We start from the raw sequence: 136,201 nt of genomic DNA, 5'->3' as shown, positions 1-136,201 counted from the left end.
TGGACATGCATATGTCAACCTAGAAAAACCAAGTTCAAATCCTAGTGCTGACTAATTTCAACAAACATCATATGGTCTAAATCGTAACCCAAAAAATCGGCCTTTAAGATAGTTCACAGTTAACCGGATTAGACCGCCAATCCAGTCCAGGCTTGGCAACACTAGACAACTACAATGAGCCTTAATTTGATTAGTTTTTTTAAGATATAGAGCAAATGTGATTAGTATTTTCCTTATGTCCTTATAGGGAATACATAATATTTAAAATTGAAGAACACCCCAAAACTTTTTTATTTATTATAATCATAATAATGGGGGAGGGGAATTTAAACTTTGATTTTGCTAATTAAGAAGATGGATTTTGTCACTAAATTAGACAAAAACAACCATACTTTAAGTGCTGTTCTTTAGGTTCACTTCGTAAAATTTTGTCATATGATTACTTAACTTAAAAAATATACTTTCATCTATGAGAAAAAAGTCACATGGCAGAATCTTAAAAAAGAAATCTAAAAAATAGCATCTAAGTACTGTACCTAAATTTTACTCATTAGACAAAACACCCCTAACTTTAGTTTTATAATATCATACAATATTTATGTACCAACTATTAGTAAGATAACATTAACTTTATTCGCCATCTAGGAATATAATCCTGGTTACAACAAAATAAGTTATATATTGGCACAAGAGGAGGTTTTATTATGCTGCAGGTTGCTCGAATTTCAACCAATCCTTCAAGTGATTCGGTATCTAATAGCTTTAATCAATTAAAATTCTTGAAACTTTATCCCAAAAAAAAAAAAAAAATAAAATAAAATCTTGAAACATGTATGATGAAAATGGCGTTAAAGATTGAATGTATTAGGATGGAAGAGCCCGTGTAAGCACTTTGAACAATCCACTTTAGGTAAAACAGTGAATGGTATAGGTTGATTAATTCCACAAAAGAGCCCTGGCTACTTGAGCATTTGGATTTATTCTCTCGACTGCTCACTTGATGCAGGCACAGACGGCCTTCTTATTAGCAAAGGATGATGCAAGCTGTTGATTATTGCCTTGAATTTGGTGGTAAAGTCAGAAATTTTTTTCAAAATTAAATTGATCAATAATTTTCAAACACACAAAATAATATACATATATTCTTTCAAAAAAAAAAAAAACATAGTTTATACTTAAAACATGTCTTCAAAATAATTTATTCTAGGGACCCAAAAAAATGAATTCTATATGTTATTTTCTCAAATATAACAAAATTTCATCAAGTCAGTTTTATATAATTCAAGATAAATATTATTTATGCCTATGCCTCACACTAACAAGAGACAAGCTTTGTATCTCTCTCCTTTTAGTAGCTAACTTCGACGAAGCTGCACTTGCATCACAATCAGATGATGGAACACCACTTTATCAGTGCTGAGAAAATTGATCACATCACTTTGTACTAGTGCTCTCACTAGCATCTTTGCTTTCTCAATGTGGACAGACTACCATAGACAACACGGTCATACCGCGTAATACTTTACAGAAAGGAGCACGTGGTGTTCCCCCGTGCATTTTCCTAGCAATCAGGTGGCAAGTGTAATTTAGTTTCCAAGGGAAAAAGTTGTGACTAATGTTCGTGTAACTTCTCTTTGGAATTAGATATCTAGATGATGTACCAAATCTTTTCTTCAAAAAGTAATTCTTGACAAACTTCATTTATTGGCAAATATCAAGATATGTTGTTAAAAGAAAGGAAGCAAAAGGCAAACATGCGATCAAAATATGATTACGTTTTTGACATGGGATCATCCAAGCTGATTTTATTATGCAAATTTTGTAAGATGCACTTGTAAAATAAGAAATGATCATTCAATTCAAAAATAAATAAAGTTGTCACCATCATAATATTAGTTATAAATATATTAATCTATATATATATATATATATATATATATATATAGCTTTAACCATCTGGAGACTATTGCGGAGTAATGTCCTCAAAATTTGATGTGTGCAAAGGTTATTGGATTTTTTAATACCTATATTGTTGAAATAGTCAAGCCGATCGTGAGTGGTGATATTGGTTAGGTAGTGAAAACCGGCATTAGTGCTAATAATAAAAATGAGTGGTTAATATAATATAATTGAAGCCAAAGTCATAGCTTTAAGTGTGTGTTTGAAAAAAATTAAAAAGTCAACTTATTTTACTATTCAACTTATTTTTTTACAATAACTACAATAAGATTACCATCATAAATATTTATCAAAATTAGGTTTTACAACAAAAAGAAAGATGTCCTAAAGGACTCTTTGATTCTACATAAAGAAAGGGAAATTAATGTTAGTTTACTCAAAATTAGTTTTTTTTTTTTTTTTTTTTTTTTTTTTTTTTTTTTTTTTTGTGTGTGGTTGTCAATGAGATTTTTCAATTCCTTCCCACCAACTTTCAAATGAGAGAGACAGAGAGAGATAGAGAGAGAGAGAATTCATCCACACACCACCCTCCATTTATGTTAGGAAAAAAAATACTTTGGAAAGACTTCAATTGAGTAGTTAATACCATACCAAAGGTCATTTCAGTTTAATCAAAGAAACGAAATATTTTGGTATCAACTAATACCGGTATACCGTTTTAAGATTATCACTAATTTGAAATATTTATATATATATACATAGATCAATAGATATAGATATTTATTTATAGGTTAATTAGTCAATGGTTACATAATTTGTAAGAAATATTTAAAATTATAAATCTAGAATTCACCTAATATGTTAACCTTTAGTTAAAGTGTGAGCTATATGATAATATTAGGTCATTGATGTATTTACTATTTAGTTAATAATAATTGTAAGGACTCGATTCGTAACGACCCCAAGATAATATTGGGCTCGTACGTAAAGAGGGCCCAAACAATATCATTTGTAGAGCGTGAGTTTGAAATGCTAGGCCTTGGTCATTGGACGGTAGTTCGGGTTGGCTCCGGTCAGTGAATCTCATCCGAGGAGTCTGGGGAGCTCTTTGCTCTTCTTATTCTCCTTGTTTCTAGGACACCATGGTTGGGAGGACAGATTGTCCCCCCCCACCCCCCTCTCACACTGCCTCTCTTATCCTTTTATACTAGCATTTACCCTCTCACCAGCGTCCACGTATAAGCTCAATTTCCCAGGACTTATGACCTGTCCTGTTAGCCCATACCTAGAGTGGTTGGGGGTGGTTGTAAAAGCTGAAGAGCATGGCTCTGTCAGGTGCAGAGTATCGAATGGTAGTAATGGCAGCTTTCCCCTTGTCTTTAGTCATTATACTATCTAGCGTCTCCTTCTCTATTGACATAGATATTTTAGATTTTTTCCCAAACTGTTCTTATACCATTTTTGCCCTTTCTCTCAGGGGGACCCCGGATATGCCGAGGACAGAATCATCCTCGGCTGTATCTTAAGATTATTTGGACCTTTATTACCCATCCTCGGCTATATCCTTCCTCGGCTCGGGCCTTGGACCCCAATGTAAAAATGGACCAGGGCCACAAATTATTGGGCCCCACAATAATAATAATAATAATAATAATACAACGAAAAAAAAGAAGTTTTATACATGGGACTGATAGGAGATAGCACTATATCAGTAGGAACAATTGATATCTTTTACTACTTGCGGATTGAAACTTCAGGTTTTAAAATTTTTTTAATTTAAAAAAAAAAAGAGAGTTAAATTTGAAACTTTGAATGATCAGGTCATGTGGTATAGTGTCCTGTCAAAGCATACCGCCCAAACTTAGAGGTACGAAACAATTTGTACCGGCCGAGAGGATATATTATTTTATTATTCATGTGTATATTTAACAATTTATTTTATTTTTATTTTATTTTTGAGGATAACATCCCTTATTGAAGAAAAAGAAAAAACAATTGGACATATGAGGTCCACCCGAAACAACGGTCGACCCAAGTCTATAAAATTTCACCCACCCAAATAATACTTGGTTGCTCAGGAATAGGTGAGGATTCCATATAATTTGTAAGAAATATTTAAAATTATAAATCTAGAATTCACCTAATATGTTAACCTTTAGTTAAAGTGTGAGCTGAACGATAATAGGTGTAAATGCACTTTTAGTCCCTACATTTTAGCTTTTTTTATTTTGGTCCCTACATTTTTATTTTATCACTTTTAGTCCATAAACCAATTAACGTGTGATATTTAAATCCTTACCGACACCCAACTAACAGAAAAAGCTAACGTGGCTGACGACACATTAAAATAATAATTAAAAAAAATCAATTTTGGCGTTAAAAAATGCCACATCAGCATCTAAATTTTAAAAAAAAAATTAATTTATTAATTTTAACTAAATAAAAAAAATTAAAAACAAAAAATCATATGGATTGAGATCTCAGATCCTTGAACAAGAACAATAAGAACACAAACCCAGATTTAAGAACAAGAAGAAAATTGTCCTTTATTTGACATTTTCTCTCTTTTTTGTTTTTAGAAAACAAACACAAGATTATACAAGAACACAAACAAAAATCCAGTAAGAACACACCCTTGTCAGCTTTTTCATCATCTGTTAAATCCACTTAATCCATAGATTTTTCATCATCTATTAAACCCATTTCATCCAAAGAGTTACCACTACTACTCTCTTCTGATAGGTCAAAAACGTATTGACCCCTTGTGATAAATTAATTGATTAATTAGTCAAGTTTAATTAATTAATCAAATTAACATGCAAACACGTGGTAACACAAACAAATCACCAATTAAACTAAGTGCAGTGGAAAATAAATTGACACGGTGATTTGTTTACGAATAGGGAAAACTAACATGACAAAAACTCCACCGGGTGATTTTAAGGTCACCATTTCCATTAATTTACTATTATCACAACAAGTGGTTACAAGTAAAGGAATCTCAGTACCTTATACCAACCTACAGTTAAACCCTTACCCCAATACCCAATTGGACTTGTTCTATAGTGACAATTTCTTCTTGTAATGCACGGCTCCCAGTACGTGACTAACCAATTGCACGGATCCCAGTATGCGACTTCAATCACTAACTAAGGAAGATTGTTAGATGCAAAGTTCTTCAGTTCATCCAAACGATGAAGATTAAGAAGATGCTTGGTCACAAAACCCTATGGTGCACAAACACAACAACTTCTTCACAAGAAAGATGAACTATGGCAAAACTGTGTCTCCAGTCACAATTTGCTTGAACAAACTTTGCTTAACACTTGTAAAACTTGTGTCCACTTTGACGGCCCTTAAAATAATCCTTTTATATGTCTAGAGTTGTGAGAAAAGAAGACCCAAACACATAATCACGGATTAGAGTCAAAACAGAACTGAAAATCTGTTTTTCATAAACCTCGACAAATGCCTAGCAGTCGAGCTGCTGTCAAGCCACGGGGCTGAACAGCTCTTTAAACTTCGACAGATGGCTAGTTGTCGAGCTTTAATGACAGACACTTTCTTGGCTTGAAACTTGGACAGACTTGCATGGTTTCAACACTTGATCTTGAAACAAAATTTCTTGAAGTATTAAACACATCCTAGATCTACGCAAATACAAGTAAAGTGCGTTTTGTCAAAGGATTAGCCAATTACATAACATAGTGACATATGTTCCTAGCAAGTGAATCACATATGTCCTAACATCTTCCACATGTTCATCAACAAAATTTCGTTGATTAGAAACCCTATGAGATTGTCTAAGCCCTACAACGCCCTCATCACTACCATTCAATTTTGAAGCCTCCCTTGACCCAGAACTCATATTCCTACGACTACTCAACCTAACATCAGATTTCCTTGTTTTCATTGAAACTTTCTCCTCACAATCTACGCGTGCATCAACTGTATTTTGCTGATTAGTAAACCTCGGAGATCGTCTAAGACTCTGAAACACTTCTGCGCAACTATTCAACCTTGAAGATCTTCTCAACCCAGAACTAAAGTTCTTCGAATTTCTTGACCCATAAACGGATTTACTCAATTTATTTGAAGATTTTCTGAGAAACCAAACTCTCTTCCACTTTCCTTAAATTTTCCTTTTTCAGTGGGCCTCTCTCAGATGGAGGTCGCTGATCGATGGAGGTCTGGGTTTGAAGGTTTTAGATCATTAGGTTTTGCTGACGGGTTTCAGATATGGGATTTGGGTTTGGTCGTTCAGATATATGATTTGGTGGTTTCAGATCTAGTTTTGGTGGTGGGTTTTGTGTTTGGTTTCTTTGGTTCAGCACTTCGGCCTCTCGATTTTGCTTCCACTAGAATCGATTACCCATATCTTTGGTTTAGGATTTGGCTTTTGTTGTTGGGTTTTTTTCATTTGAGCTTGTTTGTACTAGGAGTTTATGTAGATGGAGGTAAGCAAATTGGGTTGTTGCTGGTTTTGCTGAAGATAGATTGATGGGTTTGTGTTTGTATTCTTGCTGGATTTGTGTTTGTGTTCTTGCTGGATTTGTCTGCATTTGTGTTTGTGTTCTTACTAGATTTTTGTTTGCGTTCTTGCTTAATCTTGGGTTTGTTTTCTAAGAAAAAACCAAAAAGAAAAAAATGTCAATTAATGTTCTTAAATCTGGATTTGTGTTTTTATTGTTCTTGTTCAAGGCACTCTTAATCTCAATTCATGTGATTTTTGTTTTTAATTCTGTTTGTAATTTTTTTTTATTTAATTAAAATTAATAAATTAATTTTTTTAAAGTTAGATGTTGATGTGGCATTTTTTTTAATGTCAAAATAGATTTTTTTAATTATTATTTTAATGTGCCGTCAGTCACGTCAGCTTTTTTCGTTTGCTGGGTGATGGTAAGGACTTAAATGTCACGCCTTAATTGGTTTAGGGACTAGAAGTAGTAAAATGAAAATGTAGGGACCAAAAAAAAAAAAAAAAACCACCAAAATGTAGGGACTAAAAATGGATTTACGCCACGATAATATTAGGTCATTGATGTATTTACTATTTAGATGATAATAATAATAATATAACGAAAAAAAAGAAGTTTTATACATGGGAGATATCACTATATCAGTAGGAACAATTGATATCTTTAACTACTTGCGGATTGAAACTTCAGGTTTTAAAATTTGTTTATTTATTTATTATTTTTATTTATTTATTTATTTATTTTTTCGATAGGATAACATGAACATCCCTTATTGAAGTAAAAGAAAAAACAGTTGGACTTATGATGTCCACCCGAAGCAACGGTTGACCCAAGTCTATAAATTTTCACCCACCCAAATATTACTGGTTGCTTAGGAATAGGTGAGGATTCCATAATAATCCGTATACAGAATCACATATATTTTCCAAGTTAGTCTTAGATATCTGGGAGTGTGAGAAGCTTTCCAGACCTCAGATATGGATATTTCTCATAGAATGGTTATTCCGTCCTTACTGTTTGTGCTTTTCATCGTAGACCTTGGAGAAGGCCACTATAGTAGTCCCGAATTACGGTGTGGACGCCATGGCCCACCCATCCGATTTCCTTTCCGACTCAAAGACAGGCAGCCAAACCAGCACTGTGGCTATCCTGGCTTTGATCTCTACTGCAATGATAAAAATGATACGGTGCTTGAGCTGCCTACTTCACTAAAAGTCTTTGTCAAACAAATTGATTACAAATCTCAGTTAATTCAAGTAACTGACTCCGATAATTGCTTTCCACGGAAAATTCCGGGACTCCATTTATCTTCCCCTCCTTTCCAATTCAAAAATTCTCTTTCTAACTATTCCCTTTTCAATTGTACGCCATATACAGATGCTGATTATCCGATCCCTTGTTTTAGTAGCAGTCGCCACCGAGTTTATGCTATTCCTTCGGATAAAGACATCAACGATTTGCCCATATTATCATGTACAAAGATGTATAGCGTTCCATCAGTTCCAGATGATATATGGGATTCTTCTCTTGAATTGACATGGTCCGAACCGGCCAAGTGCGGACGCTGTGAAAGGAAAGGCAAGAAATGTAGATTCCAGAATAATAGCACGTGCACTGATTTGAAAACTGAGTGCTTTGACCCCTACAAAGACAAAGACAAAGACAAAGGTACGTATTGTATTATTTCTACCCAATTTCCACTTCTATAATCACACAAGTTCTGTTTCATGACAACATATATCGATTTTATCAAAGCTTAGTTTATTAGTGCTCTGCAACGGTAATTTCCTGTAACCAGTCATGAAATTGTTTTATTTATTTATTTTTATTATTTCCTGTATCCATTCTTGAAGTAATATTTTTCCTTCCATTCAAAAGAACGTTATTTTAGAAGTGGGCTTGTGTTAGAAGAAAAATTATTAGGTATTGTTAGAGTAGAGCATAGAGCAAGCTAGTGCTTTATTCTTTTACATAAATTATGGAATTTATTATGAATTTAATTAGTAGGACTCACTATTACATAATAGAAGAGAGTTTAAATTGTACTTTCGTAGTACTAAATAATTATAAATGTGTCAAAAGCCCTTGAATAGGCGGTTAGCTCATTAGTTGAAACTAAACCTTGCAATATCAATATAAAATTTACCTAAAAAGTTTAGCGCAAGTGTGGTAATTGATTAATTGAGTAAAACTCATCGCTTATCACATTAAAAAGGAACACAATTTCTGAATGCAACACTACCTTGCTAATAAGATTAATTATTCAACATCTTAGGAGTACAATGACTTGATACTTCCTCATCACATAATAACTTATTCGGCTAATTAAAGTCATAGTGGAATCCACTATTTATGTAAGAGAAGGGACTATCATGTTTATGTACACATGAATTGCCTAAATATTGTTCGGTTAATAGTGATCAACTTTTACACAATTATCTTTTGTTTATTGATTAGTGTAATTAGAAGCTGATCATGTTAAAATATTTGACAGGTAAATCAAGAAAAATAGTGACCACTGGTGAGTTGTCTGTTGGCCATTTGAAAAATCAGAATAAATCACCTTTTGTTTTCTTGACTCATGAATATTTAACATGCAGGTTCCATCTTGGGTTCATTTCTTTTGGTACTAGTTGTTTATGTACTCTACCGTGTCTATCACTATGACAAAGCAGAAAAAGAAAATCAAGCTAGGATTGAAAAGTTTTTGGAGGATTACAAAGCTTTCAAGCCCACAAGGTACTCATATAATGATGTTAAAAGAATTACAAATCAATTTACTGAGAAGTTAGGGCAAGGAGCCTATGGAACAGTGTTCAAAGGAAAGTTTTCGAATGAAATTCATGTAGCCGTGAAGATCCTGAACAGTTCCAAGGGCAATGGAGAAGAATTCATAAATGAAGTGGGAACAATGGGTAGAATCCACCATGTTAATGTGGTTCGCTTGGTTGGCTTTTGTGCTGATGGATTTAGAAGAGCTCTAGTTTATGAGTTCTTACCAAATGATTCACTAGAGAAGTTCATTTCCTCAGTAGATTCTAAACGTTTCCTTGGTTGGGAAAGGCTACAAGACATTGCTCTCGGCATAGCAAAAGGAATTGAATATCTTCACCAAGGATGTGATCAACGAATCCTCCATTTTGATATTAAACCTCATAATATTTTGCTAGACCAAAATTTCAATCCAAAAATTTCTGATTTTGGTTTGGCGAAGTTGTGTGCAAAGGATCAAAGCGCAGTGTCCATGACCACGGCTAGGGGGACCATGGGTTACATTGCACCCGAAGTGTTCTCTAGGAACTTTGGGAGCGTGTCTTACAAATCAGATGTTTATAGTTTTGGAATATTGTTGCTTGAAATGGTTGGAGGTAGGAAAAATGTTGATGTAACTGTGGAGAACACTAGCCAAATATATTTCCCAGAATGGATATACAATTTGTTAGAGCAAAAAGAAGACCTACGAGTCTATGTTGAGGATAGTGGAGATGCTAAAATTGCAAAGAAACTTGCAATTGTGGGACTCTGGTGCATCCAGTGGCACCCAATGGATCGTCCTTCTATGAAAGTTGTGGTCCAAATGTTGGAGGGAGAAGGAGATAAGTTAGCCATGCCCCCTAATCCATTTGCGTCTACAAACCCCACAAGAATTAATGTAAGTATGCCTGCAAGACGTCTAAACCAGGAGTTAGAAGTCATCCTAGAATCAGAGTAGGTATATAAAGTAGGAGTCCTTGACAATCATAAAAGTTGCAATCATGTTGTACTCAAGGATTGAAATTATTAATTTTATGGTCAATGTAGGGACTTCAATTTTTTATTATATATATATATATATATATATATGAAGTATGAGGGAGATAATGCTCATAAAATCTCTTAATTTCTTGTTGAGGTAGGAAAGAATAAAAGGTTTATTTTTTTTATGTTTATTAAATTTTTATATTTTATTTTAATAATTTTCACAATTTTTTTAGAATAAGGCTTTAGTTCCTTATTTTAGAGACTTTTTAAGAGTATTTTAGTTAAAATTAAGCCCTTATATGGAATTGTATTAATTAAGATATGTTTTAGAAAAAAAAAAATTTTGGGCAAAATTTCTTATTTTTAGCCTAATTTTGTGCAATTAAGTATCCTAGTTGCTCTAGGAGACTAGGACTTCCTGGGTGATTTCCGATATAATTTAGTGGTTGTAGCCTTCAGGCATTCATACTATTTAGTAATAAAAAATTTCAAAGTGGTGATTTCCGATGGATGCTAGAGGACTCCTTGCTCACTGCATGAAATTTGCTTGTAATCAAAGTGAATTCTTAATGTATATTATTTGATGTAAAATGTGTTATATTTTGTTAAGAAGAGGTAGAAGAATTGCTGTTGGAAGAAGCCTACTCAAACCGTGTGCCAAACAACACATGTCACCTTCACAAAGTGCCCATGTTAATGTACAACACCCACTACCAAAAAAAAAAATTTGGTGGTTGTACCCTTCAGGCATTCATACTATTTAGTAATAAAAAATTTCATAGTGGTAATTTCCGATGGATGCTAGAGGACTCTTTGCTCACTGCATGAAATTTGTTTGTAATCAAAGTAAATTCGTAATGTATACTATTTGATGTAGAATGTGTTAAATTTGGTTAAGAAGAGGTAGAAGAATTGCTGTTGGAAGAAGCCTACTCAAACTGTGTGCCAAACAACACGTCACCTTCACAAAGTGCCCATGTTAATGTACAACACCCACTATCAAAAAAAAATTTGGTATTTTTCAAGGGTCAAACTCCTTGAAAATCGTATGAAAAACTCCTGAAAAAGAAATTATTTTTTAGAGTCTGACCCATGTTGACCTTTGAAAAATATCTAAAGCCTTCGTAAACCTCAAAACAAATGTTTAATCTTTATTGAGGATCGCCAATCCTTGAAAAAGGTAAAAATAACTAAAGGTCAAAAGATTTGAAATTACAACCCTAGATAAATGAGGTTGTTGAAGGGTCTCCCAACCCTCAAAATAAGGTTTTTCACTTTTTTCTTAAAAAAAAAAAAAAAAAAACCATGCACATATATTTTAAAGAACTATATATTACAAAATCTATATTATATCAAAACACAATATTACAGGGCCCATTTGGTAAGAAAACTTGAAAACTGTTTTGTGTTGTTTAAATGCCAAATACAGGGGCCCACTTTGAAATTACAACCCTAGATAAATGAGGTTGAAGGGTCTCCCAACCCTCAAAATAAGGTTTTCCACTTTTTTCTTAAAAAAAAAAAAAAAAAAAAAAAAAAAAAAAAAACCCCACAACCATGCACATATACTTTAAAGAACTATATATTACAAAATCTATATTATATCAAAACACAATATTATGGGCCCATTTGGTAAGGAAACTTGAAAACTGTTTTGTGTTGTTTAAATGCCAAATATGTGGGGCCCACTTTTAAGTTATTTGTTTGGCAAGGGTACCCAAATGAGGGTTTTTAGATAATACTTCTTAGTTTAGGTGACTAAAAACATGTATTTTGTATGTTCGGTATGTGTATGTGTTTTTTTTAAAGTAATTAAAAATTTGTTATTTTATTGAAGGAGAGAGAGAAAAAAAAAGAAAAAAAAAAGAATGACAAAGTGGTGGGCCAGTAAGAAAAAAAGAAAGAAAGAAAAAAAAAAGAGTTTAGTCTTGTCAATATATCCCACGATTTTCAACTTATTTACAAAAAAACCACTCAGCAACGTTACTTGAAAACTAAAAACTAGTATGATGAGTTTTCAAAATACATGTTTTAAACACCCTAAAATGAGAACCATAACTCAAAATCTTTTGATAAAAAAACTCCTACCAAACATAATTTTCTTTTTGGGCCCAGAGTTTTCAATGTTTAAATATAGAAAACTGTTGTTTGAGTTTACATACCAAACAAGCCCATAGCCAGGTCCAAATCTCCTTAATGTGTACTGCAAGTCTTCAACCACACATACATCAAATTAAAAGATCACATATTACAAACTCCACAATAGTTCTAAAATTATAACAGGATAACCGGAATACATCAAAATGAAATAACAAAAGTTCACATATCCTTGCATGCCTCAAGGTTGTACCTGCTATTAAAGAGGGAAGAAATCAATAACTTTATCATTATGACATCTCCTAGTTTTGAAAAGCCACATCAAAACGTTATTTATTTAAGTAACTTTGCAATTAGTAAAACTTTAAATAAATAAATATATATATATATATATATTTATTTATATATTTATATATAGGCCAAAATGGGGATATACCCCTTTCGCCCAAAAGTTCTAGCACAATACCCAATTTTTGAAACTATTTAGCAATATGCCCCTGTTTTGAAACTCGATTTTTAGAAAATCGAGTTATAGGCAAATCAAAGTTGAAAAAAAAATTTAAAAAAAAAAAATCAAGGAACTCGAGTTCCTTACTAAAACTTGAAGTTAAACAAATCAAGTTTTAAAACAGAGGCATATCACTAGATAGTTTCAGAAATGAGACATTTTACTGGAATTTTTGGGCGAAAGGGATATATCCCCATTTTGGCCTATATATATATATATATATATATATATATATATATATTTAATGCGTGTTTTAACTTATTCCAAGGAATTAATAACATTTGAGGTAAAATTGAGTTATATAACCACACAACTTTGTAGTTTACTAGCTAATTGTATCGACAGATTAAGTGAACCTAGACAAAGTGGATTGAAATAATTAAGTAAAGTTTTTTTATTTAGGACTCATTTGCAACATTAATTAGCATATTTGCCGAGTCAAAAACTTCTTGCTACGTTAGTATTGAATTGGGTTACCCAACCTAATCCAACCCACAACCTAAACTGCAAATTAGATCAGTGTGATCTAGAGCACGAAATGAACCAAACTGGATTGTTCATCAATGACCAAGAGTTGATTTTGATCATTTACCTTGACTTCAGGGGTTATTTTTTCAATTCAACTAATTTTTACACAATATTTTGTGTTGATTCTATGTTTATAGTCTATTAGTTCATATTTTGTGTCTAAATGGTTCATACTTAGATTTCTCTCGCTATCGATGTTACCTTAGATGGCATCAACTATTCAAGTACTAATGTCAAATTGCAATATTTCGAATTTGGATTTCAAAGAAGATAGGATGTATAGGAAAGAAGATTTATGTTCTAGTTGACCAAGACTGGTAAAGGTTCAAAAACAAGATATAAAATCTGGCATCTCATTCGCATGCACTAATAACCAAAACAAAATGGTAGGAAAACACGTAGATGATGAGTAGTTTCACTTGTTAGTTGATTGATGAAGAAATGGTCCTTAGTGACGGCAATGATAAAAAGAAAAAAAATCCTATCTTATAAGCAATCATGTATCCAATAATTAATTTACGCGCACACACAAAAGACCAATTTATTAGAAACGACCACAGTCCACATGGGAAGAATGATTTTTTGTTGAGTAAAACAATCAGTACCGGCCACTTTATCATGTTCAATCCATTTCATACCAGCTCTTTTTGAACATGAATTTGTTGACTATTTGAAAAGCTCTATTTGTATGATAAAGTGGCACACTGCTATTCCCCTAAAATCGCGTTAAAAGTCTCAATGATTTTTTTTTTTTGCTGAATAAAAGTCTCAATGATTTGTGTGATGTTTCACGCACCTTCGTCTCAAATTGAAGCTTTTTGCAAGAAGTGTCATTCTTATCTTTCTTTCTTTTTTATGGAGTCAGTCTTATCTTTCTTGTTTTCACATTTGGGATTCTATTCATATTTTTTTTAATGTAATAGTGTGTGATGGAGATTCATATTTTACTTTATAGAATCCAAGGATATTCTATTCCCATTATTTTGACGCAGTACTGTTGCTTTTGCGGAAAGCTTCTCTACAGTACAATATAGAATTTTTTTTTTTTTTTTTTTTTTTTTTTTTTTTTTTTTTTTTTTTTTTTTTGAGAATGTACAATATAGAATCTAAGGAGAAATAATAATGAAACTTCTATGAACTTATTAATTTGAGGGGGCACTCGCGCGTCAACATGACCCACTGTCACTGACCAAAACCAAACAAAGTTGGTTTATAATTATGTGGCAGCTCTTCACTTGGTTTAGCTTGCATGTTATGCACACAAAAACAGGACACAAGCAATGTCTACTTACATTCAACTATTTGTAATGTTGGCAAATTTCCATGTCAAAAATCAAAAAGGTTTCAGTGTAATTGCAAGTTTCCATGTATTTTAATTTCATTTTAAATTGTAATTGCATTAAATCATTGAAGTGAAGAAAGAGTACAATTGCTGCAGAAGGAATCTCGATTGAGCAAAATTCACTGTGTTAGGCGAAATTCTGAGTGAGACAACCAAATTTGGATTTTTGTTACACAAAACAGTTTCCTTAAAATTCGTCTAACAATCAATCGAGCAAGTTTTCCTAATAAAATCAACTTTTTTTTTTCTTTTTCTTTTTTGGCTTATAATTGAATAACAAACTCCTTTGAGTAGGACAGTTATAAATTTTAATTTTTAAGAAATAGTTTTTAACAGGCCTCAAAGTTACATTATCTTTCATATAACTATCAATTTTATTAAGAATCATACCTTAGAAAGCTTTGAGAGAGAATCTCTATAATACATGCAATTGTATATCAAAAACCGAATGTAAAATACATAGCCTCTGTTTTTATTTAGAGAACCAGAGGAGACTGGGAAAATAGGAAAAGATCTAACTGACTATTACACGTATGCTAACTAACTCCACATTATAAGCTTAAGTAAAACACATGTCGTTTAGCTACTTCAATCATAAACTACAAGTAGCTTAGACAGTAGAATAAATACTGCAACTCTATCAACTGTGGCTCTGCTATTCTGTCATCTCAACAAATTTTCTTAACAGTACTGTGAGCTATATTCCCAGTTACACTAATTTTCTTTTGATAATAGGGTTCAAGAGTTATATATGTAACTCAATTGATACCACTTGGTGTTTTATAGTTTTTAATGAAGATGTTTATAATTTTTTTTTTTATATGAAATAAGATGTTTATAATTTAAATCCTTTCAACTCGACTATCAAAATATAAATACATTTTTATTGAAAACACAAAAAAATATCAATTACATTGCAAGCTTTTTGCGAATTTATTAACAGCAGGGTAAGAAACTTATTGGATGATAAGAGGCTCACCAACAATATGGACAAGTTTGGTGGGAACCAACTTGGAAAATAGCTTCAATTCACAAAACTTGAAAATGACTTTTTGCAAGTTTTGTCATGTCATCTTATCTTTCTTTTTTTCTTTTACTTTTTGGATAAACTACAATATATATTAAAAATTAAAAAACATAAACAGAAAAGCAATCACCCTTTCCGACAGAGTCTAAAAACTCTTGGTATTAAAGTAGAAAGATTCTTTAAAGACTAGGGCTCTGCTATTCTGTCATGTCAACAAATTTTCTTAACAATACTGTGAGCTATATTCCCAGTTACACTAATTTGCAAAGAAAAAATTCACTTTGAACTAGAACCACAAATACGTTGTAACTTAAATTGTCACTAAATGCCATGATGTGCATGGCATTGACTAGAACTTTATGGAGTCCATGATAATTTAAAGTATGTCAAAGAAAGAGGAACATTTTGGCAACCTTTTCTTGTTCAATCAATTTCATACCAACTCTCTTTCCTCTCTCTTCTTTTTTTCCTCCTCGTGGAATTTCATACTAGCTCTTGGTTTTCCTTCAAACAACATTATCATTATGGAACAAAAGAAGCTTCCTCATCGTTTTCTGTAGTCCCAACTTGATATGAACCGAATTTAAAGATAAATTTATTAACTATAATATCTTTTTTTCAATGATGGAAGTCTGCGTTTCAGTGGGTTCACGCTACGCTCTTCTTTTTTTTTTTTTTTTTTTTTTTTTTTTTTTTTTTTACGCGTTTCAAATTTAGAGGACAACTAGCACGGTTGAGTACTGTTCACATACTGTTTATACACTATTCACGAGACCTATAACCATTTTATTCAAAAAACATATTAAAAATGAGTCATACGACACTATTCACATATTTAAAAATTATTTTGCTACTTTGTTTTCAATTTTCATTTTCAGTAAAAATAGAACTTATTTTTGTTGAAACTGAAAACACTGTAGTAAAATAATTTTTAAATATGTAAATAGTGTTGTGGGACCCGTGAACAGTGCATTTTGTCTCTGCACAGTAAATTCATGTGATATTACTGTTCATGCGCTAAAAAAAAAAAAAAAAAGTGAACGTGAATGTCGATCCGCAAATGCGGATCCAAACACTCACTATGTGTTCATAAAAAAGGCACCAATTTATTTTGTAGTAAGTAGGATTTGAATTTAAGTCTCTTATTTGAGAATGATTTTTTTTTTTTTTTTATTAACAATTGAGTCAATTAGAATTCATGAATTTATTAACCATTTATTTCTTTTGATAATTTGATAATAGGGATCAAGAGTTATATATGTACCTCAATTGATACCACTTGGTGTTTTATAGTTTTTAATGAAGATGTTTATAATTCAAATCCTTTCAACTCAACTAACTAAATATAAAGACATTTTTATTAAAAACACAAAAAAATATCAATTACGTTACAAGCTTTTTATGAATTTATTAACTGTAGGGTAAGAAACTTATCGGATGATAAGACGCTAACCAACAATATTTGGTGTGGACCAACTTGGAAAATAGCTTCTTCTATTCACAAAACTTGAAAACGACTTTTTGCAAGTCGTGTCATGTCATCCCTGTCTTTCTTTTTTTCTTTTTTTTGGATAAACTACAATATATATTAAAAATTAAAAAACATAAACCGAAAAGCAATCACCCTTACCGACAGAGTCTAAAAACTCTTGGTATTAAAGTAGAAAGATTCTTTAAAGACTAGGGCTCTGCTATTCTGTCATCAACTGTGGCTCTGCTTTTCTGTCATCTCAACAAATTTTCTTAACAATACTGTGAGCCATATTCCCCGTTGCACTAATTTGCAAAGAAAAAACTCACTTTGAACTAGAACCACAAATACGTTGTAACTTAAAATGTCACTAAATTTCATGATGTGCACGGCATTGACTAGAACTTTATGGAGTCCATGATAATTTAAAGTATGTCAAAGAAAGAGGAACATTTTGGCGACCTTTTCTTGTTCAATCAATTTCATACCAACTCTCTTTCCTCTCTCTTCTTTTTTTCCTCCTTGTGGAATTTCACACTAGCTCTTGGTTTTCCTTTGAAACAACGTTATCATTATTGAACAAATGAAGCTTCCTTATCGTTTTCTGTAGTCCCAAACTTGATATGAACCGAATTTAAAGATAAATTTATTAACTATAATTTTTTTTTTTTAATGATGGATACTATATGTTCATAAAAAAGGCACCAATTTATTTTGGTGTAAGCAGAATTTAAATTTAAGTTTATTATTTAAAAATGATTTTTTTATTAACAATTGAGTCAATTGGAATTCATGAATTTATTAACCATTTATTTCTTTTGATAATAGGGTTCAAGAGTTATATATGTAACTCAATTGATACCACTTAGTGTTTTATAGTTTTTAATAAAAATGTTTATAATTCAAATTCTTTCAACTCAACTATCAAAATATAAAGACATTTTTATTAGAAACACAAAAAAATATCAATTACATTATAAGTTTTTTGCGAATTTATTAACCGTAGGGTAAGAAGCTTATTGGATGATAAGAGGCTCACCAACAATATTTGGTGTGGACCAACTTGGAAAATAGCTTATATTCACAAAACTTGAAAACGACTTTTTGCAAGTTGTGTCATGTCATCCCTATCTTTCTTTCTTTTTTCTTTTTCTTTTTGGATAAACTACAATGTATCTTAAAAATTAAAAAAACATAAACAGAAAAGCAATCATTCTTATCGATAGAGTCTAAAAACTCTTGGTATTAAAGTAGAAAGATTTTTTAAAGACTAGGGATAGTCTCAATCACCCTATCTTTCTTTGTTGCTTTCTCAAAAGAACATCATTTAAAAATACAACTTGATGTCCTACATGTTAAATTAAATAGTTCAATCAAAAGTTCAACATGTTCAATTAAATTAAATAGGGTAAATTATAAATTATACCCCTAAAGTTTGAGGGTAATTGGATTTTACACCTTGAAATTTCAGAATTTGGATTTTACTTCTTGAAGTTTGGGCTGTTTGGATTTTACACCCTGACGTTTCAGAATTTGGATTTTACCTTTTATATTTTAGGAGTATTTGGATTTTATTTCCTAAAGTTTTGAGGTGTTTGGATTTCACACCCTAAAGTTTTAGAATTTGGAGGTGTAAATTCCAAACAACCCTAAACTTTTAGGGGGGTAAAATCCAAGTTCTAAAACATTAGGGTGTAAAATCCAAACATCCTAAAGTTCAAGGGATAAAATCCAAATTATGAAACTTCAGGGTGTAAAATCCAATCATCCCCAAACTTTAGAATATACCGCGTAAGAAAAGTTGATCAAATTCTTTGTTATTCAACCCTAGGAATATTAGGAAATTCTAGTAGCTCAAATTAATTCATTAAGCAACCGCTTCCCACCAGCCTTAAAAAAAGAGGCCCATGACAAGATTGAGAGCAATGAAATTTTACACACCGAGGCACAAAAAGAAAATCCCAACACAAAAAACTTTTCAGTGTGGGCTAATTTTTTTTTTGATGGGATTTCAGCGTGGGCTTTATATCTTTTATAATGTGCTGTAAGGCCCATTTTATGTCTGAGAAGTTCTTATGTGTAGTCTGTGTAGAGCAACCTAGAAAATATTTATATTTGTGAGTAATTTTCAATCAATGACAAACGACTTCTTGAGCCACCTGTATCTGTGAGTAATTTTCTCCCAATGGCAAAAGACTTCTAGAGCCAGTCTGAGATTTCTTCTAAAGGAGTAAGTTTAAATTTGATTATTATTCCCTCTTCCTATGGGATGTGTTGGACAACTTCTAACGAAATAAAAATTAAAAGTTTTAAACAAAAGCAGAAGTTGAGTGCAACAATTTTCCAATATTTGTTTCCTTTTTGGTATAACCAATATTTGTTTCATCCACAGGAATTGATTGCAATTTGCAACAAGATTCTAATATTTAGTATTATTTTCAAATGTTAAATTGAACTAGCACCCTTTGAACTTTCAAGTAGTTAAATTAGAGCTCCATAATTATGTTTTTTTTTTTTTCGGGGGGGTGGGGGTTGGGGTCAATTTGGTACAATAACTGTGATACCATATCAATATTTAGGCCCACTTCTATCCGTGCCCAGTTCATTTTCTTTTTTTGCATCCAATAATAAAAATGAAGGAAAATATTGAGAAAACTAAGGATGAAAGTAGGAATTTGTCTTTGGGGAACCAAAACATGAACAATAAAATCTTTTGATCATTCAACATTCAAGAATAAAAAAATACTAAAACTCAAATCTAAATTAGTATACAAAAAATAGAACAAGTATCTATTCCGTGTTAGCAGAATATAAATAAAATAAAACACAAAAATGACAGTTTTTAAACATATTTTATATTATTTATGATATTTTAAAATGAATCTTGAATTTTTTTTTAAATATTGAAAATTATTTATATTAATTAATTATGTAATAATTTTTACTATAATTTCTCTTTTAATGTAACTATGTTGAAACGATCAATAGCCAAAAAACCTAGCCCTTCCTGTCTTGGATTCTTACAAGGTAAAGTAAATGACAACATTTCCTACTTTCAAATCTACACCGTCCAAGTGGAAGCACAACCACTTCACAGCACTAGTAGTATAGAAACTTGGCCAAAATCTCACATCTTTCAGTTTCATATTTGGGTCCCTAATTTGGATTCTTCCTCTCACATCACAGCATCTTCCTCTCTCTTTCGTCTTGATTTCTCAATTTTTCCTTTGTTCTCTCTCTCTCTCCTAAATGTGTGGTAGTTTTCATGTGAGAGATCTTTGTACATTTCTTGTAAATTTGATTTTATTTCAATATTTCAAAATTTTCGTTATTGTCAATAAATTTTAGGCAAAACACATTTTTGTCTTTATATTTTCATTATGTGTCTGTTTGGTAGAAATTTTTTATGGTAATTTATTTGCATAGTATTTATTAAAATATAAAATTTTTGATAACTTTTATATTAAATGTATGGCAATTTTTTTTTATTTAAAAAAAGTTTATTTCTAATAAAAGTTATTGTGGGGTCAGAGAATTTGTGGTTCCGGCCCACTTTCCATTAGGGCCCAAGGCCCGCGCCGAGGAGAGTAGTTGCCGAGGACAAGTATTAAAATACCAAATACCTAGGAATGCAGCCGAGGATGACCATGTCCTTGGCATCCCAAGGCCTAAAAGGGAAGAACGACACGTCATCAAAGGCAGCCTCCAAAGCGCTCTCAGAAGAAAAGGCGAGTAGAATGGGATACGCACGGGGGTACAGTATGGGATTGGTTCAAGGAGAAGACGTCACCTCTGCATTGAATGCACCAACAAACGTCCTAGCCACATTGATGGGAAAAGACTCCTAAACAGTATGGTTTCAGTTAATGCAACTAACAGAAAGTAGGGGGAGGCGGCTGATGGGACAGGCACTCGAGTAGGTATCTGCTTGATTGACAGATGGAAGGTGAGGATCAACTGAGAAGGGTTATATAATGTAAGGATTCATGCGCCAAAAAAGGAGGGGGATAATAAGAACATAAAGCTTCATGGACAAGATCCATGGACAAACCTAGTTCACCTCTGCGCGCCCACCATTAACACCATGACTAACCACTGTCCGGTGACCAAGGCCTAACCTTTCAGCCCACAATCTACAAATTTTACTGTTTGGGCCTTTAACGTACGAACCCAATATCAGTTTGGGATCGTTATAAATTGAGTCTTTACAGTTATTATTTACCAAAAAAGAGCTTAAGACAAAAAACAAAAAGCTTTTAGCAAATAAGCAAGAGCCAAATGCACATGCTTGGTAAAAACGAGGGAGAGAGAAGGGAAATGAAGGGAGGAAGAGAGGGGAGAGGAAAGGGAAACGAAATGATATTATTTTCACTTGTTTTCTTTGTACCAAAAAAAAAAAAAAAAACTTTAAGGAGAGGAAAGGGAAGAGAAATGATATTATTTTCACTTGTTTGCTTTGTACCCAAAAATATTTTTATTGGTCACCATAAGAACTCTTTCTTCTCTCCCTCCCTCAATTTTCTTTTCCTCCACTCCAATCCATTCAATTTAGTGCTTTTTTTCCCCAATCATTTTGATCCTTTATTTTCTTGATGAAATAATTTTGATCCTTAAGTTATGAAAATATTGTCATTTTAGTACTTGTAATCTCACTTGGCACACACGCACGTAGCTAATAAAAGAATTAGGAATAATTAATTACTAGTATTAAAAAACCACATCTACATCTAAAAAAAAAAAATATCAACATCAAAAAAGAAAAAAGAAATAATGATTTTCTAAAGAAAATATTTTTTTTTTTAAAAATGAATTGAAAAAACACTCAAGTTTTTTCTTCCATTTCTTGCAAAAGTTAGCGTTGCCTGTGATCAAACCATTCCAATTCTTGGAACAAACCTCACTGACATTGTTGTCATAGGTAACTAGAAGATGATTTGTTGTTTGGACTTTGTAACTTTCAGTGACACTTAACACAAACAAATAAATAAAATAAATAAAAATGTTGCAACATTAGTTTGCTCAAGAATACAAGCAAAAAATGAAGGAGAAAGTAATTTGTGATTTCATTGAATTCATTAATTATGCTACAACATAGCTTTGCTTTTTATACACAACGACAGAGCATGAGGAGGGAAAATGATGCGGGAGACGCAAGAAGATTATTATTTAGTATTATTTATGTTTGCAAGCCAATTGTATTTTTATGTTTTAGGTCCTATTAGTTTATTGGGATTTTAGTATTATAATTTAGAAGTAAGGTTATTTTTGTAATAAGGCAATTAAGGTTTCCTAGCCAATTAGATCTAGGGTGTTAGGTTCTAAAGTTTAGGACTTTATGTATTTTAGAACTCTAATTTGTAATGTTGGCAAACCATGATCAAAACAATGTGTTTAGAAGTGTTTAAAGCTAGCTCAAAGTTGTATGTCAATGTAAAGTTGGAATCGAGTGTAAATCAGAAAGCAGTGTGGCTTTCAGCCTGGCTCGATCGATCGAAGCTTAGGCTCGACCGATCGAAGCTCTGGCAGATTGCTTTTCTGCAAAATTTTCCAACTCAGCCTTAGTTGTTTTAAAATGTTTTTAGGATTTCTTATTTGTCCTAAGTATAAAATGCAAACCCTAGCCACGTTTTAGTGTTGCTCATATTGCGGTTTGTGTAAATCTCTTGTGAGATCTAAAGGAGCTTTCCTTTACACAAACTTAGGGTTTTCAAGGAAGAGACATTCTCTAAACCTTGATGATCAAAACAGTTGCTGCCATTAAAGCTTAAAGAATACACAAGCGGGGGTGCTTGTAGCTGGTGGGAATCCAAAGAAAGGAGTTCGTGGATTCGGAGCTTGCACGTGGTCGTGTCAGTAAGTTCTACTGGTTGGTAGCATTAGGAAGTCGAGCGGGGGTGCTTGTAAGTCCTTTTGTATGAACTTCGATTCTTTCTGATAGTGGATTCAAGTTTACCTTGAGGATAGCTAGGTTAAATCCTCCCCAAGTTTTTACCGGTTTGGTTTCCTGGGTGATCATATCGTGCGTTATTTATTTTCCGCTGCTTTGCATGATTTGATATTTATTATTGTGATAACCTAGACTTGTTTAATTGGACTAAGTAACAACTTGGCTAATTACCTAGGTTTAATCAATTGTTTAAGGGGTCTAAAAAACAAACATAGGGTTTAGATCCTTTATAAGTAACCTATTATACCCCTTGAAGAGTTGGTTGATATTTTGATGAATGAAAAAATGGTCATTTGATCTTTTCTTTGGTTTAGTGTTGACTCTAGATCTACCCTAGGTGCTGACTCCTAGTGGTTTCCCGCTTGATGCTGACTCCAAGTAAGGCCTAGGTGCTGACTTCTAGGTCATATCTTTCATTTTTCTGTTATTTCAATTTTGTTCTGGTTGTCTTGCATCAATTTTGGTATCAGAGCAAACACCAATCTTTTTGAAACATCACCGTAGTCACGAACCAGAAAAGTATTTAAAAAAAAAAAAAATTCATTGCCGTGTTTCTCATCCCATCAAATCACAATTCAGATCCACAAGAAGTTAGTGCCGCAATCAGCCTCCATCTCCAGCAGTGTCCCCATCACACCAACGACTTCCAATTTCATTGTCTAGCACCACCACCACGACAATCCAACCTTTAACCCGCCATCTGCTCACCTACTCCAATCAAAGCTAGACCATCTCCGTCGACTTGCGAGCCCGATCTTGATCCTTGTTACTATTGCACCGCCAGAAGCCTTTCATCTAGTGCGCCACTGCTGGACCAAACTTCGATGCAGATCTGACCAAAGCTCATTGTTGTTCTCATCGAGACCTATTGCAAGCCTCACCTGAGTCTACACAACCTATATTGCGTTTTGAAGTTTTGTTGTTTGTGTTTATTAGTCACCTCAGGACAAGGCAGACACGTGAGTTCATTTATAAAGCCAACCTATTAGCCCTAAGTGGGCCACACCACTTTGGGTTAGAAGTTTTTCTCTTTTGGTTTAATTTGCTAGTTTGAAATATTGTCAATATATTCTTTACGTGTGTACCAAAAAAAAAAAAAAAATCATGTCTAGCCTTCTAGGCCTTTAATCTAGTCCACGGTTTTTCTATTGGTGTTCAAACTTCAAACAGTGAAGCTTTATTTGGTTAATGCCATGACAATCCCTTCTTTAGTGGGCCATGCATAGCAAGTCAAGTTGGCAAAATCTTTTTGCCTAGTGAGCTATGGTAATATCCGAAGCACCTTATTTTGATGGTTGTAATAATTATCCATGAGATTTTGTCAACTGGATGAATGGGATGGAGTAATTCTTTGAGCAAGCAAATTTTGCAGATAACAAAAAGGTTAGGTATGCCAAGTTGAAGTTAAGAGGTAAAGCACAAAGGTTTTGGGAGAATCTTGAATATTTCCACTATATGAGGTATGAACTTGCCATTAGTGTGTGAGAAGATATGAAAGAAAAGCTTTGTGATGAATATTTGTCACCATACTATCGAGCTAAGTATCTACCCTAATTTCAGTGTGGTACTTTTCAAGTTGAAGCAAATACGATGAATCCTTATCCTCATCCCATTTCATGTCCTCAGCGCACTTTTGAACAATCTATCAAGAAATTATCTACCAAGGAATTAAAGGAATTATCTGTAAAGCTCATGAAAGATGTTCAAGATAGGATTGCTTAGATGAAGCAAAATAAGACTCAAACCAATTCAATTGGGAAACCAATGATACTTGATCACAATGAAATTATTGCTGCCCCAATAGAAGACAACATTGATGATGATATCTTGGTCACGGAGAATTCTCCAGCAACACCAAAGCCTAATGTTGACACAAATGTACATGCCTCAACAAGTGTTGCTTTAACATGCGTGCAAGGAAATGAATCTATTGAAGAGTAGCAAGGTGAAGAGATGGTGTCTAAAGATAGTATTATGTTAGAAGGTGCACATGATGTGATATTGGAAGCTCATGAATCTACTTTTGATCAGCTTTTCATGGTGCATGAAGACAAATAGTTTGCTAAAGTGGAGAAAGTGGATAACATGCTGCTTCCAATGGTTCAAGATAAGATTATGTTGATTCCACACATTGATTTTGTTATTCCAGAAGAGGTTTTCATGTTGGAATTCAAAGTTTTTCTTTTCTCTATGCTCCCTAAGGTGATTCCAGACTTGAAGTAAGTGTTACTTGTCAGCATCCTAATCCTTCAACGCTTTAGAACTCAAGGTCGAGTTTTTTCCAACCAAAGGAGAATGATGTGGGAGACACAAAAAGATTATTATTTAGTATTATTTATGTTTGCAAGCCAATTGTATTTTTATGTTTTAGGTCCTATTAGTTTATTGGGGTTTTAGTATTTTAATTTAGAAGTAAGGTTATTTTTGTAATAAGGCAATTAGGGTTTCCTAGCCAATTAGAACTAGAGTTTAGCAATCCTTTATAAGCAACCTATTGTACCCCTTGAGGAGTTAGTTGATATTTTGATGAATGAAAAAATGGCCGTTTGGTCTCTTCTTTGGTCTGGTGCTGACTCCAGGTCTATCCTAGGTGTTGACTCCTAGTGGTTTCCCCGCATTTGGTGCTGATTCCAAGCAAGACCTTGGTGTTGACTCCAAGCAAGACCTTGGTGCTGACTCCTAGGTCATATCTTTTATTTTTCCGTTATTTCAATTTTATTCTGGTTGTCTTGCGTCAGAAAACATGATGTTACTATCTAACCGGCAAAGGCACAAAATAACTGTCTCCTCCATAAACATTTACAAAGAAATGAGAAAGACAACAAGCCGTATAATTTTGTGTAATTGTTAGAGATATTCAAGAACAATACTAGACTAAGCCTCAATATCCCTAACTATATATATATATATATATATATATATATATATATATATATAATTTTGTGTGTAAATTTTTTTCACCATGTATACAGTTAGATAGTGTTATATTCTCTAAATACAGTGGAGCTATCACGTGTTTACACTATTATATCTTTATTTACGTTAGTTATTCTGTTCTTCCAAAGCTTTCAAAAACATTTGTTCCATTGGCTTATTGTCTTCACCGTTTAAACATAACTTCTTCTTTTTTTGAGTAAATAAACATAACTTAATTTTGACAAAGATTATTGATAAAATTGAGAATGTAATTCTTTATATATTGATTTTTATTTATTTTTATTTTTATAGGAACCTGGGATGGACATACAATAGTGCATAAGTACAATGGTAGTACCATGGACAGAGCCATGGTTTGACTTGGGGGCAATGGCCTCCCAATTTTTTTAAAAAATATATTATTATATATGTGGGTACTAATTTTAACAATTTTGTTTTATAAAATTATACTTTTTTCTCCTTGATAATATCATTAATTCTTTTAAAAGTATTGTTATAGTCACAAATTTTTCTACAACATTTTTATAGGCTGTTAAGAAAGCAAATTCTTATTGGTTCATATTTGGGCTTACTACTTACATTATTTTTTACTTACCAATAATCACTTATCACATTAGCAATTTGTAAAAAAATTTGTAGCTCTAGCATTTTCCTCATTTTAAAGACCAAATCTAAAACAAAATATACAAGTCCAAAAAAATTAGTCTAACAACAAAATTACCAATAGTAAAACTAAACAAAATTAAGCCTAGTCAACCAATTTTACCAAAAACAAACAATCTGACCCTTTAAATAGCCAGCAGCTAAGCAGTAGTAGAGTCAAAAGCTGAAGTCATTACACACAACTAGCAGCAAAGTTGCCCTCCCTTACTCTAAGTTCTAGCTCTGTTCCTGGAGTACAATTATAGTGGCCCCAAAGGTAGGTGATAGGCCAAGAATGTATTGATCCATTTGGTAACTTAATCAATTAATTAACCAAGTGAATTAATTAGATTCAATTACATGCAATAAGCGTGGTAGCACAAAAATCACCAACTAAGTTAAATGCAGCGGAAAATAAATTTGAAACAGGTAATTTGTTTACGAATGGGGAAAACTACTGAGGCAAAACCCTACCGGGTGAATTTAAGGTCACCACTCCCAAGAATCCACTATTATCAAAACAAGCGGCTACATGTAAAGGAATTTCAGTACCTTATACCGACCTATAGTTAAACCCTTACCCAATACCCAATTGGACTTGTAATGTAGTGACAATCTCCCATTTCAATGCACGACTCCCAGTACAAGACTAATCAATGATGCACGGATCCCAGTACATGACTAACACACCAACTTAAGGAAGATGTTGGTTGCAAAGTTCTTCAATTCATCCAACAATGAAGATCAAGAAACTCCTTGGTTACAAAAACCTTGGCACAAAGACGCAGTAGTTTCTACAAAGAGAATGATAAACTAGGGCAATTTCTGTCTCCGATCACAATATGCATGAATGGATTCTCTAATTCCTTATGTGACGGCGTTTAAAATAATCCTTATATATGTCTTGGGTTGTGAGAAAAGAAACCCTACACAAATACTCTTGGATATGCATGAAATTTGATTTGGAAATTCTAATTTCATAATTCTCGACAAATACATCTTCTATCGAGCTGCTGTCGAGCTTCAACAATAAACCTCGATAGATAGATTTTGTCGAGACATCTGTCAAGATTTAATGAACAACACTTCTTTACTTGTTTCTTGAATAGACTTGCATGTCTTTAACACTTGTCTTGAACAACATGTTTCTTGAAGTCTCAAACCATCCTAGATCTACCCAATTACAAGTAAAGTGTGTTTTGTCAAAAAATTAGCCAATTACATCAAATATGTCCCTAACAGTAGGCTTGGGCCTAGTGAATAGTAACAATTTACTAGGAGTGCCAAAGATTGGTGTAATTTAATATGCCCATGTACAACGTAGGGCATGAATAATGAAAATTGAAGTACAACTCCATATCTTCTCAAGTTAAAACCTAATTATTAGTTAATTTTGAGTACGAGCAAACTGAATTTAGAAGTAAAAAAGAAAAAATAAAAGTAACAACAATAGCACCAACAACATCCATTAAGATTAAAGAAAGCTATCATGGGCACAATTACTTGTTACATAGAAATATGAAGCATTTTTGTAAATCACTAATTGCTCACATTTAGTGGAGATGTTAGCTTTCCCATGTAAGTCAACTAAGTGAAATATCAACTAGTTTGCATTCGAAACTCAACTAATTGACTTGATTCACCTAATTGAATTGATGAGCTAGTTGAATTTAAGTTGTCTCCTACATTCTCTATTTGTCTCTCTGGCGATTGAATTGATGAGCTAGTTGAATCTAAATTGTCTCCTACATCCCCTATTAGTCTCTTTTGTGATGATGATAGGAAAGGCTTAGAAGGCATTTGTAAGCATTCAACTTCTCCTTCAAGCATTTCTATAACTTTGTCCATTGAAGGATGATCACTAGGCTTCATTTGTACACATTATAATGCAACTATGATAATCTTCTTAGCAATTTTCTTCTTCTCCACCATTGCATCTTCCATTTCTATGTCACTTCCTTCACTAAATTGGCTATAGACCCAAGTTGGGAAGTAAATTTGGCGTGAATGGATAGTAAATGCATTCAAGTTCTTTCTTCTGCTTGTCATTTCCAACAATAACATGTTGAAATTATAAACATCAACTTTACAGCATACCCCTCCAATGTCTTTATAGAACAACTTTGGAGCTATATAACCTAGTGTTACCCTTGCAACAGTCAAAAATAACATGCTATCATCTATTGTATAAAGTTTTGCAAGTCCAAAATAAGAAATTTTTGGGGTGAAGTTCTCATTAAGAAGAATGTTATGAGGCTTGATATCAAATGCAAAATTTACATGTCACATCCTTGATGCAAATATTCATTTCCACGAGCCACTCCAAGAGAAACATCGTATGTTTTCTCAATACTTAAGGTGATATTTCCTTCTTGAGAAAAAAATGCATTTGTCAAGAGAACTATTAAGTATGAATTCATATATAAGGGCACACTTTAGTCCCTCAGCACAATATCCAATAAGTTGCACCACAATCTCATGGTGAATTCTTCCGATTGTGGCAACTTCCGATTGCTCACATTATAGCTACAAGATGGCTACATTGAAGCTTTCCTTTATATGCAGAACCATCGCCTCCTTCACCCAATTTATCCTGGAAACCTTTGGCCATCTTCCTAATTTGTGAGAAAGAGTACCTAATCGGCATGAGGTTATTATGGCTATGTAGAAATTCTTCAATAGCATTATACATTGATAAATGCCTTCTACGCCACTTATGTATCAAAAAAACCACCACACAGAGTCCCCAAGATAGTTTTTGTTTCAAGGTGAAATAGTGATGGATAAAAACGATAGTCATTTTACCTCACCAAAAATGGCACTAAACTAAACTTTTCCCTTGGTTAACAAAAAGCAAACAATAACATTTACTACCACAAGTGCATTTCATTGCATCACAAAGCAATACTAACACATAACCAAAATTTTTATTTACAAACATTCTTCTAAAAAAAGAAAATTGAAAGCATTGCCATACAGAGAGAGAGAGAGAGAGAGAGAGAGAGAGAGAGAGAGAGAGAGAGAGAGAGAGAGAGAGAGAGAGAGAGAGGAAAATAGCAAAGACGACTACTGAAATTTGTGAGAACTTTAAAGAACAGGCAATATGAGCTTTGGGAGAAAATGCAGAGAGAGAGAGAGAGAGAGAGAGAGAGAGAGAGAGAGAGAGAGAGAGAGAGAGAGAGAGAGGAAAATAACAAAGAAGACTACTGAAATTTGTGAGAGAACTTTAAATAACAGGCAATATAAGCTCTGGGAGAAAATGCATACAGTTTTTGTAAATGAAGATTTAAGTGCTGGTACAAATCCCTAGTTGTACAAAGAACTGCAAATATGAACTATACAAATACAAATTACACAAATCTGGTGCAAGTATGAATTAGAAAGGTTACAGCTAGTGGAACAAGTGATGAATCAAAGCTGAAAGAATTAATGACAAATGTACATGCTAACTTAAGATTAATTGCAGTTGGCAGTCATGCATTCTAAAATTTTCCATTTGTAGGCTCTGTATTGAAAGCAAATTACTTCCAGTCCACCCTAAGAAAAGAGTTCTAACAAGTGACTAGAATATCCATTCCTAACTCAGTCGAAAGAAGGAAGCCAAGAACCTAGGCAGTGGAAAGGAAATTGATATTATAAGCTTTGTTCGATAAGCCAAACTCTCATTGAGGAAATCCAACATTCTTCAATGTAATAACACCCTAAAACCTAAACCTCGCTAGTCGGGAAAAAAATAAAATAAAATCAACATCACTAGTAATCATTAAAAGAATATGTTCCATTTTTGAAGTGATGAAACCAGTTTGAGTCTCTCACCACTATATCTCTACCTCTAGCCATAGAAATAAATTTGATTGCAGTGTGACAATCTTCACAAACACAGATTCTTAAATTCCCTTGATAGGTTTTGGTTTGGATATGCTTATAAGACCAAATGCCATAGCTATTTTCTCACTGTGCTGAAACAAATATTGCTCCTTTAGTTCATCCTCGACATCATGGAGAACAAAATCTATATCGAGTACATAGCCCAATTCCTTTATTTTTGTAGCCAATTGGTTCAGTTCATGATTGTTGGGAAATATAGACCCCGGTTGATATAAATAACAAGTTTTAAATCCAAGTTGTGAATTAGATTTATTATGAATAAAACTCGTTAAAACAAACAAATATCAATATCATGTCAATAATGAATGCAGGCGAAAAGTAAATAAGACAAGATATGATGACCCAGGAAAACCAATGAAACAAACTAGTTTCATAGTAAAAAACCTAGGGGGAAACCTTCCCGAAAAGCAATCCACTATAGTAAAGAGAAGTTTCAGATCTAGCACAAAACCTTTGTCCCTAGACTATACAATCCCCGTAGATGAACTTACAGCAGAAACCTTTTACCGCTTCAGAACCTCTAAACTCTTCAATATATGAACACCACCCTTTTTGTTACATGGATTCTAGTACGTGACTAACTCCTTTGCACGAATTCCAGTACATGACTCACTCACCAACTTAAGGAAGATGTTGGCTACAAAATTCTTTATTTCATCAACAATGAAGATCAAGAATCACTTGGTTACAAAACCCTAAGATGCAAAGACGCAGTAGCTTCTTTTAGAGAGAATAAGGCATCGGTACCTTTTGCATATGTTCTCCTTTTTTTATTCTCTTATGTGATGGCCTTTAAAATAAGCCTTATATAGGTCTAGGGTTGTGAGAAAAGAAATCCTATACAAATACATAAGCTTGGGCCGAAAATCAGATCTGGAAATCTGAATTCCTGTAACCTCGATCAATCGGGAGGTGTCGAGCTTTAAATTTCAACAGATATAGCTATCGAGAAGCTATCAAGGAGCTATCGATGAGACAGAATATTTCTCAATCAATCCACCTAGCTATCGAGAGGTGTCAAGATTATGATAACAATCAACTGAAGAGCTCGATAGATAGCCTACCTGTCGAGAGGTGTTGAGCAGCTGTCGAGATATCTATCCGTAGGTGTCAAGCTATCTATCTAGCTTTAGTGAACAGCTTTTCTTCACTTGTTTCTTGGTCCAATCCTCATGGCTTTAATACTAGACTTGAACAACATGTTTCTTGAAGTATTAGACACATCCTAGATCTACCCAAATACAAGTAAAGTGCGTTTTTGTCAAAGGATTAGCCAATTACATAAAAGAATGACATATGTTCTTAACAAGTGAAACACATATGTCATAACAATGATAAATATCTTGTGCTAGGTGGTGTGAAGTGTACCCAACATGGAATTTGCGCACCATATTTTCCACCTCAATCTAGCAACCTACTTTTTTTTTATTAAACCCATTTGTTATCATTGTTTAAATAACGGTTTTCAGTGTTTAAACAATATTACACGTATTTTTATACTCTTTTTCACTCATACATATTTTCAAAAAATACAAACGACGTTACTAGAACAACATTACCAAACATGCCAGTTTCTCTCTTTCAATTTTTTTCTAATTATTGCCACATTGTTCCATTGACTTGAGGAAGCATGCAAGTTTGATAGTAAGATATATGCTACTGGATCATATGGGTTTTGCTTAAGAATCATCTTTGTAGCATGTTCCCCAAGTTCTTTGTTGCCATGAACCCAACAGGCATCAAGAAATGTAAGCTAGACTAGCACATCAGCCTTGAAAGGCATTGAATTAATGAATTAAAGTGCTTCTAAAAGGGATCCAAATCAGCCCAATAAACCAACCATACATGCGTAATGTTCCATTCTCGAAACAATCCCATGTTCAGTATACATTGAGTTGAAGAGTTTCTAGCCCTTGGAAATTAGCCCCAAATGGCTAAAAGCTGATAAAATAGCAATATAGGTGATCTCATTTGGTCTAACACCATCCTCAAGCATTTTATGGAACATTTCCAATACTTTAGAGGTGAATCCATGTTTGGCAAAACCAGTATTCATTGAAGTCCAAGATATAACATTTCGACCTCCCATATCATTAAAAACTTGAAATGCAGCTTCTATATTTCCACACCTAGAATACATGGAGATTAAAGCATTATAGATGCTTTGATTTGGCGCAAACCCTGATTTTAGCACCCGTGCATGAATCTACTCACACTTACCAACTACACCGATACTAGCAGCTCCACTCAAAGGCTTTTTCAGAATTCAAATTTTTGGCATATGCTTCAACAATCATGTTGTAAGCATTCGATGTAATCTACAAATTATTCTATTTTACCATCTCAATATCTACTTTATCATTTATACCATACTATTTTACAACACTCCCAACATCCCAACTTTTATTTTCCTATTCTACTCATTAAAATAATATTTCTACACAATAAAATAATATATCCCTCAATTACCATCATTTACAATACAATACATTATTTATTCTTTCTCTCTCATTTCTACACGATCTCTCATTTCTACATAATAAAATAATATATAGTTATATTCGTTTCTTTGACCTAGGTCTGGTGGCGCTAGACTTTGGTTTCTAGAACATTGTTTCCTACTTCGTAGGAATTACGTTCCCTCACGTAGCTTACTGCGTTAGGGCTTAGGGTTTTCACTGTTGTTGTAAGGAAGGTGAGTAACGCTACCATGGAGAATCTTGAAGAGGCTTGGACTCGCTTATCATTGTTTGAACATGAGGGTGAAGTTTTCAACTTTGAAAACCAAGTGTGTAGAAAGGAGTATACGCTTGCAGCGAAGTTTTTTATATAGCATGCCATCAATATTGACGCCGTTGTGCATACCCTTAAACCTCTGTGAAAGACTAAACAGGATTTTGAGATCCAAGATATCGGCAATCATATTTTGCTGTTTGTTTTTGAGAATGAATTGGATGTTAACCAAGTTTTGCTGGGGGAACCTTGGAGTTTTGATAAGTACTTAGTTATGCTGTGTAGGTATGATGATGATAATTCCCTCCGGCGGCTCCGCTTTGATATCGCGAAGTTTTGGGTTCAGGTACACGGTTCACCGGTTCGTTATATGGTTATGGAGATGGCAGAGAGCCTCTGTAAATCGACGGGAAGGGTGATTCATTCAATTGATAGATCTGAAACAAAGTGTGGTGATTTTATGCGAATAAGGGTGGAGGTCGATGTGCACGAACCATTGTGCAAAGGGAGTAGAGTTCGCTTTTGTCCGGATAAGGAAGGCTGGGTGACATTTCGGTATGAACGGTTACCTATATTTTGCAATTGGTGTGGGGTTTTGAATCATGACTCTAAGGAGTGCGACTTGTGGCTTCAAAGTAAGGGCGAGTTGAGAACAAAGTCACAAGAGTATGGATCATGGTTAAGAGCTGATACTACTAGTTTGCTTAGGAAAAAGGTGGTTCGAGTATGTGGTATGGGGGCTCCTAATGCTAGTTCAACCCAAGGGCAGCCAGCAATGGAAAGGCCAACCATGAACACATGCACTAAAGTGCCTAATTCGGTTGAGTTATAGCAAGAAGAGCAAAGGGTGTCTAAGTCAAATGTCGATGGTGAGAATGGTTCAGGGTTGGTGGTTCCAACTAAAGGTGCTTTATCAAATATTTTGAGTAATGAGGAGGCTTTCCAAACTCACTTGAAAGAAATTGATATGGAAGTGGAGGGTCATATGCACACGGATAAGGGATTGCATGAGGGTGGGGCCGATTTTGTGGAGAAGTCAAATGTGGCTGATATTAGTAAAGGTAGGATGGCATCTTTTGTTCAACCTAGCATGGATGTTACTAAGGCTGGTTCTCTAATGGAGCAAGTAAATGGTTGTCAGCCAATTCACGCAGATTTGGTGGAACATGACCAGAATGAGACAGGGACATTATTAGTGGATTTGGGCCAGTCCAATAGTGAACTTGGGCTGAATGCCAGAACTTGGAATAGGTTGTAGGTCTAGGCCAAGGTTGTGGGTACAGTAAGTCCAAATGATGTGGAGGTGGGCACTAAACGTGAACATAAGGCAATTCTTAATTTGTCTGAGTGCTCTGAAAATCCTGAGTTGAAGAAAAGGAAGGAAGATGATGAAGTTCTTGTGGTGAGTGATTTATTAAAAAATGAATTTGGATCGGTGGTGGCTGCAAGGCAGCACCGCTAGAAGTAATGAGTACTTTAAGTTGGAACTATCGGGGGCTTGGGAACCACCGCACAGTTCAGGCTTTACAGAGCAATGTGGAGAGAGAAGTTCCCAGCTTAGTTTTCCTTATGGAGACTAAGATTCCTAGAAAGCAACAATATAAGATGAAGGAAATTCAGAATTCCATTGGTTTTACTCAAGGTTTAATTGTACCTAGTGAGGGTTAGAGTGGGGATTTAGCTCTTCTTTGGAAACCTAAAACTGTTGTTAATATCAGGGGTTATTTTAAGTGGTTTATTGATGCTAAGATCATTTGTAGCAATGGGCAAGGAAGCTGGTGCTTCACAGGTTTTTATGGTCAGCCAGATACTAGTAAGAGTGAGGAGACTTGGCAAATTCTGGAGGCATTTGGATGTAGCAATACATTACCTTCGCTGTGTATTGGGGATTATAATAAGATCCTCAGTAATTCTGAAAAATTAGGAGGACAGCTTAGATCGGAGAGACAGATGGATAGATTTCGGGAAGTTGTGGATGTATGCCATTTTAGGGATTTGGGGTATACAGGTGCAAGGTATACTTGGTCAAGACATTTTGAGAGTGGAGATAGTGTATGGCTCGATTGCATCAGGCTATGGCTAATGAGGAGTGGATGAGGAAGTTTGCTAATGCTAGAGTGGCCCATATATCAACACTAGAGTCAAATCATTGCATGCTTTACCTCCAATAGGGCCGAGACACCAGGAACAGAATGAGAATAGGGAAGTTATTTAGACTTGAAGCCATGTGGCTTCGTGATCCTCGCTGTCCAGAGGTGGTTAGTGAGGCCTAGGAATGTGGACTTTCATTTTCTTCGGGTTTTCCAATCCACAATTGCTTGCAATCTTGTAGGGAGGCTTTGAAACGGTGGAATAAGGTGGAGTTTGGCCATGTGGGGCGTCATATTTCGGATTTAGAAGCCAATCTACAACGGTTAGAGTAGCAACCGGAGCTTAATGGTAAGGAAATTTGAAGTGTGAGGAAGGAGTTGGGTTCATGGCTAGACACTAAAGAGGTCATGTGGCAGCAGCGTTCTAGGAATATGTACTTGGTGGTTGGTGACCAGAACACTTGGTTTTTTCATGTTAAAGCTTCTAATAGAAATCAGAAAAATTTGATTAAAGGCATGGAGGATAGTTCAGGTACTTGGCAGGACACTCCTGAAGCAATTGAGAGTATTGTCATAGATTATTTTTCATTGCTATTCACCACTTCCAATTCGTCTGATATTGGGAGAGTAGTTGATACAGTGCAAGCAGTGGTTTCTAAGCCTATGAATAGTTTGCTTGGCTGTGACTTTCAGGCAATGGAGGTGCAACAAGCTCTTAATCAGATGCATCCTACAACAGCCCCTGGCCCTGATGGTATGCCCCCTCTCTTTTATCAAAAATTTTGGTCTCTTTTTGGTGATTGTGTCACATAAGAAGTTTTGGATTTTTTGAATCATGGGATAAATCCACCGAATTTTAATGACACTGATATTGTTCTTATTCCTAAAGTTAAGAATCCCCGTGAAATTACTGAGTATAGGCCTATAAGTCTTTATAATGTTATTTATAAACTTGCTTCAAAGACTGTAGCTAATAGGCTTAAAACTGTTTTGTCTAGCATTGTTAGTGAAAACCAAAGTGCTTTCACAAAGGGTCGATTCATAATTGATAACATTCTTGTAGCATATGAGACTATGCATCATATCAGCCAGAAAAGAACTGGGAAAGTTGGGGAGATGGCGTTGAAACTTGATATGAGCAAGGCGTATGATAGGGTGCAGTGGGCTTGTTTGAAGGGTATTATGGAAAAGCTTGGCATTCATAGAAGAATGGTGGAGATTATAATGAGATGTGTCAGCACTGTTACTTATTCTGTTCGGATTAATGGGCAACCTAAAGGGCGTATTATTCCTTCTGGGGGTTTACGTCAAGGGGACCCTCTTTCTCCTTACTTATTTTTACTTTGTGCTGAGGGCTTGTTTGGTTTACTTAGACAATAGGTGGAGAGAGGCAATATCAAAGGAGTAGCCGTTTGTCGCGGTGCTTCTCGTATTTCTCACTTATTTTTTTTGCAGATGATAGCCTGATTTTTTGCCAAGCTACCTTGGAAGAGTGTGAAGTTTTGCAGCAGGTTTTTTCAATTTATGAATCAGTGTCTGGGCAACAACTGAATAGGAGTAAAACTTCTTTGTTTTTAAGTAGAAATACTCCAAGGACGATTTAGGAGGAGATACAAAGGAGGTTTGGGGCTCCAGTGATTCGGCAGCATGAAAAATATTTGGGGTTACCTTCTTTGGTGGGGTGATCTAAGAGGAATACCTTCAATGATCTTAAGGAGAAGTTGGGGAATAAATTATTTGGCTGGAAGGAGAAGTTTCTGTTAAGTGCAGGCAAAGAAATCTTGATTAAATCAGTAGCCCAAGCTATTCCGGCCTATACTATGAGTTGTTTTAAGCTCCCTGATGCTCTGTGTGATGAACTTGCTGGCATGGTGAGGCAATTTTGGTAGGGGCAACAGGAAAACCATAATAAATTGGCATGGCTAAGCTGGGACAAGATGTGTGCACGAAAAGAGGTAGGAGGTATGGGCTTTCGAGATTTGAAAGCTTTTAACATTTCTTTGTTGGCTAAACAGGGGTGGAGGCTTCAGAATTGTTCAAATTCATTATTTCACCGAGTGTATAGAGCTAAGTATTTTCCGAATGGTGATTTTTTAAATGTGTTGTTGGGGAGGCATCCATCATATTCTTCGCGTAGTATTATGGAAACTTAAAAGGTTGTTCAATTAGGATGTCGCTGGCAGATTGATAATAGAGGCTCGGTTAGCTTGTGGGGAGATAAGTGGTTGGCCTCCCTGCCATCGCACAAGCCTGCAACTGTTCCTCATTTCTTCCCTGATGATGCCTTAGTTTTTGCCCTTATTTATCCAAAGACAGCAACTTGGAAGTCAGATATAATCCATGAGGTTTTTCTTCCTTTCGATGTCGAAGCTATTCTTTCTATTCCTCTTAGTCCGTCACTGCCTGCTAATAGGCTAATTTGGACCTACACTCCTTCAAGCCGGTTCACAGTGAGTAGTGCTTACCGTGTAGCTTGCCAAGCTCGGTATGACACTCATCAGGGAGAGAGCTCGACCTCACAGCCCGTGGTGTCCTTTTGGCATTGTATCTGGAAGTTGCCGTTGCCCAACAAAATCAAAGCTTTTACATGGCATGCTTGTAGGAATATCTTGCCCATGAAAGCCAATATGTTTTCTCGGAAAGTAACCAAGGATGATGTTTGTGATGAGTGTGGGACTGCTGTGGAGTCCATGGTTCATGTGCTTTGGCATTGTGCTAAAGCTAAGGAGGTGTAGTCAGCTGCGAATATTAATCTCGGTTTAGACGTTGGAGAGGTGAGGGGTTTTATTGATCTGGTTTGGTATGCTCAGAACATGAAACAGTGGTTGGTTCAGGAGTTGGCTCGGCTATTTTCTGTGGCTTGGGGCATTTGGTCCAATAGAAATGAGATTCGGGTAGGGGGGGCCTTGCAAATCGGCTTTTGGTATTGCTGGCTGGATGTTGGAGTTTTTGGAGGAGTTTCAAGTGGCAAACCATTGTATTAAGATCAAGACTCTTGAGGTAGATGTTGGTTGGGTTCTTCCTCAGCAACCGTGGCTTAAAGTTAATGTTGATGGTGCAGTTTTTGAGAGACAGCGAGCTGCGGGTGTTGGTGTCGTTATCAAGGACCATCTCGGGTTGGTGTGTGCTGCACTGAGCATGAAGATCCACGCTCCTTTGGGTTCTTTGGAGATTGAAGCCAAGGCGATGGAGGAAGGAATGCGGTTTGCTTGGGATCATGGTTTCAGTTCAGCTATCTTTGAAGGCGATTCAATGGTGGTTCATAACTCTCTCATCGGATCAATCACTTCTCCTGCCAGTATCTGCAATCTGATCTCTGGCTCTTTAATTCAAGCTACTCGGTTCAGAGAATGTTCATTTTCTGTTGTGCCAAGGTGTGGTAATAAAGTAGCGCATGGGTTAGCCCAACATGCTAAGTCTTTATTCGAGTCTATCATTTGGTTAGAAACTTGCCCTCCTTTTGTGGAGCATTTAGTGACCTCTGATGTAATGTTTTCTTCTTCTTAATAAAACTATCGTAGTTCACATAAAAAAAAAAAATATATATATATATATATATATATATATACCACTGAACATCACCCACAGCCACCAAAAATCACCACCACGACGGCAACCCTCACCACCACCACCACCACCACCACCACCACCACATCAATCACAAATCCACCGCCACCAGAAAGAAAAAAAAAAAAAAAAATCCATGGCCATACCCATACCCATACCCACGGCCAAACCCATGGCCAAAATCCATCACTGAGAGAGCCACCAACCTCTCTTTCTCCCTCAACCTCTAGCACCAACCAAAACCCATACCCACTGGCCAAACCCACAACTAAAACCCACGCCGATCGTTGATCGCCGATTGCCAATCCATCTTAATTGCCACCAACTCACAAAAACCAAAACCACCGAACCAAGCAATGATGAAACCCAGCCACCCACACCACCAAAAATGAAACCCATCCATTGATCCATGAAACCCATACCACCAAAAATGAAACTCATCCACCGAAAATGAAACCCACACCACGGAAGATGAAACCCAGCCACCGATTCATGAATTCCATGCCACATCTCCACCATGGAGGCTTGATTCAAGGGAAGATAGAGAGGAAAAAAAGAAGAGTGGATGATCTGTGGAGCTCCGTTGGTGCTTACCCATAGGTTGATGATCACAGTGGAGCTCCGTTGATTGTAGAGAAGAGGGAGAAAGAGAGGAAAGTGAGTGAGAGATAGAAAGACAGAAAGAGATGGGAGACTGTGTGATGAGAGAGAAAAGCAGGAATAAAATATTAGTTTTTTTTTTTTTTTTAGAATTGTGGTACAGTGCAATTCTACCTTTGGAATTGCACTGTAGCACTATTGCAAATTTTTTTGCAATAGTTGGTGTTTACAATTCCTGATGCTGCTTGATTTTTGGGCAAAAATGCTAAAATTTGCCAAGATATGACATATGAAAGTCCCAGTGCTGATGCTCTAAAGAAATTAAATTCTTCCCAAATAGCATATCAAAAGCTTTATGAGCATCTTCCATCATGCTAGACCTTGCATGCATTCTAATAAGAGAATTTCCCACACAATTAACCAATGCAAGACCAAGTTTCATAGCATGTCTGTAAACTTGCTCACCCATACAGGGATCAGAAAGATTTGCACATACCTTAAGGACACTAGAAAAGGTGAAATGATTTGGTGAAACATGACCCTTGATCATTTCACAAAAAAGTTCAATAGCTTCCTTATCACGCGCTCCACTTTGCATGTATCCTGTGATAATTGTTGGTCAAAACATGTCTACCAAACAGCACCTTACACTAACATCTAAAGCCAACCTCGTCCGTATGACCCAAGAATGCAATTGCTGCCCAAGATTTTACAATTCTAACTCTGTACAAGCCAAAATAACTCCACCAAACGTAAATCGATCCGATACATACTCACTCAAAAACATATCCAAAAACAAATCTACAGCTTCCATTGGGTACCCAAATTGCATAAACCTAGTTATCATCAAAGTCCAAGTAACCGCATTCTTCTCAGGCATTTTCTTAAACACCTTATATGCTAAATCCACATCACCACCACCCTTCACAAACATATCAATCAACGCACACCTAACACACACATCAGACTCAAAATATCCACTTTTGATAACAAACCCAAAAACCATTTCCCCGATGGGAACATTTTTTGCATTCGAACATGCATGAATCACTGCAAAAAAGCAATACTCATTTGGGCAGAGCCCATTTTCAAGCATTTGAAGAAACGTGAAAATGGCTTCAGTTCCCATATCATTATTTGCAAAACAAGAAACCATAACAGTCCATGAAACCAAGTCTCTCAAATCCCCTATATCATCAAAAATGGATTTTGCTTTAGCCCAATCCCCACTTTTTGAGTACAAGCTGATGAGAGAATTGAGAATGAGAGAGTTGAGGTGGAGTTGGTAGTGAGTCAAGTAGTTGGTGTGAACGAGTTTGCCGAGTTGGAAGTTCTAGGACCTTATACAGGACTTGAGGCAGTGGCGACGCCACGTTGGTCCCAGGGTGTTCCCAAGATCCCCCTGAATTGAAAAAAAAAAATTTATATATAATATTTAAATTTTTTTTATTTGTATACCCTTAAAAAAATTTTAGGAAACCCTCAAATTAAAATTAGGAACACCCTAAAAAGAAACATATTATATTTGTTCGACTTTCAAGTAAAAAAAAAAAAAAAAAGCCCAAAAAAAAATATATTTGAACTAAAATCTGAAAAAAAAAAAAAAATTGTAACAGAGCAAGCGAAGCCCATGGATTCTCCAAAAAAACAATGGACGACAAGCCCAACATCAAGCCCAACAGATGGTAGCAAACCCAATAACCCACAGATTCTCAAAAAAAAAAAAAAAAAAACCAAACCTAACCTAATATACTGAAATTAGATCGGGCCTCAAACACTTCACAGACACAAACATTTCACAAATGCAAGTCAAACAAGTCGCAACAACCACAGAAGACAACAACTAACGGAATGGATGGAGGAGATCGCCCACCAGATCGGGCCTTAAACTCGATCTCCCATTCAAACGGACGGCAACTACATCTCGACGTGCTGCTCGATCGGTCTTCCTAGCCTCGCCACTATGCCCAACAGCGTCACCCATCAGCCTTAGGCCTCCCTACTCCTTTAACCTCAAGGTATTTCATCTCTGTCTTAGTCTCTCTCTCTCTTCATCTCAGTCTCTCAATCTCTCTCAGTCTCAGTCTCTCTCTCTTCGTCTCAGCCTCTCTTTATGAGTAATATTTCTCCTGTTTTTGGCTTTATGCCTTTAGCCGATGTTGGTGTTTATTTATTTATTTTATTTTGAGAATATCCGGTGTTGGTGTTGGTGTTGGTGTAACTCAGTAACTGTGTAAGGTCTTTATGAATAATAACGTAATATTTACCTTGTTTTTGGCTTTATGCCTTTATCCGATGTTGGTGTTTTTTTTTTTTTTTTTTTTTTTTTTTTTTCAAGAATATCCGATGTTGGTGTAACTCAGTAACTGTGTAAGGTGTTATTCTTGGTGAGATTATTAATTGTCTTTTAGTATTGGTGTTGGTGTCTTTTGGTGAGATACAATAAATTGGCTTTATCTAATTGGTTCTAGTCTTGTGATTGGGGCCCATGGGGCATTGGGCTTTGTCTGTTGAATTGGAGGGTAGATGGGGCATGGGGCTAGGGTAGTGCAAGTTTGCTGTGTGCTAGTGCTAGTGCAAGTGTGCAACAAATAATTAATAAATATGGTTGTGTGCTGTGTGCTAGTTGATTAGTTCAACTAGGACTTAAGCTATATGGCCTATATATTTTTGTGTTGCAAAATTTATTGACTCTATTTTTTTTTTTTTTTTTCCGGTTAAGTAATAGTGTGATATTTCAAGTAGTGAAGTATCAAACAACCATAGTAATTAGTTGAACTAATTAATTTTGTTTGTTTGGGATATTAATTAACCAATAATTAATTGGAGAAAGCAACTAATAAATAATAATTAATAATTTAATTAATCAATACTTTATATAAGACAAACATATTAAATTATGTTAGGTTAAACAACAATTAATAAAATAACAATATAACAAATTATAGTTTATAAAAGACAAACAAATTAATGAAACAACTAAACAATAATACATTTGGGAAAAATTCCTAGAGCCGCCACTGGGAAAAATTATGCTACTTAAGGAACACCCTGGGAAAAATTTCTGGAGTCGCCATTGACTTGAGTAAGAGAGAGTAGGTGGTGAGGTCTGGGTGTGTACCCTTTTGGGCCATGAGATCAAGGGTGGAGATTGCTTTGTGGAGGTGGCCCACATTGAGGTGGTCAATGAGACAGTGGTTAAGGGGTTCACAGTTTGGATTTTGTGGTGATGATAATTGAAGGTGATGGCGGGAACGAGTTGAGGGTTTGATAGAAAGTAATAAAGGTAGTTTGGAGGCAGAGGAAACAGAGAGGCCTAGCATGTTTCTTCCAACGGGCTAGAATTATACAAGAGGCCGGGCATGTTGCATTTTATAGGTTTGGGTATTGGGTTGTTTGTTTTGTTATTTTATTTGTTATATAATTTTTTTTTTTAATTTCGTTGGAGAATTTCACTAAGATTAATTGCATATCACAGAGTATACTGTACAACAATCCTCACTATTAATCAAACTCCTACAGACAATTGACTCCACCTGCCATAACTAGTAACTGAGTAATTTAAGGACCTTCCACCTTTAACAAGTTAAGCAGTTTACCCTAGGAGGCTATATAATAAAAAATTGTGAATATCCATATATCTAAGGGACAATATTCGACGCAAACGCGAACATGACACAAGCATGACACAATATTTGTAAATTAGGGTTGAGTTTTAGCTGGTTTGTGCTAGATTTGGGTTGATACGTACTCACCCATTTAATAATCTTGTCATTTTAAGTCAGATACACATGAAACTCATTTCGACCAATTTGACTCCATCTCTAGTGTAGATATATCATCTATAGCGATATCTATGAATGTTTGGTTTGTACACCATTCACTTTTATAGCGATATCTATAAGTATTTGGTTTGTACACTATTCACTTTTATATTAATATCTATGAATATTTGGAAGTTTTTATAAACTTTTTTCTTATTAATTTATTTTTTTCTTGTATATAACAATGTATATAGTGTCACATCAATTAAAGTTTTTGGCTAAAATCCAAAAGTTTTATATTTGAACAAATTTTTTTTTTTTTGGTATTAAAAGTTTTTTGTTTTTTGTTTTTGTCATTGTAGTCCTTATCCTTTTGTTTATTGTCGGTTATAAATCTAAATGGAATGTCATTTTATCATACCCAATGACAATTTTATAGATAGTTAATAGATGGAAGGACCAAACTTGAGAGCGGTTAAATGCGTTTGGGTACATGTTGATGGTATGCATACCAACTCCATATGTCAGGAACATTTTCATTCAATGGGACAACTCTAATTGAGCAGACAGGTTGATTAAGGAATATTAAATTAGCTGCCTGATCTATTCCAGAGCTAAACCTTGAACGATTCTGCACAACAATATTTGGAAGGATTCCTTCTCTGTTGGAGGCAGGGCAGCCACTGAATTATTGTAGACTTTGTAGTTCACATGAATTGATTGCTTAACCATGCATATGAATACTGAAAGCAATTTTTACAATGGGGCTATTGTCACTCCAACATAAATTGCCCGGTTTTTCAGCATTGTTTGTTAACTTAATCAATTACACATTCACAAATCACAATTATAAAATTATAAATTTTGTTTCCTCTTAAAAAGACTTTAACAAATAAATATACCACGTACTAAGCAAAAAAAAAAAAAAAGGTAAGGATAGCTATCATAAATCAAGGGACCAATTATTTGTCACACAAAATATATGAAGTGTCTCTATGCTATCAAATATGTGAAGACTAATTGCCCTAGTTTTGCGGTGGTGTTAGCTTTTCTTTGCATTTAAAGTTTAGCCAATTAACTTGATTCACCTAATTGAAATGATGAATTAGTTGAATTTAAGTTGTCTCCTACATCACTTGTTGGTCTCGCTGGTGATGATGATAGGAAAGGCTTGGAAGTCATTTGTAAGCATTCAACTTCTCCTTCAAGCATTTCTACAACTTTGTTCATTGAAGGACGGTCACTAGGCTTCATCTGTATGCACCATCATCTTCTTAACAATTTTCTTCTCCTCCTCTGTGGCATCTTCTATTTCTATGTTATTTCCTTCGCTTAATTGGCCATAGACCCAAGTTGGGAAGTAAATTTGGCTTGAATGGTCTGCAAATGCATTCACGTTCTTTCTTCTACTTGCCATTTCCAACAATAACATGCCAAAACTATAAACATCAGTTTTATAGGAGACCCTTCCAATATTTTTATAGAACAACTTTGGGGCTATATATCCTAATGTTCCCCTTCCAGCAGTCAAAGACACTATGCTATTATTTGTTGGATAAAGTTTTGCAAGCCCAAAATCAGAAACTTTGGGAATGAAGTTCTCATCAAGAAGAATGTTATGAGGCTTTATATCAAAATGTAGAATTTGCACGTCACATCCTCGATGCAGATATTCAATCCCACAAGCCACTCCAAGAGAAATCTCAAATATTTTCTCGATACTTATGGGGATACTTTCTTCTCGAGAAAAAATGTGTTTTTCAAGAGAACCATTAGGCATGAATTCATATATAAGGGCACGCTTTGGGCCCTCAGCACAGAAGCCAATGAGTTGCACCACATTCATGTGGTGAATTCTTCCAATTGTTGCAACTTCGTTGATAAATTCTTGCCCATTAGTTTTGGAGTTTCCCAACATCTTTATAGCAAAAAGAGGGCCACTTTCAAGCTTTCCTCTATATACAGAGCCATAGCCTCCTTCACCCAATTTGTCCTTGAAACCTTTGGACATCTTCCTAATTTCAGAGTAAGAGTACCTAATTGGCATGAGATTAATTTGGCTTTGCAGAAATTCTTCAACAGCATCATACATTGATAAATGTCTCTTACGCCACTTATAAATCAAAAACGCCACCACACATGGAATCCCCAAGATAGTCTTTGTTTCAAGGTAAAATAATACTGTGCAGAAAAATCACCAAAATAACTATAAGAAAACAAATTTGTTGTTGCGCCTGTCACATTTTTTAATTTTTAGTTGAAATTATGGTTAGACTTACAATCACATACCTTCTTAACCCTAGTAATTAAGCACAATATATTTTGTTTCATGTTAATGTAACTAATATTTATGTCTTGTTTGCATGCATGGTAAACTATTTTTAATCACAATCTTAAGGAATGATATGCTAAAAAAAATTAAAGTTGAAGAAGAGATTCAGGTTATTACCGATTGCCGGAGTTAAGAACAAATTTTCTGCAAGAAATATAAACAAGAAGAAGGTGAAATTACCTTTTGCTAACGAAAAATGAATTACTAATTAGTGAAACAAGTGACCTGAAGCAAGAAATATCAACAACCATAAAAGCCGGTTGACATTATAATTTATATATATGGTCTTAAAATTGGGATGTCACTTCAATTGAGTCGAGCTCAATCAGATGCTTTTAGAGTTCCCAATATGCATTAGTTGTTAGAACTTAGAATTATATGGTTAAATAATTAAACTTATTATTTCTCAACATCTTAAACTTTTGAAAATTTTTGCAATTTAACATTAGTTAAACTATGGCTAGGGCTGAAGAATTTGCCCATCGAGTCAAGCATGATATTTTAATTAGGTTATAATGGAGTAAATGTTCAGACATGCGTTTTGCATTGAATACTATGTACTAAAACTTTATTATCATGGAAAATTTGGGAGCCAGAAAAGGTAAATTTTTATTGAGAGGAAGCTAATTTCTTAAGAAATTATATAACTTTTACTTTTCATATCATCAAGCTTAAAAGAATGAGATTGTTAAAATTATGATTAAATAATTAAACTTAACATTTTCTGTTAATTTAATCTTTTGGGAAATTAGTAATTTATTATGGTAATAGAGCAGGACATCCTAGATTTGATCCCTTGTCAAATTTTCTTTTTATTCCACTAATTACTATGTATGTGTTTGACTTTTCTTATAAAATAAATAAAGTTTAAAATGATAAAAATCAAACACATGACATATTATTTTTACCAAAAAGTAAAACAAAAGATTTGTATTCGTGTATTCGAGATCAACCAATTACCCAAGTACATGGTTATTTATTTCTCTACCCGCTTCATCAGCACGCATCAGGCGCTATTACTCAAGCAATTCTATTTCCTTGTTCATTCTGTGTATTAATTACTATCCTTCAAAAAAACCTTTTTTGAGATTGAAACCTCACCAACGAGTGAATCATATGATATTGCGTCCCACCAGTGTGCACTTTCACCAAAAGAATATCCCAAACCTGCAATTTTGACAAAGAAAGAAAAATATCAACGTTGAGAACTTTAAAATTGAATTTAGTCATTATACGACTACAATAACTATTCCCTAACATGTTTATTACATTGTAATGGATGGGGGTACGCACGAAGAAGCTATCTTCTTCAAAAGTTCGATAATTATTACTTTTCGTTTACTTAAGCACATATGTTTAAGATAGACCAATTGATTGCCCAACTACATGGTTATTCCTCTACTTGTGTCATCATCACACCAGGAACCATTACTCATACAATTCTATTTAATTGTCCATTCTATATTACTCTTCAAACAACTTTTTGAGATAGAAATTACCTCACGGGATCATGTCAAGCACTCCTGCAATGACAAATAAAAGAAAAATATATCAGCGATTGGAAACGTTAAAATTAAATCCAGTCATTATACTGAGACTTGAATAAAAATATCCTAGCATGTCTATTATATAGGTAATAAGGAATTATGGATGGTGTATGCACCATGAAGTTTGTTCTTATAGAAGTTTAATAGAATAAATCCATGAATAGTGACAGTGGAAAAATGCAAGAGTTCAGAAAAGGAAGAAACTTGCAAAGGGAAAATAATGGTCAGCATGCATGTAAGGTAGTATTTAATTAGAGAATGGAAAGTGTTATGACCTTAAAAAATTCGATACTTTTTTACATTCTATTTCCTCAAGCATAAAATTTTGAGATCAATCAATTGCCCAAGTACATGGTTATTCCTCTGCCTGTGTCATTATTACATGAGGAACAATTACTCATACAGTTCTATTTTATTGTCCATTCTATACGACCCTTAAACAAGTTTTGAGATAGAAACCTCACCTCGGATACGGCCAAGCACTCCTGCAATGACAAATAATAATAAATAAAAAAAACATATCAGCGATTGGAAACCTTAAAATTAAATCCAGTCATTATACTGAGACTTGAATAAAAATATCCTATCATGTCTATTACATAGGAAAGGAATTATGGATGGTGTATGCACCAAGAAGTTTGGTCTTATAGAAGTTTAATAGAATAAATACATGAATAGTGACAGTGGAAAAATGCAAGAGTTCAGAAAAGAAAGAATCTTGCGAAAGGGAAAATAATGCACAACATGTAAATTAGAGAATGGAAAGTGTTATGGCCTTTCTTGCTTTATTTACCCACCAGTACTGACGTCGCATTGAACATGGTTCGCCTCATCGAGGTGGCAATCGTATACTGCTATTGGGCAAACACTTCCACAAAAACCAGAGAGCCATGAAAGCTCAAAACCATATACCAATTCATTGTGGATGTCTGTACAGGAGATATTTGGGTCATCATTATCTGTTGGCCACGAAGTCAGAAACATCTTCTCTACTTGGCACGAGTCCTCCATTTCGGATGCGTTGGTTCTACCAACTTTAACATATCTATACCTCTTGGAATCAGATATAGAAGAAGAGTTGTCATCATAATTGCAAGTAGAAGTGTCCAAATACAACGGAGAATTCACTGGTTTTTCACAGCTCATCAAAACCAAACTCCGTGATAGTTCGAGATCCCAGTGATTCGCCTTTGTCCACTTTTTCAGGTGAGTGTCATATGGATTGCAATAATATCGAGATAAAGAATAAGTCGGGGTGGAGAAGGAGAAGTAATTGTCCTTGTGTATGCTCGAGTCCACAATCCGGATTGTGTAGTTGATGTAACTGATTTCCTGTACGTAGTATTTTCCTCCATTTAAGTGTAGCACCGTACGATTGTTCTCACACGAAAGTTCATAACTGGAGTCCCCGCAGTTTTCTGGGTCGGTCGACGGAAAGGAAAGCTTATGCTGTGGATATTCCCACAAGAAGAAGCGGTACAGTTATCATTAACCATAGCATTAGCACAGCAAGTAAGAGCAACAAGGGCAGTGAGTCCTACACTGAGCATCGATCCTCTTGCCATTGAAGTAGACAGAGAGAGGAATATTTCCACTAGTACACGCTGGAAAACTTTCACAGCTGTAGACAAACACAATAAAAACTTCTTTCTGTTGTCTTCAAAGCATGTTCAACAATAAAGTAAAAAAGTAAAGTTTCCACATGAAGAAAGATGAAGCGCAAGTTTGTTTGTTTGTTTGTTTGTTTTTTTTTTTTTTTGTGGGTCAAAGAAGCGCAAGTTTTTTTTTTTTTTTTTTTTTTGAAATGAAACTCGAACTTTTCATAAAATTTGAGATTGAAATACAACAAGGCAGAAAAAACAAAGCCAACACTAGCACTTTGATCTATCAAGTAAAAGCAGGTTATGAAGCCAAGGGGGCTCGAACCCTATCCAGGTTTGAGACATCCTAGCCTTTCTGACTTACTGAGCTAGCTTATGTGCTACTTTGTTGTAGTCCCTTTTCAGATGCAGAACTTTCCAACTCCTAAACTGATTAAGAAAATTAAGAATACCATGAATAATAGGGCCCATAATTCCATGGCAAGATCCTGAGTTCACGACTTGGACGGCAATAAGGGAGTCTGATTCTATACGTACCTGAGGAAGCTTCATCTCAGCCGCCAAAAGAATCCCGGCCTCAATTGCAAGAGCTTCAGTAGTCTCCACATCATAGGAAGCATTCAACAAAACGCCTCTTGCAGCAACCATAATACCTCTACATTCACTGACCCCACCAAAAATTCCTCATCATCCCCTCCAAATCCTCACAGAGACTTTTAGGCAACAGAAAACAGCCCATAGTATAGGTGGGAACCGCTTGCGCTACTGCCTTGATAAGAATTTCTTTTCCCCCCATCAAAAGCATTTTTTCCTTCCAACCCGAGAGCTTTTTCCCCACCTTTTCTTTGATTTTAGCAAAAACTTGTGTTTTGGACTTTCCTATTAGAGATGGGAGACCCAGATACTTCCCATGTCTTGTATGTTGCATAGGTCCCAAGATGTCCATCACTTCCTCTTTCATAGTAGAGAATGTATTGTGGCTAAAGAACACAGAGGATTTATCCGTGTTCACTTGCTGACCCGAGGCATCTTCATACTGCTTAAGAATCTCCACCATTTTGCTGCACTCCAGATTCTTTGCCTTACAGAAGAGTAGGCTATCGTCAGTGAAGAACAGATGAGTTACTTTTGGACTGCCTTTGCATACTGATATACCAGTGAGGGCGTTATTGTTGTTTGCTTCTTCAATGAGTGCTGAAAGGGCTTCCGTGCATAATAGGAAGAGGTAGGAAGAGAACGGATCCCCCTGACGCAGACCCCGGGAGGGTACTATGCTGCCATGTGCTTCCTCATTAATAATTATGGAATACAAAACCGTGGTGATGCATCTCATAATCCACCCTATCCATCTCTCTTGAAATCCCATTCTTCGCGTTACCTCCTTAATGAATTTCCACTCCACTCGATCATAAGCCTTGCTCATGTCTAGCTTGATAGCCATAAATCCATCTCTTCATTCCTTTTTATGATCCAAGTAGTGCATTAGTTCAAAGGCCACTAGGATATTATCTGTGATTAGCCTCCTTGGTAAGAAGGCACTCTGATTTTCTGAAATGAGCTGTGGTATTGAGCAATATCAATATCAATATATAGAGCAATGCACCAACAATATCTGGTGTCAGCACATACGTCATCTCGCTAAATTAAGTATTTGACAGTTATTAAGGTTTTTTTTTAGAAGATATTTTTAATTATTATAAGCATTCAGTTAAATTACTAACAAATTGTACGTGTAGCAGTAAGAAAGAAATTATGAAGGCAAATGTAACGGAACTTTCTCCCAAATTTTGTAAAATAATATATTTAAGTATGTAGTTTTTTCTTTAAAATCCTACTTAGGTTGCATTTGGTATTGGCTTAGAAAGCCAATTTTTATTACTAGTGAGCTTATTTTTTGTATTATTTATAGGTCTCATTACACTTTTTAATATTATACATGGGTCCCAATGTACTGTTTTAACTACTTTTTAGCTTTATTTATAATATTTTTAGCAATTTTTTTTAAATTTAAGTGAAATTAATCTTATTTTAAAAACATAATTTTAATACTTAAAATCATATTTCTAAAACACAACTTTAGAAAAAATGATACGTTTTCAAATAATCGTTAATTTAAATAATTATTAATAAAAAAATTATTTTGCAGAATTATGTTATGAAGCATTTGTTAAGTTCTACAATGCACATCATACATAGTCTCCCAAGTTCCGAACGGTGTATTCCATATTTGAAGTAGATCATCAGCACATAGCCCAAGTTTTTTTTTTTTTTTTTTTTTGCTGAATAAAAACAGCACATAGCCCAAGTTGTTGAAAATGATTAAGTGTGTGTTGTGTGTATGATGAATCTCACCTTAAGCATATATTGGGTAGATCTAAATTTTATTAACAAGTACTACCAAGATTTTGAAACCAAACTGTTCAAAGAACCAGAAAAAAGAGGTTCAGCCTCTTTGAGGTTAGACTGGGGTTCAATTAAGGTCTAGCCATGATATGTAATTTAATCTTTATTAAATTTAATTCATAAATTGTCTTTATATATTTTTATTAAATTTAATTCATAAATTGTGTTTATATATAATAATTTTCTATATCTTACCAACTTAATGGTTGACATGTTGGATATGCATATATCAACCTAGAGAACCCAAGTTCAAATCCCGGTGCTGACTAATTTCAACAAACATCATATGGGCAAAATTGTAACAAAAAAATTCGGCCCTTGGGCTGGTTCTCGATGTACTGGATCAAACCACCCAATTTGGTCCAGGAATGATAACTCAATAAACCTCAATTTCGACCAGTCTTTTTAATGTATAGAGCAAATGTGATTAGCATTTTTCCAAGGGTTGTTACAATGAATTAACTAATATTTAAAATTTAAGAACACCCCATAACTTTTTTATAATCATAATAATGGGAGAGGGGAATTTGAACTATGATTCTCCTAGTTATGAAGATGGATTGTGTCACTAAGATACAAGGCTTTTGAGAAAACACCCAGTTTTATAATATCATACAATACTTATGTACCAACTATCGGTAACATACTAGTAACTTTATTCGCCCTCTAGGAATATAATCCTACTTACAACAAAATAAGTTATTGATGTTAGAAAAAATCTACTATTTAATTTTTGCAATTTATTAATGTTAGTCTTTTTATATAATTTTCATTATTTTATTTTTAGACTATTTATTTCCTTGTTTTTAGGTGCTTTTAATGTTGTTTGGTCAAGTTAGGATTTTATACGCTTTCCTAGCCGCCCAAGGGTTTCCTAGCCGCCTTAGATTTTCTAGCCACCCTAGGTTTTCTTCTTATTATTTAAACGCATTGTAGCCTCCAAAGGAACTTCAGTTTTCAGATTAATAAAATACATATTTTGTCTATTGTTTTCTCTAGTGGATTCTAAACTAATCACCTTGTGGATTCGAGATTTACTACCACAAACTAACAATTTAGTTTTTGTTCCATCAAAAAGAATATTGTGTGTACTTTCTTTAGGCTTCCGTGACATCAATTGGTTTCATAACCTTGACTTACCCTGGCCTGATAGCTAACCAGTGTGATGGTAACCACCACAACAACAACAACGAAGTTGAAGACGCAGTTCTCACCAAGGCTGAGTTCCACCAATTTCATGAAAAGAGACAACAAACTATGCACGAAATCCAGCAAGGCATTGCTACTCTTCTTATTGGGAAATTGTATCACAACAATAATGATCAATATATTGATTAGCTTCTTATTTGGAAGAGTATTTTAATTTTTGGAAGATTTGTGATGAAGAAAAAGTACGGCTTGCATCTAATAAATTGGACGATGAAGCAGAGGAATGGTAGGAAGACATTCAAATTGATAGAAAGTGTTGAGGTAAGCATCCAATTCGCTCTTGACAAAGAATGAAAAAGGATATTAATTTATTTATGGTTTCCTAATGACTATTATGATATACTAGATTATACAAGTTTTGATTATAAATCTGTATATTCATATGAAAAGCAATATGTTCAAAACATGAAAGGTCAACCACAAAACCAAAATTATCACAACCAAGTCCATGTGTCAAGAAGAGAAAAGGATTTGAGGGTTGACAAGATGTAACCAATTTCTAAAGAAAATTTTGAAGTGGTTAAAAAAATTCAAGATTTGCAACAAGTTGTTGAATTGAAACTTGAAGATACCACTTGTAAAAAATTTGATGAAGAGGTCAAAGAAAAGAAGGTTGAGTTGATTGCGGATAATGACACAAATCAAGAGATGGTAATTATTGAGAATATTGTGGAAGATTCAACTGAGGTCAAATATGAGGATGAGTCCACAACTCACAATCCACAGGTTTTGGTTCATTTGTTGAAGATGACTACACAACATGTTGATTTTCTTGGAGTAGAAAATTTTAATTTTATTATCAACCCTTTGTTGATTGATGTTGCAAATAAATTGAAGGTAGATGAGAAGAGATTTTATGAAGGATTCAAGTTTCAAAACCAAATCAAATTATATTAAGCATTCAAAGTATTTGTTTATTTGGAGCGGAAGATTTTAGATTTCGACTATCAACTCGAGGATGAGTTTTTTTCAAGTGGAGGGGTCTGATGTAGGACAAGATTTACTAATTAATTTTGTAATTTCTTAATTTTAGTATTTTATGTAATTTTCGTTATTTTAGGTTTAGACTATTTATTTCATTGTTTTTAGGTGTTTTTAATGTTGTTTAATTAAATTAGGATTTTATACACTTTCCTATCCACCCATGGTTTCCTAGCCACCTTAGGTTTTCTAGCCACCCTAGGTTTTTCTAATTATTATTTAAACACACTACCAAAGACAATTCAATTTTCAAATTAATAAAATACAGATTTTGTCTATAATTTTCTCTGGTGAATTCTATACCAATTACCTTGTGAATTCAAGGAACCCATCATGGATTTGAGTTTTACTATTAGAAATTAACAGTTTAATTTATGTTTTGTCAAAGAAAGCATCATGTGTGCTTTCTTCAGGTTTCTGTGACATCAGTTATACTTTGGCACAAGAGGAGGTTTTATTTTGCTGCAGTTTGCTCGAATTTCAATCAAACCTTCAACTGATTGGGTATCAAATAGCTTCAATCAGTTAATTCTTGGAACATGCACGTTGAAAATGGAAGCAAAAAGGGCGTTAAAGATTGCATGTATTAGGATGGAGGAGCTGGTTTAAGCACTTGGAACAATCCACGTTAGGTGAAACAGTGAATATGGTAGGTTGGTTAATTCCACAAAAGCCCTGGCTACTTTAGCATTTGAATTTATTCTCTTGGCTGCTCACTTGATGAAGGCGCATACAGCCTTCTTATTAGCGAAGGATGATGCAGGCTGTTGATTATTGGCTTGAATTTGGTGGCAAATTCAGAAATTTTATTCAGAGGGAAACCAAGTCAAATTGATCAATAATTTTCAAATACACAAAATAAAAGATGCATAGTTTTAAAAAAACAGAACACATATATACATAGTTTATATTTAAAAGATGCATGTCTTTAACATAATTTATTTTAAGGACCAAAAAAAAAAAAAATGAATTCTATATATTATTTTCTCAAATAGATATAAAAAAAAAAAATTCATCATGTTAGTTTTATATAATTCACGACAAATATTTTCTTTCATTAAGTCATGTATAATTATCCTGTAAATTATATTAATCACAATTAATATTCTTTAAATATGTTTTTATAGATACAATAAGATTTGAAACCTAAAATATCCTCTCTCTAATAATTGTCTTTTATTATTAGGCCAAGTCACTAATTGGTTTCTTCTTTTGTTTAGGCTAGTTTTGAATCTAAGTCTTTTGTTTGACCAAAAGAAACTTAACCCATTAAACTAACAAGAACTCATATTCTTTAAAAATTTTAAATTATACACAGTAATTGTAGCAAATTTGTAAATTTACGTAATTATACGATACAATTCATATGATACACACACTGTATCGTACGATTTATAAACACTTACGATACATAGATACGATATGAAACTTTTTACACATAATATGATATGTATTGCGTATCGTACGATACTAACAACTTTAGTTATAGCCTTTAAGCATTCATATTATTATTCCCTGAAATTTGCTTGTAAACAAATTAAATTCTTAATGTATATTATTTGATGTATATTATTTGATGTAAAATGAATTAAATTTTGTTAAGAAGAGTTTGCAGAATTGCTGTTGGAGGAAGCCTGCTCAAGCCGCTTGCCAAACACCACATGTCACCTTCACAAAGTGCCAAGTCAATGTGCAACATCTACTACAAAAAAGTTGTTTTTTTTTTAAGGGTCAAAAACTTTGAAAAACTCACGAAAAAAAAATTATTTTAAGAGTAGGTTATTTTAAGTTCACTTATACTTGCACGCCTCAAGGTAGTACCTGCCATTAAAGAGGGAAAAAAAATCAGTAACTTTAGCAATATGATATCTCATAGTTTTGAAAAGCCACATCAAAAAGTTATTTATTTCAGTAACTTTGCAACTAGTAACTTTTTTTTTAATATATTTATTTCAAGCGTGTTTAACTTATTCCAAGATTTTAGTGAACCCTCAACAAAGTGGATTGAAATAAGTAAAGTTTTTGTTTTTGTAGGAATCATTTGCAACATTAGCATATCTGCCAAGTCAAAAACTTCTTTGCTACGTTAGTATTGAATTGGGTTACCCAACCCGATCCAACCCACAACCTAAACTGCAAATTGGATTAGTCTGATCTAGCTAGAGCACGAAATGAACCAAACCAGATTGTTCATCAATGACCAAGGAGTTGATTTTGATCATTTACCTTGACTTCAAGGGTTGATTTATTCAACTCAACTAATATGGTCCATGCTTTCTTTGCAGTTTCAGTGGAGGATATTTTCTTAAACTCCTTATTCGTGACCACACTAAATAGAGCATTCAATGCCCTGTTGTTGAAGTTAGCCGCTTTGACCTTAGCATCATCCCAATCGACCGGTGCTTCCTTAGGCTTGGTCTAGCCTATCTCTACAGCTTGCAACACTTTTTAATCTAATGACTGCAAGAAAGCTCTCATGCGTACTTTCCAGTATGCATAGTTAGTGTCATCAAATAAATGAGGTATAATAAGAGACTATCCTCTGTTCATGACAACAGGGGTCAATGGATCTCACAACAAAGATTAACCCTAATTAGAATGTGCCTGCTCTGATACCACTTGATAGGCTAAGAATGTATTGACCCCTTGTGATGAATTAACCAATTAATTAGCCAAGTTAATTAATTAATTCAATTAGCATGCAATAAGCATGGTAGCACAAACAAATCACCAACTAAATAAGTATGCAGTGAAAAATAAAGTTGACACAGTGATTTGTTTTCAAATGGAGAAAACCTACACGGAAAAATCTCCACCGAGTGATTTTAAGGTCACCACTCCTGAGAATTTACTATTATCACAACAAGTGGTTACAAGTAAAGCAATCCCAGTACCTTATACTAACCTAGAATTGAACCCTTACCCCAATACCCAATTGGACTTGTTCTGTAGTGACAATATCTCTCCTTTCAATGCACGGATCTGAGTACGTGACTAACCAATTCAATGTGTGGATCCCAGTATTCGGCTTACACACCAACTTGAGAAGGATGTTGGCTGCAAATTTTTTCAGTTCATCTATATGATGAAGATCACGAAGCTCCTTGGTTACAAAACCCTATAGTGTACAAACGTAGCAACTTCTTAAAGAGAAAGATGAACTAGGGCATATGTCTCCGGTTCACAATATGCTTGTGAAAAACTTTTACATCGATGTGTATCAACTGTGACTGCCCTTAAAGCAATCCTTATATATTTTTAGGATTGTGAGAAAAGAAAGCCAAAACATCTATACATGGATTGGAGTGAAATCAGATATGAAAAACTGATTTTCTTAAATCTCGATAGATACCCTTTCTATCGAGCAGCTGTCGAGCATCGAGTTACAGCAGCCTTTTAAACCTCGATAGATACTAGCTGTCGAGCTTTAAAATCCAACACTTCTTCACTTGATTCTTGGATAGACTTGCATGGTTTTAACACTTGAACTTGAAACCTTGTTCCTTGAAGTATTAAACACATCCTAAATTTACCCAATTACAAGTAAACTGCGTTTTGTCAAAGGATTAGCCAATTCTACAATGACATATGTTTCTAACATGATTCACATATGTCCTAACAAAAATTACGATACTAATAAGAGTAGTTATTTATTGTTTTAGGAGTATCATAACTTGGTATTACATCATCTCACGTAATAACTTATCCAACTTATTAAATTTATGATGGAGTTCATCATTCATGTGATAGAAGAGAGTATCATGTCACTGTACTCTGGGAATATCTTATCAATTTTTTACTAATAGTGATAAAATTTTACACACAATTATCTTTTGTTTTCTTTTTTGACGTGTAATAAAAAGATGATCATGTTAAAATATATTACAGGTAGATCAACAACAATAGAGATTATTGGTGAGTTTTCCATTGCCCATTTGAAAATTTACAGTAAATTATTTTTTGTTTTCTAGACTCATGAATATGTTCATGCAGTTTCACCTTGGGGTCATTTCTTTTGGAACTAGTGGTCTATGTAGTCTACCATGTCTATTGCTATGAAAAAACAGAAAAAGAAAATCAAGCAAGGATTGAAAAGTTTTTGGAGGATTATAGAGCCCTTAAGCCCACAAGGTACTCATAAAATGATGTTAAAAGGATTACAAATCAATTTACAGAGAAGTTAGGACGAGGTGCCTATGGAGTAGTGTTCAATGAAATCCACATTGTCGTGAAGATTTTGAACAGTTCCAAGGGCAATGGAGAAGAATTCATAAATGAAGTAGGAACAATGGGTAGAATCCACCATGTTAATGTGGTTCACTTGGTTGGCTTTTGTGCTAATGGATTTAGAAGAGCTCTAATTTATGAGTTCTTATCAAATGATTCACTAGAAAAGTTCATTTCCTCAATAGATTCTAACCATTTCCTTGGTTGGGAAAAACTACAAGACATAGCTCTTGGCATAGCAAAAGGAATTGAATATCTTCACCAAGGATGCGATCAACGAATCCTTCATTTTGATATTAAACATCATAATGTTTTGCTAGACCAAAACTTCAATCCATTTTTTTTTTTTTTTTTTTTTTTTGGTTTGGCCAAGTTGTGTGCAAAGGATCAAAGTGCAGTGTCCATGACCACAGTTAGGGGGACCATGGGTTACGTTGCACCCGAAGTGCTCTCTAGGAACTTTGGGAGCCTGTCTTACAAGTCAGATGTTTACAGTTTTGGAATGTTATTGCTTGAAATGGTTGGAGGTAGGAAAAATATTGATATAATTGTGGAAAACACTAGCCAAATATATTTCCCAGAATGGATCTACAATCTATTAGAGCAAAATGAAGATCTATGAGTCTATGTTGAGGATAATGGAGATGCTAAAATTGCAAAAAAACTAACAATTATGGGATTTTGGTGCACCAGTGGCACCCAGTGGAACATCCTTCTATGAAAGTTATGGTTCAAATGTTGGAAGGAGAAGGAGATAAGTTAACCATGCCTCCTAATTGATTTGCCTTTATAGGCCCTACAAGAATCAATGCAAATATGCTTGTAAAGTGTTTAAACCAAGAGTTAGAAGTCATCCTAGAATCAGAGTTGATGATGCAAAAATCGTCAGTGAGTTACACAGTTCTACGTGCTCTAGACAAAACCTGCGAAATAGAAACAAAGAAAACCCTACAAAGAGTACCGGTGTGGTACCGGCCAAATACCCTCCGAAGGTTAAGTTAGAGAGAATTTCTACAACTCTAGAGTACCAGAGCTGAAAAAATTATGCATACCTTGGCTTGTGAGGGCTTTGGGGTTTTTATAATAGTGTAGAGCTGACTTTCATTTCTTGGTGGAGAAGATCTTTCCTTGTAGGGAAGATTCTCATTAATACACGTATTTTGCAGGATCTTTTCCTTATAGAGATTGTTTTGATTAGGGTTGATCGTGGGATACAAGATATTTCCTTACAGGGATATTCGTGGAGATTAAGCTAAGCCATGTTGGACCCGTCGGCCTCTTTACCCCATCGGTCCCTCGCTTCTTCCGAAGGTTTCCCATTGGCTTTATGGAGACGTCTGTCGAGTATCGTGGGATCGTCAGCTTTATGGTGTCGTTACTTTGGATCCCCGTCCGCTTAAGGGAAGCTGACTAGTTTAGAGGCACCATCAACTTCCTTGTGCATAATACTTTGAATCTTTCAATGAGAACACCCTTATCAAGAGTAATTATTTTTAAACTAGGAGTCGCCAACAATAATATATGTTGCAATCAAGTTGTACTCAGTGATTAAAATTTTTAATCTTGTAATCAATGTAGGGACTTCAAGTTTTTTAATATCAAGTATAAGTAAAATTATGCTTGTAAAAATATATTTCTTAATTCCTATTGAGGCAGTAAAGAATTTGCAGTTATTTTTTTGTAATTTATTAATGTTTTTATATTTATTTTTAGAAAATTTTAGAAATTTGTAGAATAAGGCTTTATTTCCTTATTTTAGATAGTTTTTAAGAGTATTTTAGACAAACTTAAGCACCTTAAGATTTTTTTAAGAATATTTTCTGGATAATTTTTTTAGCCTAATTCGGTGTATAACATGAAAGAAGTTTCTTGAACTAGAACTTTCTTGGTTCTTTTCAATATAAATTGGTTGTTGTAGCCTCAAGGCATTCATACTTTTCTTTCGGCCACATCAGTAGTTAGCATCGAATCTGGTTACCTGACTTGATCCAACCCATGACATAAACCGCAAATTGGGTCAAATTGATCCAGAGCACAAATCGAACCAACCAGAATTAAGAAAACAAAATAAATAAATAAAATATGGCCTTTGTAATCTAGCATCTCATTCGCACTAATTACCAAAAAAATAGAAAAAAAAAATGTAGGAAAAAGCGTAACTAGTTTCGATTGCTCTAAATCCCTTTGCCTCTACAGGCACTACAAGAATCAATTCAAATATGCCTACAATGCGTCTAAATCTAGATTTAGAAGTCATCCCCAAATTAGAGTAAGTATTTTTAAACTAGAGGTCCTCGATGATGATATGGGTTGCAATCATGGTGTACTCAAGGATTATAATTATTAGTCTTGTACTCACTTTAGAGACTTCAAGTTTTCGATTGCTCTAAATCCCTTTGCCTTTACAGGCACTACAAGAATCAATGCAAATATGCCTACAATGCATCTAAATCTAGATTTAGAAGTCATCCTTGAATTAGAGTAAGTATTTCTAAACTAGAGGTCCTCAATGATGATATGGGTTGCAATCATGGTGTATTCAAGGATTATAATTATTGATCTTGTACTCACTTCGAAGACTTCAAGTTTTCTTAAATCAAATATGACTAAATGAGCAAGGCGATACTTATAAAAAAGTACCTCTTATTAATTTATTATTTTTATTTCTATAATTTATAGAATTTTGTAGAATAAAGCTTTATCTCATTATTTTAGAGAGTTTTAAAGAGTATTTTAGTCTAAATTGACCCTTTATATGGTATAATATAACTAAGATTTGTTTAAGACTATTTTTGGCAAAATTTCCATTTTTCAGCCTCAAATTGAAATTCTATTATAAATGGAAAATGCTAAACTCACCAATTATTTTACAAAATGCTAATATGATATAAATTTGTGGTTGTCACTACAAGAAATCTGGATTTAGGCGGCGTTTTTTTTTAGCGACGTTTTTAAATTCGCCACTATAAGTAGTATATTGTGACGTTTTTAAAAAACGCCGCTAAAGAGTGATCCTTTCGTTATGCTTTTCTAAAAACATCGTTGCAACCCAAAACAATAGCAGCGTTTCTTAAAACGCAGCAAAAAGTACAGTTTTAGTGTTTTTGTTTATAGCGACGTTTTCTAAAAACGTCACTATAGTTTTTAAAGAACTCCCACCATATAATCCAAAAAATTTTGGGGAAACAAATAGCGACGTTTTGGATAAACATATAGCGACGTTTTCAAAAACGTCGCTATATGTTCCCCAAAATTTTTGTCCATTTCCCATTCAAATTTCGTTGAGTGGGAAAGTTCACACTGTTTTTTCTTTTAGTTTTGGATAAACATATGACAAAACGTCGCTATATGTTTCCCATTCAAAATTTCACTGAGTAGGAAAGTTCCCACCATTTTGTCCTTTTTTTTTTTTTTTTTGGTCTCCTTTCCTTACACGTGTTTTCAGTCCTTTTTCTTTCTTATCATTTTTTTTTTCTCAAACAAACTTCCCTTCCCACTTCCGTATTCTCCCCCCTCCCACCCTTATCACTTCTTCACACTTAGCCACTGCCGACACCGCCAACCCATTGATGTACGAGTTCTTCCCTCTCTAGCCACCACCCACTACCACCACCATTCTTTTTTCCCTCTTTTTTGGTGTTCAAGTTTCTTTAAAGTGTAAGTCTTTGTGTTTTGGCTTATGGATTTGCTTTGATTTGGTTTTTCTTTAATGGGTCATGGAGTCTTTGTATTTTGGCTTATGAATTTGCTTTGATTTAGTTTTACTTTAATAGGTCATGGAACTTTTGTGCTAATTTTTTGTTTGCTTGTTTTGGTTGGAGTTTGGTTCAAATTTGGATTTTTGAGCAAAAAGGCATGAGCATCAAAGGCTAAATCATTGTAAGTTTATGTATAAGTTTGTAAATCTTGTTTTTTATTTTTTTTTCCTACAATTTTCTGTAGTGTGTAGATTTTGAATTTTTTTGTTATTAGTTTTGTGGTTTAGCTAGCTTGAAATTAATTTTTTTTTAAAAGTTCAGTACCCACTAATGTGTAAATAATCTCAACTAAATGCTTTTTATATGTGTATATATATATATATATATATATATATATATATGTATATTGTTACTAAATTTTCAAGCACCATGACTCATTAACCTTGGACATTTGATATTGTGGAATAATGATGATAGGTCTATTTGATCTATTACAAGCTTATTGCAAGCATATGTTAGTTATTGTTGAATTTTCAGTAGGTTTATATAGCATTTTTAATATTCAAAAAAAAAAAAATAATGAGTAGGTTTTGCGACGTTTTAAAAATGTCACTAAAAAGCAAAAGGACAAATGCTTTTGCGACGTTTTTGAAACATCGCTCTTGGTGTGATTATTTGCGGCGTTTTATAAACGTCGCTAAATGTATTTTCCTACATCATGAACGAAAATGTTATATTATTTAGTGACGTTTTATAAAACGTCACTAAAAGTTTCTGAACGCCACTAAAGAATACCATATAGTGACGTTTTTCGACACGTCGCAATAGACCTATAGCGACTGCTCTATTGCGACGTTTTCGAACGTCACAAAAAAAAACGTTGCTGTAGACTATTTGTGTCTACAGCGACGTTTTTGTGGTTTTTAGTGACGTTTTACAAACGTTGCCTAAACCTAGATTTCTTGTAGTGTGTAGTCATAGGGTATTTAGACTATTTACTATTTAGTGTATAAAAATTTCAAAGGCTGTACATCTTATTTTTCCAGTCGATGCCAGAAAACATTTCCTTGTGTCTTTAACAAGCCCCTTATTAAGGATTTAAGAGCTCGTTCTTTGGTTTAAAATATTACCAAATTTCACACTTACAAATCAAGGTTGGTACTGTAACGAAATAAATTTAGTTAGATTACATAGTCCGTTAAAAACTCTCCCAAGAAAATTGAAGACATAAAGGTTTGCTGTAGCTAAAAGAAGATTCACTCATCATGCAATCATTAATCAAGAAACATAATAAACTTAAGAAACTCGCGAGATGTTCCCATTCACTCGAGCTAGAGTTGTAGATTTTGAATTCCTAATGCAACTTAAAGACATAAAGTACACATGTTACATGACTTTTCGATAGTAGAAAGCTTCACATCTTGAAGCTTTTCATCTTGAGACAAAAACTGGAAAATTCTTCTTGTACCTAGTAAAAGTTGAAATTCAAAAGTTATAATTGATTGGGTGCTTTGAAACCATAGAGATTGTTATTACACTAAGTTCACTGTTGTAAGTCCTTAAGTTCCTTGGAGTACTGGAGTTTCAGGATGCATATAAGGTTCATTGGTGGAGGAGATTCATATAGAAAGATTAAAAATGTTTTGGAGCCACTGCGGTGGGAAGGCAAATGTGGCATTCATAGAAGTTGCCCTAAAAAGTCTAGTTGTGTAAAGGTTTTTTGAGTTATAACTGCTTTTTCTATAGTGACTTTTATATGGGGCTAGATTCTTATAATGCAAGGTAGTCAATATCGTACCGGTACCGGCCGGTATGTACATTTTGTACCGGTTTAAATTCCGGCCATGTACAGGCCAATTTCGGGTAATACTGGTCAGTACCAGGCGTACCGGCCGATACAGAAAAAAGTTTTCTTTTTTTTTTTGGTTGTAATTTTTGAATTTTTGTTAGGGCAGAATGGTAACTTATTTGCATTAACTTATTAGTATTATTTGTTTTCTTAGTATGCAATATTTTTTATATTGTGTTTTTTTTTTAATTGATACTAAAATCTAAAACCATGAATAATTAGTTCTGAATTGAGAAAATGTTTTATAGTAAACTTTTATATTTATTATAATACACACACACACACATACATACATATATATATATATATATATATATATATATATATATATATTTATTTATTTATTTATAAATATAAAAAATAGCGGTAAACCCGAAACGGTACGCCAGTATTGACCTGTATCCAAAATATATTGTACCACTAGCCAAACCGGTACAGCCTCTGGTATAGTATTGACTCCCTTGTTATAATGTTTTTTTTTTCTATTGATGGAGTTTTTATTTATTTATTTGTTTTTGTAATTTGTTTTCCACTTCACTTTATCACCAAAATCCGTGTGGGGTTTTATTGTTTATACTGCTTTTTCTATAGTGACTTTTAGAAGAGGCTGGATCCTTGTAATGTTTTTACTATTGAGGACGTTTTTATTTATTTATTTTTATAACATGTTTTCCACTTCACTTCATCACCAAAATCAGTGAGAGTTTTTATTGTTGTTTTTAAGATGATATTTTTGGAGGTTGAAATACCCTTTTGTGCAATTTTTTTGGAGTAAATTATAAATTAATGCATTACTCTTCTACCTAAATAATTTGGCGTCTAAATTGAAATTTTCAATTGGCATCAAAGAATAGGTTTACTTGTTTAGGAACATTTTCATGAGTGTAATCCTTAACCCTTACTATCATGGATAAAGTACAATCCCTCATTGTTTCCCTCGTTTTTAGGGAACAATTATGTATATTAAAACTTGAAAGGCCCTCATAAAATTGTTGGATGAAAGAGTTTGGCTATATGTAGGGAAAGGTTGGACAAATTATAACGAATTAGCCTTTTGTGTGAGCTTATCATAATTATTGCATATTTAATTAAGAATAAGATGGGGGTTTTATATTTTATTATTTATTTATTTATTATTATTACACGTCAAGGTTACACTTGTGGTTATTGAGGACCATATCTTCTTCAATCAACTAGCAACTAGTAAGTGAAACTTTTCACCATCTTCGTAGTTGACGTTTGACTAGGGCCAGTTTACATGGATCATATGTTCTACTCTTGACTTAAGCATTGGTATTGATTTAATTTTCTAGTCAACAAATAATTTTACTCTTCCATTTTGGAGGGTGGTCCTTTCTAAATTCAAATCAATCAGTCTCTTGTATGTGTGCCTATCATAATCATTATAAGATAGTTTTTTTTTTTTTTGGTTTACAGTATCTCAAACTTTGGAGGTCATTGCGGTCACTGAGGACCATATCTCCTTCAATCAATTAGCAACTAGCAAGTGAAACATCTCACCATCTTCATAGTTGGTGTAGAACTACGGCTAGTTTACACAGACCATAGGTTCTACGTACTCCAAGTTATGCCTTTGTTTACAATTTTGTTTCTCTTATTAGAATAATAGAAATGCCAACTTGTAAATCTAGTTTTAAAAAATTTACCAGTCTTGGTACAGTAGAACATAAATCTTCTGTCCCATAAACCATATATATCTTCTTTATACTCTGAATATTGCAATTGGACACCCGTCAGTACTATCAAATTGGTTGTTAATTTTTATACCCAACTAAACTACAAGTGCTCTGTATATGCCCTAGTTATCTAGGGCAAAATTTCTGCAACTGAAAAAAGGATATATAGGAGCCATGAAAAGAAAGAAAGAATTATCCTATATGTTCTGCTTCAACTGCATTGGCTAATTAAGTTTTTTTATTATTTATTTTTAAAATAGGTAATAATTGTTAAAATATTTTGTATGGATTTTTTACGTGAGAAGAGGTGTGAATTTGTGTTTTAAGACTAGTTTCATCTTGAAAGTTTGCAAAGTCTTCTGAAAATATAAAGTAATTTTGAAAATTTATGGACTTATGTTTTCTAGAAAGCTTTTTATTTTAGAAAATTTATGGACATTTTAGAGTATGTTAGCATGTGTGGTGTACTTGAACATTAGTGTGTGATTTTACAAAAAGAAAAATTATTTGGATAACAAACTCCTTTGACCATGACAATTATCAACTTAAAGAAATGGTTTTTAACATTCGTCAAAGTTACATTCTTTTTCAAATAATTATCAATTTCCTTAACAATACGTGGTACCTTAAAATCTCACTAGGTCCCATGATGTGCATAGTATCAACTAGACTTCACAGAATCCATGATAATTTAAGGTGCGAATCATATGACAAAGGAATAAGGAACATCTTGGCCCCCTTGTCATGTTCAATCAATTTCATACCAGCTCTTTTTTTCTTTTTCTTTTTCTCTTCTTTTTTCCTCCTCGTGGAAGAATGGTTTTATTTATTTATTGGTTCTTTCACTTCACATCTCGTCACCAAAATTTGTGTGAGGTTTTGCTGTTTATATTGCTTGTTGTTGCTTTTAAGATGATATTATTAGCGGTTGAAATAACTGTTTCTACTATTTGTTTGGAATAAATTATAAATTAACTCAATTAATCTACTATTAAATTGATTTATTTTATTAGTATTAGAGCATAGGTGTATTTGTTTAAGAACATTTTCTTGAGTTTCATCATTGACTTCTGTTGTAGTGGATAAAGCATGGTCCTTCAATGTTCCCTCGTTTTGAGGGAATAATTATGTATTTTGGAAGGATTGGATGAGAACATGTCTTAAATAATTTGATGAGAGAGTTTGGCTATATGCAGAAAAACCGGACCAAACCAAAATCTAAAGTGAGTGAGCGGTACAAATAAGATCAATTGAATGATGCAATTGGAATAGAAAATGCAAAATCCTATTTTCATTGAAGTTATACGTGCAACCACTAATAATTTCTCTGAAATTGATCTTATGAAGCTGCATTAGTGCATACGAGAGTATATGACTTCTTGAAAGCATTCCTACATTCATGATTTCATGTTGCCTACCTTGGTCTCGAATATTTAATCTATAATTCCAAGAGTAATTCCTACTACTACTGTTACTATTATTATTATTATTATTATTACTAGTTGCTAACCTGTGCGATGCATAGTAAAGCTATTGAGTATGAGATTTTAAAGAATATTATATTAAATTTTTATTTTTATTTTGTGTGAATGTGTGATAGTCCGAGAGATTATCATTATATGAAATTATCATATATGGTCAATATTGTGCTATCTTCAACTTTCAATGGAATTCTATACTAGAATTTGTAATAGTTATATATTATTGTGGCATTGCCATATGGAATTTATGAATAAACCCTGACAATTTTTCGCATATTTGTCATAACTTACAAGACCTTAGCCACAAACTTTTTAACCTTAGGTGAGAGTGAATTTTTGTGACAATAAAATTTGTTCTTGTATAACCATGATGGAGTAAAAATTTCAAGAATGCAAAGAGATCTACATGGAAACGTTTTTTGTGGTCATCAAGTGGATGACATACATGTTTGACATGTGTCCTAGTAGCCACCGACACAAAGGAAAAGATGAAAGCTTGAAAGCCCATTTTCAGTACCTACAATGTGAAGTAAAACATATCATATCAAGAACAAATGCCTACACCATGAGAAACCAAAAAAATAAACATATGACTGTACTGTGCTTAATTAAATTTTACAAAATTTAAAGATTGCAAGCTGTAAACAAAATATCATACAACTCTAGTCTCTAGATTTAGCCAAAAAAAAAAAAAAACACACTTTAGTCTCTAGTGAGTGACACATATAAAATAATAGAAATATTTTTATAAAAAAGAAAAAGAAAAAGAAAATTTAAGTTGTCAAAACATTAATGCAAGTTGGTCAACTTTATACACCTATCAAAACATTACACAGTTTTAGTCTTTCTTTTGTTTTGAAACACGCTCTAGTCTCTAGTGAGTGACACATAAAATTATTGAAATCTTTTTATAAAAAAAATTAATAAAAGAAAATTTAAGTTATCAAAACATTAACGCAAGTTGTACAACACTATACACACTTATGAAAACATTACACAATTCTAGTTTTTCACTTTTTCTTTTGTTTTGGTTTTTCATTCACATATCCAGAACCAGAGGCAACTATATTGCAAAACAAACTTATAATCTCAAACATGATTTGAGAAAGCGAGAAGGAGATACCAGTATCACTGCATACTGATGAGCCGAAACTAGTGATCGAGGGGAGACTATTAGCCTACAATGGAATGGTGAGTTTTGGAGTTGTAAAGGACTCGAGTCTTTGGAGAATGGAGGCAGCGTAAGGGTTTTTTTTTTTTTTTTTTAATAATCATATTAGGGTTTTTTGTTTAGTAAACTGCAGTGTGTGTGTGTGTGTATATATTAATTTTTTGGGATATCAAAAGGGAGAATGGGAGTTCTATAGTTTTGTTTAAGGAGAAAGCGGCTGGATATGTGCTTGATGAAATTTTGTAGTCAAGTTTGGGATTTCAAAGCTTGCCTATGTTTAGTTAACAAATTAAATAAATTAAAATGACGTGTAAAATTGTGGAAGCAATTAAGCTTATGTGTCAATATATATTATGAAGTAAACAGAAAGTCAAAGGTTTCGGTTTCATAGCATATATAGATTATACATAAATATTGGGGATGAGAGTTGAGGTTTGAAGCACAGATGTTTCTCAAAAAAAAAAAAAAAAAAATTTGGGGAGGGGGAGGGAGGAGGGTTGGAAGCACATATATTGAACATCACAAAAGATGCCATTAATTATGTTGGACTGTGAGCTATGTCATTTTACCTCAAAACCAATTGGTGATGAGGAAGATACACTCAAATCTTTTATGGCTTTCGACATCACACCATGTGAGTAAGTTTTTAGAGTGGTTGTAGAGAGTCAAATTGTGACCCTCTCAACAATGCCTCTCTCACAATGACACTCCAGTGACTCGAACCAATGACCTTGGATCTAATACCATTTGTCGGACTGTGAAGTATACATTTCACCTCAAAACCAATTAGTGGTGAGGAAGACACACTCAAATCTTTTATAGCTTTTGACATCACACCACGTGGGCATGTTTTTAGAGTGATTTTAGAGAGACAAATTGTGATCCCCTAACAAATTATTATTGGATTATCACTTCAACCCATAATTAAACTAATATAATTATACCACCAATTTAAAAAAACAAAATTGAAAATACCATGTGTGAAATTAAATAGAGTAACAACTTGGTAGTTACAAGGCAGTACTGATTTTTCTAGTCAACAAATAATTTTTCTCCCCCATTTGGAGGGTGGCCCAGCTTTCTAATCAATTGGTCTTGTGTGCATGAGCTTATCGTAATTATTGCATTCTCGAATGCATATAGGGTAGGGACTTTTGGTTCTGGTTTATATTATCTCACACGCCAAGCTCACCATGGTTAAGGACCATATCTTCTTCAATCAACTAGCAACTAGCAAGTGAAACTTCTCACCATCTATGCAGTTGACATAGGACTACTCTGACTCTGAGTTATCCGTTTGTAAGAAAGGGTGTGAGTTTGTGTTTTACAACTTGTTTCATCTAGAAAGTTTACTAAGTCTTTTGTAATTACAAAGCAACACAAAAACTAACAAATGAAATAATTAATAAAACTTATGAATATATGTTCTCTAAAATGTGCGCGCATGTTTATTTTATATTTCATTTTGAGAATCGTGTGTGGTGAACTTGATGAACACTTGTGATTTTCCCTACTTATAATATGATAATAGAACTCTTTTGAATAGGAAAATCATCAATTTAGAGAATGTGTTTTTAACAAGCTCCAAAGTTACATTATTTTCAAGATAATTATCAATTTCCTATTCAATATGTGGTACCTTAAAATGTCACTAAATCCCACGATGTGGTCCGCATGTTATCAATTCCTATGTAGTATGTGGTACCCTAAAATGTCTTTAGATCCCATGATGTGGTCAGTATTGATTAGAAATTTTGAGAGTCCATTGTGGTAATTTAAGATGTGACGAAGAAACAGGGAACATGTTGACCAACTAGTCATGTTCAATCAATTTCATACCAGCTTTCTTCTCAAAAAAAAAAAAAAAAAATCATACCAACTTTTTGAAGAGCTATTTGAGGATAAAAGACTGATATTTCGTATTTGATGATAAGATGCTCACAGACACTATGTAAAAGTTTGGTTTGGGTGTTATGCATATATTCCATGCACCTTCGTATTAAATTGAAGCCATGACTCAAGACTCATGAGTTATGAGTCAACAACTAGCTTTCATGAATTTGTGGTTCCATATACAAACTTGAAAATGACTTTCACAAGTAGAGTCATCTCGATCTATTTTCAAAAAAGAAAAAGAAAAAGGTAGAGTCATCCCTTTTTTTGATTTTTTGCTGCTTTCTTGCTAGAACATCAATAAAAAATACAACTTGTTGTCCCAACTCCCAACCTCCAACACGTTAAATTACATAACTTCATATGGTCATATAGTGTAAGAAAAGTTGAGCAAATTCTTTGTTCGTCAACCAAGACAAATTATTAGGTTCACCGAAGTATAGTTTTTTTTTTGAGAAAGCACCGAAGTATAGTTGAAATGGTCTTCAACCAATGGAATACTGTCAACTATACATGTGTGTGATTCAACTTCCTAACCATTATAAACACACACACACACACACACACATATATATGTATATATATCGTGGAGAGAATGATATAAGTTTGAAATTATTGTACGTATCTTAAAATATAGAATTAAAAGATAATTTTATTAACTATAAATATTTTTGGACATGGCTTAGGTCCATTGCAGCATTAATACACTGGACCCAACATGATTTAGAGATGTCTGAATTGTGTCAAGTCCATTGCACTAATGGATTGGACTTAATCTAAACCTACTTTTTAAATAATAAATACTGTGGGTTCATAAAAAGGACACCAATTTATTTTGGGTAAGCAGTATTTTTTTTTTTTTTTTTTTTTTTTTTTTTTTTGAGGAAGGGTAAGCGATTTTTGAATTTGTCCTTTATATGAGAATACATATTCCCAACTAAGCTAACAAAAACTCATGAATGTATCAACCATTTTTTTTTTCTTTTGATTTGATAGTGGAGGATATGGGATTTAAACCTCAAATGTTTGAACAAAAAGTGTTGAAAGTTCAAAAACGTGTACAAAAACACTTTTGAACGTTTAGACCCCCAAAAACCAACTTAACCAACACAAGCAATATGTCAAACAACAAGTGTGCGGAAACTTAACATATGCTATAATATGAAATTGGTTAAACAACTATCTAAGCCATAACAAAGTAAATCACAGCAGATAATATAAAGGCAGAGATAGAGAGAAAGGAAGATGCAAACACAGAGATAACACCCGATATGTTATCGAAGAGGAAACCGAAGACCTCGGCGAAAAACCTCTCCACCGCCCTCCAAGCGGTAATCAATCCACTAGAAAATACAGTTGGGATACAAGGACAGCAATAGACCCTCCAAGCCTAATCTACCCAGTGCACCTAAGCCCTCCAAGCTTCTTGCTCCAACGAGGTTGCGCCGAACCTTTTTCTTTTCTAGCTTCCCGGATTCCGCTACTACACCGTAGCATCAACCAATGAATATTGGCTCCTTCCTAACTGCTTCCCAGAACTCCAAACGTCTGTCTCACAGAGATGATAATGGTGAGAACCAGGTTTGGTATAATGCCTCTCAAGGATTTGACAATGGAGAGGAAGAGAGTGAGGGAATTTGATGAGACTCTAAGGTAGAGATTGTGGGTGAAACAATCTGGTTTTTCTTTAGGGTTTCTCTCTCAAAATTCTCTCTGGAAGCTCTCTTTCAATCGTGGGTTAAAAGGGTATTTATACTGGAGTGAAGAGGAATGCGAAACGTCAGGTTTTTCCAAAACAGGGGTGGCTCGCGGCTTGACCTCGCGGCTTGACCAAGTCGCGAGATCCAGTCGCGAGTTAACCGTATGGCCAGTTGTCCTGTTTTGTCCTGTAGTGCTCCAGCTAGCATGACTGTTCATCTTCCAGCATGCTTGGCACGTGTGCATCTTCTGGCGGGTTGAAGCCGTGAGTCCACCCACGAGTCCCAGCCGCGACACTCTGTTTTCTTGCACACTCTTGAGCAATCTTCACTCTATCTCACTCACTACCCTTACAACAATCCCACCTAAATACAGGGTTACTAAATGCTGAATTACAAGCAAATTTGGCACGAAATAAAGCCAATTAGATGGTTGAATAAATTCAACCTTACAATCTCCCCCTTTGGCTATTCCGTGACAAAACCCTAAAACAGACTCTAGACTTAACATGTGAGTTGGGAACAGTTGAACAAAACTCACTCACACCTAACTCTAGAAGCTGTGAAGCACTTGAATCATATGAACATAAACTCCTGAAACACAACAATACACCATGATCATTGTAAGCAGAAAATTATAAATGCATATGAAACAGGCAATATGAGATCAAGCAAAGATGGAGTTAATAAACAGACCATGGCTTGATCAACCAAGTGAACACCACAAGGTAGTGATCACAGTGCTCATTCACACTTGGAATGAACACAAGGACATACAAGTTAACAAGCACAAGGCAAGACACTTGTATGCTCAACACTCAACCAATGCATAGCACACACGGCATATGCATCTAGGAACAATCCTACAAGGGCACAAGAGTGACAGTACATAAACCAAAATGCAGAACATTTAGATTAAAGTACTGATTTCAACATAGCATAAAGGCTGCACTTAAGCAAGGTACATATCATAAAGCCTACAAGCTATGCATAAAACAATAACCCTAAAAGCTTACAAAAGCATATGGGTACAAACCACAGAATATCCTGAATAACATCAACAACATATATTAAAGTTTAAACCAAGAGTATATGAAAAGAGTTAGAAACAGTTATACACCAAAACACAGTGTATCAAAACCATAAAAACCATAAGTTTAGAAGATAAGACTAAAAACAAAAGTATGACAAAAGTATGTGTGTACTCCCCCTATCACTATGCACACTTCCCTTTGAACTTTTCTCCCCCTTACTGAATGCTCTCCCCCTTTTTGTCACGAATAGCTAAAGACTCTCGTCCAACTTTCGTTGAATCTCATCTAGCTGATTCTCCATAGTCTCGAGTCGCATTTGGACATGGTTGTTTGTGGAGTAGAGAAGTGCCACAAGCTCATCAACGCGTTTCTGAATATGCTCAAGAACATTGCCAACTCTGTCAGTATGAGAAGCAGTTTGTGCTTGCGGAATACCAGCCGGTGAAGCTTCAGGAACATCACGAGATGCAGATGTGGTATGTGCAGGTGTCTCTGAGTCAGGGGCAAATGAAGGACCCGGAGAGATGTGAGCACTTCTTGGTGATTTGGAGGAGTGACTTCTGCTCGCTTGAAGAGTGAACAAAGAAATGAGACGTTGACGAGTCAACATTTTACCATCTGCAGGAGGAGTAATGCCTGCACTAAGGATGAGTTTCATGACAAGACTGCAAAATGGAATGATTCCTCGAGCTATAGATCGACACGCAGTCTTCCTCAAGTTGTAGTAGATGTGAGCACATATATCAATGGGGGCTCCGGTAATGAGATCACACAGAAATATAGCTCTCCCAAGATTGATGAATGTAGTGTTGGACAGTGGGTAGAGATTGGTGAACATGATCAACTTCAGTGTGGTCAGCTCAGGTGCAAACTTTGCGGTGCTGATGGAAGTTCCTGCACTGGATACCTCATGATCGTGTCCTAGGATTTGTAAAATTTCTCCAACCTCTGGATTTCGTTCATCATAGGGAGTTAAATTTACATTCTGAGGTCTGGTGATGCCGAGAAGATTTGCGATGGAGTCTGGGGTAACACTAAACTCTGTTCCTCTGACCCAGAAAACGAGGATAGGTCCAAGATCAGTTGCATTGGAGAAGCATTCTTTTACCAGCTCATCCATTGGATCATCAAAGTTTCCGAACAAGTTTGCCCAGTCTCGTTTCTCAAAGATTCGAGGGATGAAAGTAGTCCCTAAGGTGTTGAACTCTACTACCCGCTCCACTATAGTTGTTGACTTGTCAAACACATTTGAGTAGGCGTGTGAGTTAAGGGGAACTCTGAATCGATCCTCATTGGGATCTTGAGATGCTTGAGATGATAGACGAGTCCTTTTAGCAACTGGTGTTGCTGGTTCGTCAGCAACAATGTCTTTACCCCTGGAAGATCGACAAGACATCTGCAAGAGAACAGGCCAACAGAAAAGAACCAAGCAACAATACCCCACAAAAAGATTGTCAACAAGATTCAGTATAAGCAATATTTCAATATATAAACCCAGACTGAATATAGTGCAGACCCAACCAAAACTTCCAACAGAACTGAATATAAACCAAAACTGAATATACACAGAAACACAAACTAATACGTGCAACAGGCTTGGTGAAAGTGCACCAAGACAAAGAACATGGGGAACATGTTTCAATCATGAAGAAACCAAACATCCACACCGGAGCACGTGGATGAGAGACATACATTATGTTATCATAACCATTCAGTGACCAAAAACAAACACCAACAACAATATTCAGGCAAGAGTAATAAATAAGTCAAATAGACACCAAACCCATTTCAGAAAAGATTCTCAGATTCAATAATAGGCAAAAATCAGAACAATGAAATACACATTGTGACTGCTCAGCATGAAAACAGGTGAGAACAATATCAAAACAAGACACTCCATACCCATTACACATAGAGATAAGTAAAACGAACACAATACCAGTCCAAACAGTAACAGAAATATGCAGGAAAAAGAAACTGAGATTGAGAAAGCAAAACCCATACCTTTTCTTGATGATTTGGAGAAGAAACGAAGCACCAAAAGGGTTTGACAAATGGATTCACGAAGTGTTTGGAAGAAAAGAAATTTTAAAGAGAAGATGAACAGTTACAAAAGTTCGAGGGAAAACTGAAAGAGGTTTAAAAACTGCTCCTGTTTCTGCAAAACACGCGATTTTCGCGACTGGATTAAGTCGCCACACAGTCGCCAGCTCAAGCCGCCAAAGCACTCAAGAACCAAATTTTGAAAAAATTTTCTAAGTGTTTTTCGCGACTGGAAGGTCTACCCGCGAGTGAGTCGCGAGCTGAGCCGCGAAAATCTCTGAGTGATCCTCGCGACTGGACCTTCCACTCGCGAACAAGTCGCCAAACATGACCAGCGAAGATGCGACTGAGGCTCGCGACTTGACATACCCGCGACTGAGCCGCCAAAACAGGGCAAAACTGTATTTTTGAAATTTTCAGATTTTTCCAACAAAACACTTTCCAAAAACACCTAAAACACTCAAAAATCTTTTTGTGCTTGAATTAACAAAGATTGAGCATGTGAAAACACATTTTATCAAGTACAATCACACAAATGAATATGGCATTTATTGAACATAAACTTGTGTGTTGTGTGTGGATATCAACAATGAGATAGTCCTTTGTCTAATGTGAAGCTTCAATGATCAATTCAACCAAGGCATACACAATTAGCACTAGATCATGTGACCAATCTCAATTATAGAAATATGAATATATGACCTCCCACACATCTTGATAACATAACTTGGAGCTTTTCATTTGACTCCACTAACAATCATAACATTTGATCTTTTTGATCTATTGAGGCAATCATCTCTCATTGTGAGAGGGATAGACAACATTTTTCTTTGAAGAACAGGCCTTTGGCCTTTTTGAAAGAAATTGCACTTTTAATATAAGGTCGCTTACCCTTTTTCCTAGTCAAATACTAGAATGTGCGACAGGCTTTTGCAGCTCAATATCTCTTTTCATTTGGAGATTTACATTTGGTGAGCTCTTTTTAGCAAAACAAAAATAAAAGTGGGAAGAGATATAGACACAAGTCTATGCATGTTTCAAGATCAACATAACCATTCACTAATCATTCATGACAAGTTTGAAGATCTATTTACAACAATCACATAGATTTCAAGATTTTTCCCATAGTGATATGAGTGCATGAAAACAAGCAATGCTCGAAAATGCACAAAGCCATTAGCACAAAGGTACAAGGCAAAACGAGTTTTAAGACAAAACTCAACAAAGTCAATCAAGCTTTTTGATTTTCAAATTTTTATGTAATTTTTGGATTTTTGACTCAAGAAACAAAAAGATTGATAAAACACAATTAAGAAATATACACAAGAAGAATAATCAAACAACCAAGAACAAACACAACAAGCATACCAAACAAACATAGTCACAAAGCATAGGAAGTATTAATGCATGGACATGTTGTAATGCTTATGCATGAGTACCCCTTTTCACCCACACGTCACTTGCGTTTGGGGTGATTTCCTTAAAGGATTGGGTACGGGAGTTAGGGCTTTCAAACCTTCGTGAGAAGCTTTCCAAGCAGTTGGTGAATGCACCAATCATCTTCATCACGTTCATCATTCCGGGATCTCCATGTTGCTCTCTAGATTGATCACCTGCCCAAGTTCTCCTATCAACTCTTGGTCCTCCTGACCTTTGAGGAGTTGCACTGTTCTTTGCTCTCAGCTTTTGGCAATTTGGTCGAGTGTGCCCTTGAAGTCCGCAATAATGGCACACATACATTCCTCTAGGACCTCTTTGTGGTCGTGGACGTGACTTGGCACGAGATTCAGACCTGCCCACAGACTGATTATGATGTCTCAGCATCCGTTGGTCCACCACATTCTTCTTCTCCTCCACCTCGAGCTTCACACCAGTAGGGTCAGCTACAACTGGATCTTTGGCCTTCACAAACTTCACTTCTTTAGTGACATTTCCAGTTGAGCTACTTCCTCCGGTATATCCCAGTCCGGATTTGTCTGAAAAGCTCTTTTGAGAAGATATAACATCATCTAGCTTCTTGGTGGTGACCCTCTCTATTTTAGCATTTGCTTGAACAACCTCATTCTCAAGAAATCTCACTTTAGTGTAAGCTTCGGACAGCTCACCATTCAGAGTTTCAATCTCGCATTTGGCCTCCCTATACCGGATTAGGAGACTTTTGTAGTCCTCCTCAGCCTTCTTCATCTTTCTCACAGCAGCCTTGGCTACCCTTGTGTATTCACCCGACTTCGCCAAGAGTGAGTTATAATTCTCTTGAAGAGTTGCTGTGCTTACTTCTTCTTCAGCTTCTGATTCTTCAACAATTCCTAGTGATTCATCATCACTATGTTCTCCAAGGTCTTGTACAAGCAAATTCAACTCATCCGACGACTCAACATGAGCAATGGTCATGAAGGCTGAATAGTTCCCTTCTCCATCACAGCTCTCTTCAGATTCTGAGTCTGACGAATCTGAGTCACTCAAGGTCGTGGCATACACCTTGCCTTTCGATTTCAAATAGTTAGGACATTCCTTTTTAAAGTGTCCATGCCCGTTGCATTCAAAACAAGTGACTCCTTGTGTGGATTGGGATTCTTTTTCATCTTTCCTTTTGAAATCCCTCTTCTCCCTTCCAGAATTTTGGAATTTTCTCTTATCATCAAATTTTCCATTGTTTTTGAATTTCAAAAACTTTCTGAAAATTTTAACAAGATAGGCTACATCTTTGTCCACCATATCTTCTCCCGATGAGCCTTGATCTTCTACCTTCTCATTAATGGTCTTTAGAGCAAGGGATTTACTCTTCCGTTGATTTGGCAGCGACATCTCATAAGTCTGTAGTGAACCAACGAGCTCCTGTACCTTGATGTCGTCAAGATCCTTTCTCTCTTCAATGGCTGTCACTTTAGCACGAAAACTTTCCGGCAATGATCGAAGGATCTTCCTTACAATCTTTGAGTCCTCCATTTTCTCCCCCAAGTTAAACTTACTGACAACCACTTCGTTTAGCTTCCCATAGAAAGAGTCGAAAGACTCATCCTCACTCATCTTGAGCTCCTTAAACCGAGTGGTCAGCATTTGTAACTTGGTATCTTTCACTTTCTTCGTGCCTTCATAAGTTGTTTCCAGAATCTCCCATGCATCTTTGGCAATGGTAATGTGAGAAATCCTGTGAAATTCATCTGGAGACACACCACAGAAAATAGCATTTAGTGCTTTACTGTTAGCATTAGATGCAGCAAGTGCTGCCTTATCCCATGTGGATTTGGCTGCCTCAGGTTTGGTCCAGCCAATCTCAACAGCATCCCACACGGATTCATCAATAGAGCATAGAAAAGCTCTCATATGAACCTTCCAAAACGCATAATTACTTCCATCAAAATATGGAGGTGCATTAAGGGATTGAGACCTATCCATCTCAAATGGGAGTCAAGGATCACACAAATGGTAATGAAACCAAACAGCAGTGTACCCGCTCTGATACCAATTGAAAGTTCAAAAACGTGTACAAAAACACTTTTGAACGTTTAGACCCCCAAAAACCAACTTAACCAACACAAGCAATATGTCAAACAACAAGTGTGCGGAAACTTAACATATGCTATAATATGAAATTGGTTAAACAACTATCTAAGCCATAACAAAGTAAATCACAGCAGATAATATAAAGGCAGAGATAGAGAGAAAGGAAGATGCAAACACAGAGATAACACCCGATATGTTATCGAAGAGGAAACCGAAGACCTCGGCGAAAAACCTCTCCGCCGCCCTCCAAGCGGTAATCAATCCACTAGAAAATACAGTTGGGATACAAGGACAACAATAGACCCTCCAAGCCTAATCTACCCAGTGCACCTAAGCCCTCCAAGCTTCTTGCTCCAACGAGGTTGCGCCGAACCTTTTTCTTTTCTAGCTTTCCGGATTCCGCTACTACACCGTAGCATCAACCAATGAATATTGGCTCCTTCCTAACTGCTTCCCAGAACTCCAAACGTCTGTCTCACAGAGATGATAATGGTGAGAACCAGGTTTGGTATAATGCCTCTCAAGGATTTGACAATGGAGAGGAAGAGAGTGAGGGAATTTGATGAGACTCTAAGGTAGAGATTGTGGGTGAAACAATCTGGTTTTTCTTTAGGGTTTCTCTCTCAAAATTCTCTCTGGAAGCTCTCTTTCAATCGTGGGTTAAAAGGGTATTTATACTGGAGTGAAGAGGAATGCGAAACGTCAGGTTTTTCCAAAACAGGGGTGGCTTGCGGCTTGACCTCGTGGCTTGACCAAGTCGCGAGATCCAGTCGCGAGTTAACCGTATGGCCAGTTGTCCTGTTTTGTCCTGTAGTGCTCCAGCTAGCATGACTGTTCATCTTCCAGCATGCTTGGCACGTGTGCATCTTCTGGCGGGTTGAAGCCGCGAGTCCACCCGCGAGTCCCAGCCGCGACACTCTGTTTTCTTGCACACTCTTGAGCAATCTTCACTCTATCTCACTCACTACCCTTACAACAATCCCACCTAAATACAGGGTTACTAAATGCTGAATTACAAGCAAATTTGGCACGGAATAAAGCCAATTAGATGGTTGAATAAATTCAACCTTACAAGTGTGATTTTTTTTATAAAAAAAAATATTATAAATATGATAGAATCTCAACTTATGTTATTTGCTTCATTATAATTACTCTATTAGAGTACAAATGAGGGTAAAAGATGGTGACATTTGATAGTAGAGGCTCATTAACGTTATGGATAAGTATGGTGTGGATGTTGTTCACGATATTCCATGCCTCTTCATGTCCAATTGAATTGAAGGCACAACTCATGAGTCAACTTTCCATAAAGCTGTGGTTCCTTCCAGTAGTCCATGACAGACTTTGAAAATGACTTATGCAAGTGGTATGTATCTTCCCTATGTTTATTGCTTTCTCACATAAACGTCAATGAAAAATATGACTTGTCCAAGACAAACTTTGAAAATGACTTTTGCAAGTGGTATGTATCTTCTCCATATTTGTTGCTTTCTCATATAAACATCAATGAAAAATACCACTTGTCCTCCCAACTTCCAACACGTTAAATTAATTAGCTTTGTCTTTTTTTTCTTTTTTCTTTTTTTGGTTTAAATTAATTAGCTTTGTCATACCATTTTTTTTTTTTTTTTTTCCTGTCCTAAAAGCCATCAACCTTACAGAATCAGCCCATTGACATATAGAAGTAGCCCATGACAAGATTGTGAGCAATGAAAGTTTACATTCCGATGTAATAAAAGAAAATCAAAACTCAAAAAAACTTTTCAGCATGAGCTTTACATCTTCTATAATGGGCTGTAAGGCCCAGTTGATATCGGTGGAGTTCTGTAGACCACTCACTTGGAAAATAGTTATACACTCTTACTTATGAATGAGCCTATTTCATCCACAAGTATTGAAACAACAGAAGTTGAGGGCAACAATATTTGTTTCATCCACAGGCATTGAAACTCATTTGTATTAATTATGAAATAAATTTCACTACAATCTCTCTTTTAATGTAACCTCTCAACAAAAAAAAAAAAATATATATATATATATATATATATTTTTCCCGAAAATGATGGTACAATTTACCATTTTTCTAATATATGTCAAAGAAAGAAATTGACCTACATAAAGAGAGCTATCATAAATCAAAGGAACGAATAATTATTTGTTACACAGAGATATGAAGCATCACTTCATTATCAATTTTTTTGAGAAACAAACACACACAGGGGAGAGGGAAAAGGGTTATAATACAAAGACAGACCACAACTCCACTCAAAAGTCATGATATTTCACTATCAATTTAAGAAGAATAAAATTGCTCCAATTTAGCGAAAATGTTAGCTTTCCCATGTAAATCAACCGCATATCACCTGGTTTGCATTTAAAACTGAGTTGAATGACTTGATTCACCTAAATGAATAGATGAACAAGATGGATTTAAGCTGTCTCCTACATTCCCTATCAATCTCTTTGATGAAGTTAGGATAGTCTTGATAGGCATTTTTAAGCGTTTAATTTCTCCCTCAAGCATTTCTACAACTTTTTTCATTGAAGGACAATCACTAGGCTCTATTTGTGTACACCATAATGCAACAATGATCATGTTTATAGCAATTTTCTTCTCCTCTTCAGTGGCATCTTCCATTTCTATTTCATTTCTTTCACTAAATTGGTCATAGACCTAAGTTGGAAAGTAAATTTGACTTGAATGGTCTGCAAATGCATTTGTGTTCTTTCTTCTGTTTGTCAAAAGATAATTTGGTAACTTTTATATTAAATGTTTGACCAAAAAAAAAAAAAAGATGATTTCTAATAAAACTTATTATTTGCAACCAAAAAAAAAAAAAAATTGAGACAAAAAGTAAAATTTTTTTAGCAAATAAGCAAAAGCCAAATGCAAGTGTTTGGCAAAAACAGGGGAGAGAGAAGGGAAATAAAGGGGAGGAGAGAAGAGAGGAAGGGAAAGAAAAATGATAATATTTTTCCTTTCACTTGTTTGGTTTGCACAAAAATGGAAAAAAGAAAAGAAAAGAAATATATATATATATATATATAAATAAATATATATATATATAATACTTTATTGATTAATCCGACCACAAGAACTTTTTCTTCCCTCTCTCTCTTTCCTCCCAATTTAGAAGGAAATAATATGGTGGGCCATGAAGGAAAATGAGTCTCTTCATTTTCTATTTCTTCATCCCAATACATTAAATATAGTGGCAAAAATGGCAAAATACCCCTTTCGTCCAAAAGTTCTAGCAAAATGCCCTTGTTTTGAAACTCGATTATTAGATAATCGAGTTTCAATGTAAAACTCGATTTGTAGAAAATTGAGTTATAGGCAATCAAAATTATAAAAAAAATAAAAAAAATAAATTATGGAACTTGAGTACATGGAACTCGAGTTCCATTTGAAATCTTTCAAGGAACTCGAGTTCCCTATTAAAATTCAATTTTTAGAAAATTAAATTTCAAAATAGGGGCATTTTACTAGATAGTTTCAGAACAGGGGCATTTTGCTGAAACTTTTGGCCGAAAGGGGTATTTTGCCATCTTAGCCTAAATATAGTGCTTATATATATAATTTTTTTTTCAATCATTTTGATCCTTAAGTTTTGAAACTATTTTCATTTTAGTACTTGTCATCTCCTTTGACACACAAATAGCTAATATTAATAATTAATTGCAATTAAAAAGCCACATCAATATCTAAATATATATAAAAAAATCCACATCAAAAAAGAAAAATGATATAATTATTTTCTAAAGAAAAAAAAAAAGAAATAAAATGAATGAAAAAACACTCATGTTTCCTCTTATATATGAGAAATACTACGTCCACACTAATTTCACAACATTTACCCAACCCCTGAAAATTTTAAAATTTCTCTTCATTTCCCCCTCTCTAAAAAGACTAATTAGCCCCTTCCCTGAACTACCCCTCTACACTGAACATTCAGAAAACATGACTCCACTTTATTCCTAAGAACACGAAATGACATTACCAAAGTTCCAAACTATCACTAAAACATGAAATTGTACATAACACCCTCTCCTTATCTATTCTTGTATGTGTCCATATACTTTATACAGATTAATGGCTTATACAAAACTACAATTTTAACTTTATAATATTAGGAAACTATTAATACATCTTACTGAAGAAAAAGCAATCAGACCAAAGGCATTGAACACTTTTGACTTGTAACTAAATGGTCACTTCATCAATGTACCCATGTATGTAACCAAGAGAACTATAAGATACAAGAATATTGGATGGAAGGAGCTCAACCTGTGGCCAACAAGTACAATTGCAGGGGGTGAAATCTCCATACATTTCTTTCAACACAGCGACAACATCATCGCACATAGTCTGCAAATATGAAAGTACCAATTTTCATGAGTAGACTATGACAAAATAATATATTAAAAAGCGGGCCAAAAAGGCCTAAATTACATGACCAGCAGAATGCATTTTCTGCTGCTTATACATACACCTCAATAGAAAGGTCGAGTCCACACTTGACGACAAGGGAATGCACTTGCATCCCAACCTTTGCCATTCAACTCTTGCTCATGGCTCATGCCTATAAATCCTTCCATGAATCTCCTTACCAGCTATTCCATAACCTAAACTAGCACAAGCAGATAAAGCACCAACATACATATAATTATTGGGATCACTACCATCGTTAACCATCAATCTGAAACAATTCAAGGCTTCATCAAGATTTCTTTCAGGCATTGTATCAAACACTTTGCGAGCATCATTTATACCTCAATTTTCAACCCTCCCACCTCAAGCATCGATTTGATTAATAAAAAAAAAAAAATTTGTGTGTACAGGAAAACAAGAACAAAAAATATGTTCTCAAAAAAAAAAAAAATACGGTTTAAAAATTTTAATGTGGAAAATTAAAAAAATAGAGAAGTCCAATTATTATTATTTTTTGTTGTGAATGTAGAGAAGTCCAGCTTTCTTTTAATGAGAATGAAATGTTACAAAGCAAGAAACAACAAAATTACAATCACAACTTAGTAATTCCAATAAGAAGCAAAATTTGAGAAAGGTAGAGATATGTGGGCCTCATCGTTTTGAGGAAGATAAAGAAGCGACAATGTGCGACGGCGGAGAGAAGAAGTGAGCGTCTCTGCCTCTGCCTTTGCCTCCATCTCCACCTCCAGTGTGTGAGAGCAAGATTCTTCCTTCTACAAAACCCCTTCTTTCCCTCCTCACCGAAATATGCTGGTGTTTTGAATTTCCTGCCTTTGTCTCACCTTTTTTTTTCCTAGTCAGATTATTTAAGTTGTGTTTTGTGACTTGGCAGTGACAAGTAAGCAATGTTGTGAAAATGTTGTAAAAGTGTTGTGGATGTAGCATTTTTCTTTATATATTGTCTTTGGTTTCTTGCGAAAGTTAGCATTGCCTGTGATCAAACCATTCCAATTCTTGGAACAAAATTCATTGACATTGTTGTCATAGGTAACTAGAAGACGATTTGAGGTTTGGATTTTGTAGCTTTCACTGACAGTTATAAAAAAATATAATAAAACAATCACAACATGAGGGAGAATGTAATATGTAATTTCATTGAATTGATTAATTATGTTACAACTTACAAGTTACAACATAGCTCTGAGATTTATACACAAAGACGGAGCATGAGGAGGGAAAACATGATGTTCCTAATTCCTATCTGATCAACAAAGTTACAAAATAATTATCTCCTCTACAAACCTGATGCACCAATCAACTAATGACACCAGCGTGCAGTGTTAACCAAATATCCATACGGTGACGTTTTTTTTATCAAAGCCCAAAACGGCGTCACTTGAATTAGTTGAACGACACAGTTTTGGTTTGTGACTTAAAATGTGAACTTATAATCCTTACACGTGAAGAGCTGGTCTTTCACTCAAGCACACGTGCCGAAGTCTGTTTCCAGTTAGTTACACAGTTTCAGTCTCAACGCATGGTGTGGACGATAATGTGGACTTGTATTAATTAATTAATCAGAGCCATTAGTGCTCACTTGTATAGTATATAAAGTTTTCTTTGCTCTCAGTTATTCATTAAGCAAGATAATATGAATCACAGATTTTTCTCTCAATCTTTCTCTTTGTTTCCTCTCCTTTCCATTGTATAGAAACTCATCAAACTCTTTCAACCAGGCCACTAAACATTTATTAAGAAATGAGAAAGACTAGAAGTCGTATAATTTTAATTAAAGAGAGCTATAATAAATCAAGGGAACAATTATTTGTTACATAGAAATATGAAGCATCTTTGTAAATCGCAAATTGCAGTCATTTAGTGAAGACGTTTGCTTTCCCAATTAAAATCAATAGTTTGAAACATCAACTAGTTGCATTTAAATTTTAGCCTATTGACTTGATTCACCTGATTGAAATGATGAACTAGTTGAATTTAAGTTGTCTCTTACATCCCCTGTCGGTCTCCCTGGTGATGATGATAGGAAAGGCTTGGAAGGCATTTGTAAGTTTTCAACTTCTCCTTCAAGCATTTTTACAACTTTGTTCATTGAAGGACGATCACTAGGCTTCACATCTGTATACACCATAATGCAACTATGATCATCTTCTTAGTAGTTTTCTTCTCCTCCTCTGTGGCATCTTCCATATCTATGTCATTTCCTTCGCTAAATTGGCCATAGACCCAAGTTGGGAAGTAAATTTGGCTTGAATGGTCTACAAATTGATTAAAGTTCTTTCTTCTGCTTGCAATTTCCAACAATAATATGCCAAAACTATAAACATCAGCTTTATAGGAGACCCTTCCAATATTTTTATAGAACAACTCTGGAGCTATATATCCTAGTGTTCCCCTTGCAGCAGTTAAAGACACTATGCTATCATCTATTGGATAAAGTTTTGCAAGTCCAAAATCGAAAACCTTTGGGGTGAAGTTCTCATCAAGAAGAATGTTATGAGGCTTGATATCAAAATGCAAAATTTGCATGTCACATCCTCAATGCAAATATTCAATTCCACAAGCCACTCCAAGAGAAATATCATATGTTTTCTCAATACTTAAGGTGATATTTCCTTTTCTAGAAAAAATGTATTTGTCAAGAGAACCATTAGGCATGAATTCATATATAAGGGCACGCTTTAGTCCCTCAGCACAGTAGCCAATAAGTTGCACCACATTCTCATGGTGAATCCTTCCAATTGTTGCAACTTCATTGATAAAGTCTTGCCCGTTAGCTTTGGAACCTCCCAACATCTTTATAGCTACAAGAAGACCACTTTGAAGCTTTCCTTTGTATACAGAACCATAGCCTCCTTCACCCAATTTGTCCTCAAAACCTTTAGACATCTTTCTAATTTTAGAGTATGAGTACCTAATTGGCATGAGGTTAATTTGGCTTTGCAGAAATTCTTCAACATTATCATACATTGATAAATGTCTCTTACGCCACATATATATCAAAACAGCCGCCACACAAGGAGTCCCCAAGACAATTTTTGCTGCAAGGTGTAAGAATACTGTGCAGGAACATCACATAAACAACTATTAGAAAACAAATTTGTTGTAGCATTACTGTCAATTTTTTTTTTTTTTAAATTTTCACAAAAATAACTTTTTTATTTTTATATTTTGGGTTGTTTTCTCTTTGATCCTTACGTTTTGAATTTTTTGAATTTGGTTTTTAATCGCAGTGATGGAAACGACTTGTGTAGTCAAATGTTTACACAGCTATCACGCTTAAAAGATGACATGATTAATAAAATAAAATATTAATTGGCATTAAAAATGGCTAAGATCCACGTAAAAAATAAAAAAGAAATGTTATAATTCCTCAATTTTAAGAAAATACAAAAAAGAATAAAATGATTAAAAAAAAAAAAAAAGAAAGGCCATGCTCCTGAAAGAGCAGAGGAGATGGTTAGGATAGTGAACTTGAAATGCGGAGCACGAGCAGCTAGCTATTGAGCAAAGCCAAATGGTATTGTTTTAGTAGAGGTTAACTCATTTTTAGGTGTTGTACATTCTAGAGGAGACTTAACTTATTCTTTTGCATTTCATATTGGTGATCACTTTTATTCACGTTAGGACAAGTTATTGACATGTAATTATTATGTAGACTTTCATTTTTTTGTGGTAAGTGATCTTTGTAATTATTCATAGAAGCCTGACTTACTTTAAGAGTATCTTTAATGAAATTGTTATGAAAATTTCTTCATGTTGGTGAGAATTCTTTGGATTGAATTGTTAAAAAAAAAAAAAAAAAATTATAGGTACTTTTGGGTTGTAGTTTTCTCATGTTTGGGACCATTTTTTAGTTTAGGGGGTGTCAAAAGGGAAGCACAACATATGTTATTTCCAAGTTAATGCAACTAATATTTATGTCCTGTTTGCATGTGTAACTATTTTTAAGCACATCTATTACATAAAATATTAAAAAAAAAAAACTATTTTTAAGAACAATGCTAATGAATCACATGCTAAAAAAATTTAAAGAAGAGATCAGGTTATTACCGATGTTCTGTACTGTTAAGACCCAATTGACCCAAAAACCTGCAAGCAATTCATTATAAAGGTAAAATTACTTTTTGTTAACGAAAGATGAATTGCTAGTTAGTGAAATAAGTGACATGAATAACTTGAAAATTCTATGGCCTAATAAAATGCATTAACAACTCTCATTGGGCCATGCTTAACAGTAAATATAAACAAAAAACTAGTTGACTTTATTGAGTAGTATTATAAGTACTACAACTTTTACGACATTAAACTAACAAACTAATGTGTCATCAACCACAAAGAAACAATTCAAATATTCATTTATGAGTTGTTGAAACTTACCTATTATATTTATTGTTACATCAATTTGTAAGTAAAATTTATAATACTTGTAGCATTTTCCAACTATATATATATATATATATATATCAGAATGGTGGCAAGAAGAAGTGTTCAGCCAAAGAAACAGAAACAGAGGACAAGATGAACTGCAAAGTAGAAGAAGAAGAAAAGCACTGCAAAACAGAAGAAGGAGATAAACGACTGTAGTTTCTTAAAATTGTTACTAAACGACTTGTAGCTTAGATTAGTTGTAGATAAACTGTTAGAGGATTAGTTAGCTGGTTAGCATGGTTTATTCTGTTATTTCCTTATATCAGCTAGTATAAAAAGCTCGTAATCCTTTTGATAATATATATATATATATATATAATTTCCTTATATCAGCTAGTATATAAAGCTTGTAATCCTTTTGATAATATATATATATATATATATATATATATATATATTCTTTAAAATTAGGACGTCACTTTAATTGAGAGGAGCTTGATTAGAATTTGCACCAGACTAGCCGTTAGTCAAAATTTCGATCCAAACAATGGACTTATTGAATGAACCGTTAATCAACAAACTACAAATATTATTGTTTTCTTATTCATGTCTGGCTCTCTCCCCGAACCACTGAGATTGAGTCTCTCTCTCTCTCTCTCTCTCAACACCATGGCTTTGCGTCTTAAGAACCAGATGCTGAAACTGTAACCGCCATCAACAACGGCTTTGCAGCAAGCTTGCGTAACGGAGAAAGCCGAGTTGAGTTTGGTCGACTATGACCCACTCCAATCGGCTTCTCTCTCTGCTCGGGTACGTCGCAGAAAGCTCCGATCCTGTTCTCTCTCACGATTTTGAAGTCTGATCGCCTTCTCTCTCTCCAATTACGATCTCTCTCATGACCGTTGATTTGGGTTGTTTGAATTTTTTTTTTTTGTTCGAATGGGCTTGATTTGATAGTGTTTGTGTGTTTGATTTGAATGAGTTGTGTTTGAAAGAAATAATAAGGATCTGATTTCTAAATGGGTTGATCTGAAATTGAGGAAGAACAGGGGAGAAAAGAAACAATGTAACACCAAAAAAGTGGTTTGCAATTGGGGACCTTTGGATTGGAGTAATTGGTGTGTGACTGAGTTTTTCTGTGAAGGATCGATGAAAATGGTGGAAGAGCTTGGAGAGGAAATTTGATTATCAGGGCTCTGGATCTGATACCATATTAAATTACCGAATCTTCTAAAATCTTAAGCTATTGGAATATAATAAATTTAATCATTTAACAAAATACTTCTAACATCATCAATAGTGCAATTACTCATGCAATTCTATTTCCTTGTCCATTCTATATTAATTACTATCCTTCAAACAATTTTTTTGAGATAGAAACCTCACCTGCTACTCCTGAATCTGGTCCATAATACAACCATCCTATATTTTGGACTAAGTAATACCACCATTCTGCATTATATGTTTCATAGCTATGGCTCCATTCTGCATTTTTGACAAATAAAAGAACAACATCAGCGTTGAGAACTACAAAATTAAATTTGGTCATTATACGGAAACTATAATAAATATTCCCTATCATGTCAATTACACACTAGAATTGATGGCATACGCACCACGTAGCTATCTTCTTAAGGAATTCGATAATTTTTACTTTTCATTTCCTCAAGCATAAAAGTTTGAGATCAACCAATTGCCCAAGTATATGGTTATTCCTCTACTTGTGTCATCATCACATCAGGCACAATTACTCATGCAATTCTATTTTATTGTCCACTTTATCTGACCCTTCAAACAAGTTTTTAAGATAGAAACCTCACCTAGGAGTTGATATAGGATACGTTTAAGCAATCCTGCTTTGACAAAAAAAAGAATAACATAAGCTTTTGGAGAACTTAAAATCAAATCTAGCCATTATACCGAGACTTGAATAAAAATATCCTAGGATGTTTATTATGGATTGTGTATGCACCAAGAAGTTTGGTCTTATAGAAGTTTAATAGAAACAATATATAAACGAAATGGTTAGTGAATGGTGACAGTGGAAAAATGCAAGAATCATGAAAAGGGAACTGATGGTCAACATGTAAATGGAAAGTGTTGACCATCAGTACTGATGCATTGAACACGGTTCGAATCATTGAGGTAGCAGTAACTTCTCGCTGTCTCTTGCGCAATAACTTTCACAATTTCTTTCGAGCCATGAAAGCTCAAAACCATATACCAATTCATTGCGGACGTCTTTACAGGAAATATTTGAATCATCACTTCTTGGCCACAATGTCCGAAACATCTTCTCTACTTTGCACGACTCCTCCACTTGGGATGCGTTGACCATTTGGGCTATCTCTGTCCCTAAATGGGACAATGTAGTGCTATTTCATTTTCAACAATTTCCTATTAGCATTAAAACACTACTTAGTCTGAAAAGATTGTGGGAAACATTATTATGACTTCTCCTTCTTATAAATTATTAGTTTAGTGGACTTCTAGCAAGTCATTGATCCAACGAACCACTCACATTGCTGTGATCCAAACAGTTAACCAAACTATTCAATCGATAAGAGCGATGGGTGGTGTCCACAAAGGGCATGGATGTAGTCAAGTGCGAGCTAATGGCTCGTGCAGTGTGCTTAATTAGAATTCCTCATTAATTGACCATAAACAATATTGAAACTTTACCCTGTGGAAGTAAAGCATAAAATATGTTCAGCAATTGCAACCCCCAGTTTAAGAAAATTCATAACTTAGAATCCCAAGTAACTTCATAACTACGAGTCTACGACACTGATACAGCGTGTTGAAAACCAAGCAGAAACTTCTACAAAGTAATTTTACCTCCAAAGTAACTAACCCCTATATATGCTTTGATTTCAAGCTCTCAGTAAGTGATTTGGCTTTAAGAAGTTCAAACTACTAGTTGAGAACATAAAGAGGAATACAAACCTGAAGGGGCAAAGTAGAGAATATGTTTCGGACATCGTGGCCAAGAAGTGATGATTCAAATATTTCCTGTAAAGACGTCCACAATGAATTGGGTGGGTTATACCAACTTCAAGATATCTGTACCGGAAGAAGATTTGTCATTATAATTGCAAGTAGAAGTGTCCAAATACAATGGAGAATTCACTGGTTTTTCACAGCTCATCAAAACCAAACTCCAAGATAGTTCGAGATCCCAGTAATTCACCTCTGTCCCCTTTCGCAGATAAGTGTCATATGGATAGGCGCCATATCTGAGATAATATCGAGATAAAGAATAACTCGGGGTGGAGAAGGAGAAGTAATTGTCCTTGTGTATGCCTGAGTCCACAATACGGATTGTGTAGTTGTTGTAACTGATTTCCTGTACGTAGTATTTTCCTCTAGATATGTATAGCACCGTACGATTGTTCTCACACGAAAGTCCATACCATGGGTTCCCGCAGTTTTCTGGGTCGGTCTTCAATCGAAAAGGAAAGCTTATGTTGTGGATATTCCCACAAGAAGAAGCGGAACAGGTATGATTAACCATAGCAGTAGGAGCACAGCAAGTTGGATGGACTAATATAAGAACAATAACGCCATTGAGGTAGGTAGAGGTAGAGAGAGAGTAATATTTCCACTAGTACATACTAGAAAACTTCCACATACAGCTGTAGACAAACACAAAAAAAATTCTTTCTGTGGTCTTCACTCTTCAAAGCATCTTCAACATTAATAAAGTAAAAAGTAGAGTTTCCTGCTGAGGAAAGATGAAGCGCAAGTTCGTGGTAGTGGAACAGTATCAACATTAATATAGAGAGCAATGCACCAACAATATTTGGCGTCAGCACACATACGTCATCTTCATATATTATTTGACAGTTATTAATTTTTTTTTAATTATTATTTTTTTAGAAGATTTTTTTAATTATTATAAACATTTAGTTAAATTACTAACAAATTGCACGTGGCGGTAAGAAAGAAATTATGAAGGCAAATGTAACCGAATTCTCTCCCAAAATTTGTAAAATAATATATTTTAAATATGTAGCATTTTCTTTAAAATCGTGCTTTAAAAACATTATTGTAGTACTTAATAGTTAATACCCTAACTTAACCGAAATTTAAGTGAAATTAATCGAATTTTGAAAACATAATTTTAATATTTAAAATTGTATTTTCAAAAAAAAAAATAGAAAAAAAAAATAATATATTTTCAAATAGTATCAATTTAAATAATTATTAATAAAAAAATATTTTGCAAAATTCTGTTATGGAGCATTTGTTAAGTTCTACCGTGCACATCATACATAGCCTCCCAAGTTCCCAACGGTGTATTACATATTTGAAGTTGATCATCAGCACATAGCCCAAGTTGTTGGAAAATGATCTTACCCATGTATTGTGAGGTTTCTGCTGCTGCATGTAGCGGAAACATGAGATACTGGCCACCTAATGTGTGTTGGCTTATATTGGTGGCCACACCATATATAACACTGTATTGACTCTTCCTTTTTGCTATTTTGACAATTATGAATGTGATGTCCCAAATTTTATTAGATAATGATTAAGTGTGTGTTGTGTGTATGATGAATCTCACATTACGCATATATTAGGTTGATCTGAATTTTATTAATAACTACCAAGATTTTGAAACCTGAACCATTCAAAGAACCAGAAAAGAGAGAGGTTCAACCTCTTTGAGCTTAGATTGAGGTTCTATTAAGGTCCAACCATGATGTGTCATTTAATTTTTTATTAAATTTAATTCATAAATTGTGTTTATATTTTTTATTAAATTTACTACATAAATTGTGTTTATATATATAATAATTTTCTATATCTTACCAGCTTAATGGTTGACATGCTGGACATGCATATATCATCCTAGAGAACCCAAGTTCAAATCCTGGTGCTGACTAATTTCAACAAACATCATATGGGCAAAACCGCAACAAAAAAAATCAGCCTTTGGGCTGATTTTCGGTTAATCGAGTCAGACTGCCCAATTTAGTCTGGGTATGACAACTACAATGAACCTCAATTTCGAATGTTCTTTTTAATGTATGTAGTAAATGTGGCTAGTGATTTTTCGAGGATTGTTACAATGAATTAAATAATATTTAAAATTTAAGAACACACTAGAACTTTTTTATTTTTTATTTTTTACAGTCATAATAATGGGATAGGGAAATTTAAACTATGATTCTCCTAATTAAGAAGATGAATTGTATCACTAAGATACAAGGCTTTTGACAAAACACCCAGTTTTTTAATATCATACAATGCTTATGTACCAACGATTGGTAACATACCATTAACTTTATTCGCCCTTTACGAATATAATCCTGCTTACAACAAATTAAGTCATACTTTGGTACAAGAGGAGGTTTTATTTTGCTGCAGGTTGCTCGAATTTCGATCAATCCTTCAACTGATTGGGTATCAAATTGCTTTAATCAATTAATTCTTGAAACATGCATGATGAAAATGGAAACAAAAAGGGCGTTTAAGATTGAATGTATTATTAGGATGGAAGAGCCGGTGTTAGCACTTGGAACAATCCAGGTTAGGTGAAACAGTGAATGGTAGGTTTGTTAATTCCAGAAAAGCCCTGGCACTTGAGCATTTGGATTTATTCTCTTGGCTGTTCACCTGATGCAGGTACAGACAGCCGTCTTATTAGCAAAGGATGATGCAGGCTGTTGATTATTGGCTTGAATTTGGTGGCAAAGTCAGAAAATTTTTTTTTCAGAGGGAGACCAAGTTAAATTGATCAATAATTTTCAAATACACAAAATAATATGCATATACTTTTCTTAAAAAAAAAAAACACATATATGCATAGTTTATACTTAAAACATGTCTTTAACATAATTTATTTTGGGGACCAAAAAAAATGAATATAAGAAAATAATAAATAATTTATTATTTAGAGAGCACCATAATTCTTTTTTTTTTTTTTTTTTTTTTGAGGGGAAGAGCACCATAATTCAAGATAAATATTTTCTTTCATTAAGTCATGTATAATTATCTTGTAAATTATATTAATCACAATTAATATTTTTTTAAATAATTTTTTTATAGACACAATAAGATTTGAAACCTATAGCATCCTCTTCCTAATAATTGCCCTTTATTATTAGGCCAATACACTAATTGATTTCTTCTTCTTCTTCTTCCTTTTTTTTTTTTTTTTTTTTTTGGTTTAGGTTAGCTTTGAATCTAAGTCTTTTATTTGACCACAAGAAATTTTTTTTGTTAAACTAACAAGAACTCATATTCTTTAAACATGCAGTGAGACAGAGAGGTGAGAGTTTAGAGGGAGTTGAGAGTGAGTCACGGTTGGATAAAAAGAATAGAAAAAAAAATCAACAAACAAATCTATATATATATACATATATATAACTGAAACCTCTGACACTCCCACAATTTTCCATATCATCATTTTAATTTATAAAAAATTTTAATTTTTTAAACTAAATAGTGAGAGAGTCCTAATAGGAGTCTCTCTCTCTCTCTCTCTCTCTCTCTCTCTCTCTCTTATATATATATATATATATATATATAAGTAATAATAGGAGTCCTAATAGGAATTCCCTTTGATTTTCCTTTTGAGTGTGACAAAATCTTTGAAAACCCTAAAGCAGCTTCCTTTGTTCGTCTCCACTAAGAGAGAAAATCCTAAACTTCAATTTCTTTGGTACACTTGCTCTTGCTTTCTCTCTTTTTTGTGAATAAGTTTTTTTTTGCTTTTGTTTTGTGTCTGGTGGAGGTGATCTTGCGACTGTCTGTTCTTCCAGGCCTTATGAGATTTTACATGACTTTCATTGGCGATGGAGTAGTACTTTACATTATATAGTATAACTACAAGTATTGCAGTAAGTTTGCTAACTTTTTGTATGACTCAAAGATGCTATATTCTATGTTATTTTAGATTATATAACCTTAAGCTTTATATTACAGAGACGTATGTTAGGTTGTTTCACATCAGAGGTAGCTTATTGCATTTGTTGTACAAGTTTTCTATTCCTTTTGTGTGGATATTTTTTCACAGCTGTGGAGTAAGGTCTATGCACTATATGTTATCTTATGTTTTCTCTTATGGTGTCATGCTTCTTTGATTATTAATTAAAGATTATGTTGGAAGCCTATATTATTTGCACCTTTAAAGTGTTCGACAATGTTTGAATCAAATTTTTCATCAATTAGGAAGAATTGGATAATAAAAACTTAAGAAAGCTTTCCATCCTTACTGAAATTGTCTCGCAATAATGACTATATTTTTTTGTTTTGTTTTTATAATTTGTAGGTTCTGAATCATTTTATTTTTAATTTTATTGTCTTTTGAAAGTTTGACCATCTGAATTTTTGGGTTCAATTTTTTGCAATATCTGAAACTGTTTGATAAATTTCAACTGTTATAACTATGGATTATTCTCTTGAAGGTAATCTATCTTTCTCTTATATTTCTCTATTTGGTAGTCATATACATATATTTTGTTTTGTTTCAATAATTTCTAGGTAGTGCCAGTGAATTTTCTGATTTTTTTTTTTTTTTTCCTTTTGGAAGTTTTAACATCAGAATTTTTTAGTTATTTTTTTGCTATATCTAAATTTGTTAGCTAGATTTTTTGCAACCCGTTGCATGTTCAAGCAATGGCTTATTCATCAAATTGTAACTCAAAAAGATAGGAGCAATTCACGCAATAGTATAATTTCATAATCAATTTAAAATTTTATAAAATTATTTTATTCTATTATAAATAGATAAGTTCTCATGCGTTGCACGGGTTTCTGACTAGTAGTATTTTAATTGGGTGGAGAATAAATTATTTTTTTTTTTAGCTCTTAGCTACAGTGCACAGCTATATGGTTGTGCATTGTAGAAAGATAGGTAAAAAACATACCTATACCTTCACTGCTGCAACACTTTTTTTAATATATAATGGTGCTTAAAATAGCTTTTTAGCACTACTATTGCTAATGCTCTTACAACTTTATAAAATTCTTTTTATTTTTAAATATCAAGAGAAATAAAGCCAGCCGCACTTTCCCCACTCCCTCCACGTGGGATTAAAAAACTCAGAATTGCTTTTGCGGCACTTTGCTTTTCAGCCAACTTTGAATTGCTTTTTTCATACTTTTGCTTTGTCGACTTTGACCTGTAATCAAAATCAGTTATGAATTTTCATCCCAAAAAAAAAAATCAGTTACGAATTACTAGCCTCATCACGTGTGTGCAATGAGAATCTTTTTCTGTAGGTTTTTATTATTTATTTATTTATTTTAGGAACTTGAGGTAGTTTTTTTTTAATTATTTTTTATTATTATAGGAACATGGAGTAATTTTGGTTGTGTACATGGGGTAATGGGAAGTTTTATAGAACATGGGTAGGTTTTTTTTTTTTTTTTTTATCAATTTAGAATTTTTACTTTATTTTTATGTTTTAGGAATAAGGATAAGTTAATTAAATTAGGGATATTTTTAAAATTAAAAAAAAATAATTAACTTTTTGAATCCTCTTAATATATAGAGATTATGTGTGTGGAACAAAAAGATTTGTTAGGCTAATTAACCATAGACTATAAGTTGGGTTTTAGAAGTTGTGATTACCTCGAATGGACGTCCTTTTTAATTATCATATGGTTTTGTCAAATAACAATAATTTTTATAGATAGAAACAACTACTTAATTGTTTTTATCAATTATTTTAATAAAAACAAAAGCTTAATATGTATAGGAAACTTGAAACTTTTATTAAATTGAAGAAAACATTACATCTTGATAAAAAGCTTATTCCAAGAAACAATGATTCTCTTCCATCCAAATAGAAAAATCAACAATACTAACAGCATGTTTTGCTAAAAAATAGGCAGGCTTATTTCCCTACCTACATACATAGGAAAACACAACACAATCCTAATTAACATCATGACATGAAGCTTGAATCCCATAAATTATAGGCATCACCGAAGCTAAAGGAGGAGACAGACCTGTAAGTGCACGAAAGACATTAAGAGAATTGCCTTCTAAAATGAACTCCTGTAATCCCACATCTTTGGCAAACTGTGCTTTGGCCTCCACCTCCAAAGGACCCCAAGGAGCTTGAAATTTCTTACTCAATGCAACCACCACTAGACCATTGGCATCACGAATTATTACCCCCACCCCAGATTCATTTTGTGCTTTAAAAACAGTTCCATGCACATTAACTTTATACATGTGACCAGAAGTAGGAATCCAACGTTGTACCAACGAATCTGAGTGCTTTGGTACGTCAGCAATAGCTTCCTGATACTCCAGCAACAACAATGAATTAAGGTACGACAAGTTTGGGACATAATTCATATTTATTTTAAGTTTTAAAATTAGTAAAACCTATCAATCAAATTTTCAGTACTTATTTTGCCTACAATGTTTCAATTTAATAAATAATAAAAATTATATCACAGCAATAATACATTAACCAAATAAATTAATTTACCTAATGATATTTCAACTTAATAAATACTAAATAGAAAAATTGCTGACAGCCAGCAGGCAAGTCACAACAAATAAAACTAAGTAGAGTCATTCCTATCTTTGTTGCATGCATCTTCACATCCAATCGAAGTCATAAGTCAACAAATAGCTTCCTATAAACTATGTTTCTGTACAAATTTGAATACCCACTTTTGCAAGTAGAGTCATCCCTATCTTTATTACTTTCTCACTTAAACAACCATGAAAAATACAACTTATCGTCTCAACACATTAAATTAACAATATAATAATAATAATAATAATAATAATAATAATAACTCAGTGAAAAATTCAACACATTAAATAAAATTAAAGTTCAGTATGGTCATAAGGCATAAGAAAAGTTGATCAAAATTCTTCCTTCATTAGCCGCAGGAATGTCATGAAAACAACTAGCTCAAATTAATGCGTGATCGTCATTTTTTTTTTTTTTAATGTATTAAATAAATCAAGAAGAAAGGGAAATCAATATTCTTTTTCTGTCCTAAAAGCCATCAGCCTTACAAAATCGGCCCAGCGGACTTATAAAAAGTAGCCCATGAGAAGATTGTGATTTGTGAGCAATGGAATTGTACATGTACATAAAGAAAGCACAATACAAAAAGCTTTCAGACTTTCATCATGAGCTTTATATATTCTATAATGGGCCAGCCCAGTTGATATCTGAGGAGTTCTGAATCTTCTGATGTGTATAGACCGGCCTGGAAAAAAGTAACACGCGTGAGAATATTTTAGAGGATAACGGCCCTTATTGAGTCAATGAATCCAAGCAAAAAAGTAAAAAACAAATGCACTTATGAAGTCCACCCGAAGCAACGGTTGACCCAAGTCAACCATTGATTGCTTAGAAATAGGGTAATAATCCATATAGTTGGTCTTAGATAATCTGGGGAGTGTGAGAAGCCTTTCCAGACCACAGATATGGATATTTCCCTAAGAATAGTTATCCCATCCTTACTGTTATTCGTGCTTTTCATCGTAGACCTTGGAGAAGGCCACAATAGTTGTCCCGAATTACGGTGTGGAAACGGTCCACCCATCCGATTTCCTTTCCGACTCAAAGACAGGCAGCCAGACCAGCACTCTGGCTATCCTGGCTTTGATCTCTACTGCTCTCATAATAATGATACGGTGCTTGAGCTGCCTACTTCAGTAAAAGCCTTTGTTAAAAAAATTTATTACAAATCTCAGTTAATTGAAGTAACTGACTCAGATAATTGCTTTCCACGGAAAATTCTGAGACTCAATTTATCTTCCTCTCCTTTCCAATTCAAAAATTCTCTTTATGACTTTTCCCTTTTCAGTTGTAAGCCAGATACAGAATCTTCATATCAGGTCCCTTGTCTTAATAGCGCTTCAACCTCAGTTCTTGTTTTTACTTCGTATGATGACATCGACGACTTGCCCATATTATCGTGTACAAAGATGTATACCGTTTTATCAGTTCCATCTGATATATGGAGTTCTTCTCTTGAATTGACATGGTCCGGACCGAAGTGCGGACACTGTGAAGGGAAAGGCAAGATATGTAGATTCAAGAATAATAGCACTGATTTGAAAACAGAGTGCTTCGACCCCGACAAAGACAAAGGTATTGTATTATTTCTACCCAATTTCCACTTCTATAATCACACAAGTTCTGTTTCATGCCAACATATATTAATTTTATCAAAGCTTAGTTTATAAGTGTTCTGCAACGGTAATTTCCTGTAACAAGTCAAGAAATTTATTTATTTGTTTTATTTTATTTTTTTCAACCAAAGGAACATTATTTTAGATCTAGGCTTGTAAGTTGTGTCCGTATCCAGTCTTGAAGTAATATTTTTCCTTCCATTCAACAGAACATTATTTTAGAAGTGGGCTTGTCTCAAAAGAAAAATTATTAGATACCATTAGCGTAAAGCATAAAGCGATTTAGTGTTTCATTCTTTTACAAAAATTGTGAATTTTATCATGAATTTAATGAGTAAGACTCACTGTTACACGGTATAGAAAAGAGTTTAAATTGTACTTCCATAGTAATAGTACTAAATAATTATGCATGTGTGTGTATGTCTTTTCTCCAAAATAATAATAATAATAATAATAATAATAATAATTACGCATGTCTCAAAAGCCCTTGAATAGGCAGGTAGCTCATTAGTTGAAACTAAACCTTGCAATATCAATATAAACTTTACCTAAAAAGATTAGCATAAGTGTGGTAATTGATTAATTGAGGAAAACCATTGCTTAGCACATTAAACATCTTAAAACTCTAAAACAGAACAAAAATATTGAATGCAACACTACCTTGCTAATAAATGTAATTATTCAACATCTTAGGGGTACAATGACTTGCATCTTAGGAGTACAATGACTTGATACTTCCCCATCACATAATAACTTATTCTAATAATTAAAGTCATGGTGGAATCCACTATTTATGTAAGAGAAAGGACTATCATGTTTATGTACACATGAATTATCTAAATATTGTTCGACTAATAGTGATAAACTTTTACACAATTATCTTTTGTTTTCTGATAAGTGTAATTAGAAGCTGATTGTGTTAAAATATTTTACAGGTAGATCAAGAAAAATAATGACCACTGGTGAGTTTTTCGTTGGCCATTTGAAAATTCAATGTAAATTACCTTTTGTTTTCTTGACTCATGAATATTTAATATGCAGTTTCCATCTTGGGATCATTTCTTTTGACACTAGTAGTCTATGCACTCTACCGTGTCTATAGCTATGACAAAACAGAAAAAGAAAATCAAGCTAGGATTGAAACTTTTTTGGAGGATTACAAAGCTCTCAAGCCCACAAGGTACTCATATAACGATGTTAAAAGAATTACAAATCAATTTACTGAGAAATTAGGACAAGGAGCCTATGGAACAGTGTTCAAAGGAAAGTTTTCGAATGAAATCCATGTAGCCGTGAAGATCTTGAACAGTTCCAAGGGAAATGGGGAAGAATTTATAAATGAAGTGGGAACAATGGGTAGAATCCACCATGTTAATGTGGTTCGCTTGGTTGGCTTTTGTGCTGATGGATTTAGAAGAGCTCTAGTTTATGAGTTCTTACCAAATGATTCACTAGAGAAGTTCATTTCCTCAGTAGATTCTAACCGTTTCCTTGGTTGGGAAAAGTTACAAGACATTGCTCTTGGCATAGCAAAAGGAATTGAATATCTTCACCAAGGATGTGATCAACGAATCCTCCATTTTGATATTAAACCTCATAATATTTTGCTAGACCAAAATTTCAATCCAAAAATTTCTGATTTTGGTTTGGCCAAGTTGTGTGCTAAGGATCAAAGTGCAGTGTCCATGACCACAGCTAGGGGGACCATGGGTTACATTGCACCTGAAGTGTTCTCTAGGAACTTTGGGAGCGTGTCTTACAAATCAGATGTTTATAGTTTTGGAATATTGTTGCTTGAAATGGTTGGAGGTAGGAAAAATGTTGATGTAACTGTGGAGAACACTAGCCAAATATATTTCCCAGAATGGATCTACAATTTGTTAGAGCAAAAAGAAGACCTACGAGTCTATGTTGAGGATAATGAAGATGCTAAAATTGCAAAGAATCTTGCAATTGTGGGACTTTGGTGCATTCAGTGGCACCCAGTGGATCGTCCTTCTATGAAAGTTGTGGTCCAAATGTTGGAGGGAGAAGGAGATAAGTTAACCATGCCCCCTAATCCATTTGCGTCTACAAACCCCACGAGAATCAATGTAAGTATGCCTGCAAGGCGTCTAAACCACGAGTTAGAAGTCATCCTAGAATCAGAGTAAGTATATAAAGTAGGAGTCCTTAACAATCATAAAAGTTGCAATCATGTTGTACTCAAGGATTGAAATTATTTATCATGTGGTCAATGTAGGGACTTCGAATTTTTTTATATGAAGTACGAGGAAGATAATGCTCATAAAAATCTCTTAATTTCTTGTTGAGGTAGGAAAGAATATAAGGTTTATTTTTTATGTTTATTAAATTTTTATATTTTATTTTTATAATTTTCACAATTTTTTTAGAATAAGGCTTTATTTCCTTATTTTAGAGACTTTTAAAGAGTATTTTAGTTAAAATTGAGCCTTTATATGGAATGGTATAAATTAAGATTTGTTTTAGAAAAAAAAAAAAAAGTTGGGCAAAACTTCTTATTTCTAGCCTAATTTTGTGCAATGAAGTATCCTAGATGCTCTAGGACTTCATTGGTGATTTCTGATTTAATTTAGTGGTTGTAGCCTTCAGGCATTCATACTATTTAGTAATAAAAAATTTCAAAGAGTGTTTACTGTTTTTTTCTGATGGATGCTAGAGGACTCTTTGCTCACTCCATGAAATTTGCTTGTAATCAAATTAAATTCTTAATGTATATTATTTGATGTAAAATGAGTTAAATTTTGTTAAGAAGAAGCCTACTCAAACCCTGTGCCAAACAACACATGTCACCTTCACAAAGTAACCCTGTTTATGTACAACACCCACCGCCAAAAAAATAAAAGGTATTTTTCAAGGGTCAAAACCCTTGAAAAACGTATGAAAAACTCTCGAAATTTTTTTTTTATTTTTTAGAGCCTGGGGAACCTTGATGACCTTTGAAATATATACACCATTGAAAATGAAATTTCAAAAGCCTTCACAAACCTCAAAACAAGTGTTTTATCTTTATTAATGATCGCCAACCCTTGGAAAAGGTAAAAATGACTAAAGGTCCAAAAATTTGAAATTACAACCCTAGATAAATGAGGTTGTTAAAGGGTCTCCCAACCCTCGAAATAAGGTTTTTTCTCTTTTTTCGCTTAAAATTTTTCTTTTTTAAAAAGAACCACAACCATGCACATATACTTTAAAGAACTACATATTACAAAACACAATATTATGGGCCTATTCGGTAAGGAAACTTGAAAACTGTTTTGGGTTGATTAAATGCCAAATACGTGGGCCCCACTTTTAAGTTATGTGTTTGGCAAGGGTACTCAAATGAGGTTTTTTAGATAACAGTTCTCAGTTTAGGTGATTGAAAACATGTATTTTGAGAACTCTTGAAGAGTAGTTTTTAGTATTCAAATATAATCGGGTCCAAATCTCCTTCAATATGCGCTGCAAGTCTTCAACCACACGTACATCAAATTAAAAGACCACATATTACAAACTCCACAATAGTTCTAAAATTATAATAGGATAACTGGGATACAACAAAAGTTCACATATCCTCGCATGCCTCAAGGTAGTACCTGCCATTAAAGAGGGAAAAAATCAATAACTTTACCATTATGATATCTCCTAGTTTTGAAAAGCCACATCAAAAAGTTATTTATTTAACTAACTTTGCAATTACTAAACATTTTTTTTTGAAATATATATATATATATATTTCAAGCGTGTTTTAACTTATTCTAAGGGAATTAATAACATTTGAGATAAAATTGAGTAATTTAACCACACAACTTTGTAGTTTACTAGCTATTTGCTACGTTAATATTGAATTGGGTTATCCAACCTGATCCAACCCACAACCTAACTGCAAATTAGATCAGTCTGATCTAGAGAACAAAATGAACCAAACTGGATAGTTCAATGACCAGGAGTTGATTTTGATCATTTACCTTGACTTCAAGGGTTGATTTTTTCAATTCAACTAATTTTTACACAATAATTTGTGTTGATTCTATTTTTATAGTCTAGTAGTTCATATTTTGTGTCTAAATGCTTCATAATAAGATTTCTCGCTCTATCCATGTTACCTTAGATTGCAGCAACGATTCAAGTAATAATGTCGAATTGCAATATTTGGATTTCAAAGAAGATAAGATGCATAGGAAAGAAGATTTATGTTCTAGTTGACCAAGACTAGTAAATGTTCAAAATCAAGATATACAATCTGGCATCTCATTCGCACTAATAACCAAAACAAAATGGTAGGAAAAGGCGTAACTAAGAGTAGGACAAATGATGTATAAACTGGTCTTAGTTTATGTCCAAGTCCAACTACGAAGATGATGAGAAGTTTCACTAGCTAGTTGATTGAAGAAGATATTATCTTTAGTGACAGCAATGATAAAAAGGAAAAAAAAATCAGTACCGGCCACTTGTTTTGTCCAAGTCCAATAATTAATTTATGCACACACACACAAAAGACAAATTGATTAGAAAGGACAAACAGGGGAGAATGATTATTTGTTGAGTATAAAAATCAGTACCGGCCACTTTGTCATGTTCAACCAATTTCATACCTGCTCTTTTTTTTCTTTTTCTTTTTTTGAGAGAGATACCTGCTCTTTTTGAACATGAATTTGTTGACTATTTGAAAAGCTCAATTTGTATGATAAAGTGGGCACTGTGCTATTCCCCTAAAAATGCGCTAAAAAATTCTCACCAATATTTGTGTGATGTTCCATGCACCTTCCTATCAAATTGAAGCCATAAGTCAACAAATACGACTTTTGCAAGCAGTGTAATTCTTATCTTTCTTGTTTTCACATTTGAGATTCTTTTTTTTTTTTTTTTTTAATGTAATTGTCTAATGGAGATTCATGTTTTACTTTACCTCCTAAACTGATAATTACTTGATTATTTTGACACAGTACTATTGCTTTTGCGAAAAGTTCCCCCCACTACAATATAGAATCCAAAGAGAAATAATAATGAAACTTCTATGAACTTGTTAAATTGAGGGGGCACTTTTGCATCAACATGACCCACCGTCACCAACCAAAACTAAACACAGTTATGGTCCATGGAAATTTCATGGAAGTCTCTTTATAATTATGTGGCAGCTCTTCACTTGGTTTAGCTTGCATGTTATGCACACAAAAACAAGACACAAGCGGTATCTCTGTTTAGTAGCTAAATTCCACGTAGCTACACTTGCATCACAAATTCACATTAATCCATTAACACTTTGTTTGAAAGTTCTCAAAAAAAAAGAGTGAAATAAATTAGAATGAGTAAATCATAAAAGAGCGAAAGAGAAAGGAATAAAATGGAATGTATTTAAGTAATGGAATCTAATGAGAAATAATAAGAAAACTTGTACCAAAATCGTTTTTTAAAGGAGATGCTTCCAAATTAATCCTACAACAATAAACCTATGCTCTAATACCAATTGAAAAATCGCGTTATAGGAGATGCTTCCATATTAATCTAAAACAATGAACCTATGTTTTGATACCAATTGAAAAATTGCTATTTAGACCCCTAATTTGTCATCAATCTTGGCACTAGATACTTTTTTCAATTTGGCATTACATTCAACTAGTTCTTCTTCCAAGTTCTTGACCTTAAACCTATGGAAGAAATTCTCACACTTTACTTCATCTATTACATTCAACTATTTGTAATCTTGGCAATAGTTCTTTTTACATTCAACTATTTGTAATGTTGGCAAATTTCCATGTCAAAAATCAAAATGCTTTCAGTGTAATTGCAAGTTTCCATATATTTCAATTTCATTTAAATTGTAATTGCATTGAGTCATTGAAGTTCAAGTTTAGAAGAAAGAGTACAAGTGCTGCAGAAGGATTCTTGATTGAGCAAGATTCATCATGTTAGGCGAAATTATGTGTGAGACAACAAAATTTGGGTTTTTTTTTTTTTTTTTTTTTTTTTTTTACGCAAAATAGTTTCCTTGAAATCTGTTTAACACTCGATCGAGCAAGTTTGCCCAAGAAAATTAGTTTTTTATTTTTATTTTTTTTAACTTATAATTGAATAACAAACTCCTTTGAGTAGGACAGTTATCAATTTTAATTTTTAAGAAATAGTATTTAACATGCCTCAAAGTTACATTATTTTTCATATAATTATCAATTTTATTAAGACTCACACATAGAGAGCTTTGAGAGAGAATCTCTATATGCAATTGTATATCAAAATCTGAATGTAAAATACATAGCCTCTGGTGTTTATATATAGAATCAAAGGAGAACGAGAAAATAGGAAAAGACCTAACTAACTATTACACGTGTGCTAACTCCACATTATAAGCTTAAGTAAAACACATGTCGTTTAGCTACTACAATCATAAACTACAAGTAGCTTAGCCAGTTGAATAAATACTGCTACTTTATCAACTATAGCTCTGCTATTCCATCCATCTGCAACAAATTTCCTTAAAAATACTGTGAGCTATATTCCCAATTATATGAATTTGCAAAGAAAAACTCGCTTTGGACTAGAGCCACAAATACGTTGTAACTTAAAATGTTACGAAATCCCATGATATGCACAACATTGACTAGAACTTTATGGAGTCCATGATAAGTTAAAGTATGTCGATGCAACGAGGAACACTTTGTCCACCTTGTCATGCTCAATCAATTTCTTTGGAAAAAACTTTTCCAGCAACCTCAATTGACTTTGCTAACTTTTAGGCAATTTTCCAACAAGCTCATTTAATGAGCTAAGCCAAAATGTGGGCTGGACCCACGTGGTGCAATGCACCCAACAAGAACCATTATAGTCTCGGAGAACCAACCTTATTCCCGCTACGTTGATGTCACTAAAAATAGCCCCGTAAAAGTCAACTTCGTAGATTGGATTGTTTGGAGGGTGCCACCGATTGTACTCTGTATGGGAACAGAAGGGGTGGTGGTTCTTGAATTTCTTTAAATATCAATAAGTTATGATGTAATTTCGTTTTTTTTTTTTTTTTTTAGCATTCTCATTAAGAAAAGTATTGGAAGTTGTTCAATTATGAGGCACAGGAAGAGGTTTTTTTTTTTTTTTTTGGAGCTTATATTTGACTTCTTTATATATCATACGATAACTCATTGAAAGAAATCTAGAATATTTTTAGTTTCAAAACTTATACTACAAACAAAAAAGTATATATTTGTATATTACCACTTTCTATTCAACACATTTTTACTACTTATTTTCGGCCGACCAATCTTGATTTCGCTGAACTGAAAAGACTTGTACAGTGGCAATTTTCATCTGACTTCCTGCATCCTTGATTACATGAAATGGTTACAAATGACATTGAAAATAATTACATTGAAACTTTTGTCATTACAAGTAAACTTTTGTAGAAATTACAACCAAATATATTATGCAATTAGCAACACCTAAAATACCTTTCACTAGTTTCTATGTAAATCAACCAACAAATCACATTGTTTGCATTTGAAATTGAGCTGATTGACTTGATTCTCCTGATTGAATTGATGAGCAAGTTGGATTTAAGTTATCTCTTACATCCTCTAGTGATAATAAGATAGGTTTGGAAGGTATTTGTAAGCATTCTTCTCCTTCAAGCATTTTTACAACTTTGTTCATTGAAGGACGATCACTAGGCTTCATTTGTATGCACCATAATGCAACCAAAATCATCTTCTTAATTGTTTTTTTCTCCTCCGCTGTGGCATCTTCCATTACTATCTCATTTCCTTTGCTAACTTGTTCGTAAACCCAAGTTGGAAAGTAAATTTGGCTTGAATGGTCTGCAAATTCATTAAAGTTCTTTCTTCTATTCGCCATTTCCAACAATAACATGCCGAAACTATAAACATCAGCTTTATAGGAGACACCTCCAATGTTTTTATAGAACAACTCTGGAGCTATATATCCTAATGTTCCTCTTGCAGCAGTTAAAGCCACTATGCTATCATCTACAGGATAAAGTTTTGCAAGCCCGAAATCAGAAACTTTTGGGGTGAAGTTCTCATCAAGAAGAATGTTATGAGGCTTGATATCAAAATGCAGAATTTGCATGTCACATCCTCGATGTAGATATTCAATCCCACGAGCCACTCCAAGAGAAATCTTGTATGTTTTCTCAATACTTAAAGAGATACTTCCATCTTGAGAAAAAATGTATTTGTCAAGAGAACCATTAGGCATGAATTCATATATAAGGGCGCGCCTTGGTCCCTCAGCACAAAAGCCAATGAGTTGAACTACATTAGCGTGGTGAATCCTGCCAATGGTCGCAACTTCACTGATAAAGTCTTGGCCATTGGCTTTGGACATACCCAACACCTTTATAGCTACAAGTTGGCCACTTTGAAGCTTTCCTTTAAATACAGAGCCATAGCCTCCTTCTCCCAATTTCTCCATGAAACCTTTGGTGATCTTCCTAATTTCTGGGTAAGAGTACCTTATTGACATGAGGTTATTTTGACTTTGCAGAAATTCTTCAACAACATTATACATTGATAAATGCCTCCTACGGCACTTATATGTCAAAAAGGCAACCACACATGGAGCTCCCAAGAACATTTTTGCTGCAACGTGTATTAATACTGTACATGCACATCACCGAAATAATTATGAGAAAACAAATTTGTTGTTGCACTGGTGCTAGCTTTTTTAATTTTTAGGTGAAAATATGGTTAAACTTACAACTAAGTGCCTTCCTAATCCTAGTAAAGTAATTAAGCACAAAATATGGGTTTTCCTTTTAAATGTCACTAATATTTACATCTTAATTGTTTGCATATAAACTATTTTCATGCACTATCTTAAGAACTGATTTGCAAAAAAATGTTGAAGAAGATCAAAGGAGAGATTCAGGTTCTTACCGATGTTTAGAGATAAGTAACTATAATCTGCAACAACAAAAAAGTTGAAATTACTCTTTGCTAACAAAAGATGAATTACTAATTAGTGAAACGAGTGACTGGAATAACTTGAAATCTCCAGGGACTAAGGCTTAATAAAAATCATCTATAACTTGTTCAAACATCCTCACCATTTTGGTAGAGTATCATGGACCAAACTGATCAATAGCCTTTATCGCTACCTTTCTAGTCATGCATCTTTTTTAATCTTCAGGTTGCATTACTCAGGCAATGCTCTGGTCGATCAGTGGTTTTTATTTACTTCCGATAGAGCTAGAACTTTGAGTTAGGAGGAGCTGCTTTACTATTGGCTGTGTGCAGTAATTTTAACCTTTAACTCTGCTACTATTTAGTTGCTGATTTTTTTTTTTTGTGAGTAAGAACAAAATTATCTTTGTTTAGAATTTTTCAAAGGGCAGAGTTCTTTTATTTTGGATAAAACTGGTTAATTAAGCTTAACTTTTTACTTTTACTATTGGTAATTTTTGTTGTTGAGGTTTTTTTTTTTTTTTTTTGGCTTGTATTTTTTGTTTTAGATTTTAGATCTATAATTTTTTTTTTATGGTCACTAAAAGAGGAAAATGCTAGAGTTACAAGCTTTTTTTTATAAATTATTGATGCAATAAATAATTACTGATAAGTAAAAAAATAATGTGAGTGATGGGCCCATATGCAAACCAATAAGAATTTACTACCAAAACAATTTATAGAAATGTTATAAAAGAGTTCGTAAGTATAACATTATTCTTAAAAGAATCAATAATATTTTTTAATTAAGGAAAACAAAACGTAATTTTATAAAATATAATTGCTACAATTAGTACACATATATAATAATATTTTAAAAAATAAAAATAAAATTGGGGAGCCCATTGCCCCCTAATCCAATGGTAGCTCCATCCCTGATCAATGGGTTCTTTGTAATACAATAGCTTAATAATAAAATTTTATCCATCAAGAGTTTTCTATTGTGGACATAATTAGTTGTCAAACTGAACTGCATTTACTTCTCTCACTTTCTCTTGCTTCCACTTTGTTTCTTTATATTATTTTATGTTTTTCTTTCCATTTTCACACGATTAAAGACCTTCTCAACATGCTTTAGTTAAGCTACAGCTAAGGCTGAAGAATTTGCCTATCGAGTCAAGTAAGCGAGATTTTAATTAGGTTATAATAGAGTAAATGTTTGGAGTCTTCACGCATGCATTTTGCTTAGAATACTAATCCCTTTTTTAATAACAGAAATATTGAGGATGGGAAATTTTTTAATTAAAAGAAGAATGTAATTTCATAAGAAATTCGATAATTATTTTTACTTTTCATTTCCTTAAATCCAAAAGATTGTGACCTACCAATTGCCCAAGAGCATGCATGGTTATTTCTCTGCTTGTGTTATCATCACATCAGACACAATTACTCATGCAATTCTATTTCATTGTCGGTTTTGTATATCTTTATCCTTCAAACATTTTTTTTTTTTAATATTACCAAAAAAAAAAAAGACAACAACAACAACTTTTATGAGATAGAAAGCTGACCTATATATAAATCATTTTTAAATGGGCGCCCAAGAGTCTGCCTTCCTGCTTTTCACAAAGAAGAGAATAACATCAGCGTTTGGAACTTCACAATTAATTTTTTCATTATACAAAAACTACAACAAATATTTCTTAGCATGTCTATTACATTTTAATGGATGGAAAATGCACCAAGACGCTTTCTTCTTAAGAAATTTGATAATTTTTACTCTCCATTCCAGAAGCCTAAAAGATTGAGATCAACCAATCCTAATTACATGGTTATTCCTCTACTTTTGTCTTAGCACATCAGAGCATTTTAGTATCTGGTGTGCTAAAACAAACCAAATGCTATTTTAGGCTTTTTAACACACCATATACTAAAAAGAGGCCTCCATTTAGCGTGCTAAGTCGATATTTCTTTAATCATTTCACTCTCTTGGCTGGTTTATATTATTTTAATAGGTTGAATGAAAAATTAAGAGATGCATGAGACGTGAGGTAAATTATGAAATAGTGTGGTAGTAGTAAACGGTAAAAGTAGTACTTTTGGTGTTTTAAAGTGACTGGAGGCACAATTATTCATGCTTTCATTCATTGTCCATTCTATATTAAAATTTATTACTATCACTCAAACTTTTTTGAGTTAGAAACTGTTTAGCAAAAAGAAGAGAGAGATTGAAACAGAAACCTCACCTGTGAATAAATTATATAGACTTACACACCATCCTGCTTTTTAGACAAAAGAAAAGAATAACATCAGTTGGAACATCAAAATTAACTTAGTCATATCTCTTTCTCTTTGCCTTTCCCTTATGTGTGTGCGTATTTGTTTCTCCAAAAAATTAAAATTTAACTTAGTCACTATACTAAAACTACAATATATATTCCCTAGCATGTCTATTATTGGAATGGAAATTAAGCTATCTTCTTCAGAAATTCAATAATTTTTGCTTTTCATTTTCTTTATTCCTCTACCTGTGTCATCATCACTGGTATAATTACTCGTGCAATTGGATTTCATAGTCCATTTATACTATCATGCAAACAAATTTTTTGAGATAGAATACTCACCCGCGAGCAAAGTAAGTAGTGAGTAACCCAATCCTGCTTTTTTGACAATGAAAAGAAAAACATCAGCATTTGGAATCTTAAAATTAAATCTAGTAAATTTCTATAAATATACCCAAGCATGTCTATCATATTGGTATGGATGGGGATGGGGTATGCACCAAGAAGTTTCTTCTTATAGAAATACAATATTGAAACAATAAATGAATGGTTATTGACGGGAGATATGCAAGAGTTCAGAAAAGAAAGAAAGAAATGTGCATGAAGAAAATAATGGTGAACGTGTAAGGTATATAATTAGAGAATGGAAACAGTTAAGGCTTTTCTCGCTTTATTTACCCACCAAGGTCAAAAATATTTGTGACGTCGCATTGAAGATGGTTCGCGTCATCGAGGTAGCAAGAATAGATATCTCCTCTGCAAGAACTTTTACAAATACCTCGGAGCCACGAAATCTCAAAACCATATGCTAATTCATGGTGAACGTCCGTACAGGAGATATTTGGGTCATCGTTATTTACTGGCCACGAAGTAAGAAACATCTTCTCTACTTGGCACGAGTCCTCCACTTGGGATGCGTAGGTTTCACCGACTTTAACATATCTATACCTCCTCTTGGAATCAGATATAGAAGAAGAGTTGTCATTATAATTGCAAGTAAAGTGTCCAAATAGAAAGGAGAATTCACCGGTTTTTCACAACTCATCAAAACCAAACTCCGTGATAGTTCGTGATTCCACCCGGACATCTTCGTACCCCTTTGCTCATACGTGGTATATGTATGCAGATATGGCAAACTGAAATTGTATCGATATAAAGAATAACTCGGAGTGGAGAAGTAATTGTCCTTCTGTATACCTGAGTCCACCAACCGGATTGTGTAGTTTTTGTAATTGATTTCCTGTACGTAGTATTTTCCTTCAAATAAATATAACACTGCTTGATTGTTCTCACAAGACAGTTCATGCGTCTGGTTGCCGCAGGCTTCTGGATCACTCTTCAATCTAAACGGATATCTTATGTTCTGGATGTTGCCGCAGGAAGAAGGGGCACACTGATGTGTATTATTCTCGGTGCTGCAAGTTTTATGGACTAATACAAGAACAGTAAGTACTACCGTGAGTCCGGCAGTGAAGGGTAATCCTCTCACCATTATGAGAGAGCGAGAATTTTCTTCTGGAACAACTAGCACAGTTGTAGACAAAGATGAATTATTTTTCTGGTTTTCAAAGTATTGTCAATAAAATTGAGGAAAGTAATTAAAGAAAAGAAAATGGAGTTTTCTCGCTTTTGCAGAAAGAAACCAAATAAGGTTTGGTGAAAACGGGGACAGTATTATCAACAACACCAATAACGAGTTATCAATGCAAGCACATACATCTTGATTTTATAATTTACAAGTTAATAAATTTAAGGCTAAAATTTAAAGTTGGTTTACCTACAAAAGATAACTAATTATTTAAATCTTCAAAAATAAAACATAGTATATTAGGTAAAGAAAAATAAGTAAATAATTATTATGAACTACATTTTAATCTACTTAATATTAGTTGTACATCTAATAATAAAAATATTTATACTTGAGAATTACACATTAAGCTAGTGAATAATTTCTTTAGTATTTTCAATTACAATATAAAATTTTAATATAATTTTAGTATTCTATCGCTTCAGTCAAAATATATATATATTTAGTATACAATAAAAAGAGGTCAATAAAGAACTAAAATTTTATAATTACGACTATTCTTTTAGTGGCTTAAATATTACCTTCATACTCATAGAACTAAGTTCGAGTACAAATCAAAAGATAATATTTATACTAAATAAGAATTTTACCTTCAATACTAAAGTTTTTTTTTTTAGCAGACTCCAATACTAAAGTTAAAAGAAATAGTTTCTCAAAAAAAAAAAAAAAAAAAAGTTAAAAGAAATAAAAAGAAGAAGGCCCAAAAATTAATAATAAAAAGGTTCATGTGTTAGAAAGGGAGTCAAAGAAAGGGTGCGCGGTTACTTTAGTATATGGTAGGTCAGGCAATGACAAAAAGGAAAAAAAAAAATCATGTCTTATAAGCAATCATGTATCATGTAATTAATTTATGCACACACACAAAAGGTTGATTGGTTAGAAAGGACCTGTACAGTCCAAAATGGTCACCTTGTCATGTCAATTTCAATATGAATTTGTTGACTGTTATTTGTATGATAAAGTGGTTACTGTGCTATTTCCCTAAAATTGCGCTAAAAAGTCTCACCGATATTTATATGAGTATGTGGGTGGCTACGGTGCATGATGTATCCGATTCAAGCCACTAGTCACTTTGTCACGTCCAATCAATTTCAAGATGAATTTATCATACAAATAATAGTATGTGTTTGGGGTTCACGTCTATGTGTACACGTCTCTTCAGTTCATGTTTTTCACTTTTTTTTTTTTTTTTTTTTTTTTTTTTTTTTTTCTGTACGTAAACAGTAACTTCACATGTGTTCACTGTACAATGACAAAAATTACTGTTTATCACTGTAATAGCACTGTTTACAGTACTGTTCACGTACTAAAAAATATTAAAAATAGATCCCACAGTACTATTCATATATTTAAAAATTATTTTGCTACAGTGTTTTCAATTTTCAGTTTCAGCAACAATAAATTCAATCCAAATGAAACATAAATGGTTAAAAAGGCCAAATAGAAACTGTTCATAAACAGCGACACTCTTACCATTATCAGTTGTTCTTTTTTTTTTTCATTTTTTCATTTTTTCATTTTTTTTATTATTATCAGGCTTTCACCTCTTTGGTAGATGAGATAGAATCTAATGGATTGACATTCTCCACTTATAGTATACGAGTCCAACATCTCTGTTGTCCACATAATACGAGTAGTATTTTAGAGTTGGCACATAAATGTGGTTTCGGACAAAAACATCTTTTGGGCCAGGTTCTAGCCCAAGGATTTCTCCGGAGATCCATTAGGCTTGGGCACCAAGAATCTCTTGGTTCAGGATTCGGCTCAGAACTCAAGGGCTCCACTTTATCCCCTCTACTGCTACACAAAAGAAAGCATACAGGAGAAAGAAAATGAATCTTATGTGGAGCAGAGGAAGAAACACTAGAGCATTTGTTCATAGATTGAACAACATCAAAAGCCATACGGGCTCTCTCACCTTGGCCATCAATTTCTTTGAAATAAATTTCAATTCATCTCAAACTATGTTGAGTTGGTTATCCAACCAGAGGATAGCCTAAGAATTCCCAAAAAAAAAAATAGAGGCGATGAATTTCACCATATTCATAGCAATCTATTGTGGTACTATTTGGAAAATAAGGAAAAAGATCTTTTTTTGGTAAAAATCATCAACACTCAACACACCTTATTATCACACTAACTCTTACATGAATATCTGAAATAAAACTAATGTAAACAAAAATTTTGTAAGATTCAATTATAAAATGGTCATTCAATTGGAAAATAAAGTTGTCACTCTAATGTTAAAAATTATTTAATATATTTTTGCTTTTAGAGCTTTGACCATCTAGAGACTGTTGCTAGAAATCTCTTGAAAATGTGTTGATTGTAATGTGCAAAGTTTATTAGATTTGCAGGCACCTATAGAATTCAGTTCCTGTTCAAATCAAATGATGTGACCATGATCTAGATTCAATGGCTCAAACAAGAGAAGAAAAGCAAAATACAATTTGTAACAATTCTTTGTACACGATATAGAATTTGAAAGGAAAAAATTATAGCATATCCCAAAGGATCATAAAATATCCACTGGTTGTAATCGTTGAGGAGTATAGTGACAAATGGGACATTTAGCATTCAAGCAAAGCCATTCATCAATGCATTTAGTATGGAAGCAACCCTAGCATTTAGGTATAATCTTTAATAGTCTCCTTAGCCTGGTATTCAAATAGTCTGTGTATTGGGCAAGTGTTGTCATTGAGCTTGGACAAATGCCAATTCTCACCAAGAACTATTTTTGGGTAAAACTAATGTCGATTCATCGAGGGTCACAATAATTTTGGGCTGTGGGTTGAATTCTGGGATTAAATGGTGTCTTCTAGCATTATAGGAATTGGCCTTGCCACTAAGGCATCAAATTATACTTTTTTTTTAGTGTGACCGACCAAAGATTAGAAAGAGTCACAGACTACAAGAGGAGCAATATCCTCAGGTACATATTCCATCCATACCTGAAGATCCTCAATAAATTTAGCCTTCTTGGCTAGACAATGAGAAACAGAGTTGCCAAGTCTTTTTACATGGGAAAAAGAAGCAAAACGAAAATCAAATGCTAGCAGTAGAGTATCATCCAACGCATGACCATATGCAAAGTTACGTGTCTTCTTAGAGAAGTCCTCGGATAATGAGCTTAGCATCACCCTCAAAGATAGCTTCAAAAATGCTGATTTCCTTAACAAATACTGCTCTCTGACTCACTAAAGCTTCCACTTCCTCCACAGAGAAAGGTAATGAGATTCATGGAGACAAAGCACTAATGACAGGACCTTTATAGTCCAGGATAACCACCCCAATGCCCGATACATTGATGTAACTAAAAATAGCCCCATCAAAGTTAACATTGAAGATTGGATTGTTTGGAGGGTGCCACCCAATTGCACTCTGTATGGGAATAGGGGGGGATTCTTGATCTTCTTTAAATATCAGTAAGTTATGGAGTAATTTTGACTTTTTTTTTTTTTTTTTTAAAGCATTGTCATTAAGAAAAGTATTGGAAGTTGTTCAATTATGAGGCACATTAAGAGTTTCCTTTATAGTAAACTAAAAATAGTTATGCACATCTAATAAAAATAAATAAATCATATTATTTACATCTCTCTTTCATTATTTTTAGTATCTCTTATTTTATTTTTGTAGCTTCATATTTGACTTCATTATATATTGTATAGTGTTGGGCCTCCGAGCCCTTTGGGCCTTGGGCCCCTACCCTGTGGTGCAGCCCACAACCTCATCCCCATGTACGGGGCTGGGTTCCTAAGCCCGCTAGGACATGGGCCCTAGCCTCATGCCACAACGTCTAACCCAATGCCCAATGGACCTGTAATATTGACCTAAACACACTTTAAGGCCCAATGTGGGCCTCTTCAGATCAAATGCAGCTTGGACAGATATGTGGTTGCTCGGGGGTACATATTTTGGCTACCTAGTATTGCCTTGGGGAAAGTCGCTACCAAACATCCTTTAGAGGTGGGAACCAGTTCCAATGCCATTACTACCTCTACCCATAGAATGCCCACTTAACAACGATGGAATTGGACCCCTATTCCCACTAATAATCAGGACTAATCATAACGTCTCTACTTATCTTGAGCTATAAATAAGATAATGTAATGAGGAAGAAGGGGTTGGCAATTCTAGAGAGAACAGTGAGAGAAAATAACAATCATTCCAAGAAAGAGAGGTAGTGATTCTATGAGGAAAAAAGGAGTTTGAGGAAACATGAGTATACTTAAGCTGCCGAGCATAGGACCACCCATGGTAGGAAACCCAAAACCCACAATACAAATAGATTGTGAGCCCAAATAAAGGTCAAGTCCAACAGCCATATTTTGGGTATGCACATATAAATATATATATATATATATATATATATATATATATATATATATATCATACAATAACTCATTGAAAGAAATTCTAGAATATTTTTAGTTTCAAAATTTATACTACAAACAAAAAAGTACATATTATAACTTTCTATACCACAAATTTTTACTACTTATTTTTCGACATCTTGATTTTGCTCAACCAAAAAGACTTGTGCAATTGCAACTTTCATTAGACTTCATCCTTGACTACATGAAATGGTTACAAATGACATTGAAAATAATTACATTGAAACTTTTGTTATTACAAGTAAACTTTTTCTAGAAATTACATGGAATTAGCAATACCTAAAATACCTTTCACTGTTCCATGTAAATCAACCAACTAACATATCAATTGGTTTGCATTTAAAATTGAGTTGATTCACTTGATTGGATTGACAAGCAAGTTGGATTTAAGTTGTCTCCTATATTTGCTAGTGATGATAGGAAAGCCTTAGAAGGCATTTGTAAGTATTCAACTTCTCCTACAAGCATTTCTACAACTTTGTTCATTGAACAACGATCACTAGGCTTCATCTGTATGCACCACAATGCAACTATGATCATCTTTTTAACTATGTTCTCCTCCTCTGTGGCATCTGCCATTGTTATGTCATTGCCTCCACTAACATGTTCATAGACCCAAGTTGGAAAGTAAATTTGGCTTGAATGATCTGCTAATGCATTAAAGTTCTTTCTTCTACTTGCCATTTTCAACAATAACATGCCAAAACTATAAACATCAGCTTTATAGGAAACACCCCCAATGTTTTTATAGAATAATTCTAAAGCCATATATCCTAGTGTTCCTCTTGCAACAGTCAAAGATATTATACTATCATCTACAAGATAAAGTTTCACACGCCCGAAATCAAATATTTTTGGGGTGAAGTTCTCATCAAGAAGAATGTTATGGGGCTTTATATCAAAATGCAAAATTTGCATGTCACATCCTCAATGTAGATATTCAATCCCACGAGCCACTCCAAGAGAAATCTCATATATTTCCTCAATACTTAATGGGATTCTTCCTTCTAGAGAAAAAATGTATTTTTCAAGAGAACCATTAGGCATAAATTCATATATAAGGGCACGCTTTGGCCCCTTCGCACAAAAGCCAATGAGTTGCACCTCATTCATGTGGTGAATCCTTCCAATTGTGGCAACTTCACTGATAAAATCTTGCCCATTACTTATCAAAAAAAAAAAAAAAAATCTTGCCCATTAAATTTGGACTTATCTAACACCTTTATAGCTACAAGATGGCCACTTTGAAGCTTCCCTTTATATACAGAGCCATAGCCTCCTTCTCCCAGTTTGTTCTTGAAACCTTTGGTCATCTTCCAAAATTCTGAGAAAGAATAACTAATTGGCATGAAGTTATTTTGGCTTTGTAGTAATTCCTCAATAGCGTCATCTGTTGATAAATGCCTCATACACCACTTATTTATCAAAAAGGCAACCACCAATGGAGTACACACGCCCACTTTTGCTTTAAGGTATAATACTGTACATGGACAACAGAAAAAACTATGAGAAAACAAATTTCTTGTTGCATTGCTTTCAGCTATTTTAATTTTTAGTTGAAAATATAGTTGAACTAACAACCAAGTGCCTTCCTAATCCAAGTAATTAAGAACAAGATATGTTGCTTCCATTTAAATGTCACTAAAATTTAATTACATCTTGTTTTTATGGTAAACTATACTCATGCACAGTTTTTAGGAATGATTTGCTAAAAAAAAGTTGAAGAAGATCAAAGGAGATTCAGGTTCTTACCGATGTTTGGTAGTATGTAAAAATGATAATATCCTGCAACCAAAAAGAAAGGTTGAAATTACATTTTGCTAAATAAAGATAAATTACTAATTAGGACCATTGCACACCATTGGTGCGTTGGTCACTTTACAGATATAAATGCTTGTGGGTTGTGAGGGACAAAGGCCAAGATTTAAGTTTCCAGGAGGAAACTTCATACACATATACACTTAGATTAGACTAAAGTATAATTTCTATCTTGTAAAAATAAATAAATAAATTACTAATTAGGGAAACAATTGACCTAAAAAACTTGAGAAGTCTTGGCATAATAAGAAACCTCTAAAGCTGTTAACAGCGGCAAGCACGGGCCCAAGACCAAACAACGTTGACCCACAAAGCAAACCCACCCCCATCAAGAAAGCCACAGACCCACAATAATCTAATTAACTCGTGCCCACAAAACCTAGACCAGTCCAAATTTTGTGTAGATCTTAAGAAATTCGATTATCTTACTTTTTATTTTCTTAAGCCTAAAAATCAACCAATCGGTTGCCCAAAGTACATGGTTATTCATCTACTAGTGTCATCCTCACATCAGGCCCAATTACTCAATGCAATTCTGTCATTTTTCATTCTGTATTATCTTTACCCCTTCAAACAACTTTTTTGAGATAGAAAACTCACCTTGCGGGAATGATATACATATAGGCGTTCAAGATACCGCCTTTCTGCATTTCACAAAGAAGAGAATAACTATAACATTAGCGTTTGGAGCTTTACAATTAATTTTGTCATTATACAAAAACTACAACAAATATATATTTGCATGTCTATAGTACAATGGAATGGGTGGAGAATGCAACAAAAAGCTATCTTCTAATTAAAAGTTCGACAATTTTTACTTTTCATTTCCTCAAACCTAAATGATTGAGATCAGCCAATTGTCCAAGTATATGGTTATTCCTTTACTTGTGTCATCATCGTAATATTTCATTTTGAGATAGAAACCCACCTGATAAAAGGTAATAAAGACTTATAATCCATCCTGCAGTTTTGACAAAGAAAAGAATAACATCAGTACTGTTTTGAACTTTGAAATTAATTTAGTCATTATGCTGAAACTACCCTAGCATGTCTTTTACATTGGAATGGATGTGGTATGCATCAAGAAGCTTTCTTCTTCAGAAATTAGATAATTTCTACTTTCATTTCCTCAAGCCTAATAAAAGATTGTGATCATCCAGTTGCCCAAATAAATAAGTTATTCCTCACGTACAATTACTCATGCAATTCTATATCATAGTTAATTCTATATATATTATCCTTCAAAGTTCAAACTACTTTTTTGAGATAGAAACCACACCTCAAGAAGAAAATATATAATTTTTCACCCAATCCTGCATTTTTTACAAAGAAAAGAATAAAATCAGCATTTGGAACCTTGAAATTAAATCTATTAAATTTCAATAACACCACCAAGAAGTTTCTTCTTATAGCTAGAAGTTCGATATTGCGAGAGGAAGATAATGGTCAACATGTAAGGTATTTAATTAGAGAATGGAAAGTTTTATGCAATTTCTCGCTATATTTACCCACCAATCTTGCCGCTGTAGCATTGGACAAGGTTCAAGTTATCAAAGTAGCAACTGTGCCCTCTTCCACATTGACTTTCACAAAAAAAAATCGATCCATGAAAGCTCAAAACCATATACCAATTTGTTGTGGACTTCTGTACAGGAAATATGTGGATTATCACTTCCTGGCCATGGTGTCATAACCATCTGCTCTAATTTGCACAAGTCCTCCACATCCGTAGCTCTTATTGTACCAATTGTAACATATTTATACCTCTTGGAATGAGAAATTGAAGAGTTGGAAGAATACTCTCCATTGTCATTGCAAGTAGAAGTATCCAAATAAAATGGAGTATTCACTGGTTTTTCACAGCTCAAGAAAACCACAATCTGTGCGTTGCAGTTTTGCCAGTCATAGTCATACAACAGAGAACTCCATTGAGAACTGAAATTATATCGATATAAAGAATAACTCAGTGTGGAGAAGTAATTGTCCTTCTGTATACCTGAGTCCACCACCCAGATTGTGTAGTTATTGTAATTGATTTCCTGTACGTAGTATTTTCCTTCAAATAAGGAACACTGTTCGATTGTTCTCACAAGACAGTTCATACCTTAGGAAGCCACAGGCTTCTGGATCGCTCGTCAATCGAAATGGATTGCTTATGTTCTGGATATTGCCACAGGAAGAGGGGCACACTGATGAATATTATTCTCAGTACTGCAAGTTTTATGGACAAATACAAGAACAATAAGGGCCGTGAGTCCTGCAGTGAAAGATAATTCTCTCACCCTTATGAGAGAGCTTGAAATTTTTCATCTGGTACAACTAGCACAGTGGTTTGTTGACAAAGATGACTTGTTTTTCAGGTCTTTCAGAGTATCATCAATAAAATAGTAGTAAAATAAAATTGAGGAAAGTGATTAAAGAAAAATATATATAGAGTTTTCTCATTTTCACATAGAGAAACCAAAAATATATAGAGTTTTCTCGTTTCACATGGAGTTTTCAGGTCTTTGGATTCTATTCTTTGTCTTGTTTTTTTAGTAAGTTCAACTACATTCCTTTCATCAAAAAATGAAGGAAAAAAAAAAGAATAAAAAGTTTAACTACATTCCTTATTAGGCATGAGAGATGAACAGGATGTGGACTCCAATGCCATGTTTTGAGTATTATACCCCCAAGAAATGAAAGACCCTTTTTTTTATCACTGAAAAACAAACGGTAAATATATTCAACCATTTTCCACTATGACCTGCATCAGATAGCCATGAGAGTTGAAACAACAGACAGAGCTTTAACCAAAAAAAAAAAACTCATCTCACTGTGTGTATTGAGAAAAAAAAAAATGAGAAATGTTAATCACTGGCATCCAATAACTGTGGTCCTTGTAGAAGCAACAAACGAGCTTTGACCCAAAAAAAAAAAAAAAAAACCTTTTTTTGAATTTAAAGTTCTAATGAGGGTCCCTCCATAATTGATGGTCATGAGGCTACCAGCAATTTTATAACCAAATTCTTCTTCTTCTTTTTCTTAAACTTCCTGATAAAAGACTTAGAATGAGTTTTTCATTCAGCTCCATTATGCAAGATGAATAAATTTTTTCTTAATGTCAGATGTGAACTAAATTACAAAAACAAAATTAAACAAAATATATTTCTGCCCATAACATCTATGTCAACTTTCCTCTTTAATTGCATTCATGCTCATCTTGTATCAATTGAGTATAGATTATAATTGTATAGCAGTATCTGAAAACATATTTGGGCTACGCTAAAGTGCTCCCATTATTTATAAATATACAAGCCAAAATTGTGAAAATCTAAAAATATACTTACCCAATTGATGTGGATATATGAAAGCATTCTAAATTGGTTCCTACTCTATATTTTTTACTTTTCTAAGTAATTATGGAGAATGGAAAATATAGATGAGGATCTTATAACTTTGTGTAAAACCTCAAGTCCACTACATAAGGAGTCCATAGTTAGTTCTCTACATTTTCTTCTCTCTCTTTCTTTTTTTATAGAAATTCAAATTCTCTTGTCCATTCTGGTGCAGGCTTTAAGCCTGGCTGAGCCTTTTGTAATTCCTATGGGCCCAATCTCACCTCCCCACCCTCTTTTATGCAGGTCCCCCTAGGTTCCTTCTCTTTCTTCAATAAATTTTATCTCTAGTTAGCCCAAAAAAAAATTGTTGATGGACATAGAGTCAGGACAATCTATAGGTACTTTAGACTAGTGGTAATCTATGTGGGTTATTGAGTTACAATAAAGTTTTTGTCATTGAATAAGAGATTCAGGATTCGAATCCTGCCTTACACTAAAAACCAATTAGTATCTTAACCTGATGATAAAATGCAATCAAATTGCATCTAAAATGAAGGGACTAGTGGTAATCTATATTCTCATTATGGAGTGTGTCCCGATTTGCATTCACAATAAAAAATCAAATGCATGCATGTAAAGTAAAGGTGATATGTACAAATTTAGAAAATTTGCAATGGAAACCAAATCAAGAAAATTACATTATTGTTGACTTATCAATATTTTTTTCAGAATTCTTGAGAAGCGTAAATATGTATACAAAATAAGCTTACAACCTTTGTGGTGGGTTCTTTTTTCCCCCCATCAATCATAATTTTAATAATTTGTAAAATTTATTGTCTATAACATTGCTATTTAGAAAAATATAGATTCTAGTACTAAAGCAAAATATTCACTCATATGACTCAACATTTGTGGCCAGAACATTGACTCATTTCTCCTATCACTAACCCAAAATTTAACTTCTATTGAAACTACCAGTAATCTCCACAAGAACACGTACCTCCTCTAAAATGATGGAAACGAATTGAATCTCTAAGAATTATCTCTCTCTTTTCTACTCTCGACAAGAACTTCATCATTGTATGACAATCTTGACAAACTCTCAAGTTCTTCATCACCCTCACCGGTGCTGATGCTGGCAGACTGAGAATCCCATAAGTCACAGCTAACTTTTCACTGTGGTAGTTCATCACTGTGCTGGCATTGAGTTTTGGTTCAGAGATACTAGAAATAGGCCTCTCTTCTATGTAACCTAATTTCTCTATCCTCTTCATCATCTCTTCTAAGCATGCATATATCACTTGACTCATTGGGTGAGATCGATCACCCACCACAAAGCAATGAACTTCGTTCCCTACCTCGATCCAACTTAAACCAGGTTCCTTCTTAACTCCTCGATCTTTCATCAATTCCCTAATTTTTGTCGCAGGTAAATTTATCCCGGCATCATTGTAGATGTTGTAAAGAAGCACATAAGATGCAGATCCCTGAGGTTCAAGCTCAATTACTCTCTCTGCAACACGTTTTCCTGTGACAGTGTCCTTATAAACCCTACAAGCGCTCAATAAGGCTCGCCACATCACTGGATCTTCCTCAAAGCCTGAGTTCAGAATGAAATTTTCAGCATCAGCCAACTTTCCCACACGACCCAGGAGGTCAACAATGCAGGCACAGTGCCTTACATTAACTGCCATGCAGTAATCTTTCTTCATGCTTTCAAAGAATCTGCCATGGACAAGGATAGTGAAAGACAGTCATACAAGTTAAAAACCAAATGTGCACACAACTATTTACAATTTGTTTCTCCAAAAAAAAAAAAAATTAAACTGCTTATAAATTTCAAAGATTAACTAATTAAGTTCTGCTTTAGATCAAGTTCCAAGGAGAGGGGGGGGGGGGGGGGGGGGGGTGGGTGTGGAAGCAATTAATTCATGGTATCACAAATAAACTTCATATTCTATCTAAAATATTATTGACATTGAATAATAAATTGATAAAAAGGAGTACATCTGCATTTACTTCTCCCTAGTATACAATTTACCCTTATGCACCAATCAAATTCAATTCACAACTTATTAAAATTACTTTCTTCATCAAGTCCTAGTTTCAGAAAACAACTCATGGCAAAATAAATAAATAAAATTTGAGGATGAAGGATATATACCATCCCCACCATCCCCCCCCCCCCCCCCCCCAACACCCCTCCCCTTTCCAAAAAAAAAAAATCAAAAGGAAAAAATCACACATTTATGAAATGTAAAAAGGATTTATTAACATACCGGAGTCCTTCTTTAACAAGACCTCCATGACTACAGGCCGTCAAAACTCCAAGGAACGTAATGTGGCTGGGTGCAATTCCATAACCCTTCATCAACTCGAAAAGACTCAATGCTTTCTTGCACACCCATGTTGCGCATTGCTACTGATCATCACGGACCAGGACACCACATCTGGATTTTCCATCTCTTCAAAGGTCAGACGAGAAGAATCAATGTCTCCAGACTTTGCATACATGCAAATTTGTGAATTTTGAATAATAGTAAATTTGCCAATGCCAGTTTTTATTGCATATCCCTGAATCTGCCGTCCAGATCTTGGGGATGCCAAATTAGAACAAGCACCCAACATACTTGATATTATGAACTCATCAGGTTTCATTCCAAATGAGAGAAGTTCATAGAACAAAGCCAATGCACTTCCAAAATGCCCATTTTGAACATAACCTGAGATGATGGATGTCCATGAGACAATATCTAGCTTAGGAGTTACAGCAAAACATTTAGCTCCATCCTCAACTGAACCTGACAAAAAGTACAAATCAGTTAGTGCACTTCCAATGAACTCATCCGACTGTAGGTTCCACTTGCAAATTTGAGCATGAATTTGCTTTCCATAATCAAATGCTTCAACAGCATTACAAGCTTTAAGCATGCTAGAGAACGTAAACTTTGAGGGTTTCATTACTTTCTTTTGCATCTTAGAGAAAATATCAAAAGCTTCATTTGCATATTCATCACTAATGGTCTCACCATGGAGGAATCCAGAGATCATGGCATTATAGATGAAGATGCTTTGGTCGGACATCAGTTTGAAAATTTGGATTGCATCAACCAGATCCCCAGTCTTGGCATACATATCAAGTAATGCAGTTGCAACCACATCATCCAAATCCAATCCAAGTTTGACTGAGAAGGCATGAAGTGCATTCCCATGTTGATTTGAATCCTTATAATTTGTGCCACATGCCTTCAGTACACTTCCCAGTGCATAAGTATTCAACTTCAATCCTAATTGGTGCATTTTTCCAACAAGTTTCACCATTTCCTCATTGGCACCAATTCTAACATAACCAGCAATCAAGGAATTCCAAGAAACTTCATCCAAGTCATTAGAACACTCAAACAAAGGTGCCGCCCTATTGACCTGACCACATTTTGAGTACAAATCTATAAGTGAATTGGTTAAAAAAAAACTTTATAACCCAACCCACTAACAATAACCAAACCATGAATCAGCTTACCCAACAGAAGATCCCCAGTTTAACCACACAGATTTAAAGCACCAGCAAAGGTGAACTTATCAAGTTTCAAACCAACAACTCTTGCTTCATTAAACACCTCCATGGCCTTAACAAAAAGACCCATCTGGGAATAACCAGAAAGCAGAGAATTATATGAAATAACATTGTGCTTTGGCATTCTATCAAACATCTGACGAGCGCTATTTATCTCACCACATTTGCAATACATAAGGAGAAGATTGTTTAGCAATAATAGGCATGATCTGAAAGCAGTTTTAATCATGTGGCCATGAGCAGCCTTGCCATAAATAAGAGACCCAGATTTGGTAGGGAACTGGACCAGTTTTGTATAAGCTACAGAGTCCAATGAAAAGTTTTGATGACAAGGTTGAGCATGTTGTGGCAGGTTATGTAATGGTATAGCTGGTGGCGATATGGTGGAGGGGATTCTAGGTTGAATGAGCCCAGGAAACTCGGTGCTGTGGGGGAGAAAGTTTGGTTTTGTGGGTTTTGTTTCCTGGAGAAACATGTTTTTATCTGCCTTGTTCCCAAATGGAGTTGGAATCCTCGTCTATTTAACATAGGAGGCCTTTCAAAAGCAGATGAGTAGCATCCTCTCTAATTTTTCTTTGAATTGTACATGGGTCAATTTCTTATCCTTCTCATACTACAAAATAGTAAAACAAAAGAGATACATATCAGGGAGATAAAAATGGAGTAAAAAACCAATAATAAAAAGTGCAGAGCTGTCATATTAACCAAGCAAGTAAATGACCATCTCCAATGAACTGGGAAAATTGCAATATAGTTTTGAACATGTTTTGCAGAAGATTCAAACATCTTTTCATAATGTTGATCGTGCATATTTGCATTGACATCAGCAATTATAAGTGTATAACATTGAAAAATGTGAAACTTACCTATTTTGATACAGTTGAAAATTGTTTGGAAAAAAAAAGGGTAGAATTCAAATACTAACACTTCAAATCAAACTCACAGATAGATGGTGTGTTTGCCTGATTGTGACAAATAATGCGCACAGTCAAAGATGGTATAAGTCATATAGCTTTACAGGTGATCTTCTGTGACTAACAACCCGAAATTTGAGAGCTTTCACAATATTATTGTTATAACATATAATCAACTCCAGCTTTCCTCCTTTGAAATTTAGCAATTGCCCTCAATGAAAATAAATTCACAATAGACACTTAGCAAAATAAATAACTCTCAATACTGAATGATAGATTGAATGGTTTTTTTTTTACAAGTAAACAATTTTGTATTGGTAATTACCCACGTACCCTAGTGGTTCTTGAACTTACGATTTGACCTCCCACCTCAATTTTTACAAGGGGAAAATGTGTCATTTGAGCTAGAGCTCATCAACTTTAGTAGGATACCTGGTGTTTACAGGAAAGGTAAAAAGGGTGTGAAAGTATGTCGCTTCATAGTTCATTAGATGATCCAAAGTAATTTAACACATAGAAAGCTTATTTAATAGAACTAGAATTTACATAAAATTATCTACAATAGTAAAGGCACAAAAACTATCAGCAATGTACTCCAAGACTTTGATGAGTGAAACAGAAGCAAATGAATGATAAATAAGAAAATCAATATTTAAACACAAAATAGCAACCATCTAGGTAGTACAATAACTTGACCTATAAAAGCATCAATGTGCATTACTCTAAAATCTATCGCCGCTATAGCATTTCGGTGATATAGCATCTCATAATAATTTATATATTAAAAAAATCATAATATGAAATAGCCATCAAACTTTTAGGGAGAAAAAAAATCTATATATTACCTTTGATGCTCTTTCCCACCCCCCCCCCCCCCCCAAATTCCAAAAGTAGGACGAATTGCAAGCTTGGTTGATCCATGTTACCTGTGACTTTGGGTCTTCCCAACTGATTTAAAAAACAGAAAAGGAAAAATATATAAATAAGTTGAAAAGCCAAAGAAACAAGCATATAATCCTATACGGCAATCAAAACTGCCTCAACAGCAAGTCAATAGCACCAGGGGTGGAGCCATGTACATGGGTGGGGGGCCATGTGCCCCCCCGCCCCACCCCCCCACCAAAAAATTTGAAATTTTCCTATATATATACATATATACTAGTCACTAACCCATTGCACGGGAAAGTTTTACAAGGGCAAATCACAATTTACTCACCTATGGTTTGGTCAAAATTTAAGTTGCCTACCAACGGTTTGAAATTTAACACTTTACCCACCTGAAGTGTTATTTTAAAGTAAAAGTGGCAGTAATTTACATAATCACGTGGCGCAATGAGAAGTGGTCAACAAAAAGTCAAACATTTCACTTTTATATTATACTAGTTGCTAACCCAGCCATGCAATGCACAGAAAAGTTCTTAGAAAAGCTAAATTTTATTTTATCAAATTAAATGGTTTTTCTGTCAATTCAATGAGAAAATGAATGTCACTATTAATGGTGATTTCAGAAAGATCTTTTTAAAAGCCAATACAATAATTTAATCTGTATCCAAAAGACTAAATAATGTTTTCAGATGGTTGAGAGAAATTTAATTAAGATAAACAAAACTTTTTGCTATGGATTTTAAGGAATAAGTTACATAAATAGTTAACTACAGCACTAATATTCAAAGGAATACACAAAATTCGTTAGAATGAAAAGGATTTGAGCTCAAGCATCACCAGCAACCAAATAAATGAAATCTTCACTCAGTATTAATAGTAAAATTCTCATTAATCTAGTGCAATATAGAACAAATGTAGATTTTATAGAAATATCCTATAATACATATACAATATATTTTACTTATATTCATGTGTTAATGCTTTAAAATTCAATCAAGATGCATCAACTACATATTATTCCGATGTTTTGAAAAAATAGGACTTTATATTGATTGAATCAAGATGCATCAACTACATATTATTTCAATGTGTAATGCCATCACTAAGCAATATCTTTGTGAAAAATTCAAATCATGAGTCTGAGTTCGAGGATAATCCGATAATAACCTAAACGAACTGTTTTGTGTGCCTAAAAACCTACAAAGCACGGGTGCGTTTCGGGACTCGGATGCGGGTGCGGGACTCGGCAATTTTTAAAAAAGGTGGGTACGGGTGCGGCGGGACTCGACAATTAAAAAATTATTAAAAATATTTTTATTTATATTTTTAATATATTGCTAAGCATACTTTTTCACATTATATAAATATATACCAAATTTAAGAGTACTAGTAGATAATAATTAAAACATGATGTTCATAAATTAAATACAACCCACAAAATTGAACTAATACATTCCATGAAACTAAAACATTCCACAAGATTGAAAGCTAATTTCAGCTAATTTATCAATTTCAAGTCTAAATATCTATTCAATAATTATAATAATACTGTTAAAACAATTTTACTATTAAAATATTCTTTAAAAAAATTACTATTAAAAACGCAATATAAAGGTTTAAGTTAAATATTAAAATAGTTTTATTATTCATATATTAGTATTACGTGTGGGCCCATAGATTAGTTAAATATTAAAATAGTTTGGATTAGTACGCGTGTCTATTTTTAAATGGGTGGTAAAGGAGGCTTGGTGACTCTACCTGTTGTGTAGTTGTAGCTGATTTGTTCTTATTTAAAGAGTTCAAAACGAAGAAAGGAGAAGAAGAAGAAGAAGCAGCAGCCGCCTCTGCCATGGCCTGGGTTCATTCTAGCAACCGCCGACGTGTTGGAAAACTGCTGTAAGGGGATGAGTTCGCCGGTTTCACCCGATACGGTCCGAGTCGGCCCGATTCAGCGCGAATCGGCCCGAGTCTGAGCCGCGTCGCCATGTCCCGCCGCGTCGGACTCGGGTGCGAGGGGTCTGGAGCCGAGTCCGTGCATCCCAGCTAAAAACAATAAGCAAATATATTTCATCAATATCAAAACAAATAAACACCAAAAAAGACAGAAATTTTTTTTCAAACTGAATAAACAGCCTTTTGGAATTACAGTAGACAAAAGAAGAAGTAACAGAAAAGGCTTCTGAAAACTAATTATAAATCAAAATCTTAATCAAAAATTTAAAACCAAATCTAACCCATAAGAAAACAGTAATTATATTATAAAGAAAGAGAGATAAGTTATTGCCTGAACAGAACCTTGTCTTGTAGGTAAAGCCTATCAAATGTAATGCAATAGTAATATACACGTGAATTATTCACCTAGATTTTTCCTAATAAATGAAAAATAAATTCTAAACTTGAACTGCCACTATGAAAATTCTTAAATCATGCAATCAAAAAACCTTTGCATTTAATTCCCCATTCAAACATAATTTACATTTTTTTGTGATTCTAATTGAAAATTTGATTAAACTTGTTTTAAAATGGGAATTTGGTACCTTAAGTATTCAAAAAATTTCTTTTATTTTATAAACATACGAATTTTGAGCCTCCTTTAAAGATGCATGTTTTCTTCTAAATGAAAATCCAAATGAAAAAGTTTTTATTCCCCTAGAACATGAAATTTATTCCTCCAATGAGTCGTTTAATATTATAGTTGAAAACTCCCTAAATCCTGCATATTATAGTCTATTGTCAACTGGACAGAGATATACTCTCCTACAGATCAAGGATATGATGAAAAGGGCAAACTAATCTCAAGTTTAAGGGAAAAGAAAAGAATGTCAACAATCTTATTCAAAACTAAAACGCACATTTTTTCTTAAAGAAAAAATAGTGGTATGAGCCTAAGAAGGGCCAGTCATGCATAATTTTACATGATAAGCTACAACTTGAAAACGCAAAAAATAACCCTCTTACTAATTAGCCAAAAAGGTCATATTACCATGTTTTAACTTAATTTTTCCTGAGAGAAAAATCAGTTAACATGCATCCTAAAATAACCATTCCTAAGTCCTAACAAATCCAATAAGTAGGAATGCTTCAACATTAAATTATTCAAATCTAAAAGGGAAATCAAATTAGACACAGACTGAGGATGATGAAACATGTGAGTCAAGCTTGAATTCAGGCCAATTAGCCTCTATATACTCAATAATAGAACATGGGTTTTGCTTACCCAAAGTTTTAGGCCATTGTCCATGATGAAGCATTCTGGACTCTAAATATACGTTGTAGCTTCTCCTTAAGTCAGAGTTTGTGTTCAATACGATCTTCAATAGCTTACTATTGAGTTCCTTTATCTAATAATAGTTTATGATTTTTTTTAAATCCATATTCCATTAAATAGAGTAGTAATAGGGAGAACCAATAGTATAATAGAGACTGTGTTTAAAAAAAAAACAGGTACATTATACCTTTGTATGTAACGCATGGTTGAAAAAGGAAGAAAACTTTTTGCTAATTTATTAACCCTGAGTAGACTGTGTATATACTCTAGGAAGGAGAATAAGTGTACATTTATTAGATCTTCATAATGGACACTGTACAGAATTCAATCAAATTCTGGAATAAGAACAAAACAGCCGGGTATTTTATTTTACAGGTGCAGTCTAACACAAAACAGATTGGGTTGCCGGGCTGTTTGGTTTCTCCTTTATAGATAATGTACGGTAGTTGTTTTCCTTTCTTTCTCATTAACAAAATTAGTATCGTTTCTAAGAAAAGTTTGAACTTTGTGCAATTGAAGAATAGCTTAATTTTATCATTCTGAGTATGATACAAATTATAAGCAGCCAAAAAAAATTTTAAGTTAACTAAAAGGGAAAACTATTATGCTTACTTTTAAACATAGTTGTCAAAACGTGAACCGTATCGTAAATCGATTTGTGATTTTTCAGTATCGTGTATCGTAAGATACACAAACACTTGATAAAAATTATATAAAATTATAGATTTACATATATAAAAGGTATATTCACTATAAATTTAAAATATGTTCAACTAATAACTAATTTATTTATCACTTATGTAGTAATATTTAAGAAGCTAACTAAATAAATCAAACTAAATTGTGTTATAACATACACGTTCAAATTGCTTAAATTCAAAAGTGCTAATATATTACAAATGACAAAAAAATAATAATTTATTTTCATCATATTACCTAATCAACCCCATTTAAGTCAATGTTATCATCATGTTTATCATTTTGCAAACTTCTTTTTTTATTAAAATTTTCTTCATCATCATTAACATTTACTATCTTTTTTTGTTCTTTTTATTTTGATTTTTTTTTAAAGTCTTCTTGGCATTCTAGTTTCTTGGATATATAACAATAATGACAAAAATAAAAAATAATTATATTGTCAATTAATATCTATTCAATGTATAGAAAATAAATGTGTAAGTGTCAAAGTGAAATGTAAGTGCATACTACGTAGTTCAAATTTTATAGGAGAAAGAGAGAAAAAAAATTTATAAATATGTTATTTTATTAGGCTAAATTAAGTAATCTAATGATTTTGTGTTAAAAACAAGTTTAACAACTTGTTAGATTCAAATAAAAATACAAATTTTAACAAAAAACTCATTTTAAAACATTTGTTTATGTATCGTACGATACGTACATTTATACGATACGATACGATTCATACGATACACACAATGTATCGTACGATTCAAGAACACTTACGATAAGCCGATATGATACGAAACTTTTTACACACGATATGATACGATACGTATCGTATGATACGTATCACGTATCGTACGATACTGACAACTATGCTTTTAAACACCAAGAACTATGTGCTTCAGCAATAGTCTGACAAGGATTGTGTGTTTTAAGTGGCTTTAAATACATTGTAATCTCAAAGGTTTTCAAACAAAAATGCATGCTAACAACTTCTATCCTTTTAAGATTCATTACAACAATATGGGCAACTCACATTGGAGAGAAAGAGAGAGAGATTTTACCTGTCAAAGTCTCTGTTTCAACTGCTCTATAAAATAATATCCATTGGATTAATAATAATGCCACAGTCCCTGCACAATAAACCATATGTTCCAACCGTTTATAAGAAATACTTTTATCTTCTCACAATGAGTTATTGAAAAAATAGACTTTTAAGCAACAAACTTTTATTTTGTCTAACAACTTGACTACGTTAAATATACTTTTTAAAAATTTTAAAAATGGGAAATACTCTAACAACAGAAGAGTTTTTTTTTTTTTTTTTTCTCTTTTTTCTTTAATTTAGCAAGCAAACAGAACGATGAACCAATATAGATTCCACAATTAAAACTATCTACATCACACTAATAGTACAATACAAGTATTAGTAATAAAGTACACATGCCTTTATGGAAAACACCATTCAGAATTTAATTATATACATTACACCAACTAGCCCTTCACACTTATTTTGTAAGGTCAGCTATGTGTTCTCAACTCAAAACAGAACACCTTCCAATGGTGATTACATTATTGTAAGAAAAGTTAAAAATGATTTGTAACACAAGTTTTAACAGTTTAAAGGATTCCTTGGTTCCTCTTCCTCTTTTGTCGATCTGCAATGGTCAATGAATAGTTTTTTTGTTCTTCATAGTTGCAGATTTAGCTGCGAGTTGTACATCACATGCATCATCTACTTTTTGAAATTTAACAGAATCAGCATCTTCTTCACTTGGTAAGCTGTTGACAAAATCTTTGTAGCATCACTCATATAAAACTGTTAATAGAATATGATGTAAAATGTATTATGAAATGTATAAGTAACATTAAAAATGTTTAATATTATCATTTAAATGTAATATACTCACATCAATTATTTTATCAAGTTTAATTGAATATAAACTTTATATCCAACTAAACTGAAAATACTCAAAGAAAAGACGAAATTAAAACCAAAATAAGAATATCAAAATACCAAGTTCTTCTTAAACCCCTATCATTCACTTCACTAAACCCACAACTCTTTCTCAATGATAAATTTCAAATTTGCAGAGAAAAAAAAAATAATAATAATCTCAATGCACAAACCCACCATAAAATAAATTATAATCAAATCAGATCCACTTCTCAGTTTCCCAACCCCTCTCATTCACAAAGCCTGAAATTGTCTTCTAATATTATATACCAAATGGCTAGAACCAAGTATTATTCTTATTGTCGTTGTTGGTTTTGAAAGATAATGAGAAGCGACAACAATATGATCAGGTTTCACATTTAATCTCCCCCTCCCCCCTAAGTTATAGATTTTGTTAACTTACAATTATTTGTTGACTGGCTTTCTGCTGGAATATTTCTGGTGGATCTGAATAATAGTAATTTCCTGTTACCATGCAAACTCCTTGTGTTTGAAATTCTTGTTGATCCTATTATTTGAAACGTAATTGGATAGATGTCGTTTTCTGGATAACACAAAAAAGGAAAGGAAAAACTTGCATGGAATTAAACCTTTACATTCACATACACAGTTCATTTCAAAATTTACATTCAAGAACACCAAGCCACCTCTAAATCAAACACAAATTCATTCTCAATAAAAATTTTCAAATTTGCAAAGAAATTCCCAAGCTCTAATGTCAATGCACAAACCCACCATAAATGAATCATAAAAAAATCATAACTATTTTTTAGTTTTCCCTAAACTTTCAAATACACAATCTCAAAGACTATTATAATTCAATTATATTGTATACATATTAAGCGATTATAACTTGGATCAAATTTAAACTTGAAATCCCTAATGGAACCCAATAAAAATTATAATCTAAAACTTCCTTTCAAATTTTGAATCTATCTCTATATCAAAGGCTCACAAATCAGTGCCTAAATAGAAACCTAAAAATAAAATAAAATTCAAATTTACAAAGGGAAGAAAATCCCTTCGAAAAAATAAGCAGAGAAACAAATCAAAATTTACACCAGGGTTGTGATAAATTTTTTTACTTATTTTTTAGCTCAACTACATATTCTTTTTTATTATAAAGCTATTAGCAACATGACAATAGATAAACAAACTATTAACGTAAAAAGGTTTTTAGTTCCATTGATTTCGATGTTAATTCAAACCATAAAATATTCAATGCCAAAAACATGGCAAAATTTGCCAAATGGTAGATTTTTAGAAATTTTTTTGCTACATAGCATGCGGATGAAACATTTTAGACTGTTTTTGAAAATCGAGTTTAACAAACTCGATTTCCAACCCATTTCCTTCTAGATAAAGTCTGATAAGGACCAAAAAAAAAAAGGTGGAACTCGAGTCTAAGAAACTCATGTTCCATTTGTACAGAACTCAAGTTTCTCAAACTCGAGTTCCATGTGAAAATACTTGGAACTCGAGTTTCAGAAACTTGAGTTCCATTTTTTTTTTTTTTTTTTTTTTTTAAAACAGTCTAACTAACTAAAATATTTCCTCCACATGCTTTTTTGCTAATATTTTTCCAAAAAGATGCTTTTTTGCAAATTTTTCCCCAAAAACATTGTCATTCTACAAAGAAAAAATTTGTAAACAAAAGAGCCCTAGCTTTGGTGAAGGTCTTGTGAACTATACACCTCTTCCCCCATCAGGCAGGCAATTGATTCCATACCAATGTGTTTATGCTTTCTCACTCTATTGCTTATTAGGACAATCAGATTTCTAATTACTACTGATGAAACAAAGTATTGATACAAACAAAACAATTGGTGAAGAATAAAGAGACAAATTGAAACTGCTAAATACACAAAGTTAACAATTGGAATAAGATCCTTTATTTGCAAAACTGACATAACTAATATAGTGATAATTGCCATAAGAGTTCCCCATCATGTCTACTTACTTTCCCAACATCAAAATCTATACAGAGCAATTATAATCATCCTTAACATTCAAACTCTCTCATGTACCCCAAAATCAAACAACAAAAAGGATCAGAATTCTTAAGATAATTTAAGACAACATCAAATTGATCTAAATCAAATTATTCATTGGGGAATTTAAACAAACATATAGAGAAAAAAAGCACAAAGATGTCAATAGCAATGAACTAAGACAAAACCTTTAAACCCACATTACTAATTGCTCACACACAGATACCTAATCTAAATCAAATTATTCACTGGGGAATTTCAACAAACATATAGAGAACAAAAACAAAGATGTCAATAACAATGAAATCTTTGAACAAAATCAAAGAGACACCAAAATTACGCAAACATTCACCCAGAAGGAGAAGAATTTTAAGAAAGAAAATCTCAAGCACTACAACTGCAAAAGGAAAAACAAAAGAGCTCAGTTTTACCGACAATGGGTTCGCTGGCTGACGGTGGCGGCAGGCTTCGCAGAGGAAAAGGGCATGAGAAGGAAAAAAATTTGAAGAGAAGTAATATATATAGATACAGAAAAAAAGTGGTTAGCCACTGAAACGGTTTGGTTTTTTTTTTTTTTTTTTTTTTTTTTAAGACAAATCAAATTTTTGGTGAACATGTGCGAGGGTGAGGTTTTTTTTTTTTTGACCAGTGCAAGGGTGAGGTTAAAAATAATTGATTTGGCCTTTTCTTTTCTTTTTTAATATATAAGAAGGTTTGTTTGCTGATTTGTCACTGTTTTAAACAAGTGCTTGTGGGTTTTTTTTTTTTTTTTTTTTTTTTGATTGAAAATGGTACTAAGAATATTAAAGGGTTTTACATAAACAACCAAAAGAAAAGTTGATATTTTTAAATGTAAATGTGACACTAATTTTATGTAGCCACATGGCATAATGAAGAGTGACTAACAAAAGTTAAACATTTCGTTTATATATTATATATATAATTATTTTAATGTTTTCAAAATTTAGTATACAAAAATAAGAATCCCAAATATTTGAATTAGTCCAGTGATACTCTTAAAAAAAATATTTTGTCTAATAGTTATAGACACATAACTTTGTTTTTCACAATTTTTTATTATTATAAAATATGCTCTTATATCTGTTAAATATTTGATAAAGTTTGACACCAAACATATTTGAATCTATCTTTTTCAACCTGTTATGTGGCAATTAATAAGTCATTGACTTATTTAAAAAATCTTGTCACTAAAACTTCATATGAAATGTCTCTTTAGTTGCCACATAATGAGTTAGAACAAGATAGATTCAAATATGTTTGGAACATAACTTATTCCTCAAGTTGCAAAAAGAAGAATTCAGAATCTGTAAGGCTCAACCAATCGAGAATCATATTCTGTAGAATTTTAATCAAGCCAAAGCCCACAAAAACGTTTAGGGTTTGTGCTCAACACTACTAAGTATAAAAGAAAAACTCTAAATACGTTTCAGAAGTTCTAAAGAAGACTAGTGAGTTACTCCTAGGAGATTTGTGAGGTTTTGTAACCTTCTAGCTCAACAAACATCTACTAGAAGGAAGATCCATATAAAAGAACCAGTGGAGATAAGTTGTTGCATACAGATCAACAATTGCTAATGATCTAAAATTTTGAGTGGGATCTCAGAATCACAAACGTGGGTATTTGTGTTCAAGAAATTCAGATAGAAGAGTCTGTAAATTCGAAATTACGTGTGATCACGTAAGTACAACAAAAGGTAGTATTAAATTTAGGGAAAATTTTATTGTAAACACTTTCTTTCTATTTAGTGAATTTTTTGCTTTGATGATAGTTTAGATTAAATCCTCCCTAAGTTTTTTACCTTGAAATTGGATGGTTTCATTGGTTTTCACAAGTCATCATATCGCTTGCCTTTTTTACATTTCCACACTTAGTGATATGATTGTTTGTATTTAATTTAGATTTGAATAATAAACCTAAGTATCAACTTGGTTAATTAATTGGTTAAACAATCTGAGTATACAAGATTTAAACGAACTAACAAATAATGTGCTTCTACTATCGGTTGTTTTTTAAATCACCTAGGATCTATTTAGGATCCGTTTATTTTGCTAAAACTGAAAACTTTTTACTGAAAGTACTGTAAATAAAAGTAAAAGTTAGCTAAAATAATATAGTAAGACTCATGAATAGAACCAAAAAGTGCAGTGAAGCTTATAAATAGTAGCAAAAATAAGTTGAATAATAAAATAAGTTGACTTTTTAATTTGGAGCCAAACGCACACCTACTGAGTAATACTAACCCAAAATAATAATTCTAAAGTTGGTTTATTTTTAAAAAAATTATATTTTATTTTCACGATAATTTTACCATTGTTTTAAAAATCAGACCAAGGTAAAACTGGATTTGCTTCCAGTTTCCAATTTTCATTGGTTTTAGACATTTTTCCAGATAAGACCGGTGATCGATTCAACCGGTTTGGTTTTTAAAACATAAAATTATACTGAACAAATGATATTCCGCTATAGAATCATCATCACCACGTCACCCCCAAAGTATACATAATCAGTTGTGTAGACTTTAGTTCTCACCCACGTTTCTCAGGCATTTTAGTTAAAGCCGCAATCCTTCCCTACATTTGCATTTAGCATTGACTTTTCCTTGGTCAAATTTCTTACCGTAGAAAGATTTATTCATAATGGAAAAACGTCGCCCCTTTTTTTGTTGAAAGAGAATTTCCTTCCATTTTCACCAACCCAATTGCAGATTTGCAGCTCTTAGGATATTTCCTTATTGGATAATTGAGTGCTTTAATAATATTTTTTTTAATTCTATAGGATAGTAAAGAAGGATCTATTTGGACCAAAACAATGTTTAATTTAACAATAAGGATCAAGATCATTCATATAAAGTTATTTCCATCTTGAACTTCTTTTTATTATAAAAGAAATTGTATCATGTTATCAATCCATTAAAAATATCACTAAAATAATAGTTGAATAAGAGATCTGGAGTTCAATTCCTGTCTACACAAATAAAAAATTAATTGATGTTTTAGTTTGATGATAAAGAGTAAAAATCACAGAAGTAGAAGTCATAAGTTGAA

The 136,201-nt window shown here is 33.8% G+C and overlaps 5 protein-coding genes, 1 long non-coding RNA gene and 4 pseudogenes across 15 annotated transcripts; 2 read left to right on the top strand and 8 right to left on the bottom strand.

The window, feature by feature from the left end:
* The first annotated feature begins 7,240 nt into the window (after positions 1–7,240).
* On the top strand, positions 7,241–10,187 carry LOC126698099 (rust resistance kinase Lr10-like). 2 transcript variants are annotated; one of them, XM_050395099.1, is made up of 4 exons: positions 7,434–7,564; positions 7,755–8,045; positions 8,872–8,898; positions 8,978–10,187. In XM_050395099.1, exons 2-4 carry the CDS (start codon positions 7,859–7,861, stop codon positions 10,087–10,089), a joined length of 1,326 nt encoding a protein of 441 aa, XP_050251056.1. In that variant the 5' UTR covers positions 7,434–7,564; positions 7,755–7,858; the 3' UTR covers positions 10,090–10,187. The 2 variants fall into 2 exon arrangements, with proteins under 2 accessions (XP_050251055.1, XP_050251056.1); XM_050395098.1 differs by having other exon boundaries at positions 7,241–8,045.
* A 20,183-nt stretch (positions 10,188–30,370) lies between these two features.
* Positions 30,371–42,818, bottom strand: LOC126700690 (pentatricopeptide repeat-containing protein At3g49170, chloroplastic-like; annotated as a pseudogene).
* Positions 42,819–44,502: 1,684 nt separating this feature from the next.
* Positions 44,503–45,303, bottom strand: LOC126700689 (rust resistance kinase Lr10-like). Its single transcript, XM_050398894.1, has one exon. The coding sequence runs from the start codon at positions 45,268–45,270 to the stop codon at positions 44,503–44,505; it is 768 nt and encodes a 255-aa protein (XP_050254851.1). The 5' UTR covers positions 45,271–45,303.
* Positions 45,304–48,003: 2,700 nt separating this feature from the next.
* On the bottom strand, positions 48,004–110,418 carry LOC126698110 (LEAF RUST 10 DISEASE-RESISTANCE LOCUS RECEPTOR-LIKE PROTEIN KINASE-like 1.2). The gene is made up of 2 exons (XM_050395128.1): positions 109,691–110,418; positions 48,004–48,189 (listed from the first exon to the last, which is right to left on the bottom strand). The coding sequence occupies exons 1-2, from the start codon at positions 110,232–110,234 to the stop codon at positions 48,128–48,130; spliced, it is 606 nt and encodes a 201-aa protein (XP_050251085.1). The 5' UTR covers positions 110,235–110,418; the 3' UTR covers positions 48,004–48,127.
* On the bottom strand, positions 83,853–85,134 carry LOC126698111 (rust resistance kinase Lr10-like; annotated as a pseudogene).
* Positions 96,722–100,228, top strand: LOC126698102 (rust resistance kinase Lr10-like). Its single transcript, XM_050395105.1, has 3 exons — positions 96,722–97,525; positions 98,502–98,528; positions 98,608–100,228. The coding sequence occupies exons 1-3, from the start codon at positions 96,856–96,858 to the stop codon at positions 99,717–99,719; spliced, it is 1,809 nt and encodes a 602-aa protein (XP_050251062.1). The 5' UTR covers positions 96,722–96,855; the 3' UTR covers positions 99,720–100,228.
* Positions 104,985–109,697, bottom strand: LOC126698104 (rust resistance kinase Lr10-like). 8 transcript variants are annotated; one of them, XM_050395118.1, is made up of 6 exons: positions 109,425–109,697; positions 109,085–109,120; positions 108,707–108,742; positions 108,032–108,079; positions 106,455–106,481; positions 104,985–106,175 (listed from the first exon to the last, which is right to left on the bottom strand). In XM_050395118.1, exons 1-6 carry the CDS (start codon positions 109,621–109,623, stop codon positions 105,043–105,045), a joined length of 1,479 nt encoding a protein of 492 aa, XP_050251075.1. In that variant the 5' UTR covers positions 109,624–109,697; the 3' UTR covers positions 104,985–105,042. The 8 variants fall into 8 exon arrangements, with proteins under 8 accessions (XP_050251075.1, XP_050251068.1, XP_050251069.1 ...); XM_050395111.1 differs by having other exon boundaries at positions 104,986–106,175; positions 108,032–108,076; positions 109,425–109,692; XM_050395112.1 differs by having other exon boundaries at positions 104,986–106,175; positions 108,707–108,739; positions 109,425–109,692.
* A 4,521-nt stretch (positions 110,419–114,939) lies between the features above and the next one.
* On the bottom strand, positions 114,940–115,921 carry LOC126698113 (rust resistance kinase Lr10-like; annotated as a pseudogene).
* On the bottom strand, positions 115,743–123,560 carry LOC126700688 (pentatricopeptide repeat-containing protein At3g13880-like; annotated as a pseudogene).
* A 3,391-nt stretch (positions 123,561–126,951) lies between these two features.
* Positions 126,952–133,775, bottom strand: LOC126698116 (uncharacterized). Of its 2 annotated transcripts, XR_007646386.1 has the most exons (4): positions 133,567–133,775; positions 131,548–131,688; positions 130,252–130,320; positions 126,952–127,278 (listed from the first exon to the last, which is right to left on the bottom strand). It is a non-coding gene; the product is annotated as an uncharacterized LOC126698116 (long non-coding RNA). The 2 variants fall into 2 exon arrangements; XR_007646385.1 differs by lacking the exons at positions 126,952–127,278; positions 130,252–130,320 and adding an exon at positions 130,562–131,006.
* Positions 133,776–136,201: the final 2,426 nt, after the last annotated feature.

This window comes from Quercus robur, chromosome 9 (assembly GCF_932294415.1).
Source record: "Quercus robur chromosome 9, dhQueRobu3.1, whole genome shotgun sequence".
In the NCBI taxonomy this organism is placed as follows: domain Eukaryota; kingdom Viridiplantae; phylum Streptophyta; class Magnoliopsida; order Fagales; family Fagaceae; genus Quercus; species Quercus robur.
This window is presented reverse-complemented; position numbering and strand designations above follow the sequence as displayed.

Coding starts and splice junctions, on each gene's coding strand:
- LOC126698099 (XM_050395098.1), top strand. CDS start 7,355: ATGGATATTTCTCATAGAATGGTTATTCCGTCCTTACTGTTTGTGCTT. Junction 8,046..8,871: donor AGACAAAGACAAAGACAAAG/GTACGTATTGTA, acceptor AATATTTGACAG/GTAAATCAAGAAAAATAGTG. Junction 8,899..8,977: donor AAGAAAAATAGTGACCACTG/GTGAGTTGTCTG, acceptor TTTAACATGCAG/GTTCCATCTTGGGTTCATTT.
- LOC126698104 (XM_050395118.1), bottom strand. CDS start 109,623: ATGTTTCTTACTTCGTGGCCAGTAAATAACGATGACCCAAATATCTCC. Junction 109,121..109,424: donor CACAAATATTTTTGACCTTG/GTGGGTAAATAA, acceptor TTGTCAAAAAAG/CAGGATTGGGTTACTCACTA. Junction 106,482..108,031: donor TAAAAATGATTTATATATAG/GTCAGCTTTCTA, acceptor TTGTTGTTGCAG/ATTATAGTTACTTATCTCTA.
- LOC126698102 (XM_050395105.1), top strand. CDS start 96,856: ATGGATATTTCCCTAAGAATAGTTATCCCATCCTTACTGTTATTCGTG. Junction 97,526..98,501: donor CGACCCCGACAAAGACAAAG/GTATTGTATTAT, acceptor AATATTTTACAG/GTAGATCAAGAAAAATAATG. Junction 98,529..98,607: donor AAGAAAAATAATGACCACTG/GTGAGTTTTTCG, acceptor TTTAATATGCAG/TTTCCATCTTGGGATCATTT.
- LOC126698110 (XM_050395128.1), bottom strand. CDS start 110,234: ATGGTGAGAGGATTACCCTTCACTGCCGGACTCACGGTAGTACTTACT. Junction 48,190..109,690: donor ATATCTGATTCCAAGAGGAG/GTATAGATATGT, acceptor TGATTCCAAGAG/GTATAGATATGTTAAAGTTG.
- LOC126700689 (XM_050398894.1), bottom strand. CDS start 45,270: ATGTCCAAAGGTTTCAAGGACAAATTGGGTGAAGGAGGCTATGGCTCT.